This window comes from Palaemon carinicauda, unplaced genomic scaffold (assembly GCF_036898095.1).
Source record: "Palaemon carinicauda isolate YSFRI2023 unplaced genomic scaffold, ASM3689809v2 scaffold23, whole genome shotgun sequence".
NCBI lineage: Eukaryota > Metazoa > Arthropoda > Malacostraca > Decapoda > Palaemonidae > Palaemon > Palaemon carinicauda.
In genome coordinates this window covers 211,279-355,457 of record NW_027169920.1, presented here as the reverse complement: position 1 = coordinate 355,457, position 144,179 = coordinate 211,279, and the positions used below count along the sequence as shown (strand labels likewise).

Below are 144,179 nucleotides of genomic sequence, written 5' to 3'. Positions count from 1 at the left end.
ATATTCTGCAACACAAAAAATTAATGCCAAACCAAGAGAACCTCTTGGTTCACACGCAACAGTCCTTAAGCAAGTTGTAGCCTAATGGCACTGGCCAACACTATCGTACGGCCAATTCGACCATGCAATCTTATGCGGTGGTCGTCGTTATCAATTGTCGTGAGAGAAATCCGTATTTTATAGCCGGGTCATCAACGTTCAAAAATTCTGTATTTCAGCAGTCTATTCCTACATTCATTGTCCGGTCCGGGTCGTCATCATCAAGCTAATCATATACAATATTCGGTCTCTCCAAAGGAGGAATCGCGGCCTGCCAAAAAAAAAACACTTATGAACACTCCTAACTAACTTAACTATCGCACCATAATCAAAGATAAACAATAAACTTTCTATCACTCATGAACGCGCCTAACAAAAATAAATAAAAACAGTACTTACTCAGAATATAAAAAAAAAGCTTCACAGCCGGCTTTCGAAGAGCAAAAAAAATACAGAACCGACTCCTTCTATCGTTCGATATCCAATGCTTTCGCCCAAGACATTCATCACCACCCTATCCTAGCTAAAAAGGTAAACAAACAACCTCAATTATACCAACAATCTTTCCAACTTCAAACAATCATTCGCTAATTACCCTTTTTCTTCGGCGCGCACCGCGGACACACAAAACACGCACACACAAACGCACATACACACATACTCTCTTGCGCACGCGCGATCTAACAAAACGAAAGCAAATGAAATTCTCTCCCTCTCTCTCTGACGAAACTAAAGCAAATAAACTTTCTTTCTTTCTTTCTTGCGGTTTGACAAACTTAAGTAAATAAACACTCTCTCTCTCTCTCTCTCTCTCTCTCTCTCTCTCTCTGTGTGACAAACTAAAGCCAATACTGTAAACAATTTCTCTCTCTCTCTCTCTCTCTCTCTGACAAAACTTAAACACACTCACACTCTCTCTCTCTCTCTCTCTCTCTCTCTCTCTCTCTCTCTCTCTCTCTCTTGATTTGGCAAACAAAAAAAATAAATTAAAATAAAATTAATCCTCCACAACGTCTCACCTCACGTGATTCCCCTGAGGACGGGAAGTACTCGTCTGACAGGGAAGGAGAAAAAGTCTGAGGGGGTGAAGGAACCTGCCTCGAAGGCCTGCGTGGAGTCAACTTAGCTCTCGGAGAAGCTACCGCGTCCGGAACTCCTCTTTTTCTCTTCAGAGGAGTAGAGGATCTGTGACATAATTCAGAGAGAACAGGCTTGAAAGCCTGCGTAACCGCTGTGATTAGTGCACCGAACCATGGTTGTTGACTGAGTCGCCCTTTCAGACACTCCCTCTGGAGGGACAGGGATCGACGGATCCCTGGGAGGAGTTCCCAAAGGTGGGTTTGCGTGAAAAGAAAGAGGGATCCTGGACCTTTCTGGATGTTTCCCTTCCGCCGCAATGCGCGCTGTTATGCGTTTGTAGGGAAGGGAATGCAGCAATGGCGACCTTGCCGTGCGTTGTCCAGCAGCCTCGCGCGTGCGAGGGTATTGACGCTCGTGCGGGGGCGCATAATGGTGCTCGCGCGATGGAGAATACACGGGGTCACGTGCGGGAGATTGCCGACGCGCGTGATTGCGAGGGCGCGCAGGAGAATGATGGCGCGTAGGAGCGCGCGCGGGCGACTGTGGGTGCACAGGAGAGTGCGCAGGAGACTGATGGCGTGCGTGGGCGTTGAACACGCGGGCGAGAATTCGCGCACCCCAGCAGATGTCGTAGGGCGCGCGCACGCAGGAGAGATACCCCTGGCGCGCGGTTGAAGCCTGTGCGCGCATCTTGTGGGCGCGCATCAGCATGGTGGCGTTCAACTACAAGAGAAAATGGGCATGGGCGTATCCTTGTGGGCACGAGAAGGAGACTGCGCGTTGGAGACAGCTGTTGGCGCGTGGGCGAGCGCTGGCGCATAGGAGAAGTCACCTTCGACTTCCCAACAGCACCCAGATCCGAAGATCATGGGCACGCAGGAGAAAAGATCGTTGTGCGTGGATGCTGGCGCGTGGGAGATTGCTGTCGTATAGGAGAGCGCTGGCGCGTTGGAGGTTGATGGCGCGCTAGCTCAGGCAAAGCCTGGCGCGCAGGAGAACGTTGACGCGCATGCCCATCATCAGCATGGCGCGTGAGGGACGTATGCGCGCGATGGCGCATACGCCCTTGATGCCCCGTATTAGGGTTCGATGCCTGACGAGCATGTAAGTCAGGTTTCGTAAGCGTGTAGCGCGCATCAGCCCTCAGGAACGGCAACGGCAGGTCAGCAGGTCTGTCGGGTGGAAGGTCGACGTGTCCTTTGAAAGGACGACCTTCCACCGAAGGGGATCGCGAACGATCCGCTGAGAGGTCCAGGACCAGAGCAGGAACAGTCGGTGATCGCTGACGAGGCTCCTCTGCGGCGGACTGTAGCGAAGATGATGAACCAAATAGGCGCCTCCTCACCGCAGGTGAAGGAAGGCCTCTCTGGCGAAGGGAAAGGTGAGCCTTGCGACGAATACGCCCTCTGGGGGCCGTTGGATCAGCAAGCTGACCTTCTGCAGTCCTCCGAAGAGGAGTCTCTGTAAGTGAACTCCCCCGAGGGAGAGAAACACTAGCAGGAGAGACTGTTGGACTTAGTTTCTTACTCGTTGGTTGAGCAGGAACGGGAGAAACTAAGCCTTTAGCTACTGCGGGATTTGAAGAGGCAGAGGTATTAGGAGATACCACATTGGATACCTCTGACACCATAACGTCGACAATCGACAGAGGATCAACCTCTGCCAGAGTCGGCGATTGCTTGACAGCGGCACCCAATCGGATGTAGTCAAGTACTGTTATGCTTCCTTGGAGGGCGAACCCTCGAGCCCCAAGGAAGACCAAAGCTGCAAAAGATTTGTTAGTGCCACATCCTCCCCCGGGGGGGGAGAGGTGGAGCTGCCTCGCTAGGGGAGGCAACGCCATCTCTCGAACCCCGAGCTTGGAAAACAGTACCATGGTCTACACTACCACTCGACGGTCTCTCGAAAGAGACCGAACGAGTGGGAGCTTCGGAGGAGGTTTGGGCATCTGAAGAAGAGTCCTTGGGTTTTTCTTTTTTCAAAAAAACCTTCGAAGGAGAAATATCCCGCCTGGACTTCTTCTTACGTCGCTGCGAAAACCTCTCCCACTGGGAGGTAGACCACGTCCTACACTCACCACACTTATTATCTCTGTCACACCATTGGCCTCTACAGCAAGGGCAAAGGGTGTGAGGGTCTGTCTCGACCGCTGACATGAATGTTCTGCAGGGGCGGTCGGGTAATCCAGGGCAGGTGCGCATAATCGCAGAGGCCAACTTCACACACAAACCTGTCACGAAGAGAAAGCAAAAAAAGGATTAAAGGCTGCCAATGAGCGGCAAGAATGAGAGCAGACACGTCCGACTACCATCTGAGCCGAGAGCAAAGTGAGCTCAAGCACAGGTGTGTGTGTGTGGGGGGGGGGGGGGGGGTGTAAGCAAGCTACTCTCCCCTACCCCCGCTAACTAGCGGTGGGGTAGTAAACCCTCGTTAAATTTTAATGGCTCATCATTTCAGCTACGCCGAAAGTAATACCCCCTATTAAATAGCGTGGTTTGTATTTCAGTTACGGAACAAAAGAAATTTAATAGATCGTAAGTTTCTGTCCAACAAGTTAAGTTGAGACTCAGCAGCAGAAGACCAGACAGAAGAAAAATACTCGAAACAAGGTAGAATGAAAGAATTAAAAAACTTTTTTTAGAATAGATTGATCACCGAAAAGACACAGACCTAATGTGTTTCTCAAAAATAAATTTGCTGTCAAGAATCACACCTAAAATCTTAAAAGTCATTCAAAGTTAAAGAAACATTATCAATACTTGAGATCCGGATGTTGAGGAGCCACCGCCCTTGACCTACTTACAATCATACTTTGTTTTGTTAGGATTCAACTTCATTCCCCATAATTTGCACCATGCACTAATTTTAGCTAGATCTCTATTAAGGGATTCACCAACCCCAGATCTACAATCAGGGTATGGAATTGATACAAAGAGAGTAGCATCATCTGCATATGCAACAAGCTTGTTTTCTAGGCCAAACCACATGTCATGTATATATAGTATGAAAAGCAATGGGCCAAGAGCACTACCCTGTGGAACACCATATATCACATTCCTATACTTACTATGGTGCCCATCAACAATAACTCCTTAACCCTTTAACCCCCAGGCTATTTGGAAATTTCCAACCCTTAACCCCCAGGGTTTCTTTTCAAGCACATTTTGCAATATATATTTTTTAAATTGCTCTAACGGCCTTAATTTTCCTCATAGAGAGGTCAGGTTGGTCTCTTTCTCTTGGAAAATGTCTGAAGTTTCTCAAAAAATTATCAAAAATATGCAAAAAAAAAAAAATGTAAACAGCAGTTTTTTGCAAGGACGTACCGGTACGTCCATGGGGGTAAAAGGATGAGTTTTGTGAAACGTACCAGTACATCCTTTGGGGGTAAAAGGGTTAATACAATACAAGGGATCTATGGTCGTGGTTCAATCACGCCCCAGTTTTCTATACCGACACTCAAAGAGTGAGCGAGCTCTTCTCATCTTGTGACAATGTATCATTAAGGTTTTTTTCTCTTCTTTCATCCTACATATTTCACTTCATGGACTTCATGACATCGTACACGCCGCATGTCTCATATGTCTTGAGCCGCGGTGAAAACGGTGTGGGCCAAGTGTGTGTGCGTGGCCGTTGCAAAGCCACGACCACCCAAAACAATATACCCAGCTACTGGCATTCTGTCGTTTCCGCCACCCTTCTTCATCTCTTTCTCAGGAGGCTGATGGCTAACGACAGAACCCAATACTCGGACACGAGTGGGCGCCGACGACGACAACGACGACACGCCGGGAACCTGAAATGAAGCTGTGAATTAGAACCGATACAATTTTGTAACCTTTAAACTACTTAAACTAAATTATTATTTAAGAACCTAAAAAAGAAAAAATATACAAATACCACTATCAGTCAATCTTTTTTAGCGAGGCAGATTTGCACCGACTCGCAGCGGTGCCCCTTTAGCTCGGAAAAGTTTCCTGATCGCTGACTGGTTGGACGAGATAATTCTAAACAATCAGCGATCGGGAAACTTTCCCGAGCTAAAAGGGCACCGCTGCGAGTCGGTGCAAATCTGCCTCGCTTAAAAAAAATTGACTATAGATATTTCTACCCTAATGCAATGCTTACGGAATTCTAATCATAATCATCCATATTTCTTATACTAATATCATCATTATAGATATTAATACATACATACACACATACATATACCAAGGCGCTTCCCCCAATTTTGGGGGGTAGCTGACATCAACAAATGAAACAAAACAAAAAGGGGACCTCTACTCTCTACGTTCCTCCCAGACTGACAAGGGACTCAACTGAGTTCAGCTGGTACTGCCAGGGTGCCACAGCCCACCCTCCCACATTATCCACCACAGATGAAGCTTCATAACGATGAATCCCCTACTGCTGCTACCTCCGCGTCATCCAAGGTGACTGGAGGAAGCAGCAGGGCCTACCGGAAATGCGTCACAATCGCTCGCCATTCATTCCTATTTCTAGCATGCTCTCTTGCCTCTCTCACATCTATCCTATCACCCAAAGCTTTCTTCACTCCATCCATCCACCCAAACCTTGGCCTTTCTCTTGTACTTCTCCCATCAACTTTTGCATTCATCACCTTCTTTAGCAGACAGCCATTTTCCATTCTCTCAACATGGCCAAACCACCTCAACACATCCACTCTAGCTGCTAACTCATTTCTTACACCCCTTCTCACCCTCACCACTTCGTTCCCAACCCTATCTACTCGAGATACACCAGCCATACTCCTTAGACACTTCATCTCAAACACATTCAATTTCAGTCTCTCCATCACTTTCATTCCCCACAACTCCGATCCATACATCACAGTTGGTACAATCACTTTCTCATATAGAACTCTCTTTACATTCATCCCCAACCCTCTTATTTTTTACTACTCCCTTAACTGCCCCCAACACTTTAACTGCCCCCAACACTTTGCAACCTTCATTCACTCTCTGACGTACATCTGCTTCCACTCCACCATTTGCTGCAACAATAGACCCCAAGTACTTAAACTGATCCACCTCCTCAAGTAACTCTCCATTCAACCTTTTACCACCTTCCCTTCTCGTACATCTCATAACCTTACTCTTACCCACATTAACTCTCAACTTCCTTCTCTCACACACACTTCCAAATTCTGTTACTAATTGGCAAAGCTTCTCTTCTGTGTCTGCTACCAGTACAGTATCATCCGCAAACAAAGTTATTAATAATGTCATTATTATTATCAATAAACAATATGATCGTCAAATATTTCCACAATGGACATTAGGCATTCCAGAGGCCAGTCCTAAGGGATCCAAGCAATATCAAAAGAAGATGAAAAGCTTATTGGAAAGTAACCAAAATAGCAAAGGGACGGAAAGCCGTGCAGCTTGAGAAAAGTCACCATGAAAAAACCCCACTCGAGTGACATCTACATTTGTAAACGGCAGTAACCTATCACCCGAACTCGTTTGAGTCACTCGTCTTCTGGGAGGAACATAGAGAGGAAATGTCCCCCTTTTTTTTCATTTGTTTGATGTCGGCTACACCCCAAAATTGGGGAAGTGCCTTGGTATATGTATGTATGTACTTCCAGCCGAACAGACGTGCAAGAAACGCTATCAATTTGTCTTCGATGGAAATGCAATTTTAATCCAAGAATATGAAAAAATGCTTTTTTCATAAAAACTAAACAGGATTTGAGCCACTAAAAGACATATGTATAAAACTCAACACACACGGAACCAAGGATTTTCAGTGTCTAGCATAACACCAACTCGACTCCTTTCAGTCTTTGTTTTCTTCCCCTCACTCATTTCTTCCTGTCCTGACTTTTTTCAAACATATTTGTACCTTTCTTAACTCAATGATAATAGAAGCAACTAAATAATGCTATGAACTTTAGTGTAAAACAGGAAATAAAGGATCTTTTACACAGATTTAAGATCAGCGAAATGATTACATGGTAGTAATAAATGCCTTATACAATCATTCAAATTATATCAACAAATAAAAGGTTCTCAAATGGAACCTCATTTTCATTACTCTATAATAATCGTTGCCATCATCTCCTACGCCTATTGACGTAAAGGGCCTCGGTTAGATTTCACCAGTCGTCTCTATCTTGAGCTTTTGAATCAACATTTCTCCATTCTTTTTAATCTATAACCTAACCCTTTTACCCCCAGGCTCTTTGGAAATTTCCAACCCTTAACCCCCAGGGGGTTATTTTTTTCCCAGCACATTTTGCAGTATATTTTCTTTAAATTGCTCTAACAGCCTTAATTTTCTTCATAGAGAGATCAGGTTGGTCTCATTCTCTTGGAAAATGCCTGAATTTTCTCAAAAAATTATCAAAAATATGCAAAAAAAAAATGTAAACAGCAGTTTTTTGTAAGGACGTACCGGTACGTCCATGGGGGTAAAGGGATGAGTTTTGTATTCCATCACTGGAAGGGCCAATTCCTATCGTGTCGTCATCATAGACAACAGGTTTTCTTGCTTGCTATAATTGAAACTGCCGGGATTTTGCTGAAGCCTCTTGGGGGACTGCTTTGCCGATTCATTTTGCTGGCAATTCTTATAGTTGAAACCTGAAATGAAAGAAAAATCTCAAGTCACATGCCACTCCATGGGTCAGGATTCATGATTGAAACAAATTTACATGCTTATTGAATATACTAGATTACTGAAGAAGATCGGTACTATGTAGTTTCTAATAGAACTAGGTTTTTTCGGTGCTCTTCCAAAACGAGATTTGCCATTCTATGACACTCATCTGCTATTTATGGCAAAAGCAATTTGAGGAACATAATAAACATAATATAAATTATAGGTAATTAAGATAATTTAATACTGATCCATGCGACTGGCGAGCGCAACACATTCACATACCACAGTGAGTATACGTTTATTTGCGAGAGAAGCAAGCCACGGCCAAGGAAAAAATATTAGAACGACGGCAAATAATGATGCTTATGATTGGATCATGTTAAATGAGTAGACAATAAAACTGGGAGTGTTAACAAGCTCATTTCTCAAGTATAATGATTAAAAAATGACAATTTGGAAAATCACATATTGGAATTAGAGGGGCACTCAGTAGAGCACAAGACCTCTGTCAAGGCAACCTATTTCTTGACCTTGTATTAGTTGGCGTGGATATTCATACTCTCAAATATGAACTAAGTTTGAATTCTCAGTGACAACGATGTCCAAAGGTATGGCTGATTGCGTGAATTGCACATTTTGCTTAACTGAGACCTTGACCTTCCAAAATTTAACCCTTTTACCCCCAGGCTCTTTGGAAATTTCCAACCCTTAACCCCCAAGGGGTTATTTTTTCCCCAGCACATTTTGCAGTATATTTTCTTTAAATTGCTCTAACAGCCTTAATTTTTGTCATAGAGAGGTCAGGTTGGTCTCATTCTCTTGGAAAATGCCTGAATTTTCTCAAAAAATTATCAATATGAAAAAAAAAAGTTTTTATAGCATTTTTTTGCAAGGACGTACCGGTACGTCCATGGGGGTAAAGGGATGAGTTTTGTGAAACTTACCAGTACGTCCTTTGGGGGTAAAAGGGTTAATAATTTCCAGCTTTTTATATAAGTTAATCCCAACAAGTTTCATCACTCTACAATTAAAATTGTGGCCAGGTAGCCGTTCATAAACGCGGGGTAAAATGTTATTTTCCTTAGTAAAATAAATTTTTGAATATACTTACCCGATGATCATATAGCTGCAACTCTGTTGCCCGACAGAAAAAACCTACGGTCGGGATACGCCAGCGATCGCTATACAGGTGGGGGTGTACATCAACAGCGCCATCTGTCAAGTAGGTACTCAAGTACTCGATGTCAACAAAGAACCAATTTTCTCCTCTGTCCACTGGGTCTCTATTGGGGAGGAAGGGTGGGTCCTTTAATTTATGATCATCGGGTAAGTATATTCAAAAATTTATTTTACTAAGGAAAATAACATTTTTCAATATTAAACTTACCCGATGATCATATAGCTGATTCACACCCAGGGGGGTGGGTAGAGACCAGCATTACATGTTGACATTATTATGAGCTAAGTATTCCGTATTTCATTTTAGCAGTTATTCAAAATAACAAGCATAAAATAAATAAGTACCTGGTAAGGAAGACGACTTGAACAATTACTCTGCCTTTTTAAGTACGTCTTCCTTACTGAGCCTCGCGATCCTCATAGGATGCTGAGCGACTCCTAGGAGCTGAAGTATGAAGGGTTGCAACCCATACTAAAGGTCCTCATCAAAACCTCTAATCTAGGCGCTTCTCAAGAAATGATTTTGACCACCCGCCAAATCAAGTAGGATGCGAAAGGCTTCTTAGCCTTCCGGACAACCCAAAAATATTTCAAGAGAAAGATTAAAAAGGTTCTGGAATTAGGGAATTGTAGTGGTGGAGCCCCCACCACTACTGCACTCGTTGCTACGAATGGTCCCAGAGTGTAGCAATTCTCGTAAAGAGACTGGACATTCTTAAGATAAAAGACGCGAACACTGATTTGCTTTTCCAATAGGTTGCGTCGAATATACTTTGCAGAGATCTATTTTGTTTAAAGGCCACGGAAGTTGTGACAGCTCTAACTTCGTGTGTCCTTACCTTCAGCCAAGCTTGGTCTTCCTCATTCAGAAGGGAATGAGCTTCTCGTATTAACAGTCTGATAAAATAGGATAAAGAATTCTCTGACATAGGCAAAGATGGATTCTTAACTGAACACCATAAAGCTTCAGACGGGCCTCGTAAAGGTTTTTAAAATAGAACTTAAGAGCTCTTACAGGACATAATACTCTTTCTAGTTCATTTCCAACCATACGATAAGTTTGGAATATCGAACGATATTGGTCAAGGCCGAGAAGGCAGCTCGTGTTTGGCTAGAAAACCAAGTTGTAGAACATGTAGCCGTTTCGGATGAGAATCCGATGTTCTAGCTGAAGGCATGAATCTCACTGACTCTTTTAGCTGTGGTTAAGCATATCAGGAAAAGAGTCTTAAAGGTGAGATCTTTCAGGGAGGCTGATTGAAGTGGTTCGAACCTGTCTGACATAAGGAATCTTAGAACCACGTCTAAATTCCAACCAGGTGTAACCAAACGACGCTCCTTCGTGGTCTCAAAAGACTTAAGGAGGTCCTGTAGATCTTTATTGTTGGAAAGATCTAAGCCTCTGTGACGGAAGACTGATGCCAACATGCTTCTGTAACCCTTGATAGTGGGAGCTGAAAGAGATCGCTCTTTCCTCAGACATAAGAGGAAGTCAGCTATTTGAGTTACAGAGGTACTGGTCGAGGATACGGATACTGACTTGCACCAGTTACGGAAGATTTCCCACTTCGATTGGTAGACTCTAAGGGTGGATGTTCTCCTTGCTCTAGCAATCGCTCTGGTTGCCTCCTTCGAAAAACCTCTAGTTCTCGAGAGTCTTTCGATATTCTGAAGGCAGTCAGACGAAGAGCGTGGAGGCCTTGGAGTACCTTCTTTACGCGTGGCAGACGTAGCAGGTCCACCCTTAGGGGAAGTGTTCTGGGAACGTCTACTAGCTATCGAAGTACCTCGGTAAGTTATTCTCTCGCGGGCCAGAGGGAAGCAACTAGCGTCAACTTTGTCCCTTCGTGAGAGGCGAACTTCTGCAGTACCTTGTTGACAATCTAGAACGGAGGGAATGCATCTATATGAACTACTGCTGGGTCCGGGATAGGTGAGCAAAGTATTGGGAGCCTCTTGGTCATCGAGGTTGCGAAGAGATCTATGGTTGGCTGGCCCCAGGTGGCCCAAAGTCTCTTGCATACATCCTTGTGGAGGGTCCATTCTGTTGGAATTATTTGTCCCTTCCGACTGAGACAATCTGCCATGACATTCAAGTTGCCTTGGATGAACCTCGTTACTAGTGATATGACTAGACCTTTTGACCAGGTGAGGAGGTCCCTTGCGATCTCGTACAACGTCAGAGAGTAGGTCCCTCCTTGCTTGGAGATGTACGCCAAAGCCGTGGTGTTGTCCGAGTTCACCTCCACCACTTTGCCTTGAAGGAGAGACCTGAAGCTTTTCCAGGTCAGACGTACTGCCAGAAGCTCCTTGCAGTTGAAATGCATTGTCCTTTGACTCGAGTTCCATAATCCCGAGCATTCCCGACCGTCTAATGTCGCACCCCAGCCTACGTCCGATGCGTCCGAGAAGAGAACGTGGTTGGGAGTCTGAACAGTTAGGGGAAGACCCTCTCTAAGGTTGATATAGTCCTTTCACCAAGTCAGACAAGACTTTATCTTTCCGGAAACCGGGATCGAGACCGCTTCTAGCGTCTTGTCCTTTTTCCAGTGAAAAGCTAGATGGTATAGAAGAGGACGGAGGTGTAGTCTTCCTAGTGACACAAATTGATCCACGGATGACAGTGTCCCTACCAGACTCATCCACAGCCTGACTGAGCAGCGTTCCTTCTTCAGCATCTTCTGGATGGACAGCAGGGCTGGGGGCTGATCGTCTTGTTCAGCAACGTCCTCATCAGAGGGTTCCTCATCCGAAACTGATGAGGAAACGGCAACGGAGTGGGCAACGTCTGACTCGCTGAATCCGGTCGCACTGGTGGATGCGTGACGGAGCCGGACGCAATATCATGGAACTGCTGCACAGTCTGTGAACTGTCAACAACCATGGGTGCGCGAGGAAGTACAGCGTCAACCCGAAACTGTCTAAACCGTCTGGGTTGTGCAGTCAACACCCTACCGGGTTGGTGAGGTTGACGCACTGCGTCACAACAAGTCACCTCTGCTGGTTGTTGAACGTCCTTAACGTCAACAACCACCTCCGAGCGTCGCTTAACGTCAACGTGCGACTGGCAACCCACACTGGGTCGCATCGGTGGAGGAACCACCTCAACTGGCAGACGCGAGTAGGTTACCTCAGCGTCAACAGGGCGCACAACCGACCGGTTGGAAGGTTGTTGGCCAGAAGGAGGAACCACCTCAACTGGCAGACGCGAGTAGGTTACCTCAGCGTCAACAGGGCGCACAACCGACCGGTTGGAAGGTTGTTGGCCAGAAGGTTCTTCTCCGCATTTAAGTCCTCTATCAAGGACGCAAGCTTGGACTGCATGGCTTGCAGCAAAGCCCATTTAGGGTCTACGGGAGCAGGTGAGGCAACAGACGGGGTTAGCGACTGAAGCGGAACCGTTTACCATCCCTGAAAGCCTTGTTATGTGTGACATAATAGTACAGCAAAACTTCAAAGGCTTGACAAAAGCTGAGAAGTTGACCTGTAAATAACTTGGAGCGTCTCCTGGCTAGGCGCCAGGGCGAGTCTACCAGAATTGAGAAGTCTATCTGGGCAGAGGCATGAACTCCCAAGCCGAGAACTTCTCTCGTGTCATATCAGACTCTCGCTCTATAAGCCAGTTTAAAAGAAGGGAAATCAAAGGCTGTATCCCTAAAAACTCCTCCTGGTGCAAAAACCAGTCGCCTAGCCAACGTAACGCTCTCTATGAGAGCGAGAGAGCACTAGCTTAAAAACAACGGCTTCGAAGTAGCTAGGCCTAGTGTAAGTTCTGACGTTTAGGCGAACGAGGAGCAGCAGTTACAAGATCCGGACGAAGATCCTTAAAAAAAATCATCATGATTTAATTAAAGTCCATAGGAGGCTAAGCAGCTTAAGGCTCCTCTCCATCTGACAGAGTCCTCAAGGGAATATCAGTAGGAGGGAGAACAGCAACTTCCTCATCCACAGGAACCTTGTCCGATAAAAGCTAGGTTACCTCAGTGAGTCTCTCACTGGTGCATAAGTAGCAGACCAGAAGGCAACGTCATGTAACTGCTTGACAGTCTGTGAACTGTCAACAACTGAACTGTCAACCACAACAGGTGTGTGAGGAAGGCAACGTCATGTAACTGCTTGACAGTCTGTGAACTGTCAACAACTGAACTGTCAACCACAACAGGTGTGTGAGGACGTACAGTGTCCACTCGAGACTGCTTTGACTGTCTAGACTGAGCAGTCAAAACAACTCTAGAATGCGGAAGTTGACGCACCGCGTCAAAACAAAACAACTTAGACTGTTGTTGTACCTCGCGAACGTCAACGGAAGATTCCGTGCGTCGCTGAACGTCAACATGCGGCTGGCAGGGTACACTGGAACGCATGGGTGGCGGGACTCATTTGGAGTGCGGGAGAAGGTCGCCTCAGTGTCCACAGGACGCACAACCGTGGTTGGTTGTAGGCTAGAGGTTGGTGCAGTGTCAACCTTCTCCGCACGAAAGTCCTGCATCAATGACGTTAACTGAGACTGCATGGTCTGCAGCAAAGACCACTAGGGTCTACAGGAGCAGGTGCGGCAACAGACGGTGTGACTGCCTGATGCGGTACCGCTTTGCCTCTCTTAGGAGGTGAGCAGTCGTCGGAAGACTGCAGCGAGTCCGAACTGACCCAGTGGCTACAACTGGGCCGTTGGACTTGCGCGGAAAGGACCGACTTGCGCTTAATAAGCCGCGAGACCTTGGTCCATGGTTTCTTACGAGAAACCTCTTCCGCAGACGAGGAATAAATGGGCTCTCTCGTCTTAGAGTGGGTGGGGCGATCTTGGGTAGATACGCCCGAAACCACAGAGGGAAAACGTCTGTTCGTTGATCAAGGCCTCTCGAACCCATAAGTCGTTCGACATTACTTCTCCCCTGGGCTTGGGAGCTTGTAAGAGGTCCCGGACTAGGTGAACGACAGGCACGAACAGACGAACCCTCGGACGCAACACTGTAACACTTTGCGCATATCACTTTATCGATTTTCTGTTTTGCACTTATTTCACTGAAATCGAAACTTTTACTGATTTCTACCTGAAACACGCAATTCTACCCTTCATTAAAAGGTAGTAATTGCGAAATCAGTCGTATAATGCAGCTCATTAATATTAGCAAAAAACAGAAAACATATATAAAGATAAAAAATTCAGTGGCTGGGAAAGAGACTAAACACTAGTTCAAATAAACTACGTTTACAATCTCTCACCGCACATAGCCTGGGGACGAGAATAAAAAACTAAAAACGTTTTACCTTCCTCCCCTTACAGAGACTAAGGACGAGAGTAACACGAGAACAACGTTACCCCGCTTGAACGGAACGTTTTCTCTCCTCTCTCTCCCTCCGTCTCTATCTCTCTCTCTCTTTCTCTCTTGATTTCGCACCTAAGAGAAGAGCCCAATTATATATCGTTAAAAAAAAACATGTTATTTGACTAAAGGAAAAAACTGAAAGGTTTTCCAAATAAAAAGTTCCTTTAATTTAGAATTTAAAACATTTAAGCTAAGAAAGAATGAACAAAACGTCAGAATCGATTTACTCTTACTGCAAAGTGAAACCGTGATACACTCTCTCTCTATCGTAACGATAGAGCGCATGTTGAACGTCCTGAACGTCAACAACTGCGTAGTCTAAAAAACTAAACGTTAGTTCATCTTTGAAAACAGTACGAAGACTATCAAAGAAATTCTTTCATAAAACATTAAATTTAAAAAGTTTTAAATTCTTTAAAGGCTAAATACGATATAACGGGCTCAACGTTGATTAACTTCGGTTCCAAGTTAGGACCGCCTACTATCAGGAAAGGTCGCATATAAACAAAACATAAAAATTTATTTTTATATGTTTATAATAAATGGAAAGTTAATCGAAGAGGCCTAATAAAGGCGGAGAGATATAAAATATATAGATCTATAACGTGTAAAGCAAAATTACTAAAAACCTAAACACACTTCCGTCTAAGGGAAGGGTCGGCCATTTAAAAGTGAAAGAGAGTCCATACTCTCCTTGTCACCATAATTAAATCTATCCAAAACGAGTTCAAGTTTTGAGATGAAGATAAAACACCTGCATAGCGAAAGCTCAAAACTAGAAATGTGTACTTCACCAAAATATGTGAAAACCAATCCAGTAAGCAATAGCGAATTTAGTAGGTCTTGCCGGTGGCACGACAGAGAGAAAATTGATTCTGTGTTTACATTGAGTACTGAGTACCTGCTAGACAGATGGCGCTGTTGATGTACACCCCCTACCTGCATAGCGATCGCTGGCGTATTTTGAACGTAGAGTTTTTCTGTCGGGCAGCAGAGCTGCAGCTTATATAATCACCGGCTAAGTTTAATATTGAAAAATTACTTTTTCAACATGAAACTGCACATCCGAGTCGATAGGCCGGCCTGATTTTTAATGCGTTGCACAAGAGTTGCGTCAGCTTACAACGTAGGAGGACGTCCGCTGAGCTCCAGCGGCTAACTCGCCGTCTTCCACTGAGTAGACAAGGACTAACATTTCATCTTTTTTTGTTAACTCTAATCATAACAGTAATATTTTTATTAATAATTTCATTAATTTCAATAACAGTAGTCTCCTGGTAAAGTAAATCATCGGCATACATCCTTTATCAACGACAGCCGAACTGCAACTAGCCGGCTGGCGGATGAAAACAAGTGAGCAGGGTTGCAGTACAGTTTGGCTGCTAATAATTTTTTTCAACACCCCTACTGCACCACGAGGCTGATACGCGAATCATAGTGTGTACTGGGCTTAACCAAGTGGCTGAAAGTGTTGTAAGCCTAGATAGGCTGCATTCAATGACTGTATAGCATGTTGATGCGAAGGGACTTGTATTCTAGGGACCAGTGTCTCAATGTCAGATGGTCCTCGGAGAAGATCTGGAAGGGGACACTCTAAGGGAGACCCTGTAGTCGATTCTCATCTCTCAGCCACAATAGAAAATCGGATCGGGTGTCTTGCTTGACCGGAATCTGTGGCTTTATAGACGCCAATGCAACGGTTGTAGGCAGAGGCGACCGTGCAGAACGAGCTTTTCCAGTGAGGTCATGTGACCTAGTATGGGATGAGCTGCTCCCTTGACCTGGGAAACCTTGTCTTGGGATGGATAGACTTTCCTTGCTACAGTGTTTACATCCACATTCTCTACGTGGGAAAAAGGTTACGACTTCTCTTGATTTATCACAATCCCAAATTGCGACAAAGCGATAGGAGCCTGCCCTGATGCTGATAAAGTTGGGTTTCTGAGTCTGCTAGCATTAGCCAGCTGTTTAAAGACCTAATCAGACACATCCTGTAGGCATGATCCCATGCCAACACCTACGTCAATACTCGAGTGAATACCAGGGCTGCTTTGGATAACCTGTAGAAAAATTACAGGACAGAATTAAAATGCTTTGCTCCTTGGGACAAAGTGTAGTAGCCCAGCGGCATAGTAAGAAATATGAAACCAATTGTTCAAATTGTTCTAAAAGCACCAAAATTGGCACACATGTGGATTAATACATTCTGAACAATTTTGGATATGGAGGCATTCAAGATTCTCCCCGTAGCACATTTGGCGGCCATTTTTCAAAATGGCCGCTATTTACCGTTAGCGTCATTGAATATGTACCATAATTTGTCTTTTTGTGGATGCTAAAGGTGATAAGTGTGCTAGAGGTGATAAGTATTGTACAATTACACATACTTCTGTGCTTACCAAATAATTTGGCTACCATTTCACAAGAAAATGAATTTTACTTTGCAGCGGCAGCGTTGGTGGCAGTGACGGCGGCTGCAGTAATAGTATAGTGTTGATAGTCATGGTGCTTGTAGTAGTAACTTGTGGTAACATGGTGGTGTTTTGTGTCTTTGCAGGTGAGGCAGCAGCAGCACCACCTGACATCAGAGACGCGTTGTTCCAGACTGCAGCCATGGCAAAGAAGTTCCAACTGGTCGATACTTTTGAGCAACGTACTCCCACAACACCTCCTGAGACAAACTGGAAGCTGTGTCTTGTATGTCAAGAGGAGACAACAGAGTCACTTGTCTGCCCAGTACTGTCTAAACGCCGAGACCCTGGGAGTGGATACACGACAATGGCTGCAAACTTGGTCAAATTTGATGAACTCGGAGAACTGCCAAGAACTGTTCAGTTACAGAGACTAGATGAAGGACAAGGTGTTGAGGCGACAATGGTTGCCCACCAGGCCAAGTGGCATAAAACATGTATGCTCAAATACAATAACACAATGCTACGAAGAGCAGAGAAGAGACGCATCGCAAGCAGCTCAGCATTTGATAGTACTGACAATGTCCAGGCCAAGCGCGCCAGAACACACTCTTCAGAAGCCACTACCAGCGGCACCTCCTGCTTTTTCTGTGGAAAGTCTGGCACAGAGACCCTACATGAAGTAACAACCTTCCAGGTGGACACACGCGTACGGAATCTAGAAGAGTTCTTCAGGCATGAAAATCAGCAATGCCCTCCAGCTTTATCTGACGGAGGGAGACTGTACCTAGGGAGCAAGAGTGACTTGCTGGTGTGCCTTGAAGGCCATGCTGAGCCTCAGTTTGAAGCTCCTACTGTCACTGCTGTTGTCCTCGATGGAGCAGTAATCGTACAGATGTTGAAGCCGGGTACTGCCAACACGTTCGAGGAATATGCACAGCAAGTGTTCATCCCATACGTTGTACAACGTTTCCAACATGTATCACGTCTTGACCTTGTGTGGGACAGCTACAGAGCAGATTCCCTGAAGGCATCAACCAGAGAACAGCGTGGAAAGGGAGTACGTCGGCGTGTTGTCGACTCAGCAGTCATACCAGGAAATTGGCAAAGTTTCCTGCGAGTTGATAGCAACAAAGTGGAGCTCTTCAGCTACCTCTCCACCATGCTTGCAGAGTCCTTTCAAGAAGAAGGCAAGGAACTGGTCGTCACTGATGGGGAGCAGGTGATCTGTGTTCCACAGCAAGAGGATGTCAACTCACTCGCACCATGCAACCAAGAAGAGGCAAACACCCGCATGATGCTACATGTAGCACATGCTGCACAACATGGTCACCACCAGATACAGGTTCGAACAGTAGACAGTGACGTCGTGGTCCTAGCAGTGATGGTAGTCCAGAAACTACCAGCTGGAGACGAACTCTGGGTAGCCTTTGGGACAGGCAAGAACTACCGCTACATTGCAGCCCATGAAATAGCTTCCTCCCTTGGTCCAGAGAAGGCATGTGCTCTTCCAATGTTTCATGCCATCACAGGGTGTGATACTGTGTCAGCCTTCGTCGGACATGGGAAGAAATCTGCCTGGGCAACATGGAACACGCTGCCAGAACTCACTGATGCCCTGCTGAGTCTGGCAAATGCACCCACAAGCATCCAAGAGGATACAATGCATGTCATCGAGAGGTTTGTCATACTCCTGTATGACCGCACAAGCAAATGCAAGGACGTCAACAAGGCGAGAAAGCAGCTCTTTGCAAAGACGAACTCTGTTCAGAACATCCCGCCAACCTACGCTGCTCTGGAGCAGCATGTGAAGAGATCTGCCCTTCAGGGTGGTCATGTCTGGGGCCAGGCATTGGTACCAACGCCCGTGCTCCCTCCACCAACAGACTGGGGCTGGCATCGGAGTGATGATGGGCTCTACACACCACTCTGGACCACACTCCCTGAGGCATCCAAGGCCTGCTATGAGCTGGTGTCTTGCGGATGCAAGAAAGGCTGCAAAAACCGCTGCAAGTGCAAGAACGCTTCACTGCAATGCACTGGTCTATGTTTCTGTGAAGGCGAATGCCAGTAGATTGGGACAGAAAACTTGCTAACCAACATTATGATCTGTAGACATTCATAATTCTGGTGACCAGATTTGTAAAGTTCGGAATCATAATTAACATAGTGTGGCAAAATCTACGTTATTGTATTACATGTATGTACTGCAGGATTACACAAGTACTGTGCCTAGAGACTGGGCTTTTGGTCGACTATATAACTACAATCTGACCATACTGTAAACTTCCCGTACTCTGTGTATTATTTTGACTAGCAATTTTGCCAGCAATTTGAAATAAAAAAGCAACTTGAGCAATTAAAGTGTGTTCCTGAAATCAGGTACTGGTTATTAGAGGTATTATGTCATTGAGTATTGAAATCTTCATCAAATGTCCACTTTTTCCACAAAATGGCGGCCAGTTTGGGGGCCATTTTTGAGAAGATTCATCTAAATATCTGTTAAACATTTATTGATGTTAATTCTGATGTAAAAAAAGGGAATTTTGGCCAATCTAGCACCAAACTAACGACACATAATGAAGTCTATGTAATGACGCTAATGTTAAATGGCGGCCATTTTGAACAATGGCTGCCATATCTTCCTAAGGGCTAATCTTGAATGCCTCCATATCCAAAAATGTTTAGAATATATTAATCTACATGTGTGCCAATTTTGGTGCTTTTAGACCAATTTGAACAATTGGTCTGCTATGCCGCTGTACTATAGGTATTTCCTTGAAGAACAATTTAGGGGAATGTGAAAGTAAGCATTCCTGAGGGTAGAGATTACGAAATCATTCTTGCCGGCAGCCAAACATTAACTAGCAGCTATGGCCGACACCTCGTTACATGTTTTTAACTGACGAGTTCCAGCTGCGCTTAAATCAATTCCCATATTAAAGGACAAAGGTTTGTACAGTATTAGTGTAGAAACACGTGGGAATCTTGTAGCCACCACTCGGAAAATAATTTTAATGGTGAAAATTAATATCAACTGGAAATTTCGGCGGAATAAAATGAACAACAGAAAATATGACAGGCAAAAATTTCTCCTAAATACATCAGACATACCACTTGTCTGTCATTCATGCCCTTCAAAACTAAAGGAGTGTACAGGTAAACGCAATATTCGGCAGCAGGCTGGTGTGAAATCGGTTACTAGGTGATGTTAAACCTTGTTCAAGATCGTTGATGTGCAACGTAACATCTCGGCAATTGAATGAGCACTACGAGAAGTCCATGGTGGATGAGTCATGAGGAAAGAACAGCTGACTTGTGATCATGTTTCTTATTGTGCAAGTATAAAGGAATATTTCCCCTAATCCCAGAATCAAGAGGATCATATTTCTAACTACAAGCATGAGAGAAGTGTAATGACCAATATCTAATCACTTGTACTCGTGAAAAGTACAGTACTGTATCGTCACTCTTATGAACTAGGAGACAATCCGTAGTTCCCGATCGAACGTGCAAGTGGGAACTCCTTCCCAGTCACCATGAGCCACAAGGAGACCAATGGCTGTGTTCCTGTTTCCCTGGACCTAAACGCCAAGAGAAAACCAATCTCAAGGAGACCAAGGATTGTATTCCTGATCACAATTACACGAGAGAAACCCAAAGCGATGGAACACGCATCTTCTTTCTACCCTTTGATAAGAAATTACCTGTAGGCAGACGGACTGCAGTGTTCCTCGTGTCCAAGAGCTATGAAAAGTGCAGTGCCTTTCATCCTGACAACCATAGCTCAGGCCCATACGAGATCAAGCATAGTACGGTAGTAGGACAGTAAGCCCCTGACCTAAGAAGAGAGATCGGTTGAGCATCCAGGATAATGGGGACGAAAGGGCGAGCCCTTCACCTCATAGACAGTGTACACCGGGCACCGCTAATGTAAGAGCGTAAACTATAGTGTACCGAGATGGCTTCACAGTCTGGGTTGGTTCTCGATACCACACCATCCCTCTAACATGTAAGCGGCAGGAGTCTCCAGCGAGCCCTCTGTCGATCGTTTTTCCAGGGCTTCTTCGATGATTTCTCCTTCTTGGAATGAGCAATGTCTACAGAATCTAATAAAGACATGAAAAGGTGGAAGACTTAGAATACGAGGAGTGCACATGCTTCTTCTTGGCACCCTTATTTGGGATCAAAGACTGTGGGAGTTGGAAAGACACAGTAGGGGCAGCTTCAGAAGTCTCGACCGCAGAAAAAATCTGCAGACAGATCACCAGAGATGCCCAAGGAAGACCGTTTTCCATAGGTTGAAATTGTTGTCATCGTTGTAAAGCCACGCAGAGCAAGGGAATGACTGCAAACGGTCAAGACCCCCGAGGGGGAGGTACAAAAATTATTACATTATTGGCAGGTATGCACATAAACCTATCACACATTTGTGGCTTTACCCATAACAACTGCATATCCTTGAGTTTCCAATTCAATTTATCCAGTTTTACCCAGAGACAACAGTATGTCAGCCCACTTAACCATTTATTCTAGATCATGACCTTCTATGCCTATTGACGTAAAAGGGGCCTCTGTTAGATTTCACCAGTCGTCTCTATTTTGAGCTTTGAAATCAATACTTCTCCATTCATCATCTACTTCACTCTTCAAAGTCTTTTTTCTAGAAAGAAAAAGTAAACAATAAAAACAGCTTGTGGCTGAAGTCAAAAGTGAGTGTCTAGCTGACTGTGGAGTGGCAGGACTTACTCTCCAACGACCCCGACGGCTCCCGGGGAATCATAACTCCCACATCATAGTTTGAACGGCCTTTCCACCTTTACTCAAGTCATACACCTATTAAAAGGTCGATGATTTGTATTCACGTAGGAACAAAAACTTTTCTAGTGTTTGTCATAAAATGTTACAATTGAAAATCTATATTTCCAAAGGGAAGCAAACAAAAAGATACGACATGACCTGACCTAACCTAAGATGGCCACCCTTACCTACAGGGGGTTCTGTCCACTACCACCACCCTTAAGACTTGGTATCCTTACTTTACCTTACCCTAAGGTAGGCTGTATTCCTGTGTTGTTTCCCCAGTCTGCTTCCCTTTGGAAATATGGTTTCCTTTAGGAAAGTATGACTTCCTGGCAGTAAAGGACATCAATACTGTTCAAACAGCTATGAACACACCATTAGTTCTTATTCTATGCAAGAGGGAAATGCAGATATATTCGTCATGATAACAACAACAAAATCCTCACCAACCATGATAATAAGGATGACCTCTTGTGAGCCCTTTGTCGATCATTTTCTGGGGCTTCATCAACATCTTCTTGGCAGTGGCAGCGTCTACAGGACCTAAAGAAGACAAAGGTTGTAGCTTAGCTAGTAATAATAATAATAATAATAACAACAACAATTGTTCCACAATAATGAACATAACATTTCTAGAAGTGAGTGTAGACGACTGGCAAAAAAATGTCACCTGACAGAAAAAAAAGGCTCTGCTTGGCGACTTTGATGGCGATTGCAAGTGGCAACCAGTTCTGGCACTATAGAAAGTGGGATATTACTGTCTGAAGGCATAGAATTTGGATAATTTTATACAAATGTATTCTTCTTCACGCAAGGGGTTAACTACTGCACTGTAATTCGTCAGTGGCAACTTTCCTCTTGGTAAGGGTAAAAGAGACTCTTTAGCTATGGTAAGCAACTCTTCTAGGAGAAGGACACTCCGAAATCAAACCATCGTTCTCTAGTCTTGGGTAGTGCCATAGTGTTGCACTGTCTTGGGTTAGAGTTCTCTTGCTTGAGGGTACACTCAGGAACACTTCTATCTTATTTCTCTTCCTCTTGTTTTGTTGAATTTTTTATAGTTTATTTAGGAAATATTTATTTCAATGTTACTGTTTGTTCTTAAGATATACTTTTCCCTGTTTCCTTTCCTCACTGGGCTATTTTCCCTGTTGGAGCCCCTGGGCTTATAACATCCTGCTTTTCCAACAAGGGTTGTAGCTTAGCAAGAAATAATAATAATAATGATGGGTTCAAAATATTCTATCCATTACAATTTCTTAACCCTTTTATCCCCAAAGGACGTACTGGTACGTTTCACAAAAGCCATCCCTTTACCCCCACGGACGTACCGGTACGTCCTTGCAATAAAATGCTATAAAAATTCATTTTTTCATATTTTTGATCATTTTTTGAGAAAATTCAGGCATTTTCCAAGAGAATGAGACCAACCTGACCTTTCTATGACAAAAATTAAGGCTGTTAGAGCAATTTAAAAAAAATATACTGCAAAATGTGCTTGGAAAAAAATAACCCCCTGGGGGTTAAGGGTTGGAAATTTCCAAATAGCCTGGGGGTAAACGGGTTAATTAATAACAGGGCAAACTGTATTGTAGGACAATATCCCCAATGAAGAAAATAAACATCTCTGGTGTAATTATACGGAATTTGAACAATGCCGATGAAAATAGGCTATATGGCAGATATCCTTACTTTTTAAAACTCTAGAAGTTATGACCGACAAACCACATTTCTAATGAGAATCAAAGATAAGGTTATAACCAAATGTAGGATTCACAACCTAACCTAACGGGTGACACTACAACCATTTCGAATAGTTTTAATTTTGGGGGATGTGCGTCGAGAGAAAAATTTATTCACACAAAAGTAATTCTTCTTCAATATTCAACATAAAAAGTCTATAACTGTTTGAGGTAAGAGGAAAGAACCATTAAATTGCCAATGTTTAAACTCAAAATTAATCAACTTGAATCAATATCGATTTGTAACTATAGTTGAGGGTAAAACTCTATGCTTAATCGGGTCCAATTTCCTAAATTCTGTACAGCACACACTCCTTAGTCCAAAGTATCCTTAGCTTGTCCTAGGACAAGTCGCAACCCTATGCTTAGCGGTACGTTGATAATAGGGAAGCCAGTAGGATACGGCTCCCAGGGTAGGTTAGGTGGGGATCCTGGCTTTACTTTACAGTTTATCAGGTAACTATTGTAACCTGAATTATTACAATAAATCGTTACTAGAGCATTCATAAATCTCTAATAACCATCAATTACTGGGTAAAAATAACCTAGGTAATCAAATTGTAAGTTTTTATACAGTAATTGATAATGCTTTAAGTATTAGCCCACGGGGCAAACCCGCATAGCAAAACATATTCCACTTGCAATGAGATATTTAATTGCGAGCGAAGAAAGCATACGGCAGAGCAAAAACCAATAAATCATTAGGTTATTATCATTATTAACTCTTTAACCCCCAGGCTATTTGGAAATTTCCAACCCTTAACCCCCAAGGGGTAATTTTTTCCCCAGCACATTTTGCAGTATATTTTTTTTTAAATTGCTCTAACAGCCTTAATTTTTGTCATAGAGAGGTCAGGTTGGTCTCATTCTCTTGGAAAATGCCTGAATTTTCTCAAAAAATTATCAAAAATATGAAGAAAAAAAAAAATTTTATAGCATTCTTTTGCAAGGACGTACCGGTACGTCCATGGGGGTAAAGGGATGAGTTTTGTGAAACGTACCAGTACGTCCTTTGGGGGTAAAAGGGTTAATTGCTAAGCTACAACCCTAGTTGGAAAAGCAGAATGCTATAAGCCCAGGAGCGCTAACAGGGAAAATAGCCATGTGAGGAAAGGAAACAAGCTCCTGTATAAACTATAAAAACTTTAACAAAACAAGAGGAAGAGAAATAAGAGAGAATAGTGTGCCTGAGTGTACCCTCAAGTAAGAGAACTCTAACCCAAGACAGAGGAAGACCACGAAACAGAGGCTATGGCACTACCCAAGACTAGAGAACAGTGGTTTGATGTTGGAGTGTCCTCCTAGAAGAGCTGCTTACCAAGAGAAAAGTGGCCACTGAACAATTACAGTACAGTAACCCCTTGGGTGAAGGTGTTAATTGAGGAGGGAGTTTTAACACAATGCACACTGTTAAAAATGATTCCATAGAAAACGGGATGAAGAGTCGGATTTCCTATGCGTCTGGAAGTCCTGGAAAACTAAAGTTCCAATGTTTTGACTATGGTTCCCTACTATTTAAAGGTTTAAAGGCCGCTCATAAATGGCAGAGGCAAGAGACAGTGACGTTGCCCTATCAAACAGGACAATGCCCTAGAGACTGACCATATATGCATACAATTAGCACTCAAGCACACACTCCACCCAAGCTAAGACCAAGGAGGGCCAGGCAATGGCTGCTGGATACACCTATAGGCTTCTCCAAAAACCCACATCCTTAGCTCACAAGGATGATGAGGCTACAGCATCAAAGAAACTAACGACTTTGAGCGGAACTTTAACCCCAGTCTGGCGTTCACCAGTCAGGGACGTTACCACATCAGCAACCATGACTTTTTTATGATGAAGAATCTAGGAAATTAAGTTAAAAACACCAAAGTAAATATGTGATACTTTAATTTCAAGCCAAATACACGAGCCATATATTATTGGGGCAAAACACCCAGAGTTTTTGAACAATTATGGAAGACCCCCAGTGGGAAACCAGTGTTTTTGAGGTGGTGAAATACTTTAACAAGTGATTTTCAGCAATAATAATTTTCAGAAATTCAAAATAAGCACAAGATAACCAGTTGGAAAAATATATGGTTCATGTAAGTGGCTGCAAATTAAAGTATAGTTATCTATGATTCGCTCCACGTCCTTTTAATGATTTTTGTTCCGCCGTGGCCTGCTATGCTCGCAAAATTAACATTACTTAAATGCTCCTATGGTCTGGCAAGCAAACGGAGAGCGTTTTCATCATGATCGATTGCCGACATTGATGAAATTACGCTAAATTTTGGAAAAAAATTACACCAACTTACAAAATATTGTATTTCCCTCTTGGAGATACTTTTATGTGATGGTGGTAAAGCTGACATTGAAGGAGAGAGAGAGAGAGAGAGAGAGAGAGAGAGAGAGAGAGAGAGAGAGAGAGAGAGAGAGAGAGAGAGAGAGAGAGAGAAAAGCATTGTAATCAACATCTGGAAACATGCGCATAAATATCTGGAAGCTCGTTAAAACGCCCAGGTAATGCTTATGTCATACATAAAACACAACAGCTGGCAAAAGCAAATTCAAGGAATATATGCACAATAACTCGCAATCGATGAGTTAGAGTAAGAAATAGCCTTCACATTTTAATCAACCGGTATGCGAGTTATTAACCCTTTTACCCCCAGGCTCTTTGGAAATTTCCAACCCTTAACCCCCAAGGGGTTATTTTTTCCCCAGCACATTTTGCAGTATATTTTTTTTTAAATTGCTCTAACAGCCTTAATTTTTGTCATAGAGAGGTCAGGTTGGTCTCATTTTCTTGGAAAATGCCTGAATTTTTTCAAAAAATTATCAATAAGAAAAAAAAAATTTTATAGCATTTTTTTGCAAGGACGTACCGGTACGTCCATGGGTACCGGTACGTCCATGGGTACCGGTACGTCCATGGGGGTAAAGGGATGAGTTTTGTGAAACGTACCAGTACGTCCTTTGGGGGTAAAAGGGTTAAGGTGTTTTGAACATAATTGATGATAATTTATAATGCAAAACCATAGCTTTTAAAAACCTGGATTTCTGCCAGATATTATTAAAAATATTAAGAACATCTATATTTACTACATTTCTGTTTTTAAAAGCAGTAAAAGATATTGTTAAAATAAATATTTACTGGGAACCTAAGGCTACAAGGTGTTCCTGAATATATCTTTCTTATTACTAGCCCAATCGTTTTTCCTTATGGGGAAGATGTGCTTTAATATGATCCAATACACCATAATATGAAGTTGTTTTATATTTTCTAAGTTCAGCCCAAGAAGGAGGTCCGGGGGCTTGCCCCCGGTGTGACGGTCTGAACGATCCCCCGGTCTCAGAATTCTCCTTGATAATCTGCGCATGCGCGAACATTACCGTTTGCCAGTGCATACGAGGTTGATGTTTTATTTTCCTGTAATGTTAGCGTGGGCAGCTCAACATTACCGCTTGCCAGTACATACAAGCTTGATGTTTTATTTTCTTGCGAGCGAAGCGAGCTAATGGCGGAAAAGAACCATTATACAATGTCAAGGAGAATTCTGAGACCGAGGGATCGTTCGGACCGTCACATCGGCTAGGGGTTTGTGACCTGGGAAATACTAGGTTCGGTTAGGTTGGGTTTGTGGGGTTTGTATGATAGAGACAGTGGTTGGGGGGTCGCAGGGGGGGCGTTAGCCCTCCTGTTAGGTCATTAGAAAGGTAAGGACACGGCTTGCAGGTCAGGTTAGGTGGGGAAGTTTGGGCTAGTTGTTGTCCATTTTTCTCGGCGTGTCCCCATAAACTACAAAAGCTCCGTAAATATATACCCAGCTGACCGGTGTGACGGTCTGAACAATCCCCCGGTCTCAGAATTCTCCTTGACATTGTATAATGGTTTTATCCGCCATTAGCTCGCTTCACTCGCATGAAAATAAAACATGGAGCGTTTGTAGTGTGACGGCCAGATCCCGTAAAAAACAGGAATATTCTGAACTGTGGCCGTCGTTCTAAAAACGAATTTGGCGGGAGAAGGTAACTTAAAAAACCCACCTAACCTATGCTAAAAGCCGTATCCTTACCCAGGGGGGCTGTGCACCCCCTCTTACACAACATATTTAAGATCCGTAGACCCTTTCCAAACGTTTTTATTCTATATAAGATAACAGTCGGAGCGACAATAAGCAAATTAGGACGCTTGGCCGTAGCGCTACAAGCTACCCTAAAACATCAAGCTCGTATGTACTGGCAAGCGGTAATGTTGAGCTGCGCACGCTAAAATTACAGGAAAATAAAACGTCAACCTCGTATGCACTGGCAAACGGTAATGTTCGCGCATGCGCAGATTATCAAGGAGAATTCTGAGACCGGGGGATCGTTCAGACCGTCACACCGGTGCTACAGTAAATATATACCAAACTGTGCGTCCCACCTAACTACAAAGGCTCCAAGTTTCCCCAAGTCTTTCTAAAAGGGAAATAGCCTTTTAGGAAAACAATTTAGTACATCAAAATAACACCTAAAAACAACAAAAACCAAAAAACTATGATAATTTTGAATACTTTTCAGTTGACCGAAACTTACTAAGCTACGCATGTCTGTGTTTAGTAATAGCCGTGACCTAATACCTTAGTTAAATAGCTTAGAATAAGGCTAAAAATGCTATTCAATTATAATACAATTACCGGAAACTAAGATAATCAACGAATAATATCAAAATGACGACATATCAAAGCCAAAATACGACATAAACAAGGAAATTATGGCTTGGGGTTTTTGGGAGCAACCGGCAACTGTTTTACAAATAAGGCAATTTTAACAAATAAACACAATGTTATAACTGTTATCACAACCTAAATTTAAAGTTTGTTTGTTAATTAATATAATTACACAAAAAAACAAGGATAATATGCTATAATTTATTAAATAATGGATAATAACTTACATGTAAACACCTAAGAAGCAGAGTTTTAGTCACGTGGTGGCAGTAGTAGTGGCTGGAAAGGTTCTACTTATGCAACGGCTCTCCTTTAATAATCCAGTTCATAGAAAAATATGAATTAAATGTCTACAAAACTTTAAAATAGATGAAAAAGTTGATAAAAATGATAATTATTGTTCTCTTCATCTTATTTTATGTTATACAAAACTTTAAAATAGATGAAAAAGTTGATAAAAATGATAATTATTGTTCTCGTTATCTTATTTTATGTTATACAAAACTTTAAAATGGATGAAAAAGTTGATAAAAATGATAATTATTGTTCTCTTCATCTTATTTTATGTTTTATATATATTTAATGTACCTATTTAATGCACTATTTCCATACAAAACTTTGAAATAGATGAAAAAGTTGATAAAAATTATAATTATTGTTCTCTTCATCTTATTTTATGTTTTACATATATTTAATGTACATATTTAATGTACTATTTCCAGGAGACAGAGTTCTCACCATTTATTTCCTTATTTCCTTTCCTCACTGGGCTATTTTTCCCCTATTGGAGCCCTTGGGCTTATAGCATCTTGCTTTTCTAACTAGGGTTGTAGCTTGGCTAGTAATAATAATAATAATAATAATAATAATAATAATAATAATAATAATAATAATAATAATATGCCGGCAAGCGTTTTCAATCTAAAAGCATATTATTATTATTATTATTATTATTATTATTATTATTATTATTATTATTTGTTTCGATAAAATGTTATTTCATTGTCTATCCCTAAATATAGTTATTGAAATTATTAACATGATATTCAATTTTGTCTATATATATATATATATATATATATATATATATATATATATATATATATATATATATATTTCCATGGCCTTTCTAATGTAATTGATCAGTGGCTACTTTCCACTTGGTAAGGGTAGAAGAGACTCTAGCTATAGCAAGTCTCCTAGAAGGACACTCCAAAATCAAACTTTTGTTTTCTAATCTCGGGTAGTGCCATAGCCTTTGTACCATGGTCTTCCACTGTCTTGGGTTGGAGTTCTCTTGCATGAGGGTACAGTATAGCACACGAATCTATTATGTTTCCTTATTTTCTTTCCTCATTAGGCTATTTGCTTTAAAATCTCACAATCAAATTTCACATTTAAATTCCATTTTCAATTTTCACGTTTAAACCTTACTTTTAAACTTAACGTTCACAGTTCACTTTCAAACCACTTCCAAACCTCACCATCAAACTTCACGTTCAAACCTCACAATCAAACTTTGCATTCAAACCTTGTTTCCAAACCTCACGTTCCAAACTTCACATTCAAATCTCCGTTTCAGACTACCTCTAGAGTTTACATTCAAACCTCTCTTTCAACTTGCAAGTTCAAACCTCACTTTTAAACTACATTTCCAAACATATTCTACCCTCACTTTTAAACTTTGTGTTCAAACCTCACTTTCTAACTTCACGTTCAAACCTTAATCTCAAACTACATTTCCAAACATGTTCTAACCTCACTTTTGAACTTTGTGTTCAAATCTCACTTTCTAACTTCATGTTCAAACCTCACTTTCAAACTTCACGTTCAAACCTCACTTTCAAACTTTGTGTTCAAACCACACTCAAACTTCACATTAAAATCTCACTTTCAAACTAAACACACAAACCTCACTTTCAAACTTCATTTCTAACATTCACGTTCAAAACTCACTTCCAAGCTTCGTGTTCAAACCTCACTTTGAAACTTCATGTTCAAACCTCACTTTGAAACTTCATGTTCAAACCTCACATTCAAACTTCATGCGCAAACTTCACATTCAATTCTCACTTTCAAACTTCACATTTAAACCTCGCTTTCATACCTCATTTTCAAACTTGTTTCAAACTTTGTGTTCAAACCTCACTTTCAAACTTCATGTTCAAACCTCACTTCCAAACCATGTTCAAACTTCACTTTCAAACTTCATGTTCAAACCTCACTTTCAAACTTCATATTCAAACCTCACCAACTTCATATTAAAACCTCGCTTCAAAATTGTCTTCAAAACTCGCTTTCAAACTTCATTTCCAAACGTCATATTCAAACCTTACTCAAATTGTTTCTAAACTTCATATTCAAACCTCACTTTCAAATTGCTTCTAAATTTTAAGTTCAAACCACACTCTTAAACTTTATGTTCAAACCTCACCTTCAAATTTCATGTTCCAATCTCACTTTTAAGATATCTAAACTTCACATTTAAACCTCACTTTCAAACTTCAAGTTCAAACCTCACATTCACGTTCAAACCTCAGATTCACATTCAAACTACCTAAACTTACCGTTTAAAACCTACTTTCAAACTTCACATTCAAACCTCGCTTACAAACTTCAAACCTCACTTTCAAACTTCATGTTCAACCTTGCTCAAAATACCCAAACTTCACATTTAAACCCTACCTTCTAACCACATTCAAACATCACTTTCAAACTTCACATTTAAACCTCATTTTTAAGCCTCACTTTTAAACCACACTTTTGAACTGTTCAAACCCACTCCAAAATTCATGTTTATAACTTTCAAACTTTACGTTCAAACCTCGCTTTAAAAACTTCACTTCCAAAGTTTATATTCAAACTTCTTTCAAACTTTATGTTCAAACCTTTTTCAAATTTACCTTCAAACTTCACTTTCAAGCGATACTTTCATACTTCAGGTTTAAACCTTTTTCCAAACTTTACTCTCAAACCTCATTGTCAATCTTCATTTTCTTAATTCATGTTCAAACTGAAAACACTATAAGGTGCTTAAAAACATCTAAATCATTTCATTTTCGTTCTATTGAGAATATAATATATTCATAACAACATCACACGAATATATTTACATAATTTAACAGGTATATATTTATCCTAAACAACATCACACGAATGTATTTAGGTAATTTAACAGGTATATCTTTATCCTAAACAACATCACACGATTGTATTTACATAATTTAACAGGGATATATTTATCCTAAACATCACACGAATGTATTTACATAATTTAACAGGTATATATTTATCCTAAACAACATCACACGAATGTATTTAGGTAATTTAACAGGTATATATTTATCCTAAACAACATCACAAATGTATTTACATAATTTAACAGGTATATATTTATCCTAAACAACATCACACGAATGTATTTACATAATTTAACAGGGATATATTTATCCTAAAAAACACCACACGAATGTATTTACATAATTTAACAGGTATATATTTATCCTAAACAACATTACACGAATGTATTTACATAATTTAACAGGTATATATTTATCCTAAACAACATCACTTGAATGTATTTACATAATTTAACAGGTATATATTTATCCTAAACAACATCACAAAAATGTATTTAGATAATTTAACAGGTATATATTTATCCTAAACATCACACGAATGTATTTACATAATTTAACAGGTATATATTTATCCTAGCAACTGGTAATGACGTCGTTGAAGAAGTATGAAGAAGAAGAATCAACTGCCGGTTTTGTTTACATGTATAGACGACTGAATCTTGAAGTATAATGGATCATAAGAGTCACTTTATAAGGGATTTAATAACCTTGAAATTGACACTTTTGAGCCATTATATATCAAGATTCAGTCGTCTATAGTCCTCTCTCTCGAGAGAGTCCCAAATTCTCCCGGTCGTCAAATCATAATTGTTTTCATATTTTTGAGTGTAAAAAAGATGTCTATTTCAGATTGCAAGAAACAGAAGACATTAAGTGTTGAATATGGTTTATTTTGACGTTATTTAGCCGTGAATTATGTTATTTAACCGATAAAGCAGGATTTTGACGGCGTATCATATGGGGGTGTTTTTGACGAGGTCACGTACCATATTTATGTATCTAATTAATTCTATTTCTTATTTTATTGATTATTTTCACCATTTTTATTCATATTTTTAATAAAACCAGGGTTTTTGGCCTTTATTTCGGCACTGTTTGGCCGGTAAAATCGTAGGTTATGGGGTTTCAGTTGGTAAATTTAATCCAATATTTGAAATAACTGTTTTATAACCGAAATATGTCGTATTTTGTTCCATTTTAGCCCCACTTTTGACAGGGTTGTAGGCTAGACCCTAGCCCACCTATGGTGGATAGGTAAAACTTTGTTGCTTTTGTAGTTTGTTGGGAGAGGTTTGGGATAACTAGAAAATAGAGTAAAAGATGTCAGAAATTGGCTGTTTTTTCACTGGAATTATAACCATATGAGGGGCCTTTGTATATCAGCGGCCAGTTCCTCTCGTGTGGAATAAGAATTTACATCAACTAACTAAACTTTCACCCCTAACCTAACTTACAACCCCCTGTCCTTACCTACTTACCTAATGAAGGGGGGGGGATGCTGACGCCCCCTGCGAACCCCCCTTACACTGTCGTATTCTAAGTCAGACATAATAATACATACAGGTGGCCGCTATCATACATACACCCCCACTGGAATTATAACCGAATGAGATATCAATGATTTCACTAGTTTTGTAAAGGCTTGTCTCAACAATCTAGATACTAGGACCACTTTGCGCATGAATGTCGGAAACGTGAGAATAGCCAACAAGAAACGTGTTGGAACACCGAAAAAACCCTAATTTTGTGCTTGTCATTTCGTACGATATCAAATAACTGAAATTTCACTCGTTTGTCCCAACGTTCTACATACTGTACTAGGAACACTCGACGGACACAGGTGGGAACCTTGGGGTTTGGGTGTGGTTAAATAGGACTAAACGTGATTATTTAACCCTTGTGAGATTTGTAAAAAGGCCACTGAACCTCACAAACCCACCTGACCTAACGGAATAGTTCCCAAGTTACAATCCCTTAGGCGGGGCAAGCCCCCGGACAGCCTTCCCAGGTCATAACCCCTACCCAGATTTGTAAAAAGCCACCTAACCTAATCTAATAGTTCCCAGGTCACAACCCCTAGCCAGATTTGTAAAAGGTTATAGAACCTCACAAACCCACCTAACCTAACCTAATAGTTCCCAGGGCATAACCCCTAGCCGGGGGGCAAGCCCCAGACCCCCTCCAGGTCACAAACTGAAACGGAATAAAAAATAAATCTTTACATTATGTTAAAGTGAATCACAAATAAATCTCTCTCCTACACAATAAAATGGTGGGCAGCACTCTAAATTATATCTTAACCACACTGTATTATAAGTATTACTTAGGATTACCTTTATGTGCATTTTTTACGACAATTGTGGTTCCTGCATCTCCTATTATACACGATCGTCCTCAAAGTATCAAGCTGACCGATATGAGTAATATATTCAACCACATCGCTCAAAGGAAAACTACAGTATAGGATACGCGTCCGTCCATCTTGGAGGTTATCGCTGGAAAGGCCGACCTCGCTCAGGTCAATCTTGGGTCGCAGGTGGGTTAAAAAGTTTGAAATCACATGGCCAACAAAAGCAGGCCTACAAGCGCAGGGAAAAGAAAGGTTTGTTTGGGTGGGCTGATTGACACTGGCTTAATCCTCCTAAACATCTTAACTAGATGTTGCCTACCCTAACCTTTGGTTGTATATATAAAAAATTAGTTTGTTCCGTAACTGGAATACAAACCACGCTATTTGATAGGGGTATTACTTTCGGCGTAGCTGAAATGAAGAGCCATTAATTTTTAACGAAGGTTTACTACCCACACAGCTAGTTAGCGGGGGTAGGGGAGGGTAGCTTGTTCCCCCCCCTCACACACCTTTGCTTAAGCTCACTTTGCTCTTGGCTCGGATGGTGGTCGGACGTGTCCGCTCTCATCCTTGCCGTCATATTGGCAGCCATTAATGCTTTTTGTTCTTTCTTTTTCTAGTTACTGTGTACAGTACGTGAAGTTGGCCTCTGCGACCATGCGCACCTGCCCTGGTTTTCCCGACCGCCCCTGTGGAACGTTCATGTCGGCGGTCGAGACTGATCCTCACGCCCTTTGTCCTTCTTTTAGGGGCCAATGTGTGATAATATCAACAAGTGTAGGGAGTGGTCTGCCTCCCAGCGGGAGAAGTTTTCGCGACGGCGGGATATTTCTCCTTTGAAGGTTGCTTTGAAGGAAGAAAAACCCAAGGCGTTTTCTTCCGTTGCCCAAACCTCTTCCGAAGCTCCCACTCGGTCGGTCTCTTTCGAGCATAGATCGAATTATTTCTAACCAACCTCGGGTCTCGAGAGATGACGTTGCTTCCCCTAGCAAAGCAGCTCCACCTCTCCCCCCAGAGCAGGACATGTCACTAACTTCCCTTTTTCAGCTTTGGTCCTCCAAGGAGGTTTTGCTTGATTATATCCGCCTGGGTGCTGCTGTCAAGCAATCGTCGTCACTATCAGAGGTTGATCCCCTGTCTCTTGTCGACGTTGTGGTGTCAGAGGTATCCCGTGCGGTTTCACCCATCTCTTCCACTCCAGACTCTACGGTAGCTGACGACTTAGTTTCCCCCGTTCCTGACCATCCTACGAGGGGGAAACTAAGTCCATCGTCAGTCTCTCCTGCTAGTGTTTCTTCCCCTCAGGGAAGTTCACTTACAGAGACGCCTCTTCGGAAGACTGCTGAAGGTCAGCTTGCTGATCCAACGGCCCCCAGAGGGCACATCTGTCGGAAGGCTCGCCTTCCTCTTCGCCATAGAGCCCTTCCTTCACCTGCGATGAGGAGACACCTCTTTGGTTCAACGTCTTCTATGCAGTCCCCCGCAGAAGAGCCTCTAGACCGATCTTCCATCACCGCACCTGCATTGGTCCTGGACCTTTCTGCAGATCGTTCGCAATCTCCTTCGGTGGAAGGTCGTCCTTTTAAAGGACACGTCGACCTTCCACCCGACAGACCTGCTGACCTGCCGTCGCCGTTCCTGCATTGGCATAACAAGGCTCCATCTGAACACGCTATTGCGCGCCAACAGTCCACGCGACCAGCGCTCATCAGTAACTTGTCAGGACCCATCACTACAAGCGCGCTGCTCATCCTGCTCGCACTAACACAGGGCATCATCCTAAAGTGCATACACGCCAACAAGAGTAGAGCTCCACCATGCACCCGCACATGCACCAACGATCTCCTGCGTGCCCTGCGCCCATTGCGCTCACGTGCCCTGCGCCTACGCGCCAACGATCTCCTTTGCCCCAGCGCCCACCTGCGAGCCAACTCTCATATGCGCGCCCTACATCACGCTCTCCTGAGTTCCATATTGCGTGCCATCCTACGCGCCAGGTAAAACCTGCGTGCCAACTTTCTCCTGCAAGCAGGTTTGTAGATGAGACAGCTATGCTGCCCTCACCCACGCGCCAGCCTTCTCCTGCGCGCACTTACAAAGATACGCGCGCATGGCATCCATCTCCCAGGGATGCGAGCCAACATTCTCCTGCGCGCCATCATGAATCTACTGCTCACACTCGCGCTAAGGGACATTCTCCTGCGCGCGCCCTAAGGCTTTGACAGATGCGCGCCAACACTCTCCTGCGTGTTCATCGTGATTCTCCTGCGCGCGCCATCAGTTTCCCCCACGCGAGCTTCAATTTCCTCCCTCCCGCGAGCACCATTATTCTCCCTCGCTCGAGCGTCAATATTCCCCCACGCGCGAGCCTGCGCATCACAAGGAACAACGTCCGGCAAGGTCGCCATCGCCTCATTCCCCTCCCCGCAAGCGCATACCACCGCGCATTGTGGGAGAAGGGAAACTTCCAGACGGGTTTCAGGATCCCAAAGCTACCAAAGGCGAACCCACCTATTCCAGTGACTCCTCCCAGGGATTCCTCAGTCCCTTTCCCTTCGGGGGGTATGTCTGACAGTGCGTCTGTCAGCCAACAGCCCTGGTTCAGTGCCCTGATCAGAGCCGTAACTCAGGGTTTCAAGCCTGTCCTCTCTGATCTAGTACACGGAACCATGACTTTCTCTACCCCTCTGAAGAGGAAAAGAGGAGTTCTGGACGCGGTCACTTCCCCGAGGGCGAAACTGACTCCACGCAGACCTTCAAGGCAAGTTCCTCCTATTCTTCGGACTGACTCTCCTTCCCTTTCAGACGAAGATCTCCTGTCACCAAGGGAATCACGTGAAGAGAGATTTTCCTCCATCGCACCAATGGAGGAAACCTCTCTTCACGCCGAGAGTTCCACACAGTCCAGGATTAGAAGGAACATGCCACCCTCATCAATGTTGGAGTCTTGCATCCTTCCCAGGAAGGAATCCAAAGACTTCGAAACATTGCCGAAGTCCTCCACTAGGGCATGGATGGATTCAGCCAGCCAATCAGGGAATGTCTGCGATTCTCCCCAAGAAGAGTCTTTGGGGGATAGGAGGAGACTTCGCTGCAAGTCCTACAACAGGAGGAGACCAGCAGGAGTCGGTACACACATTCTGGCAGGTTCTGACTCTAATGAGGGCTTTCAATGGGTTTCCAACCCAGAGATCCCTCCTTGAGAGGGCAAAGCACGGCGTCTTTGGTACTCAAAAGCCCTCTAAGACCAGTGCAGCCCTGCCTTGGTCTCAAGGGGTAAAGAGTACCAGGTACAAGATCGCCCAGCAGCTCTCCGAGATGTCCTCCTCCAACCGTTCCAGTACCACCAAGCCTTGTTTAGCTCTCCCACTTCACCACTCGCTGGAAGAGCTAGCCAGGGGAGTCCCTCTTGAGAGACTCTCCAACCGGCAGGTCTCGTTCTCGGCAGCCGAGATCCTCAACCAGGAGAAGGTCTTGAAGTGTGCTTTGCAAGCCACTTCGTGGCTCGATATCTGGTTGGGGACCTTAGGTATCCTGATAAGTTCTGAGGATTTCTCCAAGGAACGTACCAGTAAAGCTATGGAAACCTTCCTCCTCTCAGGTACTCGCACGATCGAGTTTCTGGCCCACCAAGTCTCGAACTAGTGGGAAAATACTATCCTGAAACGTCGGGATGCAGTAGCTGAGAGATTCCACCAGAAGGTCCCTAGCGCCGAGATCAAGAGCTCAGACTTTCCTCCATGGAAGGGTCTGTTCTATTCGAGCTTAAGGATGTGGAACATGCTGGTGAGAGGTGGAGGAAGTCACATCAAGACTCCCTGCTCCATGGGGCTTTAACATCTAAGCCCTATAAGCCTCCAGCACCACAGCAGTCCCGTCCATCCAAGACCACTACGACGACAATTGCAGCGAAAACGATGGTGCCTAAGCCCTTTCCTGTTAAAGAAAGGAAAGGCAAAAATTCCTCTAGGGGAGGCAAAAATCCTAGAGGGAGCAGCCGAACCCGCAAACGCTAGGATAGGCAGTCCCCCTGCATTTCCACCAGTAGGGGGATGCCTACAAAGTTCGCAAACAGGTGGAAGCAACTCGTGGCCGATTCCTGGTCAGTCTCCGTGATCAGTCTAGGATATTGCATCCTGTTTATAACATCTCTACCTCCCCTGACTACGAATCCAGTGTCATTGAACTCCCTTGCCATGGGATCGGCAAGGGGGCAAGTCCAGACCCTGTTGAAGAAGGGCGCTCTCCAAGAGGTCCTCAATGGATCCCCAAGCTTCTTCAGTCGACTCTTTCTTGCAAAGAAGGCGTCTGGAGGCTGGAGACCAGTTATCGACCTCTCAGCTCTGAACAAGTTTGTCAAACAAACTCCGTTCAGCATGGAGTCGGCGGACACGGTCAGACTAGCAGTAAGACCGAAAGACTTCATGTGCACACTGGACCTAAAGGACGCGTACTTCCAGATCCCAGTCCATCCGTCTTCAAGGAAGTACTTCAGATTCAGCCTGGACAACCAAAAATACCAGTTCAAGGTGCTGTGCTTCGGTCTTTCCACAGCACCACAAGTCTTCACCAGAGTGTTCACCCTAGTATCATCTTGGGCACACAGGATCGGCATCCGTCTCCTCCGTTATCTGGACCGCTGGCTGATCTTAGCAGACTCAGAGTCATCCCTTCTTCAACACCGAGACAAACTTCTGAGACTTTGCCAGGATCTGGGGATCATGGTAAATCTTGAGAAGTCCTCTCTGCTTCCCACTCAAAGACTGGTATACCTAGGCATGATTATAGACACCAATACAGAACTAATCAACAATGACCCCAGGTTTGAGACCTTCAGCATGCCCCCTCTACTTTAGGCATCGGTTGGTGATCAAGATAAGATGCTTTAGTATCCCGTGAGGGCTTTAATGGTATCAGAAAAGGACCCGACGTCTCAGGCCTGAGTGTTTGGAACTTTTTTTTTAGCACTGGTAAGACCAAGAAAGAGGTGTTTAAGGAACGCGACTTCTTTCTGGCATTGTGAGATGGTCCTTAAATCATACTACTCAACTGCTGAGAGAGTCAACGTACCAGCTAGGATCAGAGTTCGTGAAGTTATGGTTATAAACCCTAATTTAGCCGTCGGGAGGAACGTTTCAGTAGGTTAGGTGCTGAAGGCTAGGGTTTGGAGATGCAAAACCACCTTCATGGCCTTTTGTCTAGTGGAGTATGCTCACTATAGTCAATTTCTTTTAGCGATGCAGATTTGCTCCGACTCGCAGCGGTGCCCTTTTAGCTCGGAAAAGTTTCCTGATCGCTGATTGGTTGGAGGAGATAATTCTAACCAATCAGCGATCAGGAAACTTTTCCGAGCTAAAAGGGCACCGCTGTGAGTCGGTGCAAATCTGCCTCGATAAAAGAAATGCACTATAGTCCATTGATATCTTTGTACTGGTTCTGTAGTGGCTGCATCTTTGTATTGGTTCTGTGGTGGCTGCTCAGGTAAATGTGTAGCCAAACTGGCTTCCACTTGGGTTAGGAAGCAGCTTTTCAATGTTAACCTGTAGATTTAAGTCTGGAATGAATGGTAGAATTACTGGCTCTGAGGTGACGAAGTTGTTGAAATGTCACTTGCTGTATCTGAAAGGATACTGTTAGGTTACAGTTCCGAGCGCCTTTTTTAATCCTTAAGAAATATCTTCCTCATTGTCCCTAATGAAGGGGTGGATAGTGGAATTTATACCAACCCGTTGATCATCGTGCAGGTATATTATTCCGAGCTGCCTTCCCCTTAGGGGGGAAGGATTTCTTCAGTTGGCCACGTACGATTCATCTTGGCCAAGCCAGGTCCTATCAGTTTTCACATCCCTATGAAAGACAGTTTGGAGGCTAGTGGAGACATCGCTTTTGCTCCCAGGTTTGTGACCAGGTGGACTAACATTCATTTCTAGTGGTAGTCGATCCGTTAATTAGTGCCTCCCTATTAACCCTTTTACCCCCAGGCTATTTGGAAATTTCCAACCCTTAACCCCTAGGGGGTTATTTTTTTCCCAGCACATTTTGCAGTATATTTTTTTTAAATTGCTCTAACAGCCTTAATTTTTGTCATAGAGAGGTCAGGTTGGTCTCATTCTCTTGGAAAATGCCTGAATTTTCTCAAAAAATTATAAAAAATATGAAAAAAAATTTTTTATAGCATTTTTTTGCAAGGACGTACCGGTACGTCCATGGGGGTAAAGGGATGGCTTTTGTGAAATGTACCAGTACGTCCTTTGGGGGTAAAAGGGTTAAAGGACGATGGAGTGTATTTCGCGTAGGAACAATTCAGAACATTTTAACCACCTCTCTCAGTCTGACGGGACAAGGGACGCTTCTTGCTTGCTTTCTCCAGTGGTCATTTAACCCCTCGTTAAACAATTACAGTATAATCACTGTTCCAGCATGCTGTGAAAACATCTCATTAAAGGATTCAAATTTGTATAGCTATGAAAAATACAAATAGCTTTTTAAAATTTTTGATATATTGTATAGTTTTCCCAAATTAAATTGATTTTAATCAGGATTTTTTTCTGTTCTTGTCAGGTCTTTAAGCTATCTGAGCAGCTGACTTTATTGTATGTTAATAAGGAATGTAATCAAACTGAACTATGAGGGTTTATAATTCGTACTAGACCAGATTATCCCATGCCGTTAAGGTATTGAATTTGATCATCTCGATCTTGTGGGCCCTGACGATTCTTTAATGTATCTGCTATTTTCTAAACCAGTTGAATGCATTGCAATTTATAATATTTGAAATATATTGTTATTATATGTTAGTTAACCCTTTTACCCCCAAAGGACATACTGGTACGTTTCACAAAACTCATCCCTTTACCCCCATGGACGTACCACTACGTCCTTGCAAAAAAATGCTATAAAATTTATTTTTTTTCATATTTTTGATAATTTTTTTGAGAAACTTCAGGCATTTTCCAAGAGAATGAGACCATCCTGACCTCTCTATGACAAAAATTAAGGCTTTTAGAGCAATTTAAAAAAAAATATACTGCAAAATGTGCTGGGAAAAAAATAACCCCTTGGGGGTTAAGGGTTGGAAATTTCCAAATAGCCTGGGGTAAAAGGGTTAAGAAGCTGGAAGGATATGGGTAATCGCAAAAAATTAAAGTTCCTGACCAATACTACTGTATTTCAATCTTTTGTGTTTCCATTTGATAGGAAGTACAGTAGTGCAATGGATTTTTGATAGTACAAATGAAGCATTAGTTTTTATACCTGAAAGCATAAAACCACCTTTATTGGTTTTGAGTCTGTTTTTACATGGATTGTGATAGACAGGAAATTAATTCTTATCTGCTATAGGTCTTCATCAGTAATTTTTTCATGAAAGTTTTCCCAGACGTAGAAGTTACTGCAGGTCTTCATAAGTTTATAATTTAATCTGTAATTAATGCTTTTCAGGGCGAAGTTGACAGATCCAAAGGCACTCTTCACAGAGATGGTGTACTTGAAAACATGCCTACCTAGGAATAAAGCTTTAACCTTGGGGAGAATTGTACAGGTTGGTGAATTTCTATTGAGTCCTTAGTAGTGTTTATGAAGGAGAAAATTATTTTTGGGGAGGGGCTTGGTTGCAGACGTTGTCCTGGAATGGGCATGAGTCTACAGTTATTAATACTCTAGTACGAAGTTCTTGGAGACCTCGCAGCGTTTCAAGCACAAAAATGTATTAACCCTTTTACCCCCAGGGGGTTATTTTTTTCCCCAGCACATTTTGCAGTATATTGTTTTTAAATCGCTCTAACAGCCTTAATTTTTTGTCATAGAGAGGTCAGGTTGGTCTCATTCTCTTGGAAAATGCCTGAATTTTCTCAAAAAATTATAAGAAATATGAATTTATTTTTTTTATAGCAGTTTTTTGCAAGGACGTAAGGGATGAGTTTTGTGAAACATACCAGTACGTCCTTTAGGGGTAAAAGGGTTAATGGTTGGTCTCCAAAACCCTCTTTCTTCCCTAGCCTCGTGTAGAAGGGTGAATATTTGTATACCTATGATTGTGAATGGTTGTAGAGAGTATGTTGTGACAGGTACACCGGTGGTAACCGAGACGGCGGTTCCTTTCTAGGATGCCGGACACGATGGCACTCGTAGCAGACGATGCTCGTAGCAGACGACGCTCAGCTACTGAGATGCCGTAGCAAATACAAATGAGCCTGAACTTGCAGGTCTGCCCTATACACAGGTAATCAGGTATCATTGGATTCCCTGTTCTAGTCTTTAACAGGACATGATGGCACTCGTAGCAGACGACGCTCAGCTACTGAGATGCTGTAGCTCTTTAACAGGAAAGTCCATAAAAGACCGCACAGCTCTTTAGCCCTAGAAAATGTTAACAAAATTGTTTACCTCTGACTTTGTTTAATCCTTTTGTTTAATACATATCTCAAATATTTGTTGAAGCCAGATCTCTTGTTCAATACTCTAGGATATATGTATACTTGAATAAGTTTTCAAATAAGGTGTGTAGACTGTTCGTGTTGTACAGTAGTGTACTGTAATTTTAAACTTATTCCTTAATCTCTAGTTTTTTTTTTTACTTTTGCAAATGCTGCATTTAAGCATTCAGCAATGAAAGGAGTTAAAACTTGAACTCTATCTCTACAGACAATCGATAGCTCAACAGATGTAGTATATCAAGTGACTTCAGAAGGTCCGGGGGGCGTCGTCACTGCTCGAGATTTCGTGAATCTGTCATTGGGAAAAGATTGGTGACAATTAGATTGTTGGTGGGGCGGCGCTCGTTCATAACGATGAACCTCATCAGGAGAGAATTGTTCGGTTTGTAGAAATAAGTTTTGTAATACGTTGGTAGGTGATTGAATAAGTCCATCTTAGAAGCCCAATAAAATGGATAAATTTCTGAAATTATGTTCTTCAGTTCTCCTTCACTATTGTATTACATAATGTAACATAACTAGACATAAAATCAAACGAAGAACTGAAAAGGTATAAATATGTGTGCAATGAATAAAAAAGAAATTGAATAAGTGTCGAATGAAACACAAAATAATTGGACTTCTTTTAAAAGTATTTCGTTATGAGGAAATAGCTGTAGGAATTTTTATAAACTTGTAGGTCAGCTCTCGTTAGCAAAATCAGCTGACTGAAAACAATGGAAATTATGGGTTTTGGGGGTCATGAGCTGGAGGCCTAAGTTAATCATCTTGGATTTAAAACCTTTTCAACTAGAAAACCACCCACTCTTGTAATGTATCTCATTCTTATATAGGGGACTTACTGTGCCTTATTTACCATCGTTGTGTGGGCACCCAAATCTTGAACATTTAGAGCATGAAGATGCATACAGTAATAATTAGAAAGTGCACTGTGTATAGAGAATGCATTTTGCCCTGCAGATATTTCCGTGAACCCCCCTGATGTTCATATAGCTTCTCTTCAAAGCTTTCCTTATGTTGACATTTACCCTAAAAATATAAAATTCCAGTTTTCTTTCCTTTGAGGGTTGTGGTGGCCTGGTGATTGCCAGACTGGGGTTCGAGTCCCGCTCAGACTCTTTAGTTCCTCTGGTCGCTGCAACCTCGCCATCCTTGTGGATGGGGGGTTTTGGGGGAGCCAATAGGTCCATCTGCTGAGTCATCAGCAGCCATTGCCTTGCCCTCCTTGGTCCTAGCTTAGGTGGAGAGGGAGCTTGGGCACTGATCATATGTACTATGGAGAGTCTTTATGGCATTGTCCTGCTCGATAGGGCAATGTCACTGTACCTTGCCTCTGCCATTCATGAGTGGCCTTTAAACCTTTAAACCTCGCCTCGCCTTATTAACCATGGCGATTTTGTGAAACCCTCCTCGCCAGCGCTACAGTAGTGTACACTATTGGCTCTAGCAGTGAAAGTAAGATTCAATGCTGACATTTTTCAAATTCTCATTCACTAATTCTTGCTGGTGTTTGCGAGTGCTTACCAGTTTTTTGTGAACGTTCACCAGCATTCGCTAGTATCGGATGCCGTTCACGAGCGCTTGCAAGCGTTGGCGGACAATTGCCACCGTTCACTGATTCTCACCATGTTTGCTAGCAAGCCTATACGAATCTGCCTAGTGTTTGTGTTCTTTACGTTCTGGGACAACAAACCCTTCATGCTAGACTGCTTCTTCGTGGGTAACTTTTTTCCCTGAGGAGAAGTTTTACACAACTACAGGTGTTTGTTGAAACTGTATAAAAGGCTGAAACGAACTCTGGTGTCGCATGCACTCTCACCAAAATAAAACTTCAAGGTTATTGCAACAAATACCATTTACTACCGATGGCTGGAGGCAGCTGCATGTGTCAGTGTGCCCCTAGACACGACGACTTCTCGTTAGACACTGAGTTTTGAAACATAATCCTTCTGGGTTATTTTCTTGGGCTTTTTTGCCTGACGGAATAGAGAGCTCTTCGGAGCAATCGCACAACGGACTTGTGATGTACTGTATACCCTTAAAAGGTTATTATTTCAAGCCTTTAATCCTAATGGAATAGTAGTAGCATCTGCTTACATTTACGAACGATAACAAACCCCGCCCACAAGGCAGCCGGACAAACTTTGTCAGCTTTTTATTATGTTTACGACCGTTAGCAAGCCGCGCCTACAAGGCGGTCTGGCAAACCGATGGAGGTATGATCGCTACACCAGCTGTATGTTTTGTTTTTGTTGGCGCATGCGCTCACATCTTATAAAGTACCACAGCCAGTCGATGACCAAATTCCTTGGGCAATAATATTGCGATTTGTCGGTCTGGCAAACCGATGGAGGTATGATCGCTACACCAGCTGTATGTTTTGTTTTTGTTGGCGCATGCGCTCACATCTTATAAAGTACCACAGCCAGTCGATGACCAAATTCCTTGGGCAATAATATTGCGATTTGTCGGTCTGGCAAACCGATGGAGGTATGATCGCTACACCAGCTGTATGTTTTGTTTTTGTTGGCGCATGCGCTCACATCTTATAAAGTACCACAGCCAGTCGATGACCAAATTCCTTGGGCAATAATATTGCGATTTGTCGGTCTGGCAAACCGATGGAGGTATGATCGCTACACCAGCTGTATGTTTTGTTTTTGTTGGCGCATGCGCTCACATCTTATAAAGTACCACAGCCAGTCGATGACCAAATTCCTTGGGCAATAATATTGCGATTTGTCGGTCTGGCAAACCGATGGAGGTATGATCGCTACACCAGCTGTATGTTTTGTTTTTGTTGGCGCATGCGCTCACATCTTATAAAGTACCACAGCCAGTCGATGACCAAATTCCTTGGGCAATAATATTGCGATTTGTCGGTCTGGCAAACCGATGGAGGTATGATCGCTACACCAGCTGTATGTTTTGTTTTTGTTGGCGCATGCGCTCACATCTTATAAAGTACCACAGCCAGTCGATGACCAAATTCCTTGGGCAATAATATTGCGATTTGTCGGTCTGGCAAACCGATGGAGGTATGATCGCTACACCAGCTGTATGTTTTGTTTTTGTTGGCGCATGCGCTCACATCTTATAAAGTACCACAGCCAGTCGATGACCAAATTCCTTGGGCAATAATATTGCGATTTGTCGGTCTGGCAAACCGATGGAGGTATGATCGCTACACCAGCTGTATGTTTTGTTTTTGTTGGCGCATGCGCTCACATCTTATAAAGTACCACAGCCAGTCGATGACCAAATTCCTTGGGCAATAATATTGCGATTTGTCGGTCTGGCAAACCGATGGAGGTATGATCGCTACACCAGCTGTATGTTTTGTTTTTGTTGGCGCATGCGCTCACATCTTATAAAGTACCACAGCCAGTCGATGACCAAATTCCTTGGGCAATAATATTGCGATTTGTCGGTCTGGCAAACCGATGGAGGTATGATCGCTACACCAGCTGTATGTTTTGTTTTTGTTGGCGCATGCGCTCACATCTTATAAAGTACCACAGCCAGTCGATGACCAAATTCCTTGGGCAATAATGTTGCGATTTGTCGCATATACTATATTCTCGCAAGCGCGCTCAGACTCTCAAATGTTTACCCCGAGGGCAAGAGGTTACTCATGCGTCGCGCATGCGTACAAGCGATCTTTCTGCCGACAAGGACTATAGGCCATCTTACAATTAGAACTCCGTTCTAATAAATCATTATTGTTGATGGCTATATTCCTTGTGGGAAACCAGGATATGCATTACTCTTCTTCATTCTCGTAACCAGACATACTGGATGTGCGGTCTACCTTCATCCCAGCCAGTTACTTCCTAACTTCTGTTCAGGGTCTTAATTTTTAAAAAGTACGGAGGCCAAAAACTTCATACTGTATAAGGGAATCTGTTTCCTGGAGGGGACTTTCGAAACTTATACCAGTTTTGCCGATCGGAGACGAAGAAATACAAACGTTTTTGTCATTCGTAGGAAGGAGGAGGTTTCGGTTACGAATGTTTATCAACATTCTCCAACCGAGTTCCGGACACAACTAATAATTCGGGTTACTCCCGTATGTTTGTCCGTCTCCCTGGTCTGTGTTACTGGTTTATAGAGGAATTTATGCATACATTACCTGTCCAATGATCGATTAAAAATACGTCTCAATTTTACCTTTCGGAAGAAGTTGTGTGCGATCGGTCGTTACCGACTGGTCCCTTTCCTGAAAGCGATCGCTAAGGAGATTCACTGTAATAATATCATCCTCTAAGGAATACTGATTTGTAGCACACTTACTCAGCCAACTCCCATTGGATTGGTGACAGCTTCTCCCTTTCCTTTCATAGCTGAGTGTGCAACTGTTTGTACGTCTTGACATCAACTTGAGATGTTCTTTGTTACGTAATCTCTAGACCCCTCGGGAGGAACCGAGAATTGACTTTTCGCTTGAGGGTCAGGGTCGCTTGTTACACTCAATGGAACTTGCTAGCCTTTATTGTTGACCACCCTACCGGGTATTTGTTGACCAGGTAGTCCAGAGCTCTTCCCATTGTCCGATGATCTGAGGGCGTGTGGATTTTTCCTCAAGGGTAAGGCGCTGGTACATCCTTTCTCCCGTAGTCTTAATAGCCTTTTATGAACGAATACCGCCTCCTGTAGGAGCGCATAACGCTACCCAGGCGGCTGTGAGAGACAGGTACAAAAATACCCTGGTCCATCCTACTCGGGCATGAACACAGACTATAGTTTCGGAAAGAAATCTTGAGCTGTGTTGCACACCCATTCACTGAGGACACACTCCTCGCAAGTGCACACATGTAGCAATTACCTGTAAAGAACTGAGAAAGGTTCGCTTTTCCAGCTCTCACCTCGTGAGTACATGCTTCCAGCAGGACGAACTGGAAGAGGTACGCAAGCCAGCGCATCTTACCTGCCTTCACCTTGCTAACACTCGCCCTTGCAAAGAGGAAGGGCAGGTAGCTTCCCCTTCACCGACCGACCATCCACAGGCTGTTCCATCCTTGGTCAAGCCCACACTAGGCAGGGTCTTTTCCATCAGGTGCTCTCTCCTTGGCCGTTCATGACCTGAGGGCTGCTTCTGCGGACAATCATGTCATGCGCATCTGCTATGTCCTGCCTGCTGTGGGTGGCGTTGTGACCAGGACAACACCTGCCTTGAATGCCGAGAGTGGTCTGCCTCTCAGTGGGAGAAGTATGGGACCCGACTCAAGTCCAAAAGGGATTCTTCACCTTTCGGGGTCTTCCTCAAAGTTGAAGAAATCTAGGACTTTGATCACCCAACCTCTTCCTAAAGCTCCTGTTCATTCTGTTTACGCCGGGAAACAATCGCAGAAAAATGTACGCCAATTAACTCCAGGTCAACCTCAGGTCTCGAGGAATAGTGCTGCTTCCCCTAGTGAAGCGGCCCCGCCCCACCCCTCTCCCTAAGTGAGACTTGCAGTACTCTTTTTCTGATGTTTTCCAGGTGTGGTCATCTCTGGATTTGACCGGCTCCCGAAGATAAACGTGTTTTTTGAACTTCAACTCGGTGCGAAGCAGAAACGATCACACTTCCTCAGAGGTGGATCCCTTATTGTTACCGAGTGTGGGCCTACGAAACCCTGAGGTTTTGTCTGCCGCGTCCGCTGACGAGGTCCGTCCTTCCTCTTTTTCCGCTGCTACCGCCATTGCCAAAGACTGCTCCCTCCCCCCTTGCTGAGCCAACTCTTCCATCTGGGGTAGAGCAAAGTTCAAGGCAGGTCCCTCTTGTGGGTGGGCATCGCTCTTGCCTAGAGTGAGATCCCCCCCTAGAGTCCCAGATCCAAATGTCTCCTAGACATCTTCCTGTTCCTGCTTAGCATTCCTCCCCTCCGGAGGATCGTCGCTCATCAGTGGAGTACCTCGTCACTCGTCACCTTGACTGCAGACCTCTTCCAGAGACCGTCACTCTTCACCTCGTGATGAATAACATCAGAGTCGCCGACAGCCTTCTAGTTCCCAACCCTCATCTGTTATATTGGACTCGCCGTTTGCCAGCCCCGAGGCGTTTGCCTGTCCATAGGCACTCTTCAACTTTTCGTCACTTGACAGCAGTTCGGGGTTTGTCAGCTGCCATAGATTCTTCAGGCTTTCCGATCACTCGTCGATCACCTGCAGTCTGCTGTTCGTCAACTGTTCGTAGTCCTACAGCTACTCGTCATTTTCCAACAGCTCACCGTTCGCCAATGACTCGCTGATCACCAACTACTAGACGTTCGGCAGTTTCTCGTCGTTCTCCAGCTGCTCATCAATTGCCAGTGGCTCGTCGTTTGCCAGCTGTTCTTAGTTCTCCTGTGGCTCGTCGTTCCTCAGTACCTAGACGTTTACCAGCCGTTCGTCGTTCGCCTGGCTGTAGACGATCTCCTCCAGATTGAAAGCAGTTTTCCTGACGCGCTCCTCTTTGAACTTCCCATTGCTCGTCATGTCATCGGCACTCACCAACCCTCCATTTTCCAGCTCCTCGTAGGGGTTCTCCCTCTCTTTCACCAGCTCATAAGTGCCGGCCGTCAGGCTTAGATCGCCGTTCTCCAACTCTAGACCGTAAGTCTTTTGTTTCTAACAGGTTGACTCGAGAACACAGCTCCCCAGCCAAAGTGTCCAGGACATCACACCGGAAGGACCACTTCCGACGATCTCCTCTCCTTCAGAAGGAACCAGCCTTTAAGGAGCCTAGACAGGTAAGCTGCCCTGTTCTGTTCACCCTTAAGTGGGAACCATCAAGGTTGCAGCCATCCGCCTCTTCGCACCGCTTGCCTCTCCATTGGAGACCTTCAGCATCGATCCTCTTAGGGGATCTGTCGGCTAGCTCCTCAGTGGGCAAGGAACCTTGGTTCAATGCCCTGGTCAAAGCAGTTCACCAGGCATTTGTGGAAGGTGTCTCACCTCTTCAGTCCACCAGTATGCCGACGGATTCCTTTGGAGAAGTCGTCTTCATCTCCGGCTGACCCTAGACGTAAGTCTACGTACCCCTCTCCTCAGGTGCCCTCATCATCTTCCATCTCTCTTAAGTGGAGATGAGTAATAGCTAAACCGCAGGATTCCTCTCGGATCAAGCTGACTCCTGTACGGATATTCAGGCGGAGACTGAGCATCGTCATCCCCACTCCTCCGGGGGTAGGCGCCCCCAGCATCTCCCGAACCAAGATTCTCCCTCTCGGAGAGGATTCTTTGGCTGGGTCTTCCTGCCCCTCCCTTAACAAGGTGGTTCCCTTGGAGCAGCTACCGGTATCCAGTCCTTTATGGAAGGACGTCGCTCCTTCAGCAAATGATGGACATAGGGAAGAGCATGCAAGACCTTCACTCCTGGAGGAATTCTTTCCATCCCGTAAGGATCCGAAGAGTGCCCAGACTGTCACCAAGTCTTCGGCAATGACATCAAAGCCTTTTGCGAGAAGGATGCAAACGATCTTCCCCAAACCCTGCAGGTTCACCAGCATGGTTTAAGGGACGACGTCGACTGGCCTCGAGAGGAGATCTAGTGGGTGGATGACTTAACGACGATGACGACCATCTCCCAAGACCTGCTAGTCCAAAGCTATCGGAGGCAGAGCAGTAGGAGTCAGAGCACGCCTTCTTGCAGATCTTGGCCTGCATGAGGATCATTAAGGGGTTATCTGATTCAGCAGTGGTCCCTCAGCAGTGCCTGTCGGAAGGCGTTCTCACAGATCACTTGCTCTTCCTTTAAACATCTTCGGCCTCCTTTTGTGCAGCAGAGGAAGTATCACGAGGTCTCCAACGAGCCTCTTCCTCCCCTGCCTCTCGATCACTCCATAGAGGCCCTTACCAGAGGGATCTCCCTCGAGAGACTATCAGGACTTCAAGTCTCGGCATTGAAGATTCTTAACCAGGAGAAAGTAACGAAGTACGCCATGCATGCTACTTCGTGGCTGGACTTCTGGTTAGGATCAGTGGGACACCTCATAAGGACCGAGGACTGGTCCAAGGAGACCTCGAGGAAGGCGATGTAGACCTTTCTATTATCAGGAAATTGAACCATTTAGTTCCTTTCCCACCAAGTTGTGAACTTTTGGGCAAATACGATCCTTCGGCAAAGGGACTCAATAAAAAAAAAGATTCCGCCGTCAGCTCCCCCAGAATGAAGTATTGAGACTGAGAAACTCTACTCTGAATGGTTACTCTGCTCTGGCCGGAAAACATTGACCGGGCTTCAGAGAGGTGAAGAAAGTCCAACCAGGATGCTCTCCTCCATAGGGCTCGAACATCTCGTCCTATAGACCATTTCCTCTGCAGAAGAAACAACAGCAACAGGTAAAACCGCCAACGAATAAGACAGCAGCTACAATGGCAACAAGGTGTAGAAGCCTTTTCCAGCTAAATAGCGAAAGGGTTCCAAGTCCTCATGTGGAGGTAAGAGTTCTAGAGAAGGCGGCCAAGGCCACACCCGCTAGGATGGGCCATCCTCCCACTTATCCACTGGTGGTGGTTGCCTGCATTGCCGCTGGCAGAGGTGACTGCAGCTCAAGGTCAAACCCTGGACAGTCTCCGTGATTCATTTAGGGTATTGCGTCTCATTCACTCAATCTCTCCTTCCACTGACCAAGGATCCAGTTCCATCGAGCTTCTCTGCGAAGGAATTCACAAGAGAGCTGGCTCTCCGGGCCGAATTCCAGACCTTATTGAAGAAGGGTGCTCTCCAGGAGGTCCTCGACGACTCCCCAGGCTTCTTCAGTTGACTCTTTCTTGTGAAAAGGGGTTATCAACACCTCAGCTCTGAATAATTTGTCAAACAAACTCCGTTCAGCATGGAGACAGCAGACACAGTCAGACAAGCGGTAAGACCACAGGACTTCATGTGCAAACTGGACCTAAAAGACGCATACTTCCAGATCCCGATCCACCCGTCTTCAAGGAAGTATTTAAGGATCATTCTAGACAACAAGAAATACCAGTTCAAGGTGCTGTGCTTCGGTTTTTCCACAGCACCTCAGGTCTTCACTAGAATATTCGCCCTAGTGTCATTCTGGGCTCACAGAATTGGCATCTGTTTCCTGAGATATCTGGACAACTGGCTGATTCTAGCAGACTCGGGGGCAACCCTTCTTTAACTCCAAGACAAACTTCTGGAGTTTTGATAAGATCTGGGAATCATGGTAAATCTCAAGAAGTCGTCACTGCTTCCTTTTCAACGACTGGTATACTTAGATATAATCATCGACACTGATCAACAGAAAGTCTTCCCATTAGACGACAGGGTAGTGAGGCTGACGAAGGTAGCAAGACCAGTCCTCAGACGAGGTGGCTATGTCTCCTCGGGCACCCATCATCCTTGGTTTGTCTAGTTCCCAATGGCTGTCTCAGTATCTGATCTCTCCAATGGAGGCCAAAGTTCAGCTGGAATCAGTCCAACGATTCCCCGGACATTCGAGTTCCTGTAGGACTAGAAGAGCAGACAGACCTCAGATGGTGAGTGCATAATGAGACTCCTTAGAGGTGTCAACCTTCTCGTCCTCCCCTCAGACTTGATGTTCTTTTCAGATGCATCAAAATAAGGGTGGGGGCCAACATGCTGCACCACACAGCCTCAGGCCTATGGTCAGAGTCCAAAAAGTGCCAGCACGTAAATCTCTTAGAAATGAAGCCAGCCTTCTTAACCCTCCAACAGTTCCAGCAGTTCTCGGCAGGCCACTCGGTGGTGTTGATGAGCGACAACACATTGGTAGTGGCTTACTTCAACAAACAAGCCGGTACCTTTTCGCAGGCCCTAGCATCTAGCATTAGAGATTCTGAGATGGTCAGAAGACAACTCGGTGACCCTATCAGCATGCTTCATTCCAGACTAAAGGAATGTGCTCGCAGACAACCTGAGCAGAGCGACTCAGATATTGGGCTCCGAGTGGTCTTTAAATCATCTAGCAGCTAACAAAGTCCTGACTTTGTGGGGTTCCCCGACTATGGACTTGTTCGCAACATCCCCGAATTTCAGGCTCCCGCTTTACTGCTACCCAGTCTCAGATCCCCAGGCTCTCTGGCAAGATGCATTCCAGCAATGGTGGGACAACATCGACGTTTACGCATTTTCCCCCATTTTGTCTGATGAGAAGAGTTCTCAACAAGACCAGACCATCCACCAATCTCTCGATAACCCTCATAGCTCCGCTATGGCATCACGCAGAATGGCTCCCGGACCTTTTGCAGCTCCTAACAAAGCTCCCAAGAGAACTCCCTCCACGACCTGATCTACTCAAGCAGCCCCATGGGAACATCTTCCACAAAGCCGTAGCTTTGCTACGACTTGATGCCTGGAGACTATCCAGAACCTCCTCACTCTGAGAGGATTTTTGCAACAAGTTGCGAACCTGATGGCTGGACACCTTCGACATTCATCAGCTTCAGTCTACCAGGCTAAGTGGACTGTCTTCTATGGTTGGTGTCGTGGAAGGGGCATCTCTCCCTTTGATGCTACTATTCCAACAATAGCAGAGTTCCTTTTACACCTTCAGGAGGAAATGCTCCTCTCGGTTTTGGCAGTAAAAGGTTACCACTCAGCCTTGAGTCTAGTCTTTAAGCTGAAAGTTGTAGATATTTCTTTATCGTTGGAACTTTCTCTCCTCATAGAAGTTATGAGTTTACTGTCCCTAGTTGGAAGTTAGAACTGCTTGGAACATGGTTTGGGTCCTTCAGTCTCTGAAGGGTCTCCCCTACATTCCATTATGCCAGGTAACAGATCGCCACCTCACTCTGAAGATGGTGTTCCTATTTGCTTTGGCTTTGGCCATAAGAGTTAGTGAACTTCATGGTCTTAAGACATTGCCCATGCAAAGGAATGGGGAGAGGTAATCCTCAGTTTCGTCCCTGAGTTCATTGCAAAGACTCAAAATCCAGGGGTAGCAGATCCTAGATTCAATTCCTTCCGGATTGAGAGTCTCCCTACCGTAAACGATGACACAGATCAACTGTTACTATGCCCAGTAAGAAGTTTGAGGTATTACTTCAAAAATACATCTGCAGTTCGACCCCGAGTGTCAGCATTCTTCGTCAGCACGAGGAAGGTCTAGAGGAAGATCACGAAGAACACCATCTGTTTGGATTCGTAAGGCCCTGAATCCCTATCCTCTTCCAACACATCAACCCAGAGCTCATGACGTCAAGGGCAATGCAACATCCCTTTCGTTCAAATGAAACTACTCTGTGGCGCAGGTACTAGAAGCGGGCATGTGGAAGCATCAGACGACCTTCACTGCCCACTACCCGCAAGACGTAACCCACAGGAACATGGAAACTTTTTCCATTGGTCCTGTGGTGGCTGCCCAACAAGTTGTTTAACACCTCAAGCTCCTTGATGCACAAGTAGCAGAGGGTTGAGGGCATAAGTTATCCTGGAGTAGTCTGGGGTGATTGTTCAAGTAGCAGAGGGTTGAGGGCATAGGTTATCCGGGATTAGTCTGAGGTGATTGTTCAAGAATGGCTGGCTCTTTCTTTTCTTCATCTTTCCCTCTCTTGAGGAATCAGCATTCAGGGTCCTCTGCAAAGCTGACCTCAATTATCTGCAGGTAAACCATTCCCCCTAGTGTAACCTCTTATTGTTTCAATACTTGTTGCGTCCACATACCCTAACGATGGGGTATTAGGTAATGTCTTGGTGACCTCTGAAGATACTTATGGCTCGGAAGAACTCTTAGCTAGATTGTCACTTTGCTAGTGTCACGAGCACACAGCTTGTTTAGGCCACGGACCATGCATTGTACGGGTTTAGCGAGGTGTAGGGTTTCCGCCAATTATGTGCAGAACCCATAAAGGGGAAAACCCTGGCTCAAAGCCAAAAAGCCAATTGGCACAGACTTCCACCTTTCTCAAGGGTAAGTCATTCCCTATAGATAGCTTTGGGGAAAACTCTTGGGTCGAAGCCAAGAAGCCAATTGGCACCGACTTCCACCTTTCTCAAGGGTAAGTCATCCCATATAGATAGCTTTGGTTTGTATAGTGAAGGAACAAATGACAAATTTGGAAGTAATTTGTGTTTTTCCTAACGACACAGTCTACTTCCCAGCAAAGTAGGTTAACAGCCTAGGTGTGTAAGTGAGTGGGGTAGCTATTACTCCCACCCCCCACCCTGCTACTTAGCGGATGGGGGCTTAACCCTCGTTAAAAGTTTCCTCACCTATCCTTCTTAGATTCCTAAACTGGGTTAAGTCTGTTAGGGGTACGATATCTATGCTTATCTAATGATACCTCCCTGATAATACACGATATCTTAGGATAGTCGTTCCAGGGGTTAGAACCCCGTGATACCTGACGGTAATTCTCTTGTAATATCACTCGCAGAAATATTATACAGTAGGAAGCTGCCGGAAGGACCTTCCATCAGGACGACATGTCTATCTCACCCAGAAATAGATTTTTCCTACGTCAAAATCCGTTTTCTTTCAGCTTCGCATAAAGTAATATCCCTGTATAAATAACTAAAGGTTTGTATCGTTAGGAAAAATACAAAGTACTTTCAAATTTGACATGTTATGCCGATATACGTGACCTTGCAACGAGCTCTGCAACAAGCAGTTATGATGAAAAATTGAAAATAAACAATTTTATTCTTGAAATTAAAAAATACAGTACATACTCATCTCTGATAATGGTATAATGGCATTATACGTATCATAACGTGAAAATATAAGTACAGAAGTGTGATAAACGAAAATATAAGCTATGTTTTGACAACTCTATTTGCATCTCAAAGCTGTTCAGTACAGTGTACAGGTTGCAGCGTGTAGCTCTATCCCGACTGAAGCTATGTCAGTTTCGTTAAGAATAGTTACTAAGGTCGTACAAATATTTTGTGAATGTATAACAGCACGATAGCCTAATGCTTAATTTATAACATAATGTAATTATTTATATATTTTATGTACTATGTAAATTTTGAATAAAGTCTTGGTGCCTAGCAATGAATTTCTCTGATGTTAGGAAAAATTTTAGCATTTTTCAAGTGACACTATTAGGGAAAGGGCTTTTTTTTATGATGATTTATTTTAATTGAGCAATATTCCAGGTAAGGTTGCTGTCACCCCAAGATGAAAGTGGCTTTTAATCATGACGCCGATGCGATGGAAATAGCCAGATCTTTTCTGGCTGCCCCAGCGGACTCTAAAGACTTGTCAAGAAAAGTATGCGTCTCGTGACTCATCGACCCATTCTTTAAAGTTCCCTTAGGAACTCGTAAAACATCGCATCTGTTTGTACTGGATGGAAATCCTTTAAAAGTAAGTTGCTTTTAGTTTTTGATTATCTGGAAAGTGGTTTTCTTTTCACAAATTGAAGTGTGCTATTGGCTAGAAAAACAAGTAACCTTATAGGTTACTTTGAATTACTGTACTGTATAGGCTATTGTGTTGAGGGTAGGATCAAATCATCTTTGTTCCGACGCTAAATACAAAACCTTTCGCTCTTTATTAGGGATATACTTCCAGCGAAATTGGAAGACTAGACATGAGACGTTTAGAGAGGGGTAACTCCCCCGCTGCTACTTAGCGGTGGGTAGGGGAGGTAGCCGGCTACCCCTCTCACACACAGACACACATACACACGCATACAGACACACCAGTGTCGTCTCATCACTTTTTATTGAAGACAGGAATATGAGGGGGATAGGTGATGGCAGGCCAAATATATATAAAGAGCTCAAGGTTTGTGTTAAGAAAAATACAAATTACTTTCAAATTTGTCATTTTTATTGTTGTTAAAGAATGGTCAGTAGTGGAAGAATGATATTAAAAGTGTCATATTTGTCAAGCTTTTTATTTGTATTCATTAATAGATATTTTGTTTGGTAGTTCATCCTTCTTAAAATGTTTATACATAATCCAGAGTGAGTTGGCAATTTACTTGCTGCCATTTTCTCTCTGGTGAATTTTTATTTAAATGTAAAAATTAAAGATTTTTATATTAATTATGAGTGAATTTGTTTCGGTTGAAGTTATCAGTGATAAATTCTGAATAGAAAGCAGATAATCTGAATTGGGTCAGCCTTTCTAAACTATTTTAGATGAAATATGACTTTAAGAATAACATTTGTATAATTAACCCTTTTACCCCCATGGACGTACCGGTACGTCCTTGCAAAAAAATGCTATAAATTTTTTTTTTTTTGCATATTTTTGATAATTTTTAAAGAAAATTCAGGCATTTTCCAAGAGAATGAGACCAACCTGACCTCTCTATGACAAAAATTAAGGCTGTTAGAGCAATTTAAAAAAAATATACTGCAAAATGTGCTGGGGAAAAAATAACCCCCTGGGGGTTAAGGGTTGGAAATTTCCAAATGGCCTGGGGGTAAAAGGGTTAAAATCAAAACAAGAGAGAATGAATACTTGTTTGGCATATAAAAAAGACTGTCCTCTTTTCTTATGAAAATGGCGGAGATACAAGAAGTGTCAGATTGCAATTTCACAATAAACTCATTAAAAAAAATGTCTTTTCCAATATTTTCAAATACTGTATATTTACAGCTAATGATATACACGTTTGATGATTCATGGTACCTGTAGTTTCAAAAACGGCCCATATATGTACAGTTTCTTCCCTGCTCACTTGAAACTAATAGTGTTAGTTATAGAGGTACAGGTCATATAATGAAAAATGGGGTAATTTTTTACCCTTGGGCCTCTGACTGGATGTCGTTGATACCCTAGTTGAATAATTAAAGTTCTTGTGATTGTACAGGCAATAACCTTTCCAATGATTCCTAATTTGCACTTGTGATTAATTTCTTTCTATATGAAAAGGTCCTTTCTATTGTCCCTACCCATAACTTTTGCGTCCTAAGAAATATTGAAAAAAAAAAAATGAGGTCTTACTGTCTTTGAAAACCTCCAGTATTTTTAATACTTTACCTTAGTTAACCCTTTTACCCCCAGGCTCTTTGGAAATTTCCAATCCTTAACCCCCAAGGGGTTATTTTTTCCCCAGTACATTTTGCAGTATATTTTTTTTAAATTGCTCTTACAGCCTTAATTTTTGTCATAGGGAGGTCATGTCATAGGGAGGTAAGGTTGGTCTCAATCTCTTGGAAAATGCCTGAATTTTTTCAAAAAATTATCAAAAATATGAAAAAAAATTTTTATAGCATTTTTTTGCAAGGACGTACCGGTACGTCCATGGGGGTTAAGGGATGAGTTTTGTGAAACGTACCAGTACGTCCTTTGGGGGTAGAAGGGTTAATACTTTACCTTAGTTAATGCTGCTTCAAGTCTTCCACTGAATTATATTTTTGAAAACGAAGGCAGCAATTTGCATATTTTCTTTCAGCTTCTCGTACATTTGACAGATGCAGATTCATTATTTCAAAATCTGAAAGTATTGGTTGAATTAATCACAGTCCAAGACAAACTGCTTTTTGGGCTCATAAGAAAAGAGGACAGTCTTTGGCATACATACATACACATACCAAAGGCACTTCCCCCAATTTTGGGGGGCAGCCGACATCAACAACGAAACAAAACAAAAAGGGGACCTCTACTCTCTACGTTCCTCCAGCCTAACCAGGGACAAGGCCGAGTTCAGCTGGTACTGCTAGGGTGCCACAGCCCACCCTTCCCCGTTATCCACCACAGATGAAGCTTCATAATGCTGACTCCCCTACTGCTGCTACCTCCGCGGTCATCTAAGGCACCGGAGGAAACAGCAGGGCCTACCGGAACTGCGTCACAATCGCTCGCCATTCATTCCTATTTCTAGCACGCTCTCTTGCCTCTCTCACATCTATCCTCCTATCGCCCAGAGCTTTCTTCACACCATCCATCCACCCAAACCTTGGCCTTCCTCTTGTACTTCTCCCATCAACTCTTGCATTCATCACCTTCTTTAGCAGACAGCCAATTTCCAGTCTTTTGCAGATGCCAAACAAGTATTTTTGTAATGATAAAAAGGCTTTACATATTCCAAAGATTCCTGGAATAAAGTCAAGTAACATTCCTTTGGTTCTTTATCTTCCAATCATTCCAGTAACTAATTGATGTGAATATATATTACATGCAGATCCCAGTGATACAAGTTAACCCTTTTACCCCCAAAGGACGTACTGGTACGTTTCACAAAACTCATCCCTTTACCCCCATGGACGTACTGGTACGTCCTTGCAGAAAAATGCTATAAAATTTTTTTTTTTTTCATATTTTTGATAATTTTTTGAGAAAATTCAGGCATTTTCCAAGAGAATGAGACTAACCTGACCTCTCTATGACAAAAATTAAGGCTGTTAGAGCAATTTAAAAGAAATATATTGCAAAATGTGCTGGGGAAAAAATAACCCCTTGGGGGTTAAGGGTTGGAAATTTCCAAAGAGCTTGTGGGTTAAAGGGTTAATATAATGCACAGACTCACAACTGATTATTATTGAAGCTTCATGATGACTCCCAAAACTGTTCATAATTTGATATAATCATAATCGCTGCAATGTTCTTCATAATCACCATCCTGGCTATACTGTTCTTCATCAATGTTCTCATGACACTGTTCCATACCTGTAGTTTTCTCAACTGTATCTATCAGGTCAGGGAGTAGTACTGGCCCGCATGACCGCACTGGCTCCAAACACCCTTATTTCTTTCACAAACTTGTCCAGGGTCATGTGTCTTTGGAGACCAGAAGATTGGAATATCCGCTCGCTTGTGGATAGCAAGGGGATGGTTCACACAACCAATGTGCGGAATGAGGTTGTCTCGGCAAGGTGGCCATGGGAGAGGTCAGTCTTAGATTTCATAGTCAGTTGCTCATCTTTTCCAACCATCTTCGTTAAAGGTATCATTACTTAAGATAGTGTTAGGATATCCTAATTCACTGTTTATTGCTTTGTTGGTAAAGCTCTTGGCTTTTTCAAGCATTGATATGTAGCCCAAGCTTGGCATAAGCATCATCAAAGGCATTAAGGATTCTTTGAACATCAGCTCCAGTTTGGGCACATGTGGCATTATCGTCTGAATATTGGAATTCTATAAGAGTTGCAGTTTTAATTTTGGTTTTGGCTCTGAGGCATCCAAGGTTGACAATTCCTCCATCCATTTGATATGTAATTGATTTACCTGGAGGGAGCGGACCCTTTATGAGATGTATAATAGCAGTGATGAATACAGAGAAAAGGGTGGGAGCCATCACGCATCCCTGTTTGACACCAGATTTTACCGTGAAAGGGTTAGCTACGTTTTCATTAGCAGTCGTAGCAACAGATATGTTATCATGAAGTCGCCTTAGAATGCTGATGAATTACTGTTGGCAGCCTGCTTTGGATAGAACATCCCAAAGAAGTTTCTGCTTAACATTGTCAAAGGCCTTAGTGTTATGTCAATACTAGGTAGAGAGTTAATGGGTCCTTTGGCTGGCCAGACAGTACTACATTGGATCCCTCTGTGATTGCAGCTTATTTTGTCTCTGTCTACATATGCATCGAATAGTCTGGCCTATTCTTTCCATATTCTTTCCATATAAATATGAAATATTTATTTTAGTGTTGTTACTGTTCTTAAAATATTTTATTTTACTTGTTAATTCTCTTATTTCCTTGTTTCCTTTCCTCAATGGGCTATTTTTCCTGTTGGAGCCCCTGGGGTTATAGCATCCTGCTTTTCCAACTAGGGTTGTAGCTTAGCAAGTAATAATGATGATAATAATAAATGCCAGGTATAATGGTTTCTGTTATGTTTATTTCTTGTAGTTGCCAGACTGAAAATCCTGTTGGTTGTCCCCCTGGCTGGTTGAAAGCCACTCTGAGAATCAGGGAGTATCTTTTCAGTGATTGGCATTAGTCGATTGTTGAGAATTTTGGCTAGGATTTTACCTGTCACTGACAGAAGCACTGACAGGGCCACAATCTAATCAATCTCATTTCTTTTTATAGATTGGCATTAAACCATCTCTTAGGTCTTCTGGTGCCTCTTCATTGATCCAAAGTTTTTCCAGGAATTTATGGACATACAAGTGGAGAAGAGGTTCTCCCTCTTTAAAAGCTACAGCTGGTATGGCATTTATACTTGGAGCCTTGTTGTTTTTTCAAACTAGATATTGCCGATGTTACCTCGACTAAGGTTGGGGTTCTGTCCAGTGTCACAACTGGTTGTTGAGGTCTGTTATTAATGGCATTTTCATCTTTTACAGGATCTCTATTCAATAATTCCTGGAAATATTCCCCACCTATTAAGGATCTCTATTTCACCCTTGAGGTTTCTAGCGCAATCTTTATTTCGTAATGGATCTAGTCCTTGTGAGATGGCACCATATACTCATCTTGCAGTGCTGAAAAAGTCAGCATTTTATTTGCATTTCTTCAAACTGCTTATCTACCACTCATTTTCAATTCTTCTTGTGGATCTTTGAACATCATCTTTCAGTTGTTTATTCTTTTATCTTTTAGTTTGTGAGGCGAGATTATTCAGATGATCAATCAGTGCCTTTCTTTTTACATCTGTTAGCTTTGTGTTTGCCTCGTCATTTTCATCAAACCAGTCCTCATGTTTGTGATCTTTCATGCCAATTGTTTCTGAGCAGCTGTCCCACACTCTTGTTTTGAGTTTCTTCCCAGTGTCCTCTAATATCTGGGTATATTCATCTGGTAGATTATTGTTTAGGCCATTCTGATATAATTGTTTTGCAAAGGAGTCATATAGACGTTCAGTCGTAAATTTGGTTCTCTTCAGCATCCATCCGTTCCTGACGGTCTTTTCAAAACTTACTTTTATCACTGTTTGCTAAAGAAGGTTATGAATGCAAGAGTTGATGGGAGAAGTACAAGAGGAAGGCCAAGGTTTGGGTGGATGGATGGAGTGAAGGAAGCTCTGGGTGATAGGAGGATAGATGTGAGAGAGACAAGAGTGTGTGCTAGAAATAGGAATGAATGGCGGGCGATTGTGACGCAGTTCCGGTAGGCCCTGCTGCTTCCTCCGGTAACCTTGCATGACCACAGAGGTAGCAGCAGTATGGGATTCAGCGTTATAAAGCTTCATCTGTTGTGGATAACGGGGTAGGGCGGGCTGTTGCACCCTAGCAGTACCAGCCGAACTCGGTTGAGTCGCTCGTCAGTCTGGGAGGAGCGTACAGAAGAAAGGTCCCCTTTTTTTTTTCATTTGTTTCATGTCGGCTATCCCTAAAATTGGGGGAAGAGCCTTGGTATATGGATAGGACTTTTATCACTGAGTAGACAAGAGGATGGGTAGTCCAGCAGTCTGTGAAAGGGGCAGCTCTTGTGATCATTACATCTTTACGGTCACGGGTTCTTTCAATGATATAACCTAGTAAGTGATAGTGTTTGGACCTTGAATGTTTCTAGGTAGTTTTATATTTGTTCCTTAGCCTGGAGATAGTATTTGTGATGCATAGGTTGAATTCTGAACACTGACAGGAAAAGGGTTCCATTTATATTGATCTTAGCTACTCCATGTCTACTGATTGTATTTCGCCATAAATGAGAGTGTTAACTCTGGTGTTAAAGTCACCCATGAGGAATGCTTTGTCATGGCTAGGGACTAATGTAAGTATTCTATCCAGGTCAGCATAGAAAGACTTACAGTGTCTTCAGCATCAAGAGTCGGAGCATAAGCACTGATCATTGTGGCATATGCTATTAAGATTCCCCTGATGAAGCCAGTTATAAATGTTGAACATAAGACACTTTTTTCAAAATCACTAAATAATGGATTAATGTTAATTCTTATGATTCTTTGTAACTAATTGCATAATAAATATTGAAAAATTAACAAATTAACCCTTTTACCCCCAAAGGACGTACTGGTACGTTTCACAAAAGCCATCCCTTTACCCCCATGGACGTACCGGTACGTCCTTGCAAAAAAATGCTATAAAAATTATTTTTTTCAATATTTAACTTAGCCGGTGATTATATAGCTGCAACTCTGTTGCTCGACAGAAAACTCTAAGGTAAAACTCGCCAGCGATCGCTACACAGGTTGCGGGTGTGCCCAACAGCGCCATCTGTCGACCAGATACCCAGTTCTCAGTGTAAACAAAGACTCAATTTTCTCTCTGTCGTGCTATCGACAAGACGTACTTACTCGCTGTTGCTAAACTGGAGTTGTTTCACAACTAATTGGTGAAGTACTTTATTCTAGTTTTGAGCTTTCGCTGTGCAGGGTTTCTCTTCACACAAATCCTTGAACTCTTTTTGATAACGGATTCTTTGTTGATGACTTTTTGATAGTTTTTGAATTTCCCTTTGACCAATTCAAAATGGCTGACCCTTCACAAGTCCCAAAATTTAGGAAGTGCAATGCTAGGGACTGTTCAAGGAGTCTTCCGAAGGCTTCTATCGACCCTCACACTGTTTGTTCCAATTGTCGGGATAAAACCTGTCAATTGGAAGATCGGTGTGAGGAGTGCGTTGGGCTTTCGGAATTCGATTCTATCGAATTCCAAAAGTATACACGTAGGCTAGAGAGAGATAGAGTTAGGAGAAGTTCCTCTCGTTCTATTGATATTTCCTCTCCTCATGCCCCACAACCTATTCCTTCCCCTGTAGTGGTTGCTCCTAATCCCCCTCCTGGCACTCAGGAACCTTCGATGGCTGATATGATGCGTGCCATCCAAGCTCTGGGTGAGAGAGTTGAGTCCCTTGCTAGTAACCGTAATCAGCTCATGGCGGATGTGAAGGAGCTGAAGTGCAAAAGTGCAGTGGGAAGTGATAAAGTGACGAGTGATAGTGTTGTGGATAGTGTTGCGCTTGAGGGTTCGTCTGTTCGTGCCTGTCGTCCTCCTAGTCCGGGACCTCTTGCAAGCTCCCAAGTCCAGGGGAGAAGCAATGTCGTACGACAAATGGGTTCGAGAGGCTTTAATCAGCGAACAGACGTTCCCTCCGTGGTATCGGGCGTATCTACCCAAGATCGCCCCTGCCTAACTAAGACGAGAGAGCCCATTTATACCTCGTCTTCGGAAGGTGTTTCTCGCAAGAAACCCTGGACCAAGGTCTCACGACCGTTAAAGCGCAAGTCGGTCCCTTCCGCATAAGTCCAACGGCCCAGTTGTAGCCACTGGGTCAGTTCGGACTCGCTGCCGTCATCCGATGACTGCTCACCGCCTAAGAGAGGCAAAGCGGTACCGCTTCAGACAGTTACACCGTCTGTCGCCGCACCTGCTCCTGTAGACCCTAAGTGGTCTCTACTGCAAGACATGCAGTCTAAACTAACGTCTCTTATGCAGGACTTTCGTGCGGAGAAGGTTGCTGCCGCACCAGCTAGTGCAGCTCCTTGCCTACAACCGCCCACACGATCGGTTGTGCGTCCTGTGGACGCTGAGGTAACCTTCTCACGCACACCAGTTGAGAGAGTTCCGCCACCCATGCGTTCCAGTGTGATCTGCCAGCCGCATGTTGACGTTCAGCGACGCACGGAGGTCTCCGTTGACGTTCGTGAGGTTCAACAACCGTCAGAGTTGTTTTGTTTTGACGCGGTGCGTCAACCTCCGCAACCCAGTGTGGTTGCCACTGCTCACCCACATCAGTCCAGACAGTCTGGAGTAGACGCTGTGCGTCCCCGCGCTGCTATGGTTGTTGCCAGCTCACAGACTGGGCAGCAGTTCCATGACGTTGCGTCTGGCTCAGTCACGCATGCACCCGTGCGACCGGACTCAGCTAACCAGCCGTTACCCACTCCGTTGCCGTTCCCTCATCAGTTATCGGATGAGGGACTTTCTGATGATGATGTTGCTGCACACGTAGATGAACCGCATTCAGAACTGGACGAGCCTAAGTCTACGCAACCCTCTTTGGACTTTAGGAAAGTTTTGGCCCTTTTCAAAGAGATGTTTCCGGACCAGTTTGTTTCTGTGGCTCCGCGTTCTCCTCCGTCAGAGTTTGTGTTAGGCATGCCGTCAACCACTCCTGCCTTTACTAGACTCGTCCTCGCACGCTCGTCCAAGAGAGCTTTGCGGGTGATAGGAGAATGGCTGCAGTCCAAGAAGAGTTTAGGGAAGACAGCTTTTACGTTTCCCCTTGCTAGATTCTCTTCTAGATCGAGCGTCTGGTATGCCACGGGAGAAGTTCTCGGCTTGGGAGTTCCTGCCTCTGCCCAGGGCGACTTCTCAAGTCTTGTAGACTCTCCCCGCCGCATTGCCATGAGACGCTCAAAGATATGTTGGTCATCTTCGGACCTGGACCACCTTTTGAAAGGTATCTTTAGAGCCTTCGAAGTTTTTAACTTCTTAGACTGGTGTCTAGGAGCTCTAAGCAGAAAGATCTCTCCGACAGAGAAGGAGACTTCCTTGCTCATTATGTCCTGCATGGACAAGGCCGTACGTGATGGGTCTAATGAGCTTGCTGCATCATTTGTGTCCGGAGTCCTTAAGAAGCGTGAAAACCTATGCTCATTCCTTTCAGCTGGAGTTACACCATGCCAGAGATCCGAACTTCTGTTTGCTCCTCTTTCCAAGTGCCTTTTTCCAGAAGACCTGATTAAGGAAATTGCCGCTTCTTTGATACAGAAGGACACTCACGATCTTGTTGCGTCCTCCGCTCGCAAAGCCACCCCTTTGCCTACCTTGTCAGCTAGACCAAGGATGGACACTCCAGCGTCCCGTTTTATTCCGCCCTTTCGTGGCAGAGCCTCCAGCAGAGGAGGTGCTCGTGCCGAAGGGAAACGAGGAAAGAAGAAAGGAACCAAGTCCTTTAAGGGCAGAGTCTGACTGCCAGCTTCTTCAGACAGCAGTGGGAGCCAGACTCAAGAACTTCTGGCAGACCTGGGAAAAGAGAGGCGCAGATGCGCAATCTGTGAAGTTGCTCAGAGAGGGGTACAAGATCCCTTTTGTACGGAAACCCCCTCTAGCAACGTCCCCCATCGATCTCTCTCCCAGGTACAGAGAGGAAGACAAGAGACGAGCCTTGAAACGGGAAGTGTCTCTTTTGCTAGAGAAGGGAGCAGTGGTCAGAGTCTCGGACCTTCAATCTCCGGGATTCTACAACCGACTCTTCTTGGTGTCAAAGAAGACAGGAGGGTGGAGGCCGGTGCTAGACGTTAGTGCTCTGAATGTCTTTGTCACAAAGCAGACGTTCTCCATGGAGACCACGAAGTCAGTCTCAGCAGCGGTCAGAAGGGAAGACTGGATGGTCTCTTTAGACCTAAGGGACGCCTACTTCCACGTCCCCATCCACCCGGACTCCCAACCTTTTCTGAGATTCGTTTTCGAAAAGGTTGTCTTCCAGTTTCAAGCCCTGTGCTTTGGCCTAAGCACAGCTCCTCTTGTGTTTACGAGGCTGATGAGGAATGTAGCCAAATTCCTTCATTTAGCGGACATCCGAGCCTCCCTCTATTTGGACGACTGGCTTCTCAGAGCTTCTTCCAGTCGTCGCTCTCTGAAGGATCTAAAGTGGACTCTAGATCTGACCAAGGAATTGGGTCTCCTTGTCAATATGGAAAAGTCACAACTGGTCCCATCCCAAACTATCGTGTATTTAGGGATGGAGATTCACAGTCTAGCTTTTCGGGCTTTTCCGTCGGCCCCCAGAACAAGCCAAGCCCAGTTATGCATCCAGAACATGCTGAAGAAGGAACAATGTTCAGTCAGGAAGTGGATGAGTCTGATAGGGACGCTATCATCCCTGGAACAGTTCGTGTCATTAGGAAGACTACACCTCCGTCCTCTTCAATACCACCTAGCATTTCATTGGAAAAAGGACAAGACGCTAGAAGCGGTCTCGATCCCCATTTCCGAGAAGGTGAAGTCTTGCCTGACTTGGTGGAAGGACAGTATCAGCCTAAGAGAGGGTCTTCCCCTGGCTGTTCAGACTCCCAACCACGTTCTCTTCTCGGACGCATCGGACGTAGGCTGGGGCGCGACATTAGACGGTCGGGAATGTTCGGGAATATGGAACTCGAGTCAAAGGACAATGCATATCAACTGCAAGGAGCTACTGGCAGTACATCTGGCCTTGAAAAGCTTCAGGTCTCTCCTTCAAGGCAAAGTGGTGGAGGTGAACTCGGACAACACCACTGCTTTGGCGTACATCTCCAAGCAAGGAGGGACCCACTCACTGACGTTGTACGAGATCGCAAGGGACCTGCTCATCTGGTCAAAAGGTCAAAACATATCGCTAGTAACGAGGTTCATCCAAGGCAACTTAAATGTCATGGCAGATTGTCTCAGTCGGAAGGGGCAAGTAATTCCAACAGAATGGACCCTCCACAAGGATGTATGCAAGAGACTTTGGGCCACTTGGGGCCAACCAACCATAGATCTCTTTGCAACCTCGATGACCAAGAGGCTCCCAATATATTGCTCACCAATCCTGGACCCAGCAGCAATTCATATAGATGCCTTTCTCCTAGGTTGGTCACATCTAGATCTATACGCATTCCCACCGTTCAAGATTGTCAACAAGGTACTGCAGAAGTTCGCCTCTCACGAAGGGACAAGGTTGACGCTAGTTGCTCCCCTCTGGCCCGCGAGAGAATGGTTCACCGAGGTACTTCGATGGCTAGTAGACGTTCCCAGAACTCTTCCTCTAAGGGTGGACCTTCTACGTCAGCCACACGTAAAGAAGGTACACCAAAGCCTCCTCGCTCTTCGTCTGACTGCCTTCAGACTATCGAAAGACTCTCGAGAGCTAGAGGCTTTTCGAAGGAGGCAGCCAGGGCGATTGCTAGAGCAAGGAGAACATCCACCCTTAGAGTCTACCAATCGAAGTGGGAAGTCTTCCGAAACTGGTGCAAGTCAGTATCTGTATCCTCGACCAGTACCTCTAACTCGAATAGCTGACTTCCTCTTATACCTGAGGAAAGAACGATCACTTTCAGCTCCCACTATCAAGGGTTACAGAAGCATGTTGGCATCAGTCTTCCGTCACAGAGGCTTAGATCTTTCCAACAATAAAGATCTACAGGACCTCCTTAAGTCTTTTGAGACCACGAAGGAGCGTCGTTTGGTTACGCCTGGTTGGAATTTAGACGTGGTACTAAGAATCCTCATGTCAGACAGGTTTGAGCCGCTACAATCAGCCTCCCTGAAAGATTTCACCTTAAAGACACTTTTCCTGGTATGCTTAGCCACAGCTAAAAGAGTCAGTGAGATTCATGCCTTCAGCAAGAACATCGGATTTTCGTCAGAAAAGGCTACATGTTCACTACACCTTGGTTTTCTAGCCAAAAACGAGCTGCCTTCTCGACCTTGGCCGAAATCGTTCGATATTCCCAGCTTATCGAATATGGTAGGCAATGAACTAGAAAGAGTCTTATGCCCTGTGAGAGCTCTTAAGTTCTATTTAAAACGAACTAAACCTTTACGAGGCCTTTCTGAAGCTTTATGGTGTTCAGTTAAGAAACCATCTTTGCCTATGTCAAAGAATGCTTTATCCTATTTTATCAGACTGTTAATACGAGAAGCTCATTCCCATCTGAGTGAGGAAGACCAAGCATTGCTGAAGGTAAGGACACACGAAGTTAGAGCTGTCGCAACTTCCGTGGCCTTTAAACAAAATAGATCTCTGCGAAGTATAATGGACGCAACCTATTGGAGAAGCAAGTCTGTGTTCGCGTCTTTTTATCTTAAGGATGTCCAGTCTCTTTACGAGGACTGCTACACACTGGGACCATTCGTAGCAGCGAGTGCAGTAGTGGGTGAGGGCTCAACCACTACAATTCCCTAATTCCATAACCTTTTAATCTTTCTCTTGAAATGTTTTTATTGTTGTTTTTTGGGTTGTCCGGAAGGCTAAGAAGCCTTTCGCATCCTGGTTGATTTGGCGGGTGGTCAAAGTCATTTCTTGAGAGCGCCTAGATTAGGGGTTTTGATGAGGTCCTGTTGTATGGGTTGCAACCCTTGATACTTCAGATCCTAGGGGTCGATCAGCATCCTAAGAGGATCGCGAGGCTCCGTAAGGAAGACGTACTTAAAAAGGCAGAGTAATTGTTCAAGTCGACTTCCTTACCAGGTACCTATTTATTTTGTTTTTGTTATTTTGATAACTTCTAAAATGAAATAAAACTCTTAGCTCATAAAAGTGTAAACTTATATTGCTGGTCTCTACCCACCCCCCTGGGTGTGAATCAGCTATATAATCACCGGCTAAGTTAAATATTGAAAAATGTTATTTTGATTATAAAATAAATTTTTGAATATACTTACCCGGTGATTATAATTAAAGGACCCTCCCTTCCTCCCCAATAGAGACGCAGTGGGACGAGGAGAAAATTGAGTCTTTGTTTACACTGAGAACTGGGTATCTGGTCGACAGATGGCGCTGTTGGGCACACCCGCAACCTGTGTAGCGATCGCTGGCGAGTTTTACCTTAGAGTTTTCTGTCGAGCAACAGAGTTGCAGCTATATAATCACCGGGTAAGTATATTCAAAAATTTATTTTATAATCAAAATAACATTTTTTCATATTTTTGATAATTTTTTGAGAAAATTCAGGCATTTTCCAAGAGAATGAGACCAACCTGACCTCTCTATGACAAAAATTAAGGCTGTTAGAGCAATTTAAAAAAAATATACTGCAAAATGTGCTGGGAAAAAAAATAATCCCCTGGGGGTTAAGGGTTGGAAATTTCCAAATAGCCTGGGGGTAAAAGGGTTAACATCTAGAATGATATAATTGAGAATCAAACCTTTTTTATACAAATTGAAATATTAAAAAGTAATTCACCAATCTGTTGTTAAGCAATAAAATAAATGAAAAGAGGTAGAAATATTTCCTATGCAGTATCTATAAAATTATCTTCACCGTACCGTTTCAGGGGTAAATTTGATATGATTGTTACAAAGTTCCTCATTCCCTTCCCACACACACACATCTGCATGTGGTAAGTCATTTGCTAAGCATTTGCAAGGGGGATTGCAGACTAAGGATATTATTAGAAGAATGAAGCAAATCACAGACAACTTGGCAATGTTCATTAATTATGTCCCGTCCATGACCAAGGGGCGATGGGAGTGTTCGTTTTGCCTCTAACCTTAGTCCGTATCATGACCTGATAATTTATTTTCTTAAATACAGGTACAACAGCCCTTTGTGTGCAGTAGCCCTTCCCAGGGTATTTGTGTCTTTGAAAACATATATCATTGAAGTTTGTGCTAGTTTATCTATACTTGACCATATTTTTGTAGATTTGACAAAAAATTTCAAGTTCCTCTTGAACTCCATCAGTGATTTCTTCACTTGTTCCAAGTGTTGCCAATGCTTCCAAGGCCTCCTTAGTTGACATTTTAAATGCCTTCTAGTAAGAGCTTGGCCTTGCCGACCAAGGCAGCAGTTGTGTCACAGCTTGAATGACCGTGAATTGTAGGTAATGTAGATACTTTCAAAGTGCTCAATGATTGAAATATCAGCAATTGAGATTTCAGTTCTAAAATTTGTCTTGAAGAATGACTGAGATGTTAGTTTTGGTCATCATCTTAAAGCAAGTACCAGAACATCAGTGTCTGGAGCGAAGACAGCTTGTTAGCACCTCTTCCTGTAGCATTTACTTCATGAAGAACCATTTTTGTATCAGCTTCTTCTTGTTCACTTTTAAGAAGTAGGTCACAATGGACAGAAGTTACTTCTGTATGCCATGCTACCACAAGGTTTATATTTTTCTCTTCTGCGTGATGGATGACTTTTTGAGAAATATAAGATGATAATTCATCTTTGGTATGAGAAATTAGTTCACCAAATATTTAACTGGGCTCCACAAGGCACTAGAAGAGTTGGAAGACCCAATCCTACATGGCTGAGGACATTGAACCGTGAGATAGATGGGGAATGGAGAAGTATTGAATTAAAAGCGCAAGATAGAGACAGCTGGCAAAATCTAACAGAGGCCCTTTGCATCAATAGGCGTAGGTGATGATGAGAGTGAGGTAGCAACTTTTTTTCAGTTTCATTTGTGATGCCGATGCTGTTCATAATTTTGAGTTGCACTGGTGCAGTACCATGAGGTCTCTTTTCTCATTCAATGCTGTTTGTGGATTTTCCACGTAACTATTAAGAACTTTCTGGAAATCGTATCGGTCTCTGACGCATTTGAAATGACAAATTCCCTGGTAACATTTCTATGCGTCCATCATTGTGACAACTTTCCCTGACAGCAAAGCTTCCAGCAAAGAATCAATAAATTCTACCTGATTACCAGATTCTGCCATTCTTGGCAAATCCTCATCTGTTCTTCCTAATCGAGTAGTTGAATCGGTAAACATTCAAACTGACAGCAAATGTTTTTATGTTGAACAGGCTGATACAAGTTTTTTTTTATAGTTTATATATGAAATTTGTTTTAATGTTATTGTTTTTAAAATATTTTATCTTAATTGTTCATTACTTCTCATATTGTTTGTTTATGTCCTTATATCCTTTCCTCACTGGGCTATTTTTCCCTGTTGTAGCCCTTGGGCTTATAGCATCTTGCTTCTCCAACTAGGGTTGTAGCTTAGATAGTAATAATAATGATAATAATAATAATAATAATAATAATAATAATAATAACCAGATAAAAATGATAATGCTTGGATAGCTTAATTCCTTTTCTATTGTATTACAGAATGGTGTGTAAGGGAAGAACAATAGTACAAGCCTATGTTAGAGGTCTTTGACTGCTCTGTTGCAGCTAACAACAAGGACAGAGCTCAAGAAGTGTATTTCTCACTACTGCCACTGACCCTGTATAGGTAAGTTCTCACCAACAGCCGTTTTTACACTAAGTCCTCGACTTAAGACTTAATAGGTTCCTAAAAACTGTATGCGAGTCATATTTTTAAACTTGGGCCTAGGGTAAGCGTCATTTAACTTGCGTGCCTACTATTTTCAGAAGCAAAGGTCATCAAATAGTCACATGTCGTCTTGCTTACTGTATTGAATTACATATTGTTTGATTACAGTACTTCATTATGAAGTTTTGATACAATAACTGAGATTTTATGGTTTCATTTTGGATTTAAGGATAGATGTGAGGGAGGCAAGAGAGCGTGCTAGAAATAGGAATGAATGGCGAGCGATTGTGACGCAGTTCCGGTAGGCCCTGCTGCTTCCTCCGGTGCCCTAGATGACCGCGGAGGTAGCAGCAGCATTATGAAGCTTCATCTTACTTGGTTTACTTGTTTTGGGTTTAAATCCAACCCTCCACTGAAGTCGAGTGAACTACTTCTCGGGCGGGTCCATATTAAACATCTAACGAAACATTTTCATTATAACTTACACAATTCTTTGATTGTAGCATCTTCCAAATCATATGATCTTGTGAAAAGTAATGTCTTTAGTTTCTTCTTAAATTCAATTGCTCCCTTTAGGTCCTTCATTTCAGTTGGCAGTTTATTATAATGTCTAGGCAGATAATGGGGGAGGGTGGGCTGTGGCACCCTAGCAGTACCAGCTGAACTCGGTTGAGTCCCTTGTCAGGCTGGAGGAACGTAGAGAGTAGAGGTCCCCTTTTTTGTTTTTGTTTCTTTGTTGATGTCGGCTACTCCCCAAAATTGGGGGAAGTGCCTTGATGTATGTATGTATTTTGGATTTGTTTGTATCACCAGATGTTTTTGAAGATCTGAAAGTCACTGTTTTTCAGTAGCTAATTTTCATAATTTTTAATCTGGAAAGTTTTTTATTTTAAATTCAATCTTGGTAATAATTAGAACTAGTAATTAAGCCTTTAGGCTTTCTAGAATTTTTTTAAAACTATTCTTCTTTGCTCAATGGGTTAACTAATGCACTGTAATTGTTCAGTGGCTACTTTCCTCTTGATAAGGGTAGAAGAGACTCTTTAGCCGTGGTAAGCTGCTCTTTTAGAAGGACACTCCAAGATAAAACCAATGTTCTCTAGTCTTGAGTAGTGCCATAGCCTCTGTACCAAGGCCTTCCACTATCCTAGGTTAGAGTTCTCTTGCTTAAGGGTACACTCGGGCACACTATTCTGTCTTATTTCTCTTCCCCCCCTTTTTTTTTATAAGTTTTCATAGTTTATATATGAAAGATTTATTTTGATGTTGATACTGTTCTTAAGATATCTTATTTTAATTGTTAATTATTACTCTTGTAGTTTATTTATTTCCTTCTGTCTTTTCTGCACTGGGCTGTTTTCCCTATCGGAGCCCTTGGGCTTATAAGTTAACATCTTGCTTATCTAACTAGGGTTGTAGCTTAGCAAGTAATAATAATAATAATAGGGTTCAGTAAGAGAGGAGTGAGATTCCAGTTATCCTATAGTCAATTTCTTTTAGCGAGGCAGATTTGCACCCACTCGCAGCGGTGCCCTTTTAGCTCGGAAAAGTTTCCTGATCGCTGATCGGTTAGAATGATCTCGTCCAACTAATCAGCGATCAGGAAACTTTTCCAAGCTAAAAGGGCACCGCTGCGAGTCGGTGCAAATCTGCCTCGCTAAAAGAAATTGACTATAGTTCGTTGATAAGATTTTCCTTCACCAAGAATGAATTTGAAATGTGCCTGCAAAAATATTTGATTGTGTCGAAATATTTTTTTTCCTTTTCATTAATGTCCCCTTGTTAATATATTTACTATTTCTGGACCTTCATGGATGACAAAATTGTTTAATTTCTGCCTGTTGCTATTTTTATATTATCCTAAATATCAATAATTTAATCAATAGATATTCCATGCTTGGTAGTTCTGCTGCTCAGAATTTTTAGACATAATTCAGTGAATTTGCTATTTCCAGAGTGCTAGTTTTATTTGCTTTTAGAATTACTCTGGGAAGTTTTCTTTATGAATTAAACTACTGTAGATTAAAAAGAATAATTATAGTTTGATATAATTTTTGGTAGCTTGGATCAATTTTGGATAGAAAGCAAAAAGTAGGTATTGAGAATGCTTCATAAAATACTTTTAGATAAGTTTTCCTTATAAAGTTTTATAATTTCAATCTAAACAGGAGAGAAAGGACTATTTTGACACTTGCTAAAAAAACTACCTCTTGTGTTAGTATATCATTAATGATTTTAAATTGGTTGAAGCGAGATTGATATTCAGTTTGTTTTCTTTTTAAATTCCTTTGTCTAATATTGTTTATACTTTCAGATGTCAGACCTTGGTATCTGCCTCAAAACTAAAATCAACTTCCAAGCACACTGAAAAGAAAAAGCAAAACAAGATCAAAGCTGTCAATAAGCGAGGGTGGGAGCAGACACGTTTGTTCATCACCCGAGCCAAAAGCAAAGTGAGCTAGTCACAGGTGTGAGGGGGGGAGGGGTAGCTAGCTACCCTTCCCTACCCTAGTAAACCCTCGTTAAAATTCTAATGGCTCGTCATTTCAGCTACGCCGAAAGTAATACCCATATTAAATAGCGTGGTTTGTATTTTGGTTACGGAACCACAAGAATTTTGGATATAAGGCTCAAGCAATGGGTCCTGGGAGTTCATTCATCACCCATATATAGGTGAAGATTAAAATGAAAAGGCAGCTTGTGGCCAAAAAGATACTGTACAACACCAAGTAATGCATTGATAGTGCTACTACTTCATTTATGAGAGATTCAATTATTTGGATGTCCTTTCATATGGAGTTTCAAATCCCAATTAAAGTCGAATGTATTTTTCAAGCATTTAAAAAAGAAACAAAAAGTTTACTTTTTACTTATTATAATTATTGCTTACCCATATTAAATGTTTTGAGTTTTTTATATATATATTTATCAATCATATTTGCATTTTAGGCTTATGTGTACACTGATCAGCTATGCTCAAAATCTTGATATTAACCCTTTTACCCCCTGGCTATTTGGAAATTTCCAATCCTTAACCCCCAGGGGGTTATTTTTTTAAATTGCTCTAACAGCCTTAATTTTTGTCATAGAGAGGTCAGGTTGGTCTCATTCTCTTGGAAAATGCCTGAATTTTCTCAAAATGGGATTTTTTTTTTTATAGCATTTTTTTGCAAGGACGTACCGGTACGTCCATGGGGGTAAAGGGATGAGTTTTGTGAAACGTACCAGTACGTCCTTTTGGGGGTAAAAGGGTTAAGCCCTGAGACATTTATAGAAGAATATTCATTAGTAAGAATTATTTTCTCATGCCAGTCTTCTATTAAATGTAAAATTTCAGTTATTGTGTAATATGAGTGTCTCTCACTGGGGAATTTTCCTTTGTGCTGAATTGATAACACTTCTTGAACAGATGTTTTATGCCTCAATCAACACTATCAAATTTATATATAAATTTTGTTTAAATTGAATAAGTGAATTTTATTTATTTCCATCCTAAATTAATGTAAATGATTGTGCATTGCATCCACATGCCAGTCTTTTAAGCATTTTCTCTTTTTTTTATTTTTCCAAACTTCACCTGATGTTCACATATACTTCTCCAAAATCTTGTTTGCTTCCTTGCATTGATGCTTACCCCAAAAGCTGAAAAATTTCCCTGTTTTCTTTTAATAGGCTTAATAGCTTCCTGGCTAGTACAGTGGTAGCGAGTTTACCTAGCATTCGCATGGCGGCAGATGGATCCCCGCCCGGGACCGGGAGTTTAAGCTATTTACTTGAGAGGCCACTGCTGTGGTTGGGCACCACAGTTTGGGGGTTAGGGCTTGCCTGCCTGACGTTCAGGTGAGCATCTATTCTGATAAATCTGGAACTGAAACCAGAGACCTTCAACCTTTAAGTCTCTAGTATAGTATTGAGACAATTAAGACGACGGGGGTTGGCCCACTATCTTCTCTATCTGTCTGCGTCGATCTAAAGAAAACTTCTACTGACATATTCTGCAGATTATTTTTTTTCTTGTTATTAGCAATTATCACATGAATGGCAGTCCAGTCAAATCTCATGATTTTCATATAATATTGTTTAATCTAATGCAGAGTAAAATAGATGTTTAAAAAACTTTAACTGGTTTTATACAGAGCGTATTGTTTGTTCTGGGAATATTATATTTTCCATACAGGATTTGTCAGCCATTGTCAGAGCATCTACCTGTTTGGATAAGATGATCAAGTCCGGAATGCATTAATTTTTGTAACTGAAGAATCTGAACATAAGGAAAGGTCAGAGATGGCGATTGATAGACATGTTTGTAACTTGGTGATAAAGAAAATATCATCTATTTCTCTAGCTCAACATCCTCAAGTTGGGGCAGTGGATGGAATTTTTCAGTAATGGTGCAATATAAAAATGATACACCTATTTGCCAAGATTTATTTTGTAAAATCAATTCTATCTACCATGGCATATTCCCCAATTTTGTGTGGTAGCCTTACAAGGGACTTAGCTGAGTTTGGTTGGTATTCCTAAGGTGCTACAGCCCACCCTTCCCTGTTTTCCACCACAAATGTAGCTTCATATGCTGACTCATGTACTGCCGCTGCCTCAATGCCCACCAAGTTGACCCAAGATAGCAGTGGTGCCTATCGGAACTGTGGCACAATCGGTCGCCATTCATTTCTAGTAAAGAAATATTCCCCTCTTAATTTGAACCTATAGAAAGAATCTCCTTTCAAACATTGACACACTTTATTTCGTTCTTAGCATCAGCTTAAAGAGTAGGTTAGTTTTATGTTGCCTCAGTCCAAGTGGTCTTCAATATAAGGGTATCATGATTCAACTGTTACTGGGTTTCAGAGCCAAAATTGTTCTTGAATAATGTTACCCTTTTTATATCTTCGTACTCCTTTGTCCTGAGATGCAATCAAAGGGAGGGATGGGATATTTTCAGTTAACCCATCTGATGCTTATTCTCGTGTTCCACAGGTTTATGTTAATACCTCAAGTTTCTATGGTTTCTTAAGACAAACGTTATTTTTCTTAATTGATAAACTTTGCGGTAAAGTTGTCCCTTTAGTTTATTGGTAAATTATGTAATGTTAAAGTAGCGTTAACTGTTTTTTATTTTGTTTAGCAAGAAATGCTTTTTATGTTATAGATGTATTTAATGCAAAGGTCCTGGAGTTGATAAAATGCTTTGTATATTTTGTTGGGATCTTTCTGTAAGGCCTAAACTAAATGATCATGGTCCTCTGCATTCTGATTTGACTACCAATCTTTGTTGTCTAATTCTTGTCATAAATTTCCGGACAACCGATTGCCAATAATTGGGAACATATACATTTATATATAGCTAAACTAGAACCCTAGTTGTAAAAGTGGGATGCTATAAGTTCAAGGGCTCCAACAAGGAAAATATCCCAGTGAGGAAAGGAAATAAGGAAACGGATAGAATAGTGTGCGTGGGCGTACCCTCAAGGAAGAAGAGATCTCTAACCTTGATCACCTAAAAAAGGTTACACTTTCTATACACCGATGAAGTATTCATAATATGAACATCCACATTTTAACAAGAGGTTGAAAAGAAAAGAGTATTGATCAAAGGAACTTTATCAATATAAAATAAGGAAGAAGGCAGATGTGCCTTTCTTCTTTATAACATAAAAGTTCTTCTGTTAGAACAAAATTATAGTTCTCAACTTTGTGATACCTTGTTTAACATACTTCAAAACTGCTGTGAGGTCCAAGTGTCCATTCTCCTTTTTTAACTAGATCGTGCGACAGAACTAGTGCCTCCAGCACAACTAGTAATTTCAGGAAATTTAAGAACATCTGTGATTCAACAATTGGACAAGTTCCTGAGAACTAACTACAGTAATCTTGAAAGTAGCACCCCATTCAAGCAGACACATCACACTACCCAAGACTAGAGAACAATATAGTAGTTTAATATTAGAGTTTCTCCTGAAGAGCTGCGGAGCTGCTTACCATAGCCAAAGAGTCTCTTCTACCCTTACCAAGTGTTAAGTAGCTACTGAACAATTACAGTGTTGTAGTTATCCCCTTAAGTGAAAAAGAATTGTTTGGTTATCTTAGTGTTGTCAGGTGTATGAGGAGAGAGGAGAATGTGTAAGGAATAGGCCAGATTATTTGGCGTTTGTATGGGTAATGGAAAATGAGTAGTACCAGAAAGGAATCCAATGTAACACTCTCTGGCCAGTCAAAGAACCCAATCACTCAACGGTAGTTTCTCAATGGATGGCTGGTGCCCTGGCCAACCTACTATCAACAAAAGTGAAGACGAATTGTTTGGTTTTCTTACTATTTTCAGGTGTATGAGGTAAGAGGAGAATGTGTAAAGGACAGACCAGACAATTCAGTGCATGTTTAGGTTAAGGGAAACTGAGCCGTAATCAGAGAGAGGGATCCAATATAGTACAATAACAATCTAACGGTAATTTCTCGATGGTTGGCTGATGCCTTGGCCAACCTACTACCTATAGATAGGCAATTTGTATGCAAATGAAGCCTGAAGGAGGTTGCAGAAAGACACTACAAACAGTTCTGGTGTTACATTGCCATCCTTCTGTAGTGCCAGTCAAGGCTTGCATTTGTTAGCATGGCTATTTAATTTAAACTACATTATCATCTTACATAGAATAAAGGATAGCAGTTTTTCACATCATTGGGCATTTTCTAATATTGTACATATTGAAAACAACCCTGCCTGGCAAAATGCTGGACTGGGGTTTGAGACCAGCTCAACCTCGATAGTTTTTCGCCACACTTGTGAGCTAAGGATAGATAGTATGAGAGGAGTCTATAGGTCTACCTGCTGTGTTATCAGCAGCCATTGTCTGCCCCTCCCCTGTCCTTTGGGTAGAGAGGGGACTTGTACACTGATCATATGTATATATGGTCAGTCTCCAGGGCATTGTCACTGTCCCTTGCTTCGTCCATTCGTGTGCTACCTTTAAAGAACAGTAGCCTTCAAACATTCGTTCAATGCTAGTGTCTGCAAAATCTGCTATGATGAACACAAGCTTTGGTATAACGGTAAGTGGATTCATCAACAGATAGTGTTCTCTTTTTCAATGTAAAGTACAGCTGTCAACCTTCCTAAATCATTCACATTTTTAATCATACAGGTATTTAAAAATGGCTAGGACTACTTATATACATGAGGAGTTTGAAATTCTAAATCTTTTGGGGGTGATGTTTAATGTCCAGTAGTTCACCTCCTCATTCCAGTGGATGTCATTTGTTCTTAGAATTCATTTTAAATGTCAAGAAAATACCAAAGTTAAGAGAGTTAGCAATGCGATTTACATGGTACCTGATGCATGTCCGTACCCTACATATTTGGATGTCATTTTTTTTAAATTATTAAATCTATCATATTCAATCTTGTCTTCTTTATTATTACTGCTTCCTTAGTGTTAAGTCCACCTATTTATAGTATTATTATTAGTTGCTGTGCTACAACCCTAGTTGGAAAAGCAGGATTCTATAAGCCGAAGGGCTCCAAGAAGGAAAAGGAGCCCAGTGAGGAAAGAAAACAAGAAAATAAATAAACTACAAGATAAGTAAGTAACAATTAATATGATATATTTTAAAAACAGTAACAAAATTAAAAAACATCTTTCATATATAAACTAGAAAAGCTAGAAAAAAAATAGAAGAGAAAGAAGATAATAGTTTGCCCGAGTGTACACTCAGGCAAGAGAACTCTGTAACCTCTTCTGCCATTAGGTTACTTAAGGCCTACTGTATTCTTAATGTTCAAAATTGAAATTAACTATTCTAATGAAGTTTGAGGTTCATCTTGTGTTTGCCAGCTATCATTATCAAATGCTACATTCACAATTATAGCAATACGTCATTCTATATTTGACTTACATTTGTTATATTGGCATCATGTGTATTATGCAACTCTTCTAGGAGAAGAGCATTCTAAAATAAAACCATTGTTCTCTAGTATTGGGTAGTGTCATAGCCTCTGTACCATGGTCTTCTTCCACTGTCCTGGGTTAGAGCTCTCTTGTTTGAGGGTACACTCTGGCACAGTATTCTATTTGTTTCCTTGTTTCCTCTCCTCACTAGGCTATTGTTCCTGTTGGAGCCCTGGGGGTTATAGTATATTGCTTTCCCAACTAGGGCTGTAGCTTAGCTAGTAAAAAAGATATTCAAATAGCAGTCTATTTACAGAAGTATACAGTAGACCTACACCAAAACGCTCAACTATTAGATCTTTAAATTAATTTAAACATGAAATCAAGCAGCTGCTTTTAATGTAAAATATTGTGTATTTCCAATTCCATTTGGTATTCAATAAAATGCATCAAATGCAACCAAACTTAATTCCTTCATTTCAAAACTCCTCCATTCACCCAGTGTGAACTAGGCAACAAATACATCACAAAGGATATAGTTACATCGTGTAACTGCTTCTTTAATCCATCAAAACTATTATAAGGGTATTTACATAACATCTCCCTTCATTTAAAAGATAAATGTTTGTAAAGATAGTTAAACAAACATAGGCTAATACTGGTTTACATGAAGTCTATAGGCTAACTATAAATGGAGCCTTTGTACATTAGCGGCCAGTTCCTCCCATGTGTATAAGAATGGATACCAGCTAACCTAAACTTCCTACCCCCTAACCTAACCTACATGTCATGTCCTTAATTGCCTAATAGGGGTGATCCCCCCCCCTGTAATCCCCCTTATACTGCTGTATTCTTAGCCATCATCCTACATACAGGTGGCCGCTATTATACATACACCCTATCTACTTTTAGTTTGTGGTGATAGTTTAACTATTCTTAAGTTAATCTAACTAATTTTGTACCATACAACTATATAAGTTATGGAAGATAATATTCCTAAGGGCATTAACTCAAAAATTTGCTAAGATAACTTTATAACAAAAAGAAAAATAAGGTTTTTTCATGGTGGTTAAATATATCATAGTTACCCTTAAATAACGTTTTCTCTAAATAAAAAGTCGCACCGTTTTCTTTTTCCTAAAACCCGCTGATTCAGGGGTAACTTACTTATAAATTTCACTCGTATACTGTATATCAATTAAATATTAAATTATATTCATATTAATATCTTATGAGCTCCTATTATAATTCAATTAATCTATTGGAAGAATTTTCAAATACATCCTAAGCAAAATACTATAATTTTAGCCGATGAAAAAGCTATAGAAAGCAGACTATGGTGGAGGTCTCTGATTGGATAAAGCAATTCTTTAACCAGGGGGACAACTTGTTGAGAATTTGTCCCCAAATCTGGGAATTTCTAGAGGTGTTGGGGACATATCAAGTGTGTGAATTCCCATACGTCTGGTAACTGAAAAAACACTCTACTGTAAATACTCATGAATAATTCTGTTTTCAATAAGATTTATAATAACTTAATTACGTTTTATTGTTTTCCTTTGGAATGAAATTCATTACAATTATAATTTGATTAATATATCTTCCAGAGCACAAACTGAAAGCAGAACATAAATTCATAATCTAAAAAATGTATACAATCCTTGAGACAAATATATAAGCTACAATTATTTTGATTTAATAAACAACCATTGTTTCACTTTACGTTAGTTTGACAACTAGCAGTATCAGCCACGCCCACCAATTAAGCTAATTCCAGATTCTCTCTCTCTCTCTCTCTCTCTCTCTCTCTCTCTCTCTCTCTCTCTCTCTCTCTCTCTCTCTCTCTCTCTCAATTAATACTTGAAGGCAGTAAGCATCAAATCCACTGAAATATTAAGTATTCGGAAGTGTATCTCAAGATAGAGATAATTTGTAAGTTTAGATTAAGTCAGCCTCATGTCATCTCATAACGTGCACTTACACAGAAGTGTTTGGTAGAATAATGGCTTAGTTTTGATCTAAAGGGACTATATACCACTAATAAATTGAAATTAAGTTTGAATTAAAGTAGGAAATTACCGTGATAAAAGCCCGAGTAGGAACACTGCTTTTTATTTAAGTTTTTTTAGAAATTATTCTTGTGAAAACCTTTATGGAGACTATTTATTTAGTATGCAACTCGTGTTTTTTCTCATATTCCAATAGCAGACGTATAATTACCTCATTAGTTAATGACCAATTAACTCTTACTGTAAGGGGGGTGTGGTTCCTTGCCTGTTTTTCGACCAACCAGACAGAACTGGTTTTCTGCATATTTCCTCTTCCTTTAAGTCTTAAAGGAAGAGCAAATAAATCAAGAGGACGGACCTACTCCTTGTCAGTGAATTCTAAAAAATAATTTTTAAACCTGAAAATGGGGAGCTTTATTTAGTATTCAATACTAAGTCTTCATTTAGTATCAAGGTAAAAAGTATAATTTGTTTTGCATTAATTAATTTTGTTACTAAATGATGATTAGCTTTATTTGCGACAATATTAATTTATGAAAAAAAATGTTATTATTGATCCCGTGATTGCTTGAATCGAAGGCGTATTTTTTTTCTTTTAAGCTTCATTTCACCAACTTATATTGTAATGAAAAAAACTGCACTTCGGGGAGAATGGGGCCCAATGATTGTACTTTATAGTGATCACTTCAAATTTAGGTTATTTCACTTAAAAGAAATTTTTATGAATTTAAAAAAAAGAAAAAAAAAAATTGGTTCGTCCAGAACTCGTCCTATACAACGAATATGTTTTTATATGATTATGTATATACATTTCAACATTAATGTTTCCCAATGTACATTGCATTCTAATTTTTTATTGGTCGTTTATACATATTATAATGCAAATTTAATCAAAATAAAGATTATTTGGTTTATTTTATATTCTATCATATGAACACCATGAAATTATACCAGCCAGAAATGAAAAATCTTTCACGTATGAGTAATATAATATAGCATACATTTAATAAAATATTAAAAAAAGTAATATTCATTATAAAATATAGCATAAGTTGTAATAAAATAAATAATTTTATCATATCATTGTGAATAAATTCATGATGATATACTGTGAAAGGAAATACAATACAGAAAATTGCCACTGTCAGTTGGCCCAAATAATGCCAGCATCTGTATTATTATTTCATATTTAGTATTGTATTTTCACATGGTGAGACATAAAACAAATAAAAAATACAATTAAAATTTATATATAACTCTTTAAACAAGTATGAAAACTCTCATATAGTATAGATAAGTATTTAAAAATGAAAAATAAATTTAGTAACTGGAACCTTTTTAACTTTTCTTCAGGGTTTTGGATCCCGAGAAAAATGTAAACAAACATTTGAAGGAAGGAAGAGCCAAGACTCAGATAAGTGATTCGAGTTATATAGATGAAATTAAAGGTAAATTGGGAATAATTTGGTATTCATATGATATACTAGAATACTAATGGCTTAATAATTAAATTATTCACCCCCAACATTATATATTAGGCTTAAAAATGGTCTTTTTTAGGCTTAGCATTGCTGGTAAAGAAGTACCGTATGTTTCTACGGTCATGTGTACCCTAGGATTGTCTGTGTTTTAGGGCAGTGTTCTTACGTGTTTTGTTAGTTGTTTTGGTTGTTTTTATTGTTTTTAAATAATTTGGGACAATATTCTAGCCCGTAGAAGGTTGGGTCCAGGACTATTGGCCCTAGACAACCCTGGCCATATTGAGGCAACTTGTCCTGAAGGATGTCTCTATGGTCACGTGTACCCTTAGGATTGGCCGGATAGATTAGGGCATTATTTTACTTGTTTTTATGGTATTTTGATTATTTTTATTGTTTTTAATCATATGGAATAATATTCTAGCCATATTTATATTTATTTACACTTAAAGATTAAAATTTGAGTTATTTATAAGTGAAAAATGTGGAAATCAATATACAGAAATTAAAGGCGTCTGTTAACCCTTTTACCCCCGGGGTATCTGGAAATTTCCAACCCTTAACCCCCAGGGGGTTAATTTTTTCCCAGCACATTTTGCAGTATATTTTTTTCAAATTGCTCTAACAACCTTAATTTTTGTCATAGAGAGGTCAGGTTGGTCTTATTCTCTTGGAAAATGCCTGAATTTTCTCAAAAAATTATCAAAAAATATGAAAAACAAATTTTTATAGCATTTTTTTGCAAGGACGTACCGGTACGTCCATGGGGGTAAAGGGATGGCTTTTGTGAAACGTACCAGTACGTCCTTTGGGGGTAAAAGGGTTAACAATGACTGTACTGTTAATTCAAATAGCCTGTACAGTACTGTTAATTCTCTATATGATTTCCAGTATTATAAAAAAAGGTATAGATAGTAACAGTTTAAAATTTGATGTTTTTTTGTCAATATATCGTTCTTTTATTCTACTAAATAGAATGCAAAAATTTACAAATTTTTTGTCAAAAAAAAAATAAAAGCTATAATTCTTTTACCATCTTTGTTTCAGCTGTAAGATTTTATCTTGAACTGATCGTGTGTATTTTTCTTTCAGATGAAGGAGTTTCATCATTTGTGCTGGGGTGAATGTATAATAGCGGCGGCCACCTGTATGATTAAGGCTAAGTATACAGCAGTGTAATGGGGTTGCAGGGGACCGTCAGCCCCCCCCCCCTCCCCGTTAGGTAAGTAGGTAAGCACACGTCTCGTAGGTTAGGTTAGGGGGGGGCGAAGTTTAGTGGGTGTCCATATTTTTATGCTTGCTGAAGGAACTGGCCGTTGTTGTACAAAGGCTCCAATACAATATTCCTAATAAATAAATAAGAAGAATTATTAAATATTTACAGGTGATTTATGTTTCTGATGGAAATTTAAAGGGAAAAACCAATATTTTTCAAATTGTAGGAATTATTTTGAAATGGAAACATCGCTAGGGCACCTCCTAACCTAAGGTTTCCATCGTGACCCTGCGAGCTGATCCTTGCTTCCTTCCCAACCTGTGGGATGTGTATCACACCCGTGTAGGCCACCGTACCCTTAGCTTACCCTAAGACTAAATCTCAACCTTGTGTTTGCTTCTCGAAGCTTAACTCCTGAAACTGGTTTTGTTCCTGTGCAAAACACAAACCATCCACTCTTTACTATGGAATATTATTTCAGCGATGCTGAAACCGGCCGATAAAGATTTTTTGTCAGGGTGTAACAACCCGCTTCTAGTTAGCGCTCATGACTAACCGTCACTTTCTATTTCAGCTCGGTAAATACGTAGTCTTTCTCTCCCGCCAACCTTTTTAACCGGTTCACGGTTAAAAGCAACTGGCCTAATGCTTAATAAAATGCCCCTTTGTTTTGAGCTTCCTTCCATGGGGCCCACGGGTTCCCTGTGCAAGGAAGGTTGTGAGGTACGAGAGACAGACCATAGGCGAGTGATGCTTTATTCCTGAGACGGGGAGAGTACATTGACCTGTGCAGACGGCAATGTAGCACCCTGCTGGGCAGGTGACTGACCGACTGCGAACAGGTGAGAAATTCAGGGCATTTGCGTTTTCTGACGTTGACGTTATGATTAATATAAAACCCCACTCTTGACATATAATAATGAATCACACATAAAAATGAAGGGCAAATGATTTCACGCCTAAATGCATAAACAATATATACAGGGTATTTACAGAGAATACTGTATTTACAATGCTGAAAAGAGTGCTACAACATCCTACATGTTGTTTTTGCAACTACTTACCTCCTCAAACAATTATTAAAAGGGGATAATTTTAATGATTGTATGAAAAGAAATAAATGGGTAAAATATACATATTAGTCGCTGTAGCGAGACGGGGGTTGCAGGCATCCCCTTCGTCGGAACACTAGGACTGGAGGGCCGTTATCCTCGATACATGGTTGCAGGATGCAGTCCCATTAGGGGGTTCAACTGCTGGTTGTAGTTTCTTTGAACTGTGTCTGGTCGGGCTTCTCGCGTCTTCTATTTGTTTGTTCTGGGGAAGTACTTGTTGGCACCGCCCTTGCTGCTTGCACACGTCGACATTGCTTTCTGAACGAGCAGGCTTTAAACTGTCCAAGGTCAGCCAGTCTTCTGCTTTGTAGATGTTATGAACCGTCTTAATGGTTCGTCAGGTTCTTTTAAAATACTAAAAGAATTGGGACTAGAATGAACTGATGGCCTCTATCAACCAAAGGGGTGGGTATAAAAAGATAATACTTAAGTACCTTAACCTAGTTTATTATACAAAAATCAATTATATACAATAATTACGATGAGCACAGGTAATGGGAAGCACAGCGACTTAAATGATCATAGCGTGAATTTAGATTAACAGTACAATTACACAGACAGATATCTTAAATTTTGAAGTTAATGATAAACACAATTAACAATAGTCATCAACAAAAAAAGACCCATTAAGTAGCAGCAATGACAAATTAATAAGAGAATCTTCTCATTATTAATAAAATAATAAAGACGAGCCCATACACTTGCTCCACACTAAATAACAAGAGATGATACTTGCTCAACACGATACAAAACCGTAATTACTGAAGAGCCATACACTGCTCTTCCAACATGCCATAAACATCCACAAACACAACCCATGATCCTCGAGGACGTCCATTGAACACTGTACGGGAACGACCACGACGGTGTCGATGCGACGGCCACGACGGTGTCGATGCGACGGCCACGACGGTGTCGATGCGACGGCCACTTTGCTGCCTCAGAAGAATGACTCTTCAAAACTGGTAACCATGGTTTGGTCACCATCTTGTCCTCGGGAGCTGGGTTGATGACAAGTGACTCACACTTGCTGTATCAGGACCATCACCATCAACTAGGTGATACTTCAAAAACTGTTGCTGCTGCTCGTTCTCGACTGCATCACGAGAACCTGTTAATCTGGCTTCCCAAACCTGACTGATTCTTGTCACTCACAACGTGACCAAAGTAAACAAGTCTTCCGCCTCAACAAAGAAAAGAGGGCAGTTAAAAAAAATGAAACTAGGTTGTTTCAAAGTCAAACAACCTAACAGTGGACCATGATCTTGAATGCCTTCTTCGTCCTCTCCAGCACACGATAGGGTCCTTTATAAGGACATGAGAGCAGGGGCCAGTGACCGTCCTGTCTGACAAAGACGTAGGGGCAGGTGTTCAGCGAGGCAGGCCTAAATTGCTTTGTCCTGTCTACATACGTTTTGTGGCAGGGCGTGAATTTTCCTGCGCTTTCACAAAGCTGGGCGAGGCTGACGTGTTCGGTGTCTGGATTGGAGGGGGAAAACTCGCCAGGTTCCACAAGCGTCTCCTCATTGACTTTCTCTGCCGAAGAGGCTTCGCCGTTTGCTTTCAGAGCCGTTCGAAGACTGAGGAGGACCCAGGGAAGTTGCTTGACCCAATGCTTGTCTGTTTATTGGGCTATTAAAGCCGCTTTCAAGAACCGATGGCTTCTTTCGACCATGCTGCAGGGTTGTAGGCAGTCTTGCTGTGCAGGTTGGTCCCCATCAGGCAGGCGAGGGATACCCACAGGTCCAAGATGAAAGTGGGTCCCCTGTCGGTGTCATGTCGTCTGGGACCCTGAAACGGCCACCTCGTTGAATCGTCATTGATTGTGAGGAGGTACTTGGCGTCGCCCGAGGGTGGTAAGGGCCCCACAATGTCGACGTGGATGTGTCCAAACCATCGCTTAGGTAGAGGGAAACTGCCAACTCCTGACCTTGCTGGTTTGACACGCCGTACATGCACCTGCCCACTCACATGATGATGTTGAATACCAGCCTTCATCTCGTCGGTGGGATGAAAGGTCAAGGGCGGCCTGTGCTGGTATCGCAGAGCAGAGTGGGGCCGTTGGGATGTAACTTGACGTCCTACCACTGAAGGGAGGTCGAAGAGGACCTCACGTCTGCTGTGGTGGAGTCTTCTGTTTGTTCCCTGGCTGATTTCCTCGTAGTCCACCACGATGTGGATGGAATTGATGCTGATTCTTGACAGAATATCAGCCACAGGGTTTTTTCCCACCGGGACGTAGCTAATAATACAGCTGAGCCTGGAGATGGCAGCCAGGTGTCGTTGCTGTCGGGCAAACCATGCGTCCCTGGGCTTGGTGAAGGCGTGGACCAGAGGCTGGTGGTCCGTCTGGATGATGAATGAAGCTCCCTCCTGCAGGTATTTGAAGTCCCTTACGGCGAGGTACACTGCCAGAAGCTTGCTGTTGAAAGTGCTGTAGCGAGTCTCGAATGGTTTTAACGTCCTGCTGAAGAAGGTGAGTGGTTGAGGCACGTTGCTGATCACCTGCTCCAGGACGACGCCGCATGCAATGTTAATGGCGTCCGTAGTTAACCTCAGAGGGACCCTGTGGTCCTGATAGGCCATGGTTGTGGCCTTGCAGAGGGCAGTCTTTGTTTGCTTGAAGGCTTCTTGTTGAGGGGGACCCTACTGTAGCTTTTTCCGTTTTCCCCTTCAGGACGTTGAGAAGAGGGTTCATCACCCCGGCGACGTTGGGTAGGAACCTCTGGTAGTAGTTTGCCATACCGATGAATTCTTGAAGAGACTTCATGGAGGTCATAGTGGGAATTGGTTTATGGACTCCACCTTCGACGTCACAGGATGCATGCCCCTTTTTTGATAGTTCGCGTCCCAGGAACTTCACCTTCTCAGCCCCGAACGTGCATTTGTCGAAGCGTACCACGAGGCCAAGTGTTCCTCCCGCATCTTGGAGAACATGAGTATGTCGTGGACGTAGACGGCGCAGAAGGGAAGGTCCCCCAAGATGCTGTCCATCGTTTCTCAGGCTGAACGTCGAGTAGGAAAAGACGTAGGACCCGAAGGAGTTGATGATGGCCGTCTTTGGGATGTCATCGGGCTGAATGGGGACCTGAAAATAAGACTTTTAAGAGATCTATCTTGGAGAAAATAGTGGCTCCGTGGAGGGCCCCCGTTAGATCCTACATGTTTGGCAACGGGTAGTGGTCAGGTGTCGTGGCCAGATTTAGGCGTCTATAATTGCCGCAGGGCCTCCTTGTGCAGCGGAGAGGCCCACAGGCTGAACCCCTTTTTGCATATTCCCATGGTCTCCGTCTTGAAGGCTAGTTTGGCGTCCTGTAGCTTCTGCGGAGGGAGGGTTCTGAGCCTGCAGTGGGTTGGCGGGCCTGTCGTTGAGATATGGTGGAATATCCCATGCTTGGCAGGGAACCCTTTCAGTTGGTGGAGCTCGGGTTTGAAGACCTCCGGGAATTCTTGCGGCAGGCAGCCATATTCATGGGCGTGACTGAGCACACCCTGGTAAGGCTGGGCCCGCTGGAGAGGTGGTGGGACTGGTAGGTCTCCTGCTCGACTAGTTGTTTGCGACGCACGTCTACCAGCAGTCCGTGGTGAGCGAGGAAGTCGGCTCCCAGGAGGGGCACCTTGACGTCTGCGATCAGGAAAGGCCAGCTATAATTCCGGGCCCATGATGGATATCCTCAGTGTCCTTGTCCCGTAACAGGGGATGGGGCTGCCGTTCGTGGCAACCAGAGCGGCCCTTTCGTCTGATTGGAGGCCTAGGTCATTCTTTGAAGGTGGGAACGTTGACACTGTAGCGCCGGTATCCATTAAGAATCTTTTTCCTGAGTTTACGTCGAGGATGTAGAAGCCCGTGTGATCGGGCCTCGCCTGCTCCACGGTTGCTTGTAGGCATGGTTGCCCACCTAGTTTTTTTGGATGGGCGCACGGTTGGACACACTTTCGCGCCCCTTTCCCCCAGACTCAGGGGTGCTTGCTGTTGCTCCTGCTTTTTCTTAGAAACTAATAAGTTTTTTTTCTTTTTTTCTTAGTATCATTATTTTTTTCGTTTCCTCAATAAATATTTAGTACTTACATAACCTGAAATCGGCTTACCTCCGAATAATAATATGCAGTTACCTTATTAGCTGTGTCCCCTTGTCCAATATAAAGTCAAGGGGTGGTGGCCAGTGCTCCGTTCTCTTGACCTGTTACTTAGATTTTTGGGTATTCCAGCGTTTTACCTTTTTGTGTAGTGAACGTTAGAGTGTGGTTGGCATTCGGACATTAGGCAGTTTTGGTGCTACCTCTGGCCACAGTCCGCAAACCACTACAGCGCTGCTGGCGATGCTGCTGTTGTCCATGTGCGGGAGCCGTGGCCAGGAGTATTGGAGTTTACCGCTGTGGATCGCGTTGACCCCTACTTCGTCGGGCTCCTCCGTGACGGCGTTGACAGAGGTGGTGGTGCGTATCTGGCAGTCTGGGATGCCAGGTGGAGTTTGTTGGTTATGATGCTTAACCTTATCTAACAGCTATCTTGATAGCTTGATTAGTAGAATCCTCGCAGGCATAATTTTGGCTAAGAGGCATAGGTCCGAACCGAACTTACAGCTTGAGAGGGACGCCAATGGCAGACAGGATTATTTTGGTATTTTGGTTTTTAACCTGGTTGATAAAGTATTAATTTTGCTGTTATGTAGACAATGAAATTTTCACGTATAGTTAATTTCTGATGTACAAAAAGTCTCCAACATACAAAATAGGTTCCAAGTAGCTGTTTGTAAGTCAAGTTTGCTAAATTTTGTCCTATAGTCAATTTCTTTTAGCGATGCAGATTTGCACCGACTCGCAGCGGTGCCCTTTTAGCTCGGAAAAGTTTCCTGATCGCTGATTGGTTGGACGAGATAATTCTAACCAATCACCGATCAGGAAAATTTTCTGAGCTAGAAGGGCACCCCTGCGAGTTTGTGCAAATCTGCCTCGATAAAAGAAATGGACTATAGTGTAGGTTTCACCTAACTCTCATGCCTACAATTTTCATCTGCAAAAATCAACAATTGCAAATGTCATTTTGCGTACTGCAATGAATTATATGATATTGTTTTATTACATTATAAGCTTTTGTTACAACATCTGATATTTATGATTTCAGTTGTATTTGTGCTTGAATTTCCAAATGTTTTTAAGTTGAGGACTGTCTATATAGTTAAATTGTAATGTAATACAGCTGTGAAATTTTATGAACAAAACACCGCGCAAGTTGCATCAATGGAAGAATAGCGTATTATTTTTACTATTTAAAGATAATATCGATATTGTTCTTACACTATGTACATGTCACAGTTGTGTCCTGGTGCTTGTATAGCTTTTTTTCTTATACAAATATAAACCATCGGCTGAAATGGCCGTTATTATTTCAGAAGGTGGTTATAAATACCCGCAGGTGGCTGAGTAGCCTCCGCCTTTCAGTTAGCAAGGCAAGCACTTTTGGCTTCGGACGTGAGCAGTAGACATACTATTATTGCCTCTCAAAATTTTGACTTTCCCTTCTTAGAATTAATGGATAACTTTGTAGGTACAGTATATTGTTGATATCAGGTAAACCCAAATAAGTTAAATGAAAATTACAGGAATATGCAACGGTTTCTGGGTAAAGTTATAGATGTGTAGCATGTTGATGTGCAATGCTGCCATTGATATGATAACCTTGTACATTTTACAAGGAGTATAACTGTTTGCAGTTAGCCCCTTGCTACGAGTGCTTCTACGTCAAAAACCTAAACCTAGAGAAGTTGGTGTTCCTTGGTCGGTGAGAGGTTTTGCTACTCATGACCTCTGAGGCTGCTCTTGCGGTTTCTTCCTAACTTCTGCTCCATCTTTGGAAGCGCTGAAGGGCATGGTACCTGCTGTGGCCTTTTCCTCTGCGAGAGCTTCGTTATTGGTTTCCAAAACCTCGACTCAGGAGAAGGGTGTCGAGAAGAAGCCTTTGCGCTTTTCCTCATCTAATTCTTCTTCCTCCTATGCCTTGTCTTCATTAGATTCTTCAGATGCTGATACTTCTAAGAAGAAGTCATCACTAATGAAGTCGAGGAAGACCAATCGACAGGAGTCACATGAGATTCAGACCGATCTCTCTCTCTGCGTACATGTGAGAGAAGGGAAGATGTATCAGTACACGGTACTAGGGTTTACGCTCTTTACCGTACCTAGCATATGCACAGTCAGTTGGGATCAAGGGCTTAGCTCATTTCCCTTGTTCTGGATACTCAAACAATCTCGCTTCTCTTGCACGAGAGGCAGAAACAAGAACCAATACATATAGTTAAAAGTGTCACAGTATATGATACAAGAGCGTATATTCATGCTGTCAATGCTTGGTCTTACATTGCCAGTCGGAACAAAGGACGCTGTTCGCTTTGGAACCAATGATTTTCCACTGCATGAAAGGTCATATAATTGCAGTATGATTATTCTTCTCTTGATTGTCTGGTTACCATAAACACTCCCGAGCACCCTCAAAGTATTGAACGAGGATGCCCGTCACCTTTTCTTCCCCTGCGTGACCAGTCCACGCTCCGGGAACTTAACAATGACCACCCAGGACCGCTCGGAGCTCTTACGAGAACCGAGATGTTTCCTTGCATACGTGGGATCGTCGTCAGGGTCCTTTGCCACCAGGTGACCAGCATGTACCCTATCTTCCGGTGCGTCGTTCAATACTGCCCTCGCTGTCATTCATCACAAGCAATAATATATTCTGTACTTCATCATTTTGGGTGTTCGTGATGGACGTGAATAAGTAAGACATGGGCCATGGGGCCAAGTGTTCCTAGATCAGTTACGGTAGATTGTTTTATAATCAATTACTGTATCATTTGATGTATTTTGAACTACTGTATTTTTTATTTTATTGATGAGACGTTATACTGTAGTTCCATTTTAATTTGATTTATTGATTACATATTTGTCTCTTAAGTATATACAGTAGCGAGATATTGTAAAACACCTGATTGATTAATGGTAACTCAAAATTGAGATTTTTCGTTCACCACTCCGTGAGTATATATACAGGTGGCTGGTACCCCCGGCTGCCCCCCTAGCCACCCCCTACCCAGTCTCTGGGTAGGGTTGCCACCTCACACCAAGAAAGTCTAATTGGCTACCTTCCAGCTTTGCCAAAAGAATATCCATTTATAAATAACTCCAGGTTTATAATAGGGAAAAATACAAATTAATCTACGAATTTGTCATTTTCAGTCATAATGAATAATTACTTTCAGTATAGTAGTCTTTGATTAGATTCAGGTATTTGCCTTAGAGCAATACTTAGTATAGATGCAAGCTGCTTTTGATTACAACAACATTATGATTAGTCATAACTGAATTGCTTGTGTCTAATTTTATTCATATTTCAGATCTCTATGAACATTGAAGTATGCGGAGAATGGCTGGGGAAGGACATGGCTTTGAAATCAGGATGTATAGAAGAAGATATCTTTCATTATGTTGATTATTCATCAACAGCTGTTATGGGATGGATTTCGAAGGATGATTTTCTCATGCTTCCCAGGCTCCTTCATTTCCTCGCTCAACTCCACAGGCGGGGAGATGTGTAAGGAAAGACGCAGGATCGCCAGTAGATCCTGATTTTCCCCCACTGATTAAATATTGTACTCTACATTAGCAAAGGTAAAACTTCTTTGAATACTTATGAACAGTACACTTGTGATTCATTATGTAAAGGATTAATTTCTTGGTCAAGTTTTTTAAAGGTGAATGTAAATTTGTAACTTCCTTTAGGTCTGATACCTTGAATGGTATTGTGTTAGTTAGCCTATGTAGGAAATCTCTATTCCTGCACATGATACAAACCATCATTCTCTTAATAGGTGTGACCTCGGTAATGTTAGAACGACCCTTGAAATTTAATGAGGTCGTCATAACTACGGACAGTCAAGGAATAGCACTTTAGACTTTGGCCGCAAGCAGTACGGACGTACCGTTGCTACCTCTCAAATATATGGCTATTCTTTCTTTTTCTCATTTCATGATACTGTAAATGAATGAATGCAATGATATGTGGTTATTTCTATCCTCATCTTTGTCCTTTTTTTACAAGGACGTAAAGGACTCCTCTCCTGTTGCTGTATGACCATGACCAGAGCCCAAATAAGTTGATCTTCCTTGAGCATCAACGGCATTCCTTTGACAGGAGAAAATTCTGAGGCTGCGTCTTTGGGGACCACCCCTACTCACGCAACACCTATAGAGGTGTTGAAGGACAGGGTACCTGCTGCTCTGGTTTCAGCTGGTTTTGAAGAGGCCCCTGTGGCCTCTCCCTCCGTGGGAGCACTTTTGTTGGTCATTAAGGCCTCCTTGCTTGAGGGTACACCTGGCCACACTATATCTTATTTCTCTTCCTCTTATTTTTTTTTCTTTTTTTTTTTTTTGCAGTTTTTATAGTTTATGTATGACATATATTTTAATGTCATTATTATTTCTAGAATATTTTGTTTTAATTGTTCATTACTTCTCATTTATAGTTTATTTATTTCCTTTCCTCACTGGGTTACTTTTCCCTGTTGGAGGTTTTGGTCTTTTCGTATCCTGCTTTTTCAACTAGGGTTGTAGCTTTGCAAGTAATGATAATGATTATAATAATAATCGCGAACAAGGCTAGCAAGTGGGTGAAATCCACTCTCCCTTCCTCCTCTTCCAGTTTATGTTTGTCCTCATCTCTGTCAGATTCTTCCGACTCTGCTGTTTCTAAGAAGAAGAAAAAGAAATACAAACTTTACAGGTTCCAAAAAGCTGTTTTGTTTTAGTCTGTCTTTATCTTATCACAATATACAAACTTTTGTTACAATTTCTGAGATATATGATTTCAGTTAGATTTGTGTTTGTATCATCGAATGTTTGTGAGTTTAGGATCTTCTTAATATAGAAGATCTCCAGGAAGAGCAATCGACAGGAGTCTTTGTTACACTCCCGCCGATCTCTCTCCTCGTATGTGAGAGAGAAGAGACGGCGATGTACCAAGAACTGACCTAACCACGGAAAGTGTTTCGACACTACGGTACAATAGTATGCTCTCCTGGTACTGGTGCTCAGTTTTATACAGGACCGAGCACAAGCACTGCCCCTCTACCCCCTTAACCTAGATTCTCAAGCGATCGCAAAGAGTTTCGCGAAGTTCCGTGTCTGCAAGATACTTACGGTGCTGTATCAAAATGCGACCAACACCCGGAAGGTGTTTCAACACCACGGTATCGAGCATGCGCACTGCCAGTCAAGATGAAGGCCTCCACGCTTTTCCTTCTCCTTTTTGATGTACGAGGAATGCCTCTGTCTCTCTCTCCCTAGAGATACTAAGGTATTGAAGGGAGTGAAGATAGCTCATGATGAAGAACTGCTAGAGAGAGGAGTCAGCGATGTGTCTTCACTTGTAGATACATCGAAGCATTTCCTCGCATAAGCGTAATCAGTATTACAAACCTTGATCACCTCATTATCATTCTCTGTTACTTTCAGTTCAGTGAAGTCACTCCTTCTCGCATGGTAGGAAGCATGATCACTTGGCGTATGTGCTTCCCTGTGCTATGTTGCCATACAGCGGGAAGTTCCTTTGTTTGTTTGACTGGGAGCAGAAACCGCCGACCACCCAGGAATCCTCACAGTGTTCTTACAAGCACCGAGATGTCCTTCACCTCTTGGTGATTGTTTTCTGCACTACGCTTGCTGGCACGCATCACAGAGACTAAAGTACACGGTACCTCATCAGTCTCTGAGGAGCATGAGTGCCAGCTGCTTTTCTTTTTCTAAAGGGGAGGGTGATTGTGCTTGAGAGAATACCCCTTTGACCTCTTCAAGGCACAATCCAGTTCTATTTGCAGTCCTGGCTGGGTCATATCTGCGAGGAAAACAACGTTTCTGGTAGGGATTGTCGAGATGACCCCATGTTTGAGGGAGAAGTGTCAGGTTTTTTGACACTTCAAGGACACCCAATCTCATACCCGCAGAGGTAGAGAACCTTAAGAATGAATGTTCGTTATTCAAATGAATGCAAAGAATTTGGAGACTCCCATGGATCCTGTGACATTGGGACTTATGGTTATTGATCAGCATTTTGGCGCCTCTCAAGAATCAAGGACTTTACTGTAGTTGCCGTGGTCAGAAATTGATCATTTGTCCTTGGACTAAGTGAACTCTCAGATCTCTTGACCCAAGAAGCCGCTGCGGTATCTGCGTATGAGTAAGATCCTGCCTCCCGCATCCCCAACAGAGGATTTTCTGCGTGACTGAAGGTGGGATTCCATCTCTTCTTCCCATTAATCTCATGTTTTCCGTTTTCTGCTGTGACAGCGGGAGGTCCTGTATTTTTAACCCTTTTACCTCCTGGCTATTTGGAACTTTCCAACCCTCAACCCCCAGGGTTTTTTTTTTTTTTCAAGCACATTTTGCTATATATATTTTTTAAATTGCTCCAACAGCCTTAATTTTCATCATAGAGAGGTCAGGTTGGTCTCATTCTTTTGGAAAATGCCTGAAGTTTCTCATAAAGTTATCAAAAATATGCAAAAAGAAATGTAAATAGCAGTTTTTTGCAAGGACGTACCAGTACGTCCATGGGGGTAAAGGGATGAGTTTTGTGAAACGTACCAGTACGTCCTTTGGGGGTAAAAGGGCTAATTTTTATTTCTGATGTTTTGGTTTTCCCTCGGGGTTACTCTTCGGAGTTCCTCCCAGGGGAATTTCTGTTAAATGATTATTTAACTTTATTTTCCCAGTTAACGATGCAATTTTTCTTCGTTTGACTAAAGTGTGCCAACGAAGCAGAGCTGTCCTATTTGTGCCTGGGGAGTCTGCTGTCGCTGCCGTCTCTCTAGGACATCGTCGTGGGCGTTATCCCTTCTCTTAAAAGTCCTCCCGTGACAACTGTCAGCTCTTCAGCTAAGGAGGTTCGCCTCCAGGGGTAGGTAACTTCCCTTCCGAGGGAGGTTCCCTTCCCAGGTGTGAGAACCTCCCTCTGCAGAGGGGGAACTTCTCATACCTTAATATTCCTGGATGGGTTTTCCTGGTCCTCTGGCGGTTATGTTCTTGGTGCTGAGCGACCGCACTTGTAACCATGCTCAAGGAGCTGAGCTGTTGCAAGGCTGGGTGCACCTGCAGCTATGCTCTAGGGGCAGAGCAGCTGCAGGTTCAGTCTGGTGATCTCTCTCGTTCACGAGGGAGGCCACTCTTAAGGACTCCTCTTCGGAGGATTGCATCTTATAGGTCTGCTTGCTGATCCAACGGCCCTAAGGGGCGCCATCACCAGTGTCTTCAAGTCTCTTCTACGAAGTGTTCACCTCTCTCGTTCGCTAGAGAGGCCACTCATAGAGACTCCTTTTCGGAGGATTGTTCCTGTTTAGACCAGCCTGCTGTTCGGGACCTCTCCGCGTTCGCCATCTCCTAGACCTGCTGACCTGCCGTCTCCGTTCCTGGCTGCTGATGCTGTGGGCGCCCACGCACCCCGTTATCCAACGGGCACCGGTCCCTTCGGGGCAAAAGGAGCTTTCTCACTGTGAGTAAGTCCCTTAAGCGCCAGGTATCCCCTGCGCGTCCGCGTGCAATTGCGCGCAAGTGCTCGCCGACTGTTCCTGCTGTTCCTGAGACTTCCATACAGAGGAATCCTGTTCCAGGGACTATTCCTGAGTTAGCACACAGGCGCTCACCAGAACTTCCAGTGTTAATCGTCCTAGTTCCTGATCGTCCTGTCAGCGGTCCGTTCATCCTTGCGCGCTCGTGCTCCCCGACGATCTTCGAATGCGCGCAATCGCCGGCAATCTTCTTTCGCGCATGCGCTGACGATCTTCTTACGCGCGCAAGCGCCGACGATCTTATGCGCGCTAGCACTGATGATCTTCTTTGGCGCGCCAGCGCTGACGATCTTCCTACGCACGTAAGCTCCGACGATCGTCCGCACTCAGGCTCCGATGGTTCCCCGCGCCGACGATCTTCTTACGCGCGCAAGCGCCAACGATCCTCTTACGTGCGCAAAGGCGGCGATCTTCTTGCGCCCACAAGCGCCGACGATCTTTTAGCGCCGTCGATCTTTAAGCGCTGGCGATCTTCTCTCGCGCACAAGCGCCGACGATCTTCGAGCTCCAACAATCTCGTACACGCACGCGCTGACAGCCGCGCGCGCCGCCGACATTCTCACGGGCTCTTCATTCTGTTCCTGCACGTCAATCTGATTCCTGATCACCCTGTGAAGTCTTGCCCGCGAGCGCGAGAGTGTTTTCAACAGTGTCTCGCGTGCGATCCCTGGGTTTTTCCCAGCGCGCTCCCTCTACCGAGGTGAGGCCTTCTCCCACTGCACCAATGGGAGAAACCCCACCTCGAGCAGGAGAATCGTCCCGTGTTGGGGCGAGAAGAGCCCTCAGACTTCATTGTTGGAGTCCTGTATTCCTCCTAGGAGGGAACCGAAGGACTCTAAGAGTCCCCCCAAGTAGAGCCTTTGGGGACGGGAGACTTTGCTGCCAGTTCTCCAGGGGGAGAGCAGTAAGAGTCAGAGCATGCCTTCCGGCAGGTCTGGACTCTGATGAGGCATCTCAACGGGTTCAAGGACCCTGAGGTTCCTCCTCGTGAGGGCAAGGACACGGTCCTGGACCGAGTCTTTGGCACTCAGAAACCCGCTAAGGCCAGTGCGGTTTTGCCCTGGTTCCAAGGGGTGAAGAGTGCCCAGGGATAAGTTTGATGGCCCGCTCTCCGAGCTTGCCTCCTCCAGCCGTTCCACTACTGGCAACAAGCTCCTCCCACCTCCACAGAGGAAGTATTTTGAGATCATGGAGGAGTCTGGCTTAGCTCTTCCGTTGCACTCTGGGGAAGAGCTTACCAAGGGAGTCCCTCTCGAGAGACTATCTAGCCGGCAAGTGATTTTCTCGGCGACAGAGATCCTAAGCCAGGAGAAGGTCCGGAAGTGCGCCATGCAGGCTACTTCATGGCTTGACGTCTGGTTGGGGTCTCTTGGCATCCTGTTGCGATCCGAAGATCTGTCCAAAGAAAGCACCAGGAAGGTACTGTAGACCTTCCTCCTTTCGGGCACCCGCACCATTGAGTTCTGACCCACCAAGCCTCGAACTTGTGGGCCAATTCGATCTTGAAAGGACGTGATGCGGTGGCAGAAAGGTTCCTTTCGAGGGTCCTGGCCTTCGAAGTCGGCAAGCTCAGACACTCTTCCCTTATGGGAAAAAGTCTGTTTGAGCCCAAAGATGTGGAACAGGAAGCTGAGAGGTGGAGGAAATCCAATCAGGACTCTCTCCTCCAAAGGGCTTTCACAACGAAGCCCTACAAACCTCCAGCACCTCAACAACCTCACCTGTCCAAGACGACGAAATTGGCAGTGGCCGCAAAGACAACGGTGTCCAAACAGCAGCCCTTTCCTGTCAAAGACATGAAGGGCAAAAAGCCAGGGGTGGCAAAAATCCTAGAGGCAGTGGCCGAGGCCGCAAACGCTAGGATTGGCAATCTCCCTGCATGTCCACCAGTGGGGGATGCCTACAAAGTTGCGCATTCAGGTGGCAGCAACTCGGGGCCGATTCCTGGACGATTTCCGTAATCAGTCAGGGATATCGCGTCCCATTCACATCTCTCCCTCCCCTGACAGCGAATCCAGTGTCGTTGAGCTCCTATGCCATGGGATCGGCAAAGGGGCTAGCCCTACGGGCAGAAGTCGAGACCATGCTAAAGAAGGATGCTCTCCAAGAGATCGTCGATGGTTCCCCAGGCTTCTTCAGTCGACTCTTTCTTGTAAAGAAGGCGTCTGGAGGCTGGAGACCTGTCATCGACCTCTCAGCTCTGTACAGGTTTGTCAAACAAACTCCCTTCAGCATGGAGACAGCGGACACGGTCAGACTTGCAGTGAGACCGCAAGACTTCATGTGCACTCTGGATTTGAAGGACGCGTACTTTCAGATCCCAGTCCATCCGTCTTCCAGGAAACACTTGAGATTCAGTTTAGACAACAAGACCTACCAGTTCAAGGTGCTGTGTTTCGGTCTCTCCACAGCACCTCAGGTATTTACCAGAGTGTTCACCCTGATCTCTTCGTGTGCACACAGGATCGGCATCCGTCTCCTCCGCTATCTGGACGACTGGCTGATCCTGGCAAACTCGGAGTCGACCCTTCTTCGACACCGGGACAAGCTTCTGAGACTTTGCCAAGATCTAGAGATCATGGTAAATCTCGAGAAGTCTTCTCTGCCTCCATCTCAACGACTGGTATATCTAGGCATGATCTTGAACACCAATCTCCACAAAGGCTTTCCATCAGACGACAGGTAGCAAGGCTAAGGAGAGTCGTAGACCTTTTCCTCAGACGGGAAGAACTCCCAGCCCAGTTGTGGTTATGTCTCCTCGGTCACCTTTCTTCCCTGGCTCGTCTAGTTCCAAACGGTCGCCTCAGGATGAGATCCCTGCAATGGCGACTCGAGTCCCGGTGGAATCAAGGACATGATTCTCCAGACGTCTTGGTCCCTATGGGTCCTGCGGAACGGATGGACCTTCAGTGGTGGGTGACAGACGAGAACCTACGAAAGGGAGTGGATCTTTTCGTCCTCCCCCCAGATTTGATGCTGTTTTCAGACGCCTCAAAGAAAGGGTGGGGGTCCCATGTGCTGAACCACAGGACCTCAGGCCTGTGGTCAGAATCAGAAAAGTGCCTCCACATAAATCTGCTAGAAATGAAGGCCGTATACCTGGCACTTCAGCAGTTCCAACAGTACCTGGCGGGTCACTCCGTGGTGGTGATGAGTGACAACACCACGGTAGTGGCTTACATCAACAAGCAGGGAGGTACCTTTTCAGAGCAGCTATCCCATCTTGCAGTAGAGATACTGAGATGGACCGAAGTCCACTCGATTCTACTATCAGCTCGCTTCATTCCAGGCAAGAGGAATGTGCTCGCCGACAGTCTGAGCAGGGCATCACAGATAGTGAGTACCGAGTGGTCTTTGGATCGTCTAGTAGCCAACAAAGTCCTGACTTTGTGGGGTTCCCCGACGGTGGATCTGTTCGCGACAGCCTTGAATTTCAAGCTTCCGCTGTACTGCTCCCCAGTCTCGGACCCCAAGGCACTCTGGCAAGATGCCTTCCAACAACGGTGGGACAACATCGACGTGTACGCCTTTCCCCCCGTTCTGTCTGATGAGGAGGGTGCTCAACAAGACCAGAATATCGGTCAACCTGTCTATGACCTTAATAGCTCCGCTATGGCATCTATGGTTTCCAGACCTTCTGCAGCTCCTGACGGAACTCCCGAGAGAACTTCCTCTACGACACGAGCTACTCAAACAACCACACGCCAACATCTTTCACAAAGCCGTAGCTTCGCTGCGGCTTCACGCCTGGAGACTATCCAGCATCTCCTCACAGAGAGAGGCTTTTCGCAACGAGTTGCAGAGAGGATGTCTGGACACCTGCGAAAGTCATCCGCAGGGGTCTACCAGGCAAAGTGGAGAGTTTTCTGTGGTTGGTGTCGTGGAAGGGGTATCTCTCCACTCGATGCCACTATTCCAGCAATAACGGAGTTTCTCATGTATTTGCGGGAGGAAATGCGCCTTTCAGTCTCGGCAGTGAAAGGCTATCGTTCAGCCTTAAGTCTTGCCTTCAGGCTCAAAGGAATGGACATTTCTTCTTCGCTGGAACTTTCTCTACTCATACGAAGTTATGAATTTACCTGCCCTCAGTCGGAAGTGAGACCTCCTCCATGGAACGTGGTTCGAGTTCTCAGGTCTCTTAACCCTTTTACCCCCAAAGGACGTACTGGTACGTTTCACAAAACCCATCCCTTTACCCCCATGGACGTACCGGTACGTTTTTGCAAAAAAATGTTATAAAATTTTTTTTTCATATTTTTGATAACTTTTTGAAAAAATTCAGGCTTTTTCCAAGAGAATGAGACCAACCTGACCTCTCTATGACAAAAATTAAGCCTGTTAGAGCAATTTAAAAAAAATATACTGCAAAATGTGCTGGGAAAAAAATAACCCCTTGGGGGTTAATGGTTGGAAATTTCCAAAGAGCCTGGGGGTAAAAGGGTTAAGAGACCTCCCTTCGAACCCTTACGCCAGGCTTCTGATCGCCACTTGACTTGGAAGACGGTGTTCCTACTCGCTTTGGCCTCGGCCAAACGAGTTAGCGAACTTCATGGTCTCTCGTATGACATCGCCCTTTCAAGGGGATGAGGGGAGGTAACGTTCAGATTCGTCCCTGAGTTTGTTGCAAAGACTCAAAATCCAGGAGTGCCGGACCCTCGGTTCAACACTTTCCAGATTTCGAGTCTGCGTTCTGTAACAGATGACCCAGACTATCTCCTATTGTGCCCAGTAAGGAGTCTGAGGCTCTATCTTAAGAGAATAGCTGCAGTTCGTCCACGGGTGCAGGCATTGTTTGTTAGCACCGGAAGGACGAAGAGGAGGGTCACGAAGAACACCATCTCAGCTTGGATTCGCAGGGTCATCCACCATTCCCTGAATCCAGACTCTCCTCTGTCACGTCGCCCGAGAGCACACGATGTCAGAGGCATCGCTACGTCCCTGACATCCAAGAGAAACTTCTCAGTGACGCAGGTTCTACAGGCTGGGGTCTGGAAGCATCAACCGACCTTCACAGCCCACTACCTGCAGGACGTGACCCACAGGAGGCTTGATACGTTCTCTATCGGCCCTGTGGTGGCTACACAACAGCTGGTCTAACCTCAGGCTCCTTAATGGACAAGTAGCAGAAGGTTGAGGGCATTGTTACCCAGTTTTAGTCTGCATGAATGAAAAAGTATGCCTGGCCCTTTCTCTTTTCTTCATCCTCCCTTCTCTTGGGGAAAGCTGCATAGCTGACCTCAAACCACTGCAGGTAAACCATGCTTCCTTGTGTTCCTAGTATTAAATAATACTGTCGCATCCCCCATACCCTGACGAGGTGGTAATGGGAACGTCCTAGCCTAGAATTCCATCTAAAGGACTTCAGGTCGACTTCCTAGGACGAGTCACACTTCATTCCTTCACACACAAGCTTATGTAGGCCGCACGTTCCTTGTGGAGCAAGGAACTTGCGAGGTGCAGGGACTCCTTATCTCGAGTGCTACGCACTCGGATTCTGAGTCCCCGAGCAAAGCCAAAGCCAGTAAGGCTGGGACTTACCACCCTACCTAAGGATTAAGTCACCCTATGTAAATAGCGTGGTTTGTATTTCGGTTACGGAACAAATGACAAATTCGGAGATACTGTAATTTGTATTTTTCCTAACCATACAAACCTTAGCTATTTACACATATTGCCCGCCAGCCCTGTCCCCCGTGAAGCCCTACCTCTAAGCGAAGTGAATCAGTTCACGCAGTTCACTAGCGAGGGGGTAGTTAACCCTCGTTAAAAATCTAATGGCTCGCCATTTCAGCTGCGCCGAAAGTAATACCCTATGTAAATAGCTAAGGTTTGTATGGTTAGGGAAAATACAAATTATCTTCGAATTTGTCATATTGTTAGGAAAAATACAAATTACTTGGAAATTTTTTCATATTTATCATGTCCCCGTTCTTCAAACAAGTTGGAGTCGGGCAATGTATAGATTATGAATGGGCTCACCCCTACTGTGTACTTATCTATTCACCTCCCATTGACATCTTTTACTACTTCCAGCACTGATTGCTCAGGCTGTCATCCTACAAGGAAAACGAGGTGTCAGGCTGCCTCTTGAGGAGCTCCTATGAAGCACATGAGGTCATCCTGGGACAGTAGCCCGCCGGTTGGTTTGAGGTTCTCAACCCACCTTAAGGTGAGTCTCCTATGTGAAGAACTGAAGGTTTGTATGCTGCACTGGAACAAATGACAATGGTTCCGTAACTGGAATACAAACCAACGCTATTTAAGGGGGATTTTTGGGCTCAAGCCATGTCGTCCTGAAAGAAGGTTCCTAATAGTAGCTTCCAAAGGGATAAATGTACTACAGTGATATTCCCAGAGAATTTACCTTTAGGTCTCCGGAATTCTAACTCCTGACGCGAATATCCTTGAAATTTCTCTCAAGGATATCGCATAATATCAGGGAATGTATATCTTGATACGACACATGCGATCTTCACCCCGAATAGCGTTTTCGCTTTGAGGGGGAAGAGTAGCAATTTTGGAAGGGGAGCTGTTATCAAGGTTACCCTACTTCCCATACTACTACTATCGAGTATCGAGATGGCGGACATTCCTAATTCTGTAGCGAATTCGCACGGTGGTGTTTCCTGTTGATCTAACTTTTTCGATCGATTCTTCAAGGATTATTATGCAATCTCCAGCTTCTTTCGCCTCTGGAAAGTTGAGTATTAATTCTTTACAATGTGTATATTTTAGCTCCTGTTTCACATTGAAATTAGAGTAATTTATTGTGATTAATAGCTAGGCCTGTTACCAGAGGCGCCATGGGCGCTATCGTTCGTTAGGCATGTGTTATTTAGTTAGTAGAACGACATTCCCGGTTGAAATAGCATTAATTAATTATGAAAGTTATTTAGGTGCACTACCACTCTCCGGTTCTGCAGCGCTCTCCTGTGCATTGGTGCTCTCTTACTCGCCAATACTCTCCTGAGCGCCTGCTTTCTCCAGCTCGGCAGCACACTCCTGCTCACTTGCCAGCTTTGATCTAGCACTCTTTTGCTCGCGGGTGCTCTCCAGCGCACCAGTACTCTCGTGCACCAGCGCTCTCCAGCGTGCCAGCGAGTCAGCTCTCTCCAGCACGATAGCATTCGCCAGCACGTCAGCGCTCTGTTGTTTGCTAGTTGTCTCCTGTGCGTCAACGATCTCTAGCTTGCCTGTGCTCTCCAGCTCGCCAGCACTGTCCTGCAAGTCAACGCTTTCCAGCTCGCCAGAACTGTCCTGCAAGTCAACGCTTTCCAGCTCGCCAGCACTGTCCTGCACGTCAACGCTTTCCAGCTCGCCAGCACTGTCTTGCACGCCAGGACTCTCCAGCGCGTCAGCACTTTCCAACGTGTCAGTACTCCTCAGTGGGTCCACTTTCTCCAGCGCATCAGCGTTTGCCAGCTCGCCAGCATGCCAGCGCTTGCCAGTACGACAGCACTCACCAGAACATCAGTGCTCTCCAGCTCGCCAGCACTCTCCTACACGCCAACGCTCTCCAGTTCTCCGGTGTTCTTCAGCACGCCAGCTCTCTCCAGCGCAGCAGCACTCTCCAGTTCTCCGGTGTTCTTCAGCACGCCAGCTCTCTCCAGCGCAGCAGCACTCTCCTGCGTGCCAGCGCTCTCCAGCCCGTCAGTGCTCCCCAGTGTGTCCACACTCTCCAGCATATCATTGTTGCAGGGGTTTGCAGACTGTGGCCAGATATAGCACGCAGACCGCCTAGTGTCCGAATGCCGACCACACTCCAACGTTCACTACACAAAAAGGTAAAACAGTGGAATAATCATAAATCTGGGTAAAAGGTAAACAATCAAGGATAAACTGGGCACTGGGCACCACCCCTTGATTTTATACTGGGCAAGGGACCCGGCTAGAACATTAATTCCCTCTTATCTTCCCTATAAATAGCTAAAGGTTTGTATCGTTAGGAAAAATAAGGATTATCTCCGATTTTGTCATGTCGTTATTACTTGAAATTAAGAAACACCAAAAAAAAAAAAAAAAAAAACACTGGGTTCTTCTTTATTTAAAATACATTACCTAGCACATCCAAGAGAGGGACGGTAAACTCTAGAAAAGATGAGAAATTCTAAGGTTGTAGCTGGGTCCCCTTGCCCAGTATAAAATCAAGGGGTGGTGCCCAGTGCCCAGTTCCTTCTTTACTTACCTTTTGCCCAATTCTCTGGGTATTCCACCTTATTGTTTTTGTTTAGTGGAAAGGTGGATTGTGGTCGGCATTCGGACACTAGGCAGTCTGCGTGTTATGTCTGTCTGTAGTCTGCAAACCACTACAGCTGCTGGGGTGGATCCTTGGACAATCTCTGTGATTCAGTCAGGGTATTGCATCCCTTTCACTCAATCTCTCCCTCTATTGACTCAGAATCCAGTTCCATTGAGCTCCAATATGAAGGGATCTGTAAAGGAGCTGTCAAAATCCAGACTATGTCGGAGAAGGGCGCTCTCCAGGAGGTCGTTGGTTTGTCCATAGGATTCTTCTGTCGACTCTTTCTTGTGGAAAAGGCGTCTGGAGGGTGGGGGCCTGTCATTGACCTCTCGGCTCTGAACACGTTTGTTCTACAAACTCCGGTCAGCATAAAGACAGTCAGACAAGTGGTAAGACTTCAAGACTTCTCGTGCACACTGGATCTCAAGGATGCATGCTTTCAGATCCCAGTCCATCCAACTTCATGGAAATATCTAAGGATCTTACACGACAACAGGTAATACCAGTTCAAGGTGCTGTGCTTTGGTTTTTCAACAGCCCCTCAGGTCTTCATGTTAACCTGGGCCCACAGGATTGGCATCTGCCTCCTAAGATACCTGGACGACTAGCTGATACTAGCAGACTTGATAGCAACTGTTCAACACCGAGATAGACTCCTTGTCTTTTGCCAAGATCTGGAGATCGTGGTAAATCTTGAGAAGTCATCCCTGCTTTCCTTTCAAAGATTGGTCTACCTGGAAATGATCATCGGCACCAGCCTGCAGAAAGTCTTCCCATCAGACTACAAAATCCAGAGGCTGAGGAAAGTGGTAAGCTCATTCCTCCAACGAGACGCTTTACCGGTGGTTACGTCTCCTAGGTCCCCTGTCATCCCTGGTCTAGTTGTGAACAGCTGCCTCTGGATTCGATCTCTTCAGTGGAAGGTAAAATCCAGGTGGGTTTAAGACGAGGACTTCCTGGATATGCTGGTCCCCGTGGTACCCGAGCAGCTGAAAGACTTGAGGTGGTGGGTAGCAGACGAGAATCTCCGCCAAGGGGTCGAGCTTCTCGTTCTTCCCCCAGAGTTGATGCTCTTTTCAGATGCGTCAAAAGGAGGTGGTGTCCCACATACTACACCACATGGCCTCCAGGCTCTGGTTAGAGTCCAAAAAGGTACCAGCATATAAATCTCGTAGATATGAGGGCAACCTTTCTAGGCATACAGAAGTTCCATCAATTACTGGTGGGTCATTCTGTGGTGTTGATGACTGACATGACTGTCGTGGCTTAGGTGAACAAGCAAGGCAGTGCCTTTAGGCAGCACCTTTGCCATCTAGCAGTGGAGATGCTAAGATGGGCAGAAGACAACTCATTGTTCCTATCAGCCTGCTTCATTCCAGGCTGGAGGAATGTGCTTGCAGACAATCTAAGCAGAGTGACTCGGATGATGGGCTCAGAGTGGTCTTTGAATCATCTAGTAGCCAACAGTCCTGACTTTGTGAGGTTCTCCAACTGTGGATCTGTTCGCGACATCCCTGAACAATAGGCTCCCTCCCTACTGCTCCCCAGTTCTGGTTCCTCAGGCTTTCTGGAAAAATGCATTCCAGCAACGGTGAGACAACATCGACGTTTACACCTTTCCCCTGTTCTATCTGATGAGAAGGGTTCTCAACAAGACCAGATCATCTAAGAACCTGTCAATGACCCTCATAGCTCCGCTATATCATCACGCCAAATGGTTCCTGGACCTTCTTCATATCCTGACGAAGGTTCCGAGAGAGTTCCCTCAACTTCACGCCTGTAGATTATCCAGCCTCTCCTTCCTCAGAGAGGCTTTTTGCAACAGGTCGTGAAAAGGATGTCTGGATACCTTCGAAGGTCTTCCGCTTCAGTCTACCAGACCAAGTGGACTTTCTTCTGTGGTTGGTACCATGGAAAGGGGTATCTCTCCCCTTGATGCCACTATTCCAGCAATAGTGGAGTTCCTCGTTTACCTTCGGGAAGAAAAACTCCTCTCGGTCTCGGCGGTGAAAGGCTACTTCTCAGTAAGGCTGAAAGTAGTCAACATTTCCTCTTTGTTGGAATTTTCTCTCCTCATACAGAGGTTCGAGCTGATCTGCCCTCAGTCGGAAGTTATACCACATAGATGGAACGTGTTTCTTGTCTTTCGGTCCCTGAAGGGTGCCCCCTACAAACCATTACGCCAGGCATCAGATACCCACTTGACTCTGAAGAGAGTTTTCTTATTTATATTGGCCTCGGCCAAGAGAGTTAGTGAATTTCACTGTCTTTCATACGCCGTCTCCCATTCAAGGGGATGGGGGGAGGTAATGTTTGGCTTCGTCCCTGAGTTTATCGGCTACGCTACTCCCAGATTTAGGCCCTTCTGGATTGGGAGTCTTCATAACGTACCCGATGATCAAGATTAACTGTTACTTTGACCAGTGAGGAGTTTGAGGTACTCTCTCAAGAGAAGAGCAGCAGCCCTCCCCCGAGTGTCAGCACGGAGATGGTTAAGAGGAAGATCACCAAAAACACCATCTCTGCTTGGATTCACAGGGTCACTGACCTGGCCCTGGATCTCGATCCTCCTCCACAGACGAGGCAAACCAGAGTTCATGACGTTAAGGGCATCAGCGCGTCCCTAGCATTAAAAGAGAACTACTCTGTGATGCAGGTTTTACAAGCGGGCATGTGGAAGTGTCAGAATACCTTCACCGCCCAATGCCTGTAAAACGTGACCTACATGAACTGGAGACGTTCTCCGTGGGCCCTGTGGTGGCTGCGCAACAAGTGGTTCAAATACCTCAGGCTCCTTGAGGAACAATTAGCGGATGGTTAAAGGCAGAGGTTACCTGGGATTAGTCTGAGATGAATGTTTAGAATGACTGGCTCCTCTCTTTCATTTTCCCCTCTCTTGGGGAACAGCACCTACCGTCCTCTGCAAGCTGGCCCCATCTGTCTGCAGGTAAAACCATTCCCTTGTATAACCAAACATAGAAATAATGCTTGTTGCATCCCCATAGCCCCTGGCGAGGTGGGATTGGGTAATGTCTATGGTTGATGCAAAGAGTCCTATGTTTCTGAGAAATCTTACCTAGACTAATCCCATTGCTAGTTTCACACAATCACACAGATTGCTCAGGCAGCTAAACAGGTTTTGCACAGATTTTAGTGAGGTATCTGAGTTTCTCCCTGTTACGTGCGGAGCATGTACGAGGAAAAAACCCTGAGTCAAACACCAGCCAGTTGGTTTGGACTTCCACCCTCCTAAAGAATGATTCTTCCTTTATAAAGAGCAAAATGCTTTGTATTTTGTGTCGGAACAAATGACAAATTTGAAAGTAATTTGCATTTTTCCTAACGATACAAAGCTTAATCTCTTTGGCCCACCATTACTTGTACCCTTGTAAGTCCTGCTTGCAATCAAAAGTGACGAGACAACACAGGTGTGTGTGAGCAGGGTAGCAGGCTACCCTTCACCCCTGCTAACTAGTGGTGAGGTAGCTACACCTAGCTAAAAGTCTTATGGCTAGTCCTCCAGCTTCCCCAATATTATATCCCTAATAAAGAGCTCAAGGTATTGTTAGGAAAAATACAAATTACTTGGAAATTTGTTATATCTATTTTGTCCCCGTTCTTCAAACAAGTTGGAGTCGGGCAATGTATAGATTATGAATGGGCTCACCCCTACTGCGTACTTATATATTCACCTCCCATTGAAATCTTTTACTCCTTCCAGCACTGATTGCCCAGGCTGTCATCCTACGAGGAAAACGAGGTGTCAGGCTGCCTCTTGAGGAGCTCGTATGAAGCACATAAGGTCATCCTGGGACAGTAGCCAGCCAGTTGGTTTGAGGTCTTCAACCCACCTTAAGGTGAGTCTCCTCATGTACCGACTTTTTGTCCGATGTCACTTCGTCCGACAACAGTTCGTCCACGTCTTTTTGTCCAATGTCTTTTCGTCCGATGGACTTTTGGTCCAACGACATTTGGTCCAATTTTGAACTGTTTCGAGCCATAAAAGAAAAAAGAAAACCCCTAGCCAATTCATGACTTCCTAAATAGAAAATTAAACCTTAAAAGGACTTTCTCCTTTGTTGTTTATAATAATATAATGATTAACTGCCAAACTCTAAAGTATAGGAGTGAAATTGGTGCATATGCCGCATTCTCCAAAAATCTGTTTTCCTCGTTGACTCATATCCAGTTACTAATCGTTTGAGACGTTTGGTGATTTTTTGATATTTTGAACAAGAATTTGACGGATCTCCTCAAAGTATTTGAGTTATATTACATTGAATAAATCCTTCTTCTTCCTTCAAGGTTTCGATAGATTTCCAAATTTTCAAATGTGCTCTTCCCGCTGAACGTTTTACTTTTCTTTGCTTCTTCTTCGATTGTATGAACTTTGTCATTTCGGGATGGGCAGATTTAGAAACTAAAGTACTAAACTTGCAGCACACTATATATATAGTACCATACTAAAGAGAGATAAGGAGAGAGAGAATGTTAAGCATGACTAATGGAGTAATTAGAAAATGAGAATATTACTTTACCACAAAAGCCAATAAGGTATAAACTTTCAACAGAGAAGTGAAGCAAACGGTAATATTTATTTGTTTTTAGAAATTGGACCAAATGTCGTTGGACCAAAAGTCCATCGGACGAAAAGACATTGGACCAAAAGATGTGGACGAAGTGTCGTCGGACGAAGTGACATCGGACAAAAAGACCACCCACCGAGTCTCCTATGTAAAGAACGGAAGGTTTGTATGCTGCACTGGAACAAATGACAATGGTTCCGTAACTGGAATACAAACCAACGCTATTTATGGGGGATTTATAGGGGTATTACTTTCGGCAAAGCTGAAAGGAAAAGCCAATAGAATTGTAGACTTATGGGAATTGTTGAAAATTGGAGTTTTGGAGCCAGGTAATTATAAAAGAGTTTGACAGACAAGTAGGAAGAAAACAAAGGGAACAAATGATGAAGTAGAAATAGGAAGGCTCTGCAGTTAAAGGCCTAAGATAAGTGCTTTTGCCATCTACAGAGCACAGGATACTGCACATGATACCAAAAGTAGCGGAGGGATGGGGGCGTTAGTATCTTCCTCTCTCAACTACACACCTGCGACTGTACTTTGCTCTGCTTTTGGCTCGGAGGGAGAACGGTTGTCACTGCTCCTCCTCCTCACCAATTTGGACAGCCATTACGGATCACTTTTTTGTTTTTTCTTTTCAGTTTGTGTGTGCCTTCCCTGCCAGCCATGCGTACCTGCCCTGGGCTCGTCGATTGGCAAGTCAGCAGCCTTTGGCTGCACACCTGTCTCTTTCCTGTCGTTCCCCAACGACTTGTCGCTCTCCAAAAGAGGAAAGGAAACGTCACCAGACGTGCGCTCCTCTCCTCTCGCCGATGCACTGATCGCTCAGATGATCGCCAACAGACGAATGTTCATGACTGGGCTACTATAGCACATCGGCTCCAAGAACCAGCCTCCCGATAGGTGCTAACGTTCGTTAGATCTCCAGCGCTGATTTGAGCATCGTCGATCGTGGGAAGAGAGGCCTGCAAGACCTTCTCCTCCTCGAGCTCTGGAGCTCCCACCTGAGAGACGAAAGTCTCCTCCCCATCGTTCACCGTTGCCTCGTTCTCCTCTCTGCAAAAGCAGAACATCACGCTCGCCTGGGAGAGCGGAAAAAAGCAAGCTGCAGGAATTCAAGATTCCGAAGAGACCGCCTTCACGGTCGATTCCTGTTGCTCGGAAGGAGACTGCAGCTCCGCATCCTCCCTCTAACTCCTCCTGGATGTCAGATAAGGCTTCCTTGTGGGGTCCCTCTTCGTCGTTCTATATAGGGTAACTTTCCGACAGTGCCACAATCGGTCCGCAGCCGTGAATTGCAAGATCATGTTTTATTCATAGTTTGTTGTTCTCTTTATATCAATACATTATGATTTTGAGTTTTTTATTCATAGTTTAATCTTATCTCTATGTTCCAAAATATTGAGTTTGGAACCTTGGTTAGGGCAGTAACCCAAGCCTTTACGGCAGGTATCCCACCTGCTTATCCTTCGGGAACTCCCAGGATTCCCCTGGAAGAATCTTTCTCTACATTTTCAGACCCACGGCGAAGATCCACGGTCCCTCCCCGTCAAGAAACTTTGGTTTCTTCTTCTCCCCTGAAGCGGAAAAGAGGAGTCCCTGATGAAGTAGCTTCATGTAGGGTCAAGCTGACCCCCGTCAGGTCGTCCAAGGGGAGGTCAAGTGTTGCCATGCCCACTTCTCCTCACCCTCCTGCTCCTCACTCATCGATTCAGTCAGAGTTCTCTCTCTCAGGGAAGAGTCCTTATGTGACTCTCTCTGTCCTTTGCTCATTGAGGAAGTCCCACGAGACCACAGAGTAGTCTCGAAACCAGTGGAAGAGTTCATCCTTCAACCTACGGGTGACCGACAGAAGGTCGTTCCATCCAAACCTCCTGTACTAGAGACTTTCTTCCCTCCGAGGAAAGAGTCTAAGGATTCAAAAACTCTGCCAAAGTCCTCATTGGGGATTACAAGACCTGCGGAGTGGGTCAAGCAGTCTACATTTGACCACTTCGATAACGACCACGACCCACCCCGAGGTGATGTCTCGTGCGTGGAAGACAACGATTCGGCTGCCAGTCCTTCTTCAGAAGCTGAACAGAAAGAGTTGGAACATGGCATCCGGCAGGTTATAGCTTGCATGAGTTCACTCAATGGGTTGGCAGACCCATTGAGGGCTCCTCAGGAGGGCAAGGTCATTGTCTTGGACCACGTCTTTGGCACTCGGAAGCCCCCAAGTACAGCGAAGCCTTGCCCTGGTCTCAGGGACAGAAGAGTGCCCGGCGGAAGGTGTCTGCCCTGCTCTCCGAGTCCTCTAGCTCTCTTCGATCAGCCTCATCCTTAAAACTACTGCGACATCTGAGTGTCCAGCAGAGAAATTTTTAAGAGGTCCTTGACGAGTGTCTCCCGGCTCTTCCTCTTCACCATTCCTTAGAGGAACTTACGAAGGGGATCTCTCTGGAGAGACACTTCGGGCTTCAAGTCTACTTCTCAGCTTCAGAAATTCTGAACAAAGAGAAAGTGGTGAGGTATGCCATGCAGACTACTTTTTGGCTGGATCTATGGTTGGGATCAGTGAGAAACCTGGTGCAAACAAAGGTTTTTTCCAAAGAAGACTCCCGGAAAGCAATGGAGACTTTCTTCCTGTCGGGTATTCGGACTATTGAGTTCATTGCCCACTAAGTAGTGAAGTTGTGGGCAAACACCATATTATGGTGTAGAGATGCAATAATCGAGAGATTCCATTTCCAAGTCCCAAACTGCGAGATAGCAAAATTCCAAAACTCGTCCCTGAAGGGTTCCTCTTTGTTCAAGCTGGGGGATGTCGAGCAAGCTGCGGAGAGATGGAGGAAGTCCTACCAGGACTCCCTCCTCCATAGGACCTTGACATCCCGCCCCTACGGACTACGTTCTCTCCCGCAGACGAAACAACAGAAACCAACGCTGAACAGGACTGCGGCAACAGACAACAAGGTGTCTAAAAGCCCCTTTCCTGTCAAGTCAAACAAGGCTCCAAGTCGTTCTGTGGAGGGAAGTATCCTAGAGGAGTCAGCCGTGGCCGCAAATGCTATGTGATTCCCCTGCTTGTCCACCAGGGGGGGAATGCCTGCATTGCTGCTGGAAGAGCTGGATGCAGCTTGGGGCCGAACCCTGGATAGTCTCCGTGATTAGTTCAGGGTATCGCATCCCGTTCACTCAATCTCTCCCCCCACTGATCAAGACTCTGTCAACTAGCTCCTATGCAAAGGGATCTGCAAAGAAGCTGGGTCTTCGGGCTGAAGTCCAGACCATGTTTGAGAAGGGCACTCTCTAAAAAATTCCTCGGCGACCCCCCAGGCTTTTCCAGTCGACTCGTTTATGTGAGAAAATGCATCTGGAGGCTTGAGACCAGTCATCGACCTCTCAGCTCTGAACAAGTTTGTTAAACAAACCTCGTTCGGCCCGGACACGGTTTAGTGGTTTGCGGACTGTGGCCAGATGTAGCACGCAGACTGCCTAGTGTCTGAATGCCAACCACACTCCAACATTCACTAAACAAAGAGATGAAATGATGGAATACCCATAAATCTGGGCAAAAGGTAAACAATCAAGAGAACTGGGCACCGGGCACCACCCCTCAATTTTTTCATACTAGGCAAGGGGACCCAGCTAGAACCTCAAATTTCCCTATTATCTTTTCTTGGGTTCCCTGTCTCTCTTTGCAGTGCTATGCATGGAGTTCTAAATAAGAGCAATATGCTTTATAGGTAGCAAGTTTCCTCATTATATTTCAAGTTACTTGAACATTACAAATATTAGGAGAGAAAAAAAATGTTACTAAGAAAAACAAACTTCAGGCTGGAACGGGGAATATTATAGGTGAGGAAGTGCATTGAAATACAGTAGTATTAAAAAAAGTTTATTCAAATAATTGAGAGAGAAAAACAAATTTCATATTTGTGAAAATACAGGTCTACAAAACCAGGAGAGATAAATTTCTTTATACCGAACCTCTTTGGAATCAATCCTCTAAATATTTAATCTACATATACAAGTAGAAATAAAGACCAACATAAGTGTAAATATTTGGGCTGAATTCAAATGCAATTTGACAGGTCACTTCATTTAGGATCAAAGGGATTGTAAAACAATATTACCTATCTCTACATTGTCATTTTAACATCAGAAAGAGGCCCCTAGTCACACACACACACACACAAAAAAAAATAATTCATTCATTATAAGTCAGACAAGGGGTAAGAAGACCACAGGACTTCATGTGCACCCTAGATCTAAAGGATGCATACTTCCAGATCCCAATCCATCCGTCTTCAAAGAAGTATCTCAAAATCACACTAGACAACAAGAAATACCAGTTCAAGGTAATGTGCTTCGGTCTTTCCACGGCACCTCACGTTTTCACGATAGTGTTCACCCTAGTGTCATTTTGGGCTCACAGAATCGGCATCCGTCTCCTATGCTATCTGGAAGTGTGGCTGAGTGTGGCAGAATCGGTGGCGCCCTTTCTTCAGCACAGTTACAAACTTCTGGGACTTTGCCAAGATCTGTGAATCTTGGTTAACCTCAAGAAGTCATCTCTGCTTCCCTCTTAACGACTGGTATACTTAGGAATGATGATAGACACCAATCTTCACAAAGCCTTCCCATCACACGTTAGGGTAGTGAAGCTGAGGAAGGTTGCAAGACCTTTCCTCAGACAAGAACTCCCACCCCAAAGGTGGTTATATCTCCTTGGGCACCTATCATCCATGGCCCGTCTAGTTCTCAACGCCTGCCTGAGAGGATACGATCTCTCCAATAATGGCTAAAGTCCAACTGGGATCAGGCCTTCGATTCCCCGGACATTGCGATCTCATGGGACCAGAAGAACGGATGGACTTTGAGTAGTGGGTGGCAGACGAGAATCTACTAAAGGGTGTCGACCTTCTTGTCCCTCCCGCAGAACTTGATGCTCTTCTCAGATACATCAAAAGAAGGGGTGGGGCCCACATGCTGCACCACTCGACCTCCGGCCTGTGGTCAGAGTTTGAAAAGTACAGTACTTACCAGCACATAAATCTCTTAGAGATGAAGGTATCTCTCCACTCGATGCCACTATTCCAACAATAGCGGATTTCCTTGTGTATTTGCGTGAAGAAATGCGCTTTTCAGTCTTGGCAGTGAAAGGCTATCGCTCAGCCTTAAGTAGCCTTCAGGCTGAAAGGAATGGACATTTCCTCATCGCTAGAACTTTCTCTACTCATACGTAGTTATGAACTTACCTGCCCTCAGTCGGAAGTGAGACCTCCCCTTGGAACGTGGTTCGAGTTCTCGGGTCTCTTAAGAGACCTCCCTATAAACCATTACGCCAGGCATCAGATCGCCACCTAACCTGGAAGACGGTGTTCCTGCTAGCTTTGGCTTCGGCCAAGTGAGTCAGCGAACTTCATGGTCTCTCGTATGACATCGCCCATTCAGCTTTGTCCCTAAGTTTATTGCTAAGACTCAGAATCCTGGAGTAGCGGATCCTCTATTCGACTCCTTCCGGATTTCTAGTCTCCGTTCTGTAATAGATGACCCAGACCATCTCTTACTATGCCCAGTAAGGAGTTTGAGGCTCTACCTCAAAAGAACAGCTGCAGTCCGTCCTCGTGCCAGCTCTATTCGTCAGCACAGGAAGGACTAAGAGGAGGGTCACCAAGAACACTATCTCTGCATGGATTCATAGGGTCATTGATCTGGCATTGAATCCAGATCCTCCTCCGTCACGTCGCCCTAGAGCACATGATGTCAGGGGCGTAGCTACGTCCCTGGCCTTCAAAAGAAATTTCTCTGTGAAGCAGGTTCTGCAAGCGGGGGTGGGGAAGCATCAAACAAAGTTCACAGCCCACTACCTGCAAGACGTGACCCACAGGAGGCTCGATACGTTCTCTATCGGCCCTGTGGTGGCTGCACAGCAGCTGGTTTAAAACCTCAAGCTCCTTATTTGACAAGTAGAGAAGGTTGAGGGCAATGTTACCCAGTTTTAGTCTGCATGAATGGAAAGGTTTGACTGGCCCTTATTCTTTTCTTCATCATCCCCTCTCTTGGGGAAAGCAGCATCCTGGGTTCTCTGCATAGCTGACCTCAAACCACTTCAGGTAAACCATGCTCCCTTGTGTTCGTAGTATTAAGTTAATACTGTTACGTCCCCCATACCCTGACGAGGTGGTATTGGGAAAGTCCTAGTCTACAAGTTTCCTTCTAAAGAACTTCAGAACAACTTCCTAGGACAAGTCACACTTCTTCATACCTTCACACACAGCTTGCGTAGGCCGCAGTCCTTGCGTAACAAGGTTCTAGCGAGGTGCAGGGGCTCTTTATTTCTTGGGTGCTTATACACTCGAATAACGAGCCCCCGGGTGAAGCCAAAATGCCAGACTGGGTTGGACGTTCACCCTTCCTAATGGGTGAGTCACCCCTATTAAATAGTGTGGTTTGTATTCCAGTTACGGAACAAATGACAAATTCGTAGATAATTTGTATTTTTCCTAACTATACAAACCTTAGCTATTTAACCAAACTTGCCCGCCAGCCCTATCCCCCTTGAAATCCTTCCTCCAAGCAAAGTGAGCTCAAGCACAGGTGTGTGAGGGGCAGCCAGTAGCAAGCTACCCTCCCCTGCCCCCGGTAACCAGTGGTATGGGGTAGTTAACCCTCGTTAAATTTTAATGGCTCGTCATTTCAGCTACGCCGAAAGTAATGCCCCTATTAAATACCTAAGGTTTGTATAGTTAGGAAAAATACAAATTATCTACGAATTTGTCGTATTTCATCATTTTCCAATCTTTAGAGTAGTGATATTCCCATAATCTACCTTGGCATTCCCATCTCAAGCTTTGTCCTCTTTTTGTCTTAAAGTGTGTTTCTGATCCATACAGAATCAGTCATTGTGAGAAGTCGATTATGATTTTGGTGAATGTTGGTCCCTTGGATATAATAAATATTAGTTTTAAGAGGTTGGAATGATGATTGACTGGTTTAAGATGGTTTATATCTTTCAAGAGGTACCCTCCGTAATGGAGAACTTCATATCTTTAGCCGTTCCTTGCATATGGTTTTGGTTATGTTGATTGTTGCAACTGTTTGGTTACTTTTCTCTCTATGCCAATGTATTCAGAGAATGTTACCATCTATTTCATTATTATATCCATATAATGATGGATTAATCTTGATGTGCCTTGAAGAGGTGTTTATGAATTTAGTTATATCTTCTTGATTATCATTGTCCCATATTCTATGGTAATGTGGTAGTTGGCATAGGAATCCTAGGTAGATTGATTGAAATAGGGCTTTCGTCTATCTATCTACCATGGCACTTTCCCTGAAATTTGGGAGGAAGCTGACAAAAAAAGGAGATAAAAGGGAATTTTTTTTCATTGTTCCTTTTTGCTTGACGAGGGACTCGGCCAAGTTTGGTTGGTACTGCTAGGGTGCCACAGACCACCCTCCCCTATCTTCCCCCACAAAAGGAAGCTGCATATGCCGACTGTCCCACTGTTGCCACCTTAGTAGTCACCAAGGTGACCCGAGGTAGCAGCAGGGCCTATTGGAAGAGCGTCGCAATCGCTCGCCATTCGTTTCTATTCCTAACATGCTCTTTTGCCTCTCTCACGTCTCCTCCTGTCACCTAGGACTTTCATACAAAATTAAAAAATGATTGTAATATTTTCAGTTGAATCTATTCCTTTTTAAAAAGAATACCACTGCATGGGAATCCTAGATAAGTATTGAAATGGTTAGTGTTTCGTCTATACAGTAGTTATTTTAATGGGAATGAATTGAAGAAGAAAGAGTATGAGTGTCAAAATAACCTTAACCATTTGAAAATGGTAACCCCTTTAGATTCTGATATCACCTAAAGACTACTCGGTTTGCTTTAACTTGACCCCTTAACCTTGTTTTTTTTTAAATGTGTTACAGTGAATAAGTAATCATATTTGAAAGAATTGATGGTGTATGAAGGTAATTTGGAAGCTGACAAGAATTAGATAGAGTTTATGGTTGTGAATAAAAGCTTTTCATTGAGTTGAATTTGATGGATTATGCTGCCGATCTATTGTGCAAAGAATTGTACTATTTTTCATAAAGAAAAGAATGTGTGGTAGATAATTTTGTGAAAGTAGTGTAATATTTTGAGTTGTTTATTTACTAGGGAATTCAATTTGATGGTACTGTATATTACAATTTTTTTTATGATGTTTCAAAATTCTGGCTGCAGCATCATAATGCGTCTAGTAAATAACACATGTAAGCGAATGTAGGAAGCGGTTGTTTTGACGGTAGCCTGGAAGAGGGCCTATTTAGAGAAGGGAAGATCAAGCAAATAAGAAACTTGTTTAAGGTACCTGTATACATATTACCCTCATACAAAAAATGATTCAAAGTACTGGTACCTGTTAATAGTCTCAAATATATTTTCCTTTTATTTTTTCAATGAATTTCCACAGCACTGTATTGTAAAATGATAGGCATGTTTTCTGGTAAGAATTAGATTTTATTTTCACATTTTATTTTCACATATTTTATATGTTCAATAAAATATAATTTTTGCTTTTCTATCCTCACTTGGGTAATTTAAGGGTAATGTGTGTTTTGTCAAAATTTGTTATTTGTAATATTCCATGTATAACTTTTATATTTTAGAAAATACATATATATATATATTTTTTTTCCCCAAGAATTAGTACCTTTGTCCCTCTTCATTGAAAGTTGTGTAGCTTTGTTCAGTCTGTTTGATGTCTTATCTGTTCCAAAATCTATTAAATTTCTTGAATATTTTCTATCAGATTTGGCACCTTGCTTCCTATAATAGAGGAGAGGTTCAAGCTTAAGAAAAGGTCGTCAAAGTAGTCATGATATCGCTTTGTGAGTAATCCTCATGTTCTGACATTTGCCTTATTAACTACTTTAAAACTTAAAAAGAGGAAGACTTATGGAGTTTGCCTTTGTCTATTTGTTTGGTTTGTGCTACTGTCACCCAATCAAAAGTAATTTTTTTGCTGGAATTACTTTTAATGTTTACAATATATGTCTCTCCTTGTCTGGGTTTTTTGCTTGTTCTATAGAGGTGTACTGTTTATGAAGATTAATAATTGGGTGTGAAAAACCCCATGTAACTGCACATAAAGGAAATATGTTATTAATGGATCATTAGCCTTTTATAGAGTTTTCAGTGTTTTTACAGGGCCATTATGAATCTTTCTTTGTCAGTTCTTGACCATCATTACGCACGGCATGATATTGTATTAGTTTTCATGTTGCCGTCCCGCCTTTCAATTTGACTTCATAATGCAACTTATGAGGACATCTTACCATAACCAGGTCTTCATCTATTGACCCTTTCCTCAGGTCTTTTCCAATAACCTCCACAATTACTGTTTTGAATATATTCGCTGTCGTCCCATCCAGAACATCTCGATCTTCGAGTTCTTGGTGGTTTTTACTGCTAATTGATGCCACTTCCACAATATATGTTTGTGATTTAATCTTCACTGTATACCAGTTATGAATCTTGGCATCCTCAAGTCACATACTTATAAAATGTTTTATATTATGTAAAACCTGTAGTTCTAGTACTCCATGCAGCAAAAACATAGCCATTGACAGAAAGTGGAAGAGATTTTTCATGTAAATTGCCTTGCTTTTGGGTGCATATCCACTGGAGTGGTTCAGGAACGTTTCACTTGCCTAGATGAAGTGATTATGGCTAATATTTGCTTTTCATGAACATTCCTTTGCTTTGCTAAAAACCTGATGGCAGTTTTTAAGACCTTCATTTTATATTTCAAATCACTCAAAAAAGTTTTTGAATGGAGGCCATTATTTGCATTTTTTTTTTTACATCCCCCAGAAGGCTTTTGGGTTTTTTCTTGAAGGGTGTAGGTACTGTATACTCAAAAGTCTTAGTCTAAATGAGAATCATTAGAAATTTTAAAATAGACTATTCGAGGTGTTGAACTTTTGGGGACTGCTGTTATAGTTTGACATAGAAAAGGCAATTCCAATATCAAACGCATTACGAAGTAAAAGTGCCTACTTTTTTTCTTTTATAACCTACTTCAACTTTGTTTCCACTTCCTACCTACTTTTTTGCATTTAAGTCTAAACTTCAAGAGAAGGTCCTCAATCACAAACTTAATTTGGTCCAAGAAGCTGTTCGTAAGCTGAATTTTTTTACATTTTTGCCTTAGGGTATGCTTAACCTAAATCCCATACCTATGATTTCCAGCTACAAAAGTCAACAAATAAATAGCTTTCATATCAAATAAATATCAGGTTATTACAAATGTCATTTTACTTACTGTATTGAAGATATTGTTTTATTATAGTACAGTATTTTTATATATTCCAATGGTTCCCTTGACATTTATTCCATCTGCAGTTAGCCATCTTAATGGCCCCAACTTCCCTCCAAGTTTCCCCTGGCTAATGTGCTTTAGATTCTCATTTCAATATGTAATTTGCCACATAATCTCCATCTTACTTACATTTTAGGTTATTAAATTAATAAACTAAGTATTAATTACAGCCGATGTTTGTTATTTTCAATTTATTTCTTTTTTCGTTTTGTTTAACCGAATGTTTGTGAGTCTGTAAGTTGGCCTTTCATGATAAATCTGGCGGGGGATTTTTCATTGCTCCTCTGTACTGAATAGTGTTCTTGAATAGCCTTCCTATCCACATTACTGACCCGAGGGAATGATTGCTTCCCTGAATTTACATTCCAAAAGTTTGAGAATGTTAGTTAAGGACTTTGTGTATCAACTGGTACTCTTAACTTAATACTTCAGTTGAATATTTGTTTCTTGGTCAACACTACTTCATTTGTGGCAGTAGACTACTATAGTGTTCTGCCCTCCGGGAGGTCCTTTCATGAATTATTCCCCCTCCGTAATTCTCTGTTCATGGCCACCTCTTTTAGCTCTTGGTGCATTCTCCCTCCCTTCAGGTTATGTGGCATTGACTTTCTTCTCCTTTTTCTGGGTCTTCGTCCTTCAAATTTACCTTCCATAATGTCCCATAATGTCCTTCAGTAACCTATCTTAAAATGTTTCCTATCCCGTTTGTCTGCCTTCTGTTTAGTGTTGTGATTAGGGATTTTTCTTCTCCAACTAATCTTATTACCTCTTCATTTGTCTTGTGATCTCTCCAACTTATTTTCAGCTTTCAAAGCTGCAACACATGTTTTTTATGTTGAACAGGCTGACAGGAGTAATTTTTATCGTTTATATATGACATATCTGTTTTGGCGTTACTGTTTTTAAGATATTTTATTGCCAATTTTTTCTCATATCGTTTGTTCATTTCATTATTTCCTTTCCTCATTGGGCTATTTTCCTTATTGGAGCCCTTGGGCTTATAGCGTCTGGCTTTTCCAACTATAGCTGTAGCTTTGCTAATGATAATAATCCTTCTCCATATCCACATTTCAAATCCTTCCAGATGTTTCCTGTCTGTTGCTTTTAAATTCTATGTTTCAGACTCGTACAATGCCATGCTCCTTATGAAACTGCTTACAAATTTTTTCTTTGGTTCCTTTTTCAGTTTTCCCATTAATGTTAGTCTCTCTCCCAAAAGCTACTTTATGTCGGTGCAATTAACTGTACTAACTGTATTGAATTGCCTTTATACAAATACTGGCTACAGTCGTCAGGGACTGGAAAGTCCATGTGTGACACTTTCCCCATTACCTAAAGGTCTGTAGCTTCCACTTCTAAATAGGTATTGCTGTCTGTGAACTATTAATTTAAGCAGTTCACTGTTGGCATTACTTCAGGATCTTATCAGTCACTTTTTAGCTGTATAGTATTATACCTCAGTTCCCACATTTCTTCCATCTTGGTGTCTTCTTGTGGTGACCTATTGGAAACATCCCTGCCTGGTGATTGCCGGACTCGAGTCAAGAGTCCTGCTCAAACTTGATAGTTTCTAGTAGTGTCTGCAACCCCACCATCCTTGTGAGCTAAGGATGGGGTCTTGTGTGGGGGGGAGGGATCCTATCAGTCTACCTTCTGAGTAATCGGCAGTCGTTGCGTGGCTCTCCCTAGTCCTCTGGAGAGGGGACTTGGTTGCTTAAAATATGTATATGATGTCAGTCTTTAGGATTTTGTCCTGCTAGCTTAGGGGATTGTCCCTGTCTCTTGCCTCTGCCATTCATGACCAACTTTTTAACTTCTCAACTTTTATTAGTTCTTCAACTAGGAGGATTTCCATTGGTTACACGTGGGCACTGAAGGGCTTATAAATCTGTTCCAGTTTTTCTTCTATCTTGTCCAGACTAGCTTTTACTTCATACTTCAAGTGTAGATTTTCCCCAGTTGTATTGACTCGGCTCTTATTCCCTTGCTGCGTCCTTATAGTTTCTGGCTAACCTAACTTTTTATCTTAAAACTGTTACTTCGTTTTGCTGAATCAGGGTTTTCGCCTAGTTGTGCATGGCTTCTCAGGCCCCAGTTCCGGGTTTTATGGGCCCAATTTGTTAGTTCAATACAGTGAATCCTAATATTGACCACTGAGTTTCAGAAAGTTTTTTTTCTGTGTATTTGATTTTTTTATTTTGATACTGTAAACTATTGAAAAGCAGTTATTCATGGTAGAGAATATTCTTTATTCTTTTAGTTGCATTTCATAGTTTTTAGTGCTAAATAACTGTGTTTTCTACATACAGTATTTTGTCTTGTTTTTTTTTCTTGTGCTTCAGTTTATGATTTTACAGTTACTATTCATGAAGTTGTTCAGTTTCTGTGCTGTAGTTTTTTCACAGGTTTTTAGATTCCTCTTGTGTATGTTCCCCTATCACCTGTAAAAGTTCATTAAGTTCATTTGCGTTTGCTAATTTTTTGTTTTCTTTCACAAATTCCTTCCTGGCAGGAACCTTTGCTGAAGGATCAGTTTTCAGGGTTTGCTTAGATATATATACCTCTAAAATTTGATATTGAATTCTTTGATGACAGGTAGCATAAAACATCTTATTTCTGGACATTTGATGACATGAGATTCTGTTTCTATTGTCATTCAGTTATTCTTGGTGAAACTAATAAAATCTGCAGTAAAATAAGAGCTATCAAGTTCCAGCATCTTTAAACTGATGTGAAAATCTTTGTTTAGTGACAGTTCTTTTATTGTTACACTGTCTTTTCAATTCTCAGTGATGTAGTTTTCACAAACTTCAATCATTAAGAATGTCTAAATAGTTTTACACTACTTGCCTCCTTTTGTTGTTGTTTAAGAGATTGGTATAGTTTTTGGTAGTGGCATTTAGAGGTTGACTTTCACAGCCCTTTAGATAGCTGCCCCTTTAGGGTGTGTCTAGTTTCATGTATTTCAAATCATTCAGTTTCATTTTACCCCGAAAGGATGGATAGGACCCCAGTGACACTTGGCAGTTATGCCTCATATATTTTTTATTTTGCATACTTTTACCTCAAGCAGGGATCCTGGTGAGCCGAGGCCTCTTGTATATCTAAATATTAAAGTAACGATCAAGAAATTGGATCCGTTTCCAAATTTTTCATCCTTTTTTTATGTGCTTTGGCAAGCATTTTAGGTATTCCAATATTGCATCCTTTTGAAATCCTTTAAGCCATCCTCGAACCATTGGAAATACAATTAACTTGGAGTAAGAAGTTACAACAACGTAGCTTATATATTCATACCTTTTAAGGCTAAGTTGAAATTTCTTTTTTTTTAAGTTTGTAAAAGAAAATAATCAAACTTTTAACCATTTTTTTAAGAATGGTTTTGTAAAGGACAAACACACATTACCCTTCATTATTTTATGAATGTTAAGAAATTGCTCATATTGTAAGATATTTAATGCTTAAGAATATTGTGTAAGAAAGACACACTGTTACATTAGATCTGAATTGCCATCTCTTAATTGCTGAAAATGTTTGTTAGCATAGAGTATTTTATGATAAAATAATTGTTATATATGGAAGAGAGACAATTGTCTGTTCCTATGCGCTTGCAAACCTTTCGTACTTTAGAATGGGGACTTTTCTTCAGCAAAGCTGAATCTGCCGTTGCAATTGTTAACTCGGTAGTTAATGACAGGTTGTAAGTGCGGGTGAGTAACTCCTCTTGCTCTCCTGTCAGACATCTCTGTCTTTGACTCAGAGTACAGGCTTCATGTTGTATCCTATCCTTGGGTGTGTAATCTTTTTCTAATAGTTGTTAGTTTAAATGGTAAATATTGGCTTTATGTTAATAATGGAGCCAAGCAGGAATTGAGTGTAGGTTGGAGTCTGCATCAGTTTATGGCCAAACCAGCAATACATTAACTCGCACACTGGTAAGGGTCAGGATTGTTTTGCAATTATCCCCTTTGACCAAGTTGTAGCCCTGTTAAAGGCAGACCTATTCTTTGAATGGGAAAGTGACATCTAAGGGATTATTCTTGGCAATGCCCATGATGATGCAGAAGGGACTGTTTAGCACTTTGTGCTCATCAAGTTCACTGAAGCTACTGGATTTACATTCCTTCCTACTGGGAAAGGTGCTTCAGGAGAAAGGAAAAAAAGAATCTACCTCAGGTAGTCTTTTCACAGGTTGTAGTGTTAGGTGAACACTGCTTTTTCTTGCAAGCTGCTGTTGAGTAAAGCACTTGCAAGGAGGCCCTCAATGTCTTAAAAGGAGTGAGTAGCTAAGGGTACTTCACCCCGTTGTTCCAAACGGTGATCTCCGGAGTGCGCTCTAATCCAAGAGAACAGTTATGATGACTTCTGCTCTGTTAGAAGGCTCCTGGTCTGGTAAACCTGTGTTTCACAATGCTTGTCCCATGGAATTAGCTTCTTTTATTCTCTTGTGCCTGTGATCCTTTGTCCCATTGCTTCTTCTTCTTCTTTGTCTGCATCTTTTCCCACTTTTATGTGGGGTCGATGTTTCAGGCCAGCGTTCTCCATCTACCTCTGTCCCACACTTCATTACCGGTTAATCCCTTTGATCGAAGGTCATCCTTGATACAGTCCATCCACCTTTGCTTTGGTCTCCCTCTCCTTCTCGTCCCCTGTACCTCCATTTCCATCACTCTCCTCCCAATATACTGTTCATCGCTTCTCATGACATGACCATACCACCTCAGTCTACTTTCTTGGATCTTATCTGATAGTTTTCTAACGCCTGTGGTATCCCTAATTACCTCATTCCGTATCTTATCTCTTCTTGTCACCCCACACATCCATCTCAACATTCTCATCTCTGCCACATCCATCTTCTTCTCTTCTGTCTTCTTTATTGCCCACGTCTCCGCTCCATACATCATTGCCGGTCTCACAACTGTCCTGTGTGCTTTACCTTTCAACTTAACCCCTATTTTCCTGTTGCATAGTACTTCACACATTTTTTTCCAATTCTTCCTTCCTGCTTGTATTCTGTGGTTTATTTCTGCCCCCAGATCACCATCCTCTGCAACTGTTGATACTAAATTCTTGAAATTTTCAACTCTTTTTCAATCTCTCTCCTTGTAAACTAACTTCCCCATTCTCACCATTTTTCAGTCTCAAATACTCTTGTGTTTTTCTCTTCTACAACCTCTCGCCTAGTGCTACGCAGTATAACATCATCAGTAAAAAGCATACACCAAGGAGACTGATCTCTAATACCTTGTGTTACTACATCCATGACCAGATCAAATAGGTAAGGGCTCAATGCAGACCCCTGATGTAGTCCCCTATTTACCGGGAAACTGTCTGTTAGGCCTATACTGCTCTTAACATTTGCTTCTGCCGTGTCATACATATCTTGGGTGATTCTTACGTATTTCTCAGGGACTCCCTCTTCTCTCGTACATCTCCACAGCTCCTGACGTGGTACTCGATCGTATGTCTTCTCCATGTTAATAAAGACTATATGTAATCCTTTCTGTTTCTCCCGATGTTTTTATATCTGCCTTAAAGCAAATATTTTATCTACAGTCCCTCTTCCAGCCATTGCTTCGACACTCCTTATATCTAGTCATACATACATATACCAAAGGCACTTCCCCCAATTTTGGGGGGTAGCCGACAACAACAAGAAACAAAACAAAAAAGGGGACCTCTACTCTCTACGTTCCTCCAGCCTAACCAGGGACTCAGCCGAGTTCAGCTGGTACTGCTAGGGTGCCACAGCCCAACCTCCCACATTTCCACCACAGATGAAGCTTCATACTGCTGAGTCCCCTACTGCTGCTACCTCCGCGGTCATCTAAGGCATCTAGTCATGCTCATGCATAACAGCAGTGAGAGTCCTCTTGGATGATCGTATCACTAAGTTTGTAGAGGTTGCTCAATTCTTGTCCAGATGGCACTTCCAACTTGGTGTTGGTAAGTTTTCTCGGTCACCCTTTCTTGGAGCAGCTCATTTTATGGAGGTCACAGGCATCTTCACCATGAGTAGTGTTGGAGAATCGCTGGTCAGCATCCAGCGATCCCCCAGTCTCCCCTGTTCTGGTGATAGCGGTTGATTTTTCATGGTGGTTTAATAAAGGCAATTTTATGCCGGTCAAAGCTCCCTGCAATTGTTCTTATATGGGGTTGAGGAGGAGTGGGTCTTTCATGTTTAAAGTTACTTAGATTTTAGTGTTGTTGCTGTAGTTGCATACAATACATATGTAATATGAAAACATATTTTTCTCAAGTTATTAATTCAGTAGTATTCAGGGTATTAAGATTAGTGTATATATCAAGCTAAACAAGGTAGTGCATTTATTTTAGAGCAGCAATTAGTGTGTGCAAGCTACGAAATCTTGCACAATGGCAGCCCGTAAGTTAGAGTAATCCAGGTAGGAATTTGGGCAAGAGTAATTTTTTAAGTGGGAACCATTGTGTACTAATTAAAGCATTTCATTTTAAATGAGCAATTTCTTATCAAAATCTTAAGGTAATGTAAGCCTGTAATGACTAAGATGCCATAGGCTTAGCAGATCATTTTTATCAAGGTAGAACAGATGGTTTTTTAAAGTTGAAACGGCATACTTTTCTCTGGAAAAGGTTGAGTTAGTCACCTTAATGTGAACATTCCGCTGATGAACTTGTGAATAAGTTTTGTTCAATCTTTAAATGTTATGATGCCTTAATACAGTTTGTGAATTATGCTATATTCCCTAAATATTTGATTTTATCATTACAGTTTTATATATGTATCTTGCATCATATTTTGTAACGAAGATTTTTGGTAGCATCGTAAACATTTCATCTTAGGAACATTCATTACACAAGTATAGATAATTGTTCAGTTGGTTTCATTAGTTCCAGTGTACTTCAAGGGAAGCTGAGGAGATATCTGATAGCTGTACATTGTATCAGGTAATGCTGTTTAGCAAATGAGAATCTGCTGACAACATAGCCTGTAAAACAAAGTAGTTGAGCTTGTTCGTGATCAAAAGCATTTTCATCAACTTTATGAAGTGCTGTATAGAAATACGTAGTTATTTGCTAAACAGCACTCAAGAAAATTGATCAAAATGCTTTTGGTCACATGTTTACAAGCTGCCTAGATTTTACAGGCATAGTTGCCCACAGTTTCTCATTTGCTAAACAGCATTACCTGATACATTGTACAACTGTCAGACATCTTAGCTTCCCTAGAAGTTTACTAGAACTAATGAAGCCAACTGAACAATTATCTATACTTGTGTAATGAATGTTCCCAAGATGAAATGTTTGCAATGCTACCAAAAATCTTTATACTAAAATAATGATGTAAGATACATATATCAGACTGTAATGATAAAATCAAATATTCAGGGAATATAGATTGGCTTAGTTTCCCATTTAGTGTACCAGAATTGAGTTAAATCTGCTATGTAAGATAACATAAAATGTACAAATAATATGTAAGTGATAAAAATGTAAAGAGGAAAAGAATAAACAAAAATTTATTACAAAATCTTTTTATTTCTCATAAAATATATTTTAAAAATTTTTTTTTCCTAATATATAAGTGTCCCCCCCAAAATAGGGGCTGACCTCGTGGAACTTCATTTGCTGGCACTTGAGAGCTCTGCCTGTTGCCCTGTGTACCAGAAAACCTTATAAAAGTCTTAATCAACCCCAGAATCACTCCCATGATGAGTGTGGTGGTGGTGTCTTTCCTTTCTGAATGAAATAAATGGTGCACGGCAACTGTTTGCTCACTGGAAGTAGTCTGTCACAGGAAATCTCCCCAGCTGGTTGACATTCACTTAGATATCTCAAAAACTGATAAACTGTCAGGAAATATGATATCTTTAAGCTCTCCTACTGACATTTATAAGCTTGCTTAAATGAGTTATATATACAGAGCTGAACTAAAAGGTCTTTATGATATCACAGTACTAAGTGCAAGAAAAAAAATCCCACATCTCACTTGTAACTTGACCAGTTGTTGGTTTATTTGTAAAGTTCCATTTCACTAAGTGGAAATATTCTTTTTAAAATAACTATCTGAAGCAACACATGTAATTCAGATTTTAAATCCATGAATGATATATAGACAACCTTTTTAACAACAGTTTCATTGACCATTAGTGGATTTTTGACAGTCAGATGCACTAACATTATAACTGTTAAGAATAAGAGTGTCTGGAAAATCCATCCACAAAATAAAGAGTACACTAATCGGGTAATATTACCAAGGAATTGAAAGGCTGTGTCCTTTTCATAATTTATTTTAAAGTCAATTCACTTTGGTTACATATCCTATCTTCACAATACACTGCATAGCCTAGAATCTAAGTTCAGTTTTCATATGTAGAACTTCTGAAGAGCGGAATGATTAGCCATAACTCTTCCACACTTCTCATAGATCAACACTTCAATAAACAGAACATGTTCGATATCATAAATGCAAAATTCATCAGAGTATGAATGTACGTTATATAAAACCTTTGACATCCAGCATATGTTCACCTGAACTTATAATTTTTTATTAAAAGGAAAGTATTTCCATACTTTTCAAGCATCTGTACCTGCTTGATTTGCTTTGAATAGGAACAGTTTCGAGCGTTTATTCAATCAAACTTTTGAAGTTGATGTAACATTGAATATTATGATTAATACATTAGATAGACTGAAGTATTTTCATATCATTGCATCAGTAAAACCATCGTAAAGCCACTAGCAAACATCAAAAATGTTCACAAGACTATATTCAATCAAAGAATCCTTTAATTATACTTTACTGTACATAATCTACACTTGTATCTTATCTACGTTATAACCGACATCAAAGTAGAAACTTATCAATGTCTGCAGTTACCCAATGCGAATGTGAGCAAATTAACATTAATGTTCAAAAATTTATAGTTTACTTAAGCGTCTCGAGTCACCACGGCAAACCGGAGTCCTTATTTTAAGTACAGTTTATTATACCAAGATGATACAATCTCTTAAGAAAGCAGTAAAACCAAATACATGACTAATATATGACTGATGTGATGCTTTACAAATGCGCAAAAGACTTCGGAAAAGGGGATGACATCAAATGTAGAGTACTACCCTGATACCCCGGCTTCACCCCAGCCAGTTATGTGTCAGATCGGACTATTGTCGCATTCCCCTACACTGACGAGTTGGCACAGGCAGCACACCCTTCAAGGTTAGATAGAAAGACACAGCATTGGTACTAAGGTAATCTTAAATACCAAAACAAAGCATTCTGTACCTCACTTAAAGGATAACTACCTGACCTTTACATTAAACTGAAATATCTATACATAGTAAAGTTATTTCCTGCGTATTCTGTAAACCGAAAGGCAAAATTTCATCGTGGTTTTTGAGCAAATGGCCATCTGCAATATACTGTTGTCTTCAAATTTCAATATAATTCTTGTGAGAAGATTGCTGTTTTCACCTCGAAACACTTCAACTGAGATCAAATCTCAACTGATCTTGAATAGTCAACAGATTTCTAAAGAGAGTTGCTTCAACAAACTTAAACCTGCAGTGAATGAAACAATTTCTTTCATAAGGATTGCACCAAAAACCTTCAAGACAAAACATTGTACAAACAACAGGAGTAAATTAAGTCACAACAACTTATGATTATTGTAATCAGTGTGAAATGGAGGACTATGCCAGGATAATATCCAGTTGTGAATTCCTAGTCAACCTGTGCATCAAAATGAAGTATTTCAAGCTATTTCCTATTCAGCAAACTACTGTGCTAGAAAACAGCTTTAGAATTACTTAGGCTTCAATAAAACACCAAATAGAAAGGAATAGAATCCCTCAAAAACGTAATCACATGCATTTCCTCTCTCAGTAAGAAAAAGGGTATAGGGTTCTAGGCAATTAGTTTGAACCCAAAAAGGATATAAGGTTTTTGGCTACTAACAAAATAATTTAAAAACAAGAGTTCTTATGCAGACAATGTCATAACCAAGAGAGATTACACTAAACAGTACTCGAGTTGACCACATAAAGTTTCATGCACCTTCTAAGCCTTAAGGCCACATAAACAGTTCCCTATCAACTAAACTTTATCATCAGGATACAGGATGCATTTCTCCTTGGGAGATGTAGAGAGACACAAAAGGAGTTAGCTATATAAATAGCAACCAACCCCTATAAGCATTGCTAAACCTATCTCTCTGTACTTTCCTGCTTACAGATAACTGGATCCTGACCAACAGTTCCAAATGAAAATAGAACCAACAACAACTGCCGGGATGATAGAGGAATCATTAGCCAGCATGTGTAATTATGAAGCAATATACTTGATGCTAATGGAGCAATTCAAACTATCTTTAAAACCAAAGTAATGCATACAAGGTTTAGAAAATGAGCACAAATACAGATAGAAAGTTCAAATAAACTGTTTCTCATCTATACTAGACTCTTGGGATGTGAGGGAGCTGAATTCATATGCACAGATTTAATAAAAAAACTCTAATACAACCTCTATAACATTAGGACAACCTAATCAGAAAGAGAAATGTCAAACCATAAAGGACTTTTGACATTAATAGAATCTTGGGATGCAGGAAACGTAGCTTAAGTAAAAAGCGATTAATATCAAATTTAACCTTTCCTATAGCAGACTTGGTAAGAAAAATGTCTATTAATTACTACAAGAAGTGAGTCAACTTGTAAAGTAATATAAAGAGGACAAGTTCTTCAAGCAAATCCCATCACAAGTAAGCTAGCAGACAGGTCAGAGTTGGCAAACCATAGAAGATCCATACACATATATTACCAAACGAGGTTTAGAAAATGAACACAAAAACAGACAGAAAAGTTCAAGTAAACTGTGTTTCTCCGCTATACAAGATTCTTGGGATAATAGGGAGCTGACTTCATATGCACAGATTCAATAAAGAACTCAAATCCAACCTTTATGACATAAGGATAACAAAAATTCAGAAACACCTAATAAGAGAAATGTCAAAACATAAAGGACTTTAGACATTAATAGAATCTTGGGATGCAGGAAATGTAGCTTAAGTAAAAAGCGATTAATATCAAATTTAACCTTTCTTATTGCAGATCAAGTAACGAAAATGTCTAATAATTACTACAAGAAGTGAGTCAACTTGTAATATAATATAAAGACAAATTCTTTAAGCAAAACCCATCAAAAGTAAGCTAGCAGATAGGTCAGAGTTTGCAAAGCACAGACGATCCATTCATTTATGTTACCTTTCCAGTATCCTATGACTTTCTTCTTGACACAGCTATGACCCAACACAACCCACACTGCACCATGGACAATCTCCTATACCATCCTAAACATATAAATCTTTCCATAAAAAATATGACAACCCATGACTTGGATTTGCTCAAATTCAGAAAACAAAAGTATTCTATAAACACATCTTTCTGGGTTGTTTTAAAACTAAATTCATAATCTTAATGAGTTCTTCACCCGGTCTTCTAACCATTTAACAATGATTATTGACTTGGTACCATAGTACTGTAATGGTTTTCTACCATATACCAGGCTGATTGGTAAGAAAAAAGACAGATGAACTCCTGTTTTCTTTCAAGATCTCTAAATGCCACCCAGAACCTGTCATTCTAACCTTTCTCTGAGACTAGCTGCGTTTTACAAAGTAGTTGGTGCCTTCACTCAATACCATTCTCGGTCATCCATTAAAAAGATTAACTCCGACTAGAAAACCACATTAATCATTATATTAGGACTATAGTAGTAAATGCATTCCCTGATAGAATGCCAGCAATCCGAAACCAACTGACATCTATTTCAAATAATACCAAAATATGCCTATTCATGAGCATTATATAGAATTCAAAATCAAGTCATTTACAAACCAAGAAGGAAAGCAATAACAAACATCATCACTACAAAAAATACAGCAGGATTGACAAGGTGAATTCCTCAAACAAATGCTATAATGGTCAAAGACATCAACAAGCAGAAGGAAAGTTAACAGCCTTTATGTAATTCAATTAAAAAAAAGAGATGAATATGAGGAACATGTTATTTTTATTAATAAAATAAATTTTTGAATATACTTACCCGATAATCATGTAGCTGTCAACTCCGTTGCCCGACAGAATTCTATGGAGGGATACGCCAGCTATCACAATACTAGAAGGGGGTGTATTTACCAGCGCCACCTGTGGCCAGGTACTCAAGTACTTCTTGTTGACACCTCCTCAATTATTCCTCGGTCCACTGGTTCTCTATGGGGAGGAAGGGAGGGTCGATTAAATCATGATTATCGGGTAAGTATATTCAAAAATTTATTTTATTAATAAAAATAACATTTTTCAATATTAAACTTACCCGATAATCATGTAGCTGATTCACACCCAGGGGGGTGGGTGAAAAACCAGTGTACAAGACTAAAGGATAGCTAAGTATCCCGTATTTCATATAATCAGTTATCCACAATAACAATGAAATAATAAGTACCTGGTAAGGAAGTCGACTTGAACCGTTACTCTGCCTTTAATAAGATCGTCTTCCTTACTGAGCGCAGCGTTCCTCTTGGGAGGCTGAATCAACTCAAAGGTGCTAAAGTATACAGGGCTGCAACCCATACTAAAGGACCTCATCACAACCTTTAACCTTGGCGCTTCTCAAGAAAGAATTGACCACCCGCCAAATCAACAAGGATGTGGAAGGCTTCTTAGCCGACCGTACAACCCATAAAAAGTATTCAAGAGAAAGGTTAAAAAGTTATGGGATTATGGGAATGTAGTGGCTGAGCCCTCGCCTACTACTGCATTCGTTGCTACGAATGGACCCAGGGTGTAGCAGTACTCGTAAAGAGACTGGACATCTTTGAGATAGCATGATGCGAACACTGACTTGCTTCTCCAATAGGTTGCATCCATAACACTCTGCAGAGAACGGTTCTGTTTGAAGGCCACTGAAGTAGCCACAGCTCTCACTTCATGTGTCCTTACCTTCAGCAAAGCAAGGTCTTCTTCCTTCAGATGAGAATTTGCTTCTCTAATCAGAAGCCTGATGTAGTAAGAAACTGAGTTCTTAGACATTGGTAGAGAAGGCTTCTTGATAGCACACCATAAGGCTTCTGATTGTCCTCGTAATGGTTTTGACCTTCTTAGATAGTACTTAAGAGCTCTAACTGGGCAAAGTACTCTCTCCAGTTCGTTCCCCACCATGTTGGACAGGCTTGGGATCTCGAACGACTTAGGCCAAGGACGGGAAGGAAGCTCGTTTTTAGTCAAAAAACCGAGCTGCAAGGAACATGTAGCCGTTTCAGATGTGAAACCTATGTTCCTGCTGAAGGCGTGGATCTCACTTACTCTTTTACCTGTTGCTAAGCACACGAGGAAAAGAGTTTTTAATGTGAGGTCCTTAAAAGAGGCTGATTGGAGCGGTCCAAATCCTGATGACATTAGGAACCTTAGGACCACGTCTAGATTCCAGCCTGGAGTGGACAACCGACGTTCCTTTGAGGTCTCAAAAGACCTAAGGAGGTCCTGTAGATCTTTGTTGGAGGAAAGATCCAAGCCTCTGTGGCGGAAAACCGCTGCCAACATACTTCTGTAACCCTTGATCGTAGGAGCTGATAGGGATCTTACGTTCCTTAGATGTAACAGGAAGTCAGCAATCTGGGTTACAGTGGTACTGGTTGAGGAAACTGCATTGGCCTTGCACCAGCTTCGGAAGACTTCTCATAAAGACTGATAGACTCTGAGAGTGGATGTCGTCCTTGCTCTGGCTGCCTCCTTCGAAAAGCCTCTAGCTCTTGAGAGTCTTTCGATAGTCTGAAGGCAGTCAGACGAAGAGCGTGGAGGTTTGGGTGTACCTTCTTTACGTGAGGTTGACGCAGAAGGTCCACTCTAGGAGGAAGAGTCCTGGGAACGTCGACCAGCCATTGCAGTACCTCGGTGAACCATTCTCTCGCGGGCCAGAGGGGAGCAACCAACGTCAGCCGTGTCCCTTTGTGAGAGGCGAACTTCTGAAGTACCCTGTTGACAATCTTGAACGGCGGGAATGCATACAGGTCGAGATGGGACCAATCCAGCAGAAAGGCATCCACGCGAACTGCTGCTGGGTCTGGAATCGGAGAACAATACAAGAGGAGCCTCTTGGTCATCGAGGTAGCGAATAGATCTATGGTTGGCTGACCCCACAGGGCCCAAAGTCTGCTGCAAACATTCTTGTGAAGGGTCCACTCTGTGGGGAAGACCTGACCCTTCCGGCTGAGGCGATCTGCCATGACATTCATATCGCCCTGAATGAGCCTCGTTACCAGCGTGAGCTTTCGATCTTTTGACCAAATGAGGAGGTCCCTTGCGATCTCGAACAACTTCCTCGAATGAGTCCCTCCCTGCTTGGAGATGTAAGCCAAGGCTGTGGTGTAGTCGGAGTTCACCTCCACCACCTTGTTAAGCTGGAGGGACTTGAAGTTTATCAAGGCCAGATGAACTGCCAACAACTCCTTGCAATAGATGTGAAGTGTCCTTTGCTCCTGATTCCATGTTCCCGAGCATTCCTGTCCGTCCAGTGTCGCACCCCAGCCCGTGTCCGATGCGTCCGAGAAGAGACGGTGGTCGGGGGTCTGAACAGCCAATGGTAGACCTTCCTTGAGAAGAATGCTGTTCTTCCACCACGTTAGAGTAGACCTCATCTCTTCGGAAACAGGAACTGAGCCCGTCTCTAGCGTCATGTCCTTTATCCAGTGAGCAGCTAGATGATACTGAAGGGGGCGGAGGTGGAGTCTCCCTAACTCGATGAACAGGGCCAGCGATGAAAGTGTCCCTGTTAGACTCATCCACTGCCTGACTAAGCATCGGTTCCTTCTCAGCATGCTCTGGATGCATTCTAGGGCTTGGAAGATCCTTGGGGCCGACGGACAAGTCCGAAAAGCTCGACTCTGAAGATCCATACCCAAGGAGACAATGGTCTGGGATGGAACGAGCTGAGACTCCTCAAAATTGACCAGGAGGCCCAGTTCCTTGGTCAGATCCATAGTCCATTTGAAAATCTCCAGACAGCGACGACTTGTGGGAGCTCTTAAAAGCCAGTCGTCTGACGGAGCCGGACACAAGATCATGATACTGCTGCACAGTCTGTAAACTGTCAATCATGGGCAAGCGAGGAAGTACAGTGACAACCCGAATCTGTCTAGACTGTCTGGGTCGTACAGACAACTCCTTAACGGGTTGCTGAGGTTGCCGCACTGCGTCACAACAAGTCCCTTCTGTTGGTTGTTGAACGTCTTCCCCGTGACACATTGACTCCGTAAACAAAATATTCTCTAACAAGGACTAAGCTTGGACTGCATGTCATGCAACACAGCTCAAGGTCTATGGGAGCAGGTGTGGTAACAGACGGGATTAGCGGCTGAAGTGGAACCATTACCTTCCCTGTAAGCATGTTATGCTTAAATAAAAGTCCATAAGAGGTTATGCAGCTAAAGGCTCCCTCCAAATGACAGAGTCCTCAAGGGAATATCAGAAGGAGGGAGAAAAGAACTTTCTCATCTACAGGGACCTTATCCTAGAAAAGCTAAGTTCTCTGAGTGAGGGTTCACTGGTGCAAAAGCAGCAGACTAGAAGGCAACGTTATGAAACTGCTTGACAGTCTAGTGAGTTGGCAACAACCCAAGATGTGTTGAGAAGCATGCGGTAAGGTATGCAGAGCATGATGTATGCAGAGTATGCTGTATGCAGAGCATGCTGTATGTAGAGCATGTTGTATGCAGAACATGCTGAATGCAGAGCATGCTGTATGCAGAGCATGTTGTATGCAGAGCATGCTGAATGCAGAGCATGCTGTATGCTGAGCATGTAGTAAGCAGAGCCTGCTGTAAGCAGAGCCTGCTGTAAGGAAAGCAGAGCGTGTGCATGGCGTTTAACATTTCTCAGAAATTCCATGACCAGTGCTAGAGTGCTTTATGCATGCTTGCATGGGGTTTAAACCATGGTATGAAAATGGAGGTAAGGTATGCTGAACAGCAGAGTCAGAACAAGCTGGAACAACAATAGTTGTGGTTTCCTCTTCAAGACTCCGATGAGGGAACACCTGAGGCTCAGTCTGCAAAGGCTGAATAAAAGACAAGCAGAAGGAAGGCGCATGGGTGGAGGAGGCTGACTCCTAGCATGAGTGGTTGAACCCAAGGGTTGCGCTTGCTGAGCGGTTGGCGGAAGCGGAGTAGCAAGTTCCAGTTCCTGTGGTGTGAGCGGAGCGCGATGAGGAAGAGGCTGCGCAGAACAAGGTAAATGTCTCGCAAGCTGAGGCTCCTGAGGCGCAAGGCTAAGGTGTTGTGGTGCTTGCCTTGTGGAGGGTTGAGCTCGCTGCAGCGAGAGCTGAGGAGACTGACTCATGGACGGGAGAGGTTGTTGTACCTCAACCGAGTGTTGCATCACTGGTGGAGCAGCAAGTGGAGGCGGAGGAAGAGAGGTATAATCCTCCTGATCCCAATGTAAAGGTTGCCTTAAGGAAGGCGGAGGCTGAACACCACAGGGAACAGCAAACTCAGCACGTGGCTCAACATCGTACGCCTGGCAGGTGGAACTGCTGGCAGGTGGTACTGCGATCAGGCGGAGCGAGTGTAGGTGGAGGGAGTGTAGGCGGAGGCGGAGGAGCAACACTCTCAGCCCGACACTCACGCATCAAGTCCGAAAGCTGTGCTTGCATGGACTGTAGTAGAGTCCACAACATCGTACGCCTGGCAGATGGTACTGTGATCAGGCGGAGCGAGTGTAGGTGGAGGGAGTGTAGGCGGAGGCGGAGGAGCAACACTCTCAGCCCGACACTCACGCATCAAGTCCGAAAGCTGTGCTTGCATGGACTGTAGTAGAGTTCACAACATCGTACGCCTGGCAGGAGGTACTGATATCAGGCGGAGCGATCATAGGCGGGGGGGGGGGGGGGGGGGAGTGTAGGCGGAGGCGGAGGCGCAACACTCTCAGCCCGACACTCACGCATCAAGACCGAAAGTTGTGACTGTATGGACTGCAGTAGAGTTAACTTGGGGTCGGCAGACACTAAATTCTGCTGAGGTAAAGCCTTAACAGCAGAGATCTGTTGTGGCAGAACCTTACTCCTCTTAGGCGGAGTGTAATCAACTGATGACTGAGGAGAGTCAGAGCTAACCCAATGACTGCATTCGGGATGTGAACTTTAACTTCGTACGTCTGGCATAGGTCTGGACTTAACGTTTAAGAGGTCTTGAGACCTGAGACCAGCGTTACTCTGCCTTTATTTTCTCCCCTAATCTCTTCTGCAGACGAGCAAAAAAAGGGCTCAATCGTCTGCGGGTGGGAGTGACGGTCTCGGTAAGACACGCCCACAACCACCGAGAATACTTCTGTGCGCCGATCAAGGCCTGCTGAACCCTTATGCCCTTCGACATTGCTTCTCCCCTGGGCTTGGGAGCTTGCAAGAGGTCCCGGACTGGGAGGACGACTGGCGCGCACAAAAGTACCCTCACGCACTAATCACTTATCACTTTGATTTCTGTTTGCACTTATTTCACTGAACTCGAAACTTTAAGTGGTTTGTACTTGAAATACGCAATTCTATCCTTTCTCAAAGTTAGTAATTGCGAAAACAGAATTACAATGTAACAGAAAAATCTAATGAAAGATAATTCAGTGGTTGGAAAGAGACTAAACACTAGATCACTCTAGCAACGTTTAGTTTCTTCCCCTAAAGAGACTAGGGAGAAGAGCAAAAAACGATAACGACGTTACTCGTACGCCTGGCAGGCTTGAATGAAACGTTTATCCTCTTTCTCCCTCCGTCTCTATCTCTCTCTCTCTCTCTCTCTCTCTCTTGACTTAGAACCTGAGAGAAGAGCCCAATCATATATATCGTTAAAACATATTATTGTTAAAGGAAAAAACTGAAAAGTTCCTTTATTAGGATCAAAACCATTAAGTTAAGAAAGAATGAACAAAACGCTAGACACGGTTACTCTTACTGCAACGTGAAACCGTGAACATTCTTTCTCTATCGTAACGATAGAGTGCAAGTTGAACGTTCTGAACGTCAACAACTGCAGAGACAAAACAAAACGTTAGTTCAACTTTGAAAACAGTACGAGACTGTCAAAGAAAATCTTTCAAACTCTGTGGCGGAAATAGCATAATATGTTAACAGGTAAAACCGAAATGACGGGCTCAAAGTTTATTAACTTCGGTAAAAGACCGCCTACTATTAGGAAGGTCGAAAATAAACAAATATAAAAATTAATTTTAATGAGTTTATAATAAAAGGAAGTTAATCGAAGAGGCCTATAAGAGGCGGAGAGATATAAAATAAATCTATAACTTTTGTTAAGCAAAATTAAGAAAGAGAGTCTATACTCTCTTAGACACCAACACTTCCGTCTAAGGGAAGGGTCGGCCATTGAAAGGTGAACAAGAGTTCATACTCTCTCGTCACCATAATTAATCAAATTAATTCCAAAAGCTAACTAAGCTAATATAGAAGTTTCCAGTAAAGCGACAGCCGAAATCAAAGAGAAATACTTCACCAAAGTCGTGAAAATACTCCAAGAACATAAGCGTATCCCAGAACGTCTTGCCGGAAGCACGACAGAGGAATAATTGAGGAGGTGTCAACAAGAAGTACTTGAGTACCTGGCCACAGGTGGCGCTGGTAAATACACCCCCTTCTAGTATTGTGATAGCTGGCGTATCCCTCCATAGAATTCTGTCGGGCAACGGAGTTGACAGCTACATGATTATCGGGTAAGTTTAATATTGAAAAACAGTAAGTAATCATAAAGTAAAGCTGGATAAAACACTAGAGAACAAAATAAATAACCAACTTGTCCAAAAAAAAAAAAAAAAGAGCAAAGACCATAGCTATTGGTGGACATACAATGCATCAATAATTATTCATCTACTGTTCCTCATACTATAACTGTTGTACAGGGGACAAACAACCAGAAAAGGAACATTTATCATCCGGAAACCAAACTATAAAAGGCGAAATGGGTGGCCAGTCAAAAGCTATGGTTTCCTACTAAAAGCTGAAGGCCAAACACCACATGCCTTAGGTAGAGCTGATGCAGATTTCATTTATGAAATTACAAAACAAATAAAAAGGTAAAGTGATGGAAAGTCGGTTTGTACTTATTCTAACAAATGAAAAAACATCAAACAAGAAAAAGAAAAAAGTACAGTAACCAAAGGCCTTTGAGCAATGGCTGCACCTCAAGTTGCATAGAAAACAATTTTCTTTTTAGGAGATAGAAAATTGAACAACACAGACAATTTCCTTTTTTCTTAAGAGGACAAATCTGCCTTCCAAACACAAGCAGAATAAAACACTTAGAAATAGAGCAGAAAATCAATACAACATGCAATAATGATACACTGATCACATCAATACTCATGATTGATTTTCCATGAGCCTTTCAAACTGTAAGGCCTGATGGAGTCCTTGCTACCAGGCAATTTACTAAGCATATAGGCAAGTAATTAGTAATTGAGCCCTTGAAAAGTTTCTTGAGACAAGGACATCGACCCTGACACAAATGTAAGTCACATCTAAGTATATCTACAGAAGCAGCCAAGCTCAGAAAGAGCAAAAGATATCCAAACGGAACATACTTCTTACACATGAAGGTGCAGAAGACAGAATGATATCCATAGTTTAAAGGCCACTCATGAATGGCAGAGGCAAGGGACAGTGACACTGCTCTATTGGGCAGGAACATGCACAAGAGAATTGACCACATATACTGTACATATGATAAGCGCCAAAGCCCCCTCTCCTCCCAAGCTAGGACCAAGGAGGGCCAGGCAATGGCTTCTAATGACTCAGCAGACAGACCTATAGGGTCCCCCAAAATCCCCAATCCTTAGCTCACAAAAATGGTGAAGTTACAGTAACCAAAGAAACTAACCAGTTTGAGAGGGACTCAAACCTCAGTCTGGCGAGGGTCCGACAGGGACGTTACCACATTGGCCCCCACAACCCTAAAAAGCAAGCAAAGGTGCAATACAAATCCTTCACATAATGGAGGATAAATACGGACTGGATTGTGGAACCAGCACATCATAACCAGCATTTTAGATAGCATAGAGGGAAATCTAATATTCTGGAACAAATATATTTAAATTCCAGAGCAGGCTGAAATAAATCCTGGGAAAATACTATGAGAATAATTGTAAAAATTCAATACTTTAAGCCAGGGGGAGAATAAATTATAAATGGCTCCAAAATCACAAGCTGAAAACATTTCCATCAGATAAGACAGAAAAAATATAGAAATTTGAGTACTCCACTAAGGAGGGATTGAAGACCCCAAATATGGAACAAAGTAACTCCTTAAAATCAGTGTTTAGATGTAGCATCTGGATTAGGATTCCTGAATTTGGCCTGAAAAGCCGTAAATAGGGGCCTGTGAGGCAATCCTTTACAGGAGGGAAAGTGAAGGATGTGATTATAGTTTGTTGGATGAAAACGCTTATGATATTCCAGTGACTTCGGGTAGGTTATCCTGACTATACAATGATTGCTAAATAGTAATTTGCACATTGCAAGAATTGCCTTTCATTGTCAAATTGAAGTTAGAGCGGTAAAATCTAATACCTATACAGTATGGGTTATAAGAAAGTCAGATAATAAAAATTCACATCAAATTTTGTTTAAACTTATTGGAAAAAATTTGTTCCAAGACAGTCAGTTCAGAAAAAATTTCCTAGGCATCTTTTTGGTTTTACATTGCTATTTCATATAATCTGGAGTTTTGAGATCTTGAAGTTTTGTTTATTACAATCAGCAAAAGGAGGATAGATGTGAGCGAGGCAAGAGCGTGTGCTAGAAATAGGAATGAATGGCGAGCGATTGTGACGCAGTTCCGGTAGGCCCTGCTGCTGTCTCCGATGCCTTAGATGACCGCGGAGGTAGCAGCAGTAGGGGATTCAGCATTATGAAGCTTCATCTGTGGTGGATAATGTGGGAGGGTGGGCTGTGACACCCTAGCAGTACCAGCTGAACTCGGTTGAGTCCCTTGTTAGGCTGGGAGGAACGTAGAGAGTAGGGGTCCCCTTTTTGTTTTTGTTTCTTTGTTGATGTCGGCTACTCCCCAAAATTGGGGGAAGGGCCTTGGTATATGTATGTATGTACAATCAGCAATTATAAAACTGTGTTAAATATAACCTTCCTAAGTGGGAAAGTGTAAAAAGACCCTGAAGAAGTTTACACTATAACAGCATTATGAAGAGTACAAATATGGGACTCTTTTTTTATGAAGACATTTTGACAGTTTAAATTCTGAAATCTTAGCATTCCAGGATTCCAAAGTATAGTGCATTTTTTTATAACTCTTAGCAAAACCATGCAAAACTTGGATCTCCCAAACACCAGTGTTAATGAAGACATCTGTAGCAAAACCCTCATAAAATGATAGGATTTCTGATCTAACTCCAAATACGAAAGCAAGCCTAAAAACACATACAGCAGTCTACTTAAGCAAACCATCAAAACTAGATTTAAACCGACAAGGTGTTTAAATTAGGATACTTATAATCCAAAAATATCGAAGACTCACAATAAAGGAGAAGTATATTGACTTCATGTGACTTTCTTGACTTAAAGACAAGAAATCTGAGGTTTACGAACAATTTTAGGAGGAACAACTCGCCAACTGAATTTCCTCGACAATCAGTCACTTTTCATTAAAAGAAACAGCTCAATACACACCGACAACCACAGCATATTTCAATGCCAGGACATATCTAGCAACTCATTACAATGAATACTAATTTATGGAACACATACAACCTTGCTCCCTTCAATACAGTTAATAGTAACTTGTACACCAGAATCACATGAATTCTAACTTCTCAAATATTTCTTGGCCATTTGCTTTAGATTTGTTTAACAGATTAGCAGGTTATAACAATACATGTGTAGAAAATTCAAGATAATGAAAGGTTGCTGCACCAAATCTGAGTGAAATGACACAGCGATTTGCATGTTACACTCTTCTTTGGTCAATCACACATTTAAAAACCATAACATGTCATTAATCTTAGACATGTAAAGGGTGATACTGGACTCCTTTCTACACAGATTTTACTATCTCAAATATAAAAAACTGTGCTCAAAACTCTTCCATGTCCTTCGTGGGACAAGTTACAATCATAAACTTAAAATATCCCAAGCATTAATGATAAATACACTCACATTCTTTGTGTCTTTCAATGGTTCTAAAGATGCAAATAGAAATTCACTTCAAACTATCTATTAAACTCTCACAAAAAAAAACAATGCAACAAACTTCAAAAGTATAACTGAACTTAATGAAACTGTTCATCTCCAAACCAAATTAGTAGATATGTTTTGTAAAAATATAGAAATATATTCCTTGTTAATCAATACTCATAAATACAGGAACAGATACCAGACAAGGTATCTTATTATTCATATTATGGTAAATTATACATTTTACAGTAGAACATATTCTGTTTATAGAAGCATTGAATTTTCAAATAATGAGGAAGATCTATTGCTAATTATTACACCTGAGAATTCTGATTTCAAAACTGAACTTAAATTCTAATTTATACAGTCACTATGAGAATTCGTTTATGCAACAAAACTGAATCACCTTAAAATAACATCTGATGAGAAGGAACCCTTTCAATTCCACAGTAAAATCATCCAACCACTGGACTTGTCTATGAACAATATTTTCCAGGTACATTATTCTTTAATATGTTATAATGTCAGAAATCAATATGAAAGACAAAATTCGAACAAATGGAGTATAAAACTGTTGTGAAAAAGGTTGCAATTAATCATTTCAAGATGTTAAAACTCTAAATCCATTTCTTCCTCGGTAGTCGTTATTCTAAAAGGAATATATGCTGTTAGCCAAATGGAACTTAAAAATTCCGACTCGGTCAAGTTACACCTGTGACTGAGGATTTTCTTAAAGCTTCCGATGTTCTGTGATACTTTAAAACACCTTTTAGTCTCTCATCAGCTCAGTATCGATAAACTCTATCAACAAGAAAAAATGACAATAGCTGAGCTTCAAATTATACATATTTCCAGACTAAAGTATCAAGCTGTTTGAGATCCCTTATCATGAAACATTAACCACCAGGAAGATGTCAGTGACAAATTGCTTCCAATAACCAACCAGATGTTGTATACCAATTAATTCAGAAAAAGAAAGACAACACCATCATTCTCAACATGGAGGGAATCTGGGACAATTGCGACTTCTATAAATCTTGGCTTCTGGTGGTAAGGCAAGCAGGACGGACTCAGAGAGTGGCAGCACAGTTGCACGAGGCCAGCCCCTTGAGGTGGTGGCACCTGGCCTTTATTGAATACATTTCCAAACATCTAACTACATCTGGAAGAGAACTTAAACTTTAGATTCAAGATAACAGTGATATTACATAAACACAATATGAACTTCATTTTGACATAAGTCTGAAAATATACTGAACCACAGACAATAAAAATCTCTAGTAACAATTCTTTATCTAGTTCTTCCAAGAACTAGTGGTAATCACCTTCCAATTATAGTCTTTGATTAATAAGGCCCAAATACTATTCTTAATAGCTTTCCCTCTTACCTCCTACACTTAACAGTAATTTATCCCTTAAAAATGAAAATAATCTTTAGTAATAATTACATTTAGTAACATTTCATTATGTTGCGCTTTTAAGTATATAAGTGACTAACACTCAGATATAGTGCTTTGATTAATAAGACCCAACTACTATTCTTAATAACTTTCCCTCTTACCTCCTATATTCTAGAACAGTAATTTAACACTCAAAAGTTTAGAGAACCCGGATTCTGCAATGTCATATTAACTTCTTGACTATATAACTTTGGATACCTATCATTTTGCACTGCTATACTGCCTTCTTAGCTAAACACTCACTTTCAAAACATTCTACCCACCATACCTAATGATCAATTATCATCACTATTACTAAACAAATAAACCCTAAGGCTGAAAATACATTCCTTTATTATCCTTGTAAACAAAATGTTTAGAATTTTCTTTACCCGACTTAAAATATGACAAATTTGAAAATAATTAGTATTTTTCCTAACTATACAAACCTTGAGCTCTTTGCAGTGGGGAGATATATCTCGACGACAGATGAAACTAGCGATTAGACTTTAGTGAGGTGTAACTACCCACCACTAGTTGGCGGGGGTGGGTAGCTGGCGGGCAGACCGGCCACCCTACTCGTCCCCGCACTAGTAACATGATGTTACTTTTGAAGTGCAGCCTGTACTTCTCGGGGGATAGGTGAATGGGGGAACATGTTTGTGAGAAATGCTAAAGATTTGTTATTTGTTCTGGTATTACATACAAACCCTTTTGCTCTCTACAGGGGTGACTCATCATTAAGTGGGTGGAGGTCCTCAGCCAACGGGCTGGTTGGTACCTGTCCCAGGGTGAGACTGCTTCCCACAAGCTTCTTAAGAAACACCTCGCTTACTCTTAGAATTTATGAGAGAGATAACGGCCTAACCAATCCGTGTGATGGTGCGTGAACTAAGCATTGTGACAGGCCGAAACACAGCACCTTGAACTGGTATATCTTGTCGTTTAGGGTGAACCTTAGGTACAGTGGAACCTCTACACACGAACGTATCTACATCCGAATTTTCCAACATCCGAAGTAAAATTCGAGCAAATTTTTGACTCTACACCCGAATTTTATTTCGACACACGAAGTAAACATTACGCCATTGAGCGTCGAGTGCTCAGTTCTCTATTCTTGTGTGTATCGTGTGGTTGTCCTCTGTTTGGTCTGTTATTAACAGTGCTTATTTTCTTCCTTTTCTCACATTTCCTTTTTGATTTTACCTATAATCATGGTGCCTAAGAAGCTAAGTTTCAGTACAGGAAGAAGGCAATTCTTTCATTAGAATTGAAGCAAGAAATTATAGAAAAACATGAGAGCAGTGTGCATGTGAGTGATACTGTATGGCTAAACAATATGGCCGGAATAGGCCTATGATCTCGAGGATCATCAAGCTGAAGGCACCCATTAAAGCAAATAACCATCGAAGGTGATCACCATTATTACAAAACATCTTAGCAATACCCTGGAAGAGATAGAACGCCTTTTGTTGATAGGGATAAAGGACAAAGAGATTGTTGGCAACAATAATTTGTGAGAAGGA

The 144,179-nt window shown here is 42.5% G+C and overlaps 1 protein-coding gene and 3 long non-coding RNA genes across 6 annotated transcripts; 2 read left to right on the top strand and 2 right to left on the bottom strand.

The window, feature by feature from the left end:
- Positions 1 to 3,570: 3,570 nt before the first annotated feature.
- LOC137636103 (uncharacterized) lies at positions 3,571 to 28,202 on the bottom strand. Its single transcript, XR_011042933.1, has 4 exons — positions 28,136 to 28,202; positions 21,917 to 22,009; positions 7,540 to 7,727; positions 3,571 to 4,915 (listed from the first exon to the last, which is right to left on the bottom strand). It is a non-coding gene; the product is annotated as an uncharacterized lncRNA (long non-coding RNA).
- A 12,161-nt stretch (positions 28,203 to 40,363) lies between these two features.
- LOC137636098 (uncharacterized) lies at positions 40,364 to 73,924 on the top strand. Of its 2 annotated transcripts, XR_011042928.1 has the most exons (6): positions 40,364 to 40,938; positions 41,503 to 41,619; positions 42,042 to 42,215; positions 54,876 to 55,086; positions 70,331 to 70,457; positions 72,814 to 73,924. It is a non-coding gene; the product is annotated as an uncharacterized lncRNA (long non-coding RNA). The 2 variants fall into 2 exon arrangements; XR_011042927.1 differs by lacking the exon at positions 41,503 to 41,619 and having other exon boundaries at positions 40,419 to 40,938.
- A 6,807-nt stretch (positions 73,925 to 80,731) lies between these two features.
- LOC137636102 (uncharacterized) lies at positions 80,732 to 123,427 on the top strand. Of its 2 annotated transcripts, none has more exons than XR_011042932.1 (6): positions 80,732 to 80,848; positions 82,965 to 83,094; positions 91,592 to 91,865; positions 101,849 to 101,984; positions 107,779 to 107,914; positions 117,430 to 123,427. It is a non-coding gene; the product is annotated as an uncharacterized lncRNA (long non-coding RNA). The 2 variants fall into 2 exon arrangements; XR_011042931.1 differs by having other exon boundaries at positions 116,862 to 123,427.
- On the bottom strand, positions 87,414 to 87,877 carry LOC137636099 (uncharacterized; the record flags this gene model as incomplete). Its single annotated transcript, XM_068368517.1, has 2 exons — positions 87,414 to 87,652; positions 87,715 to 87,877. Coding segments are annotated over 2 exons (402 nt in total), but the record flags the coding sequence as incomplete, so codon positions are not given.
- Positions 123,428 to 144,179: the final 20,752 nt, after the last annotated feature.